Source organism: Musa acuminata, chromosome BXJ2-6 (genome assembly GCF_036884655.1).
Source record: "Musa acuminata AAA Group cultivar baxijiao chromosome BXJ2-6, Cavendish_Baxijiao_AAA, whole genome shotgun sequence".
NCBI classification, from domain to species: Eukaryota; Viridiplantae; Streptophyta; class Magnoliopsida; order Zingiberales; family Musaceae; genus Musa; species Musa acuminata.
Window position 1 is genome coordinate 34,602,100 of NC_088343.1, and position 144,179 is coordinate 34,746,278.

The 144,179-nt window shown below is 40.7% G+C and overlaps 8 protein-coding genes and 1 long non-coding RNA gene across 9 annotated transcripts; 4 read left to right on the forward strand and 5 right to left on the reverse strand.

Moving 5' to 3' along the window:
* The first annotated feature begins 13,485 nt into the window (after positions 1–13,485).
* On the forward strand, positions 13,486–15,143 carry LOC103988952 (cyclin-D6-1). The gene is made up of 6 exons (XM_009407647.3): positions 13,486–13,796; positions 13,889–13,975; positions 14,056–14,151; positions 14,265–14,466; positions 14,578–14,708; positions 14,832–15,143. The coding sequence occupies exons 1-6, from the start codon at positions 13,635–13,637 to the stop codon at positions 15,066–15,068; spliced, it is 915 nt and encodes a 304-aa protein (XP_009405922.2). The 5' UTR covers positions 13,486–13,634; the 3' UTR covers positions 15,069–15,143.
* Positions 15,144–20,468: 5,325 nt separating this feature from the next.
* Positions 20,469–25,386, forward strand: LOC135613942 (uncharacterized). The gene is made up of 4 exons (XM_065110941.1): positions 20,469–20,829; positions 24,497–24,723; positions 24,823–24,918; positions 25,013–25,386. The coding sequence occupies exons 1-4, from the start codon at positions 20,469–20,471 to the stop codon at positions 25,223–25,225; spliced, it is 897 nt and encodes a 298-aa protein (XP_064967013.1). The 3' UTR covers positions 25,226–25,386.
* Positions 25,387–26,762: 1,376 nt separating this feature from the next.
* On the reverse strand, positions 26,763–28,923 carry LOC103988953 (transcription factor bHLH112). The gene is made up of 6 exons (XM_009407649.3): positions 28,341–28,923; positions 27,731–28,250; positions 27,530–27,646; positions 27,359–27,424; positions 27,206–27,271; positions 26,763–27,114 (listed from the first exon to the last, which is right to left on the reverse strand). The coding sequence occupies exons 1-6, from the start codon at positions 28,649–28,651 to the stop codon at positions 26,941–26,943; spliced, it is 1,254 nt and encodes a 417-aa protein (XP_009405924.2). The 5' UTR covers positions 28,652–28,923; the 3' UTR covers positions 26,763–26,940.
* A 16,337-nt stretch (positions 28,924–45,260) lies between these two features.
* LOC135613598 (uncharacterized) lies at positions 45,261–46,691 on the forward strand. Its single transcript, XM_065110625.1, has 2 exons — positions 45,261–45,819; positions 46,349–46,691. The coding sequence occupies exons 1-2, from the start codon at positions 45,327–45,329 to the stop codon at positions 46,387–46,389; spliced, it is 534 nt and encodes a 177-aa protein (XP_064966697.1). The 5' UTR covers positions 45,261–45,326; the 3' UTR covers positions 46,390–46,691.
* A 1,338-nt stretch (positions 46,692–48,029) lies between these two features.
* LOC103988955 (scarecrow-like protein 32) lies at positions 48,030–49,922 on the reverse strand. Its single transcript, XM_009407651.3, has one exon. It carries the CDS (start codon positions 49,646–49,648, stop codon positions 48,317–48,319), a length of 1,332 nt encoding a protein of 443 aa, XP_009405926.2. The 5' UTR covers positions 49,649–49,922; the 3' UTR covers positions 48,030–48,316.
* A 3,167-nt stretch (positions 49,923–53,089) lies between these two features.
* LOC103988956 (uncharacterized) lies at positions 53,090–54,407 on the forward strand. Its single transcript, XM_009407653.3, has 2 exons — positions 53,090–53,543; positions 53,884–54,407. The coding sequence occupies exons 1-2, from the start codon at positions 53,230–53,232 to the stop codon at positions 53,930–53,932; spliced, it is 363 nt and encodes a 120-aa protein (XP_009405928.2). The 5' UTR covers positions 53,090–53,229; the 3' UTR covers positions 53,933–54,407.
* A 147-nt stretch (positions 54,408–54,554) lies between these two features.
* LOC103988957 (chitin-inducible gibberellin-responsive protein 1) lies at positions 54,555–59,641 on the reverse strand. The gene is made up of 2 exons (XM_065113676.1): positions 59,559–59,641; positions 54,555–56,602 (listed from the first exon to the last, which is right to left on the reverse strand). Exon 2 carries the CDS (start codon positions 56,565–56,567, stop codon positions 54,849–54,851), a length of 1,719 nt encoding a protein of 572 aa, XP_064969748.1. The 5' UTR covers positions 56,568–56,602; positions 59,559–59,641; the 3' UTR covers positions 54,555–54,848.
* A 5,905-nt stretch (positions 59,642–65,546) lies between these two features.
* LOC103988958 (uncharacterized) lies at positions 65,547–67,663 on the reverse strand. The gene is made up of 2 exons (XM_009407655.3): positions 66,663–67,663; positions 65,547–66,442 (listed from the first exon to the last, which is right to left on the reverse strand). Exons 1-2 carry the CDS (start codon positions 67,333–67,335, stop codon positions 65,805–65,807), a joined length of 1,311 nt encoding a protein of 436 aa, XP_009405930.2. The 5' UTR covers positions 67,336–67,663; the 3' UTR covers positions 65,547–65,804.
* Positions 67,664–129,724: 62,061 nt separating this feature from the next.
* LOC135613809 (uncharacterized) lies at positions 129,725–130,211 on the reverse strand. Its single transcript, XR_010487383.1, has 2 exons — positions 130,155–130,211; positions 129,725–129,819 (listed from the first exon to the last, which is right to left on the reverse strand). It is a non-coding gene; the product is annotated as an uncharacterized LOC135613809 (long non-coding RNA).
* Between the last annotated feature and the right edge of the window lie 13,968 nt (positions 130,212–144,179).

The window sequence follows — 144,179 nt, forward strand, 5'->3', positions numbered from 1 at the left end:
CCAGTTCTCTACACTGGTGAGACCAGAAAGAAAAGGAAAGCAGAAAGGTCCCTTAAGAAGGGAAAGGGCAAGGGCAAACAAGGTAAAGCAAAGGTTGCTAAGAAAGATCCAGCAAAGGACAAAGGCCAGTGCTTCCACTGTGGTAAAGATGGGCATTGGAAGAGAAACTGCAAAGAGTACCTTGCAGAAAGGGCGAAACAAAAGCTTGATGAAGCTTCAGGTACATTCATGATCAGTCTCCATTTGTCAGACTCTTATGATAACACATGGGTATTGGATACCGGTAGTGCTTATCATATATGCAATTCGTTGCAGGTTCTGGCAAGGCCTAGGAGACTAGAGAGAGACGAGATGGACCTCAAGATGGGTAATGGAGCAAAAGTTGCTGTATTAGCTGTTGGCGAGGTCGCCCTACATCTGCCTAGTGGAGCTTTTATTGCATTAGATGCATGTTATTTTGTTCCTTCTATTATCAAAAACATTATCTCCATTTCATGTTTAACAGTTAGTGGATATAAATTTGTTTTTGAGAACAATGGTTGTTCGATATTATTAGATGATAAGATCATCACGAAAGGAACATTGCATAATGGTTATTTATGTTAGACACCACTCCACATATCATGAATGTAAATGTGTCCAAAAGGAAACGAGATGAGTTGAACAATGCATACCTGTGGCATTGTAGGCTAGGTCACATCCATGAAAGAAGGATTCAAAAGTTGCTAAATGATGGATATCTAGATCTATTCGACTATGTGTCATATGCAACTTGTGAGCCTTGCATTCGTGGAAAACTAACCAAATCTCCATTTAGTAGAACTGGAGAGAGAGCCACTGAGTTGTTGGAACTCATACATAGTGATGTATGTGGACCCATGTCAACTCATGCCATTGGAGGTTACTCCTACTTCATTACATTTACTGATGATTTCTCAAGGTATGGATATGTGTACTTAATGAAGTACAAGTCCGAGGCCTTTGAGAAATTCAGAAAGTATAAGAATGAGGTGGAGAACCAGACTGGAAAGAGTATCAAAACTCTTCGATCAGATCGAGGATATGAGTACTTAAGTACAGAGTTTACTCAGTTCCTCAAGGACCATGGGATATTATCCCAATGGACACCTCCTTATACACCTCAGCTCAATGGTGTCTTTAGAAGGAGGAATCGTACGCTATTAGATATGGTACGGTCCATGATGAGTTTCGCTGACCTACCCATCTTATTCTAGGGATATGCCCTAGAAACCGCAATTTACCTTCTGAACAGAGTTCCAACTAAGTCGGTAGTGTCTACACCATATGAGATATGAAAAGGGAAGAAGCCTGATCTTAAGGTTGTTAAGATTTGGGGCTGCCCAGCCCACGTTAAAAGACACAACCCCGATAAGTTAGAATCAAGGACAGAGCGATGCATATTTGTGGGATACCCCAAGGAAACTTGTGGGTATTATTTCTATCATCTCGAGGACAAAAAGGTCTTTGTAGCTAAGAGAGCAGTGTTCCTTGAGAAGGAACACATTCTTGGCGGAGACAGTGGGAGAATGATAGAGTTGAGCGAAGTTAGAGAACCAAGCTCAAGCACCACTCTACAGCCCGAGTCTGTTCAGGTACTTAATACACAAGTTTCAACTTTACGCAGGTCTGATAGAGTATCTCATCCTCCTGAGAGATATGTGGGACATATTAGAGGAGAGGATGTAGAGGATATTGATCCTCAGACCTACGAGGAGGCTATTATGAGTATAGACTCCGGGAAGTGGCAAGAAGCCATGAATTCTGAGATGGATTCTATGTACTCCAATAAGGTTTGGAACCTAGTTGATGCCCCCGAAGGTATTGTACCCATCGGTTGCAAGTGGATCTTTAAGAAAAAGATCGGAGTAGATGGAAAGGTAGAGACCTATAAAGCAAGGCTAGTGGCTAAGGGGTATCGTCAAAGGCAAGGTGTTGACTACGACGAAACCTTCTCACCTGTAGCAATGCTAAAATCCATCAGAATTCTATTGGCTATTGCAGCACACTATGATTATGAGATCTGGCAGATGGATGTGAAAACCGCATTCCTCAATGGGAACCTCGAGGAGGAAGTGTATATGATGCAACCTGAGGGATTCGTGTCCAAGAACTGCCCAGATAAGGTGTGTAGGTTGCTTAGATCCATTTATGGACTAAAGCAAGCTTCCCGAAGTTGGAACATAAGATTTGATGAGTCAATCAGATCTTATGACTTCGTTAAGAATGAAGATGAGCCTTGTGTGTACAGGAAGGTAAGTGGGAGTGCTATCACCTTTTTGGTGTTATATGTGGATGACATCCTCATCATTAGGAATGATGTAGCAATGCAATCCACAGTAAAGACTTGGTTATCTAGACACTTCTCCATAAAGGACTTAGGGGAAGCATCCTATATCTTGGGGATTAGAATCTATAGAGATAGATCCAAGAGGATGCTTGGCTTGTCCCAGTCCAGGTACATAGAAACCATTGTCAAAATGTTTGGCATTGAAAATTCTAAGAAAGGGCGAACATGGATATGATACCTTATGCCTCAGCAATATGGTATATCATGTATGCCATGCTATGTACTAGGCTTGATATAGTGCATGCTCTGAGTGTTACGAGCAGGTATCAGGCGGATCCAGGCTTGGAGCACTGGAAAGCAGTAAAGTGTATCCTTAAGTACTTGAGAAGGACTAAGGATCTTTTACTAGTATATGGAGGTAATAGCCTTAAGGTTGAAGGCTTCACTGACTCAAGTTTTTAGTCTGATGTCGATGATAGCAAGTCGAATTCAGGGTATGTGTACACCTTGAATGGAGGAGCAGTGTGCTGGAAGAGTTCCAAGCAAGATACCACTGCTGACTCGACCACAGAGGCAGAGTACATTGTCGCATTTGATGCAGCAAAGGAGGGAGTCTGGGTGAAGAAGTTCATCACAGATTTGGGAGTCGATACAGATAGCGACAAGTCGACTTCCTTATATTGTGACAACTATGGGGTGATTACTCAAATAAGGGAACCCGGGTCTCATCAGAAGTGTTCTGAGGAGGTTCCAACTTATCAAAGAGATCGTAACCCGAGGAGATGTAGTAGTGGAAAGAGTTCCATCCGAAGATAACATTGCAGATCTACTGACAAAGCCGTTGTCTCAGATTGTCTTTGAGCGTCACAGGAGTCTGATGGGGATCAGACACATAGGTGATTGGCTTTAGGTCAAGTGGGAGATTGCTAGTCATAGGTGCCCAACAAGCCAATCACGTGAGTGATGACACGTGTGACTTGATACAGAATCTTTTTGCTTATTATATTTTGGCGTATATCACTTTATAACTATTGCATAAATGCATATATATTGTGATGTCCTTGGATTTGTGCAATGGGAATCGGATCGTGATGAGATCACGATAATGAGATCGATTCACCTTTAAACACATATCCTAAATAATCCCGGTCATAGGTTACTCGAGAGGGACATCGTGATAACCGGATAGACTGGTGTGCTGTATACCCGTCCATATGATGGATGCAGCTGGTTTCATAGCTGCTCGTGTAGGGACACTAGGGATACAGTACAAGTGCTCATTGGAGAATGAGTTTACTGATTGATCCGCTTACGGAATGCTGGATGGTTGATGATGCCTTATTGTTAGACAGCGATTCCGTAGTCCTAGTGGTGTATCTGGTCCTTAGACTTGAGACACCAAGGATGTCCTGTATGAGTGCTCCACTCTTTAATACCAGACTTATAGGTTTGGCTGTCCCCAGATCTAGTACAGCTGGTCATTGGGAGTGGTAGTCGACCTTACGAGGGCTATTGAGTGTCAATAGAGGATCATCCACTCTCGGCGTCATGAGAGGAATATCCTATGTGTTCTTACTCAGACAAATCCCTGGCCAGGGTCATTCGGGTTGAGAGAGAAAGAGTTCTCCGGGAGAATTCGATTAGAGCGAGACTCGAGTAGAAACCGTATGGGTCTGACAGCACCATGCTCGATATACGGTCTCTGGGATATTAGATGGATGAGGGACTATAGGTACATAGTAACTAAGGACAGACAGGTCCAATGGATTGGATTCCCCTGTATCGTCTGGGGACTACGGCGTAGTGGCCTAGTACGTCCGTAGTCGATGAGTCGAGTGAATTATTACAGAGATAATAATTCACTGAGTTAGAAGGAGTTCTGACAGGTATGACTCACGGCCAGCTCGATATTGGGCCTAGAGGGTCACACACATATGGTAGGCATTGCGATGAGTAGAGGTTCGGATATGAGATATCCGACGGAGCCCTTGTCTTATTGGATGCAGATCCAATACCCACTAGGGAAGGACCCATTAGGGTTTGACACGGGATCTCTATAAATAGGAGGGATTCACAGCCTCATAGGCTAGAGTCTTTGCTTGCCTTTCCTATTCTCCTCTCCCTCTCCACCTCAGAGTAGGCCTGGAGATTTGAGGAGCGTCGTCGCAACCCTGCTGTGTGGATCACCACTAGAGAGGAGGACGCTTGACCTCCTTCACCCTCTCCTAAGGATCTGCAAGGAAACAGGGATATACGATCTCCCTATGTAACACAATCTCTATACGCAGTTTTGTGTTTTGCGGATTTTTGCGCACCAATCTTCGCACGACGACGAACATCTTTTTGGGAATCGGGGATTTTGTTTTTCTTGTTCTTCCGCTGCGCATATGATGTCATCCCCCAATGATTTCCCAACAGGTTTAAGACTGGCAAGTCGCAAGTCGGGGGAATGATATGCGTGATTTGGGCAAAGATTGGACCTATTGGTCGAATGACTGATCTCGGGCTTAGGTTCAGGATTGGCAAGTCACAAGTCGAGGGTCAAACTACGCGACTTGGGCACTAACTGGACCTATTGGTCGAGCGACTGATCTCGGGCTCAGGTTGAGGACTGGCAAGTTGCAAGTCGAGGGTTGAACTACGCGACTTGGGCAAAGACTGGACCTATTAGCCGAGCGACTGATATCGAGTTCAGGTTTAATTGGCGCATCATTGGGCGATGCGCCGGGGCTCATGCGCCATGTGGCATGTCGAGCGAAGCTACGCAGGCTCTAGCAAGAAATTTCTTGTCACGAGCGGTTCTTGGTGAGAGATCTCTCGTCACGAGCGGCATCTAGTGAGAGGCCTCTGAGACTGGAGAATCTGGGGGAATCCAAGGAGTCATGATGGGTTTTACATGCTGCGATCATCTCTCCCCTTGGGAAGCCCAAACGTCACCTCGCGGTGGATGTTGAGGTGGTGTTGGGTCACTCCTAGGTTGATTCCGGGCATCTCCTTCAAGGACCATGCGAACATATCAGCATTTTCCCTCAAGAAGTCAATGAGCTAGAGCTGGTTTGCTTCAAGGAGTGTTATCCCGATTTTCACAATCAAATCGGGTTGGTCCTTCTTCAGGGTTACCTCAGTGAGTTGCTTAGAGGGCTCCAGGTGCACTAGTGTCACACCTTCACGGGGATCCGGGATTTTTCAGAGGCATGACTTTTCCGAAAGAGTGATCACTGTAAGGTAGCACCATCCCAATTCTCCGGGATTGCTTCGAGATTCCCCAACCCTCGTTGAGGTCGAAAACTTGATTGCTCGGTGGTAGGTAGAAACCATCGCTTTCAGTTTGTTGAGTGTCGGGCGATCGAGGATGACATTGTAGGCCGAGGGTAGGTTGACTACCATAAAGGTAGTCATCGTTGTCTTGGCTCTTGGTTCCTCCCTAATGGTAACGGGGAGGGTGGTGGTCCCGAGCGGGGAGATGGAATCTCCGGTGAATCCGATGAGCACTGAAGTCATGGGAGTGAGGTCCTCATTAGTGAGGCTAAGTTTCTTGAAGGCGTCGAGGTACAACACATCGGTAGAGCTCCCGGTGTCGACCATTACTCTTTTACCCCGAGTGTTGGTGATCCAGATGGAGATCACCAAGGCATCGTTGTGGTGGGAACGCTCGACCTCCTTGGTTCCGAAAGTGATTTCAGGCTCGAACTCGAGCCTAGGGCGTTTTTCCACCGTGCTGCGAGTGTAGGCCTTTCTTGCCATCGAGCTACTACTGTCGGCAGTTGATCCACTAGTAATGAGGTCAATTTACCTATCGATAGGTCCCTTGGGGCACGGAGTTGCTTCTCCTGGTTCCTTGAGGTAGCGCCCAAGGTGACCTCTTCGAATTAGTTCCTCGATTTGATTTTGGAGGTTGCGGTAGTCTTTCGTGTCATGGTCGTAGTCCCGATAGAACCTATAATATTTAGATTGGTCCTTGTGAGTGGCCTTCGGAGGATTGGGTTGCCGCAAGAGACCTTTCTCCTTTATCTAGAGAAAGATCTCAGTATGAGATGTGTTCAGAGGCAGAGGTGGGGGCCTCGGGAGTAGCAGCTCGGGTCGGTCAGGCCTCCTGCAGGGTTGCGTTGATGGCGCCGGAGCTGCTCCTCGGGCTTGTTCCATCCTCGGCCTCTTATTATCCTCGCACCTCCCCGCCATTAGAGCTTCGGTGGCGATATACTAATTGGCGTGCTGTAGCATCTCGGGGATGGTCGTGGGCGACTTCTTAATCAGTGACTAGAAGAACCTCGAGGGTCTCAAGCCCATCAGAAATGCTTGCATGATCAAAGAAGGGTGAGCGTCAGGTAACCCCCGGATCTCGACGGTGAAGCGTGCCATGAATTGGGAGAGCGATTCACCTTCGCGTTGGGATAATGCGAGCAGGGTGGCGATGGAATGCTTGGGTCGCACGCTGACCAAAATTTTTGCTCGAACTCCCTTGTGAGCTGATCAAAGGATGAGACTGAGAACGTGCGCAATTAGCTAAACCACGCTCCTGCCAGTCCTCTGAAGGTAGTCAGGAATGCCCGAAACATCAGGGCATCAGAGGTGTCGTAAAGGGCCATCTGAGCCTGGAACGCGGTGACATGTTTTGTAGGGTCGGAGTCACCGTCGTATGTTTCCAACGCCGGCAGCCTGAAGTTGAGCGGTACAGGCTTGTCTTGTATCTCCTGAGCAAAGGGGGATCCACCCGAGCTGCCATCGCTCGTCTCACCCACGACTTCTGGAACTCATCTAGGCGTCGTTTGACTATGGACAATTGGATTCTAAACAAGTCATCTGCCGAGTCTGATGATATGGTATCAGGTTCGGGGCAGGGCAGCGCGACCCGGCAAGGTGCGGGTATGCTTTGCTCGAGTAGGCCTCACGAATTTATCATATGTTCTTAGGCATCTCTCATCTCGAGTTGCTCCCTGCTCGACCCTTGCTGAGTCGGGTCGATCGGGGGAGCTACTAGCTGCACAATCTGTGGCATGAGCGAGACGATTGTCTGCATCATTCCCATTAGGGCTTATACTTGCTTGGCCAAGACGAGGAATGCCTCGGACGAAATGATCGAGGGTCCTATGGTATATCCAGGGGGAGAAAACCCTGAATCATTAAATAAGCGCAAGTAGTGATCTGGCATCGAGGCTAGGATCCCCCTATCCCTGAGGACGGGGAGGAGCTAGACCTCGAGTCCCAAAGGGGGGTGATCGGTCAATGGTTCTCCCTCAGGGGGAACTCCAGCGGGATGCTCCTGCGACATGGCTCTCCTTCTAGCACCAAAAATGTTGATGAACTGATGTGCTGTGGCTGATGAGTAAGCATGGCCTAGTCCACGAGTCGATGTCGGGAGTCCTCGGTTGATGAGCTGGTTGTCGAGGTTGGTCACATCCTCGGGACGATGCGTTGGCGTCGGAATGTTGATTGGCATCTCTCGGTCGGGATGCTAGTTGGCGGCACTCGATCAGGATGGTTGTGGCTCAGGGGGTGGCCGCTCTCCTGAACAGAAGGCCCTCATCGGGTGATTCCCGACTTTGGCCCCTCAACGAGTAAGTCAGTGCTTCGTTGGTTTTTTGTTTGTTTCTTTCCTCCCCCTTGGTTGGATGCCGGCCAGGAGTGTTTATACTACTGTACGAGGATCGATCATACGTAGGTTTGGCATGGCGACCGATCCTCGAGGGGCGAGATAGTACCTTTGTGCGGTCGCCATCCCGAGACACGTAGAATGGCGCCATACGAAGTCGTCCCGAGCTTTTCGGGATGGGACGTACCGAGGAACATCTTGGTATGGGTTTTGGCTCGACGCGTAGGAGTGCTCCTATTGCTGCTCTAACGGTGGCATAGCAAGAACTCAAAATATATCTTATCAGAATTCACTCGACATATTAGACCTCCGAATCATTTATCTCTCATGAGTATCTGGTCAACTCTCCATGTTTCAAATTCCTACTCACAAACTAAGCAACAAATTCCTACTCAAATAGATGTAAAAAATACTTTCTTACATGGTAATCTTCACAATATATATATATATATATAAGTTTTCCTCCAAGAGTATAATCAGATTCAAAAACTCACGTTTGTCATCTACAATGTTCTCTTTAAGGGTTGAAATATGTTCCCTGTTCATGGTCTAAAAATTTAGTCAAAAGCTTCCTGAGTTGAGTTTGAATGATCCTTTTATGTTTCTTTATTATTTAGTTACCGGCATCATTATTATTCTAGTTTATGAAAATGATATTATTATTAGTGGGTCCGGCTCATGTGGTATAAAGCCACTATAATATTCTTTGTATTTTTCTTTCTCTGTAAAGGATGTTGGAATTCTTATTGTTTAGGATTGGAAGTTCATCGTTCAGCTCAAGGTACATTCATTAATGAGCATAAATATATCAATGATTTGATTGCTTTGGTTGGAGAACTACTTTCTAAACCTATTATATATCAACAGCTTGTCGGAAGCCTGATTTATTTAATAATTACTTGATCGGATATTTCTTATACAGTGAACCTAATGAGTCAGTTCATGCATCAGCTTAGATATTTATATAAAGTAGCAGTGAAAAAGATAACTGGCTATTTACTTTAGACTTGTAATTGTGGATTATTTTACAAGGTTGGATCTTCACTGACCCTCCAAGCTTACAGCGATGTTGATTGGGCAAGGTGTCCAAATTTTGTGTCGGAGTTAGTGTATGTATCCTGGTGATGCTCTTATTTCAAGAAAATACAAAAAACATGAGAGGGAGTATCTAAATCTTCTACTTAAGTTGAATATAGAGCTATGTCCTCAGCTTATTCTGAAATTGTTTGGCTTCATTGAGTTTTCTTTGAGTTGGGTTTTTGCAGATAACATGAGTGCCATTCGAATTGCTGTTAATCCTATGTTCACGAAAGAACAACATAATTAGAGGTGGATTATCACTATATTCAAGATGCATAGTCTGATTATATCATCACATTACCTCATGTCTCAAGAAAATTTCAATCTATAGATATTTTTAGAGTCATTGACGAAGACACGGCATCAAATTCTTAGTTAACAAATTTATGCTTATTGATTTAGCACCAACATCAACTTGAGGGAGGATGTCAAATCTAACCAAATGGCGAGATTTCAACAATCAATTAGCAGATTCTCAGCGATTACAATACTAATAATAATAATAATAATTTGTGATTGACTGTAAATACTCGGTCATTGGGATTCTTTGTAACAGTTTGTTCGTAGGGAAACTTTGCAGATGATTACGTAGAGATCCATCTCTGATAGGAGGGACTAAGTTTTGTCAGAAAACCAAGTTGCGACTTTCTTTGACATCAATCACATTTCTAAGAAATTGTACATGATACCAAGGGCTTTGATCCAAGTGAAGTATCGGGTTCTTCCAGCAGGGTGGATGCCGATGAATTATCGGGTTTGTCAGGTTTCAGCACCGAGGCCAACAAGCTAGGAATTCACGTCAAGGTTGGGGTTGGGGTTGGGGTTGGCGTTACCTCCCTTGCAAGGCTTTCAGCAAGGACCTAATAGGTACTCCCTTGCAGTCAACCAACAAAAAGTGCAGGACTATGGTGTCATTGATACAGGATGTGCCAGCTCCCTTGAGTACAAATTCTTCTCGACATGAACTTGGGTGATTTAATTACATTAGTTCATGTTGCATATGTTGCTTTTAACGATGTGGAAATGAAGTTGGGATGAAGGAATGAACATGTTGAGAATATTATTCATGTGTGAGAGCTGAAAGGAGATGAATAAAATGATAGTTTCATGTTGTTAAGGATCAAAATAATCTAATTATATCTTAGATAATGGCTCATAACCTATAGGCTTAAACTTGTAAATTAAATTGGGAACAAACATAATCTTCTTGATATGTACTTGTATAATTTGATTTGTCGTTTCATGTTGAATATGTTGCTCTTAAGGATGAAATAAGAGGATAGTTTTGTATCATCGCTAAGGATTGAATTAATCTAATTACATCCCACGACCTATAATAATATAGGCTTGAACTTTTAAGTTGAATCGGTGTCCAATATAATTTATCCAGTTTAATTTGAACTTTTTATTAGTCAATTTTTGATATGATATCATAGTTGGTGAGCAAAAATTTGATATGTGTCAAAAACAAAATTTTAAAAGATCGAGTTAGATGAGCAAGTATGGTCTAGTTACGACTAAATGAAGATAAATCATACAACTTGGTAGTATAAAAAAATGAAATAAAATTATTTATGTGTGTGAGACAAAAGAAAATGAAATAAAAAAAGATAATCTCACGTAATTACCAATTTGGCTTAAAATTTATTATTATTATTATTATCATTATATGTATATACTTAATGCTTTTCACTTATCATTTGTTTCGACACATAGACAGACCATACACATCAAGCACCAATAGGTACAATTCTACGTACGTGCATTATGGTCCGTCCACAGGCGTACAAGGCTGAGATCAGTACGGTCCTATGACTAACGGTAGCATCTGTGTGTCCGTCCGGTGCGGGAAAGCCATAGGCATGGTGTAATAATTTTGCTGCCGGTCTGCGTGGGGCGAAGGCGTGAGGACATGCACTTACGACGGAAAATAATGGCTGCCCACCACCCCGTATCATTCCCGGCGTGCAAAGCCTGCCTCTTTTTGACTCCCAGAATTGGCCCTGGCAATGCCACTGCTAAAGAAAGACCCAACCTTCAGCTGGAATTTAATAAGCACGCAAACAAAGGAAGAAAGAAATGAACGAGATAAAGCAGCAAAATCAAAAAGCTTCTTCCCTCCCATTCAAACGCAGCGGTGATGGAGATTTCTCGCTTTGCCCTTTTCCTTCACGACACATCAGCTTTGCTCTTTCTCTTGCATCGATGCATGCAGCAGAGAACCCACAAAAGAGATGTTCGTAAGGAGATGAGCATCTATCTATCTATAACACGTAAAGAAATATTAAGCCTCTTTGCCACTTGGGATGCCTTGTCGAGGAGCAACCAGCAGTAAGCAGGATTTCCTCTCCTATATATATATATATCGTCGAGAGGACACATGAAACCCAAACATCATAATTAGCATGATATAACAACTGCAGTTCGTGAACGAGGAAGACAAAAACGATTGAATCGGGGTTTCGTGTACGTCGCTCATATATTTTGGGATTCGTTGGAGATCATGAAAACAACATAAAGAGGATTTGGGGACCCATATAAAGAGGAAAAGCTACGTGGAAGGTTCTCTGGGGCCGAGACGTTTGCTCTTGTTGAAACAGTAATCAGTGTGATTCCTCGATGGGATGGGACACCCGCGACAGTTTTCATTTGGCATCCTCCAAACTAAACATGTTGTTGGATCATATCAAAGGACGTGGGTTTTCCGAGAGGTATAATAGCATGCTTGAATAAGGAAAGATGGCATGGTCTCTGTCGACGGCGAAATGATCCTCCATCACGCGTGGTAAAACAGGAACACGCTATCCAGTGTGAGGACTAATGAGAACCAGAGGCTAATCATCTTCTATTTCTGACGAAAACCAAGTCTTGAAGATAATTACAGGTTCACGACGATGAGGACAAAAATTCACGGATGTGGATGACCAGACTCCTAATCTTTTTCTTCATCTACCTGGAAAATGAAATTACAAGTGGCTTCTCGACAAGTGCTTTCAGGAGGTACCATCCTAGTCAGCGCATAGGATAATAGAATAGGACCATTCTTGTTGTTAACCTTGAATAAAAATTAGGGAGGGGAAAAGATCAAGAGGTTCTCATCGATTCCTAAATGCTCTTTTTCCGATTTGCATACAGAAGAGAGGAGGACAGTTCTACAAGATGTGTTACTTGAGAAACATAAGAAAAGGATGTGTATATATAGCAATTCCAGTTCACTACACCTAACCTACGCGTGGGCAGACGAACTTAGGGTCGATAGCCACAGAGCAAGCAGAGGATTCGGCGCAGGCGACACGGCCCTGGAAACAGAGTACGTACCGCGGTGGTCGTCGTTAGCAAATATTAACAGGTGACGTAGGGTAAATGTGATGGAGACGGAGGCTTTAAAAGCATCGGGTCGGTAAATCTAATGGTGTAGGGCTTCGTGGGAGAGGGCGAAGATAGTTTATGCGGCCCAAAGATTCAGGCTGGAAATTTTCCGGAAATTAAGGGAAGAAAAAAAGGAGGTGAAAAATTAGGAGGTCAACCACGTGAGCGTGAGTGGACCTCTATGCCAGTTGTCTGTACTCCGTGGATTACCTCACCGCATTTATTGGTGCTTCTGATGTTGCCGGTTTTGGGTTTTTTCCTCTTCTTTTTCGCGAGGATGGAAAGAGGGATGTCAGCGGCGAGTAGAGAGGCGGAGAAGGGCTTAATTGCGAATTGGAGAAACAGGTGCCGAGTGTATCGGAACGGAACGGGGTTCACCAAACCATCATCCATCCAAGTCAAAACGGAGTCTGAAAGGAACAGTCCCCAATTTTCGGAGCCGTCCGATATCCTCATTTGTTAACGGCGATCGAGGTTTATCGCACCCTTAAAGATCCAAGTCACGCTCGGTGATCACAACGGCAGGACCACATTATTCATTCAACGTCGCTGTCGACGTTCCTGAGTCCAAAAGATTGAACTACTCCCAACAAATCACACCAACGAGGGCGATCATAGGTAACCAAACCATCCCAACCATCGGTGAAGTAGCAGATTTGGTGATAGAAGAGAAATCAGCATCCGCCAATGAAGAGTTCAACCACCGGAGCCCCGGTTGCTGTGGTTTCTGGCTGCACCTCTGCTGCTGCTACCGCGGCTTCCGCTGCCACTGCCGCTGCGCCTGCGGGCCCCACCATGCGACAGTGACATCTGGGCCCTTGTCCGACATCTCTCATTGTCCCCTCTTCCCTACGTGATGCCAACTCCCGCTGTTCTCTCCCCCCTCTCTCTCGTATCGCTTCGTTTCTGCTTCTCTCTTCCTTAACTCTTCTGGACCTTTTACGTGCCCTGACTCTCTTCCCCACGACACCAGACGAGTAAAACAACAACAGTAATAATAATAGTTCTGATAACAAAACTATAACAGAGGAACTTGGTATTTGAAGAAGAGTGAAGCGGAAGGCTCCCTCTCGCTTTCTCTTTCTCTTTCTCTTTCCCTCTTTACCGTCTTTTCACCTATAAAGCACACGCCACCGCCATCCCCCTCTGTCTCGTGAATCTCTTATATTTAAATCTCCAATGGCTTCTTCTCGCCTCTGCTCACGCTAAAAATTCCACCTTTAGCTTTCCTTTCTCCCCCTGCGACCGATAGGACACACGGCAGAAAATACTAGTCGAAGGGTAGGTATGGAGTTCGATCTCGAGAACCCGCTGACGAGCGGCGAAGACGAGCAGCAGCGCCGGGACTCCATCTCGGACCTCTTCGCCGCCGAGTCCGACCACATGATCTCCACCGTTGGAACCATCGATCTCCATGCCCGGCGAAACGCCGAGTCTCTCATCCTCCAGGTAAAGCTAGACGTCGAAGCGAAAAAAGCCATCTTTTTTTCTCATCCCTTTCCATCGCTCTGTTCCACTGTGGTGTTTATCTCCGTGGGCAGGCGCAGTTCGACTACGGTCTGGATCCCCTCGTCGCATACCTCGCAATAAACTACGTCGATCGATTCCTATCGAAACGCAAGATCCCGGTACGAATCTCAAGGATCGAATGAATAGTAGAAGACCAAGGAATACGTTTATCTGACAGCACTGATCTCTCTGGTTGCAGAGAGGGAAGTCGTGGATCGTTCGTCTGCTCTCCATCTCCTGCCTCTCCCTTGCCTCCAAGATGAGGAAGACCAGCTTCGCCCTCGCGGATATTCAGGTACCCCATAAAAACAAGCAAAGCAGGGAGAAAAAAAAAAAAAAAGATTTCTTTTTTAGCATGCATATTCAAGCTAAAATGATCAATTTCACTGTTTCATTTGGATTTCGCAGGGAGAGGAAGGATGCATATTCGACGCTCAAACGATTCGGAGGATGGAGCTTCTGGTGCTTGGAGCGTTGGATTGGCGGATGCGATCCGTCACCCCTTTTTCCTTTCTCCGATTCTTCATCTCCTTCTTCTCTCCCGCCCAACCCCCTCTGCTCCGAGCACTCAGAGCCCGTGCCACTCAGATCCTCCTCAAAGCCCAAAAAGGTAACTTCGATCATCCTTGCAATTGAAATAAACCGTAAAAATATTTTTTTTCGTGGATTTACCATTTTCAGGGAAATTTGATGATATATCGTGACTAATAAAATACTGCAGAGATAAAGATGATGGAGTTCCAACCTTCGGTGGTAGCCGCCTCCGCGCTGCTCTCTGCTGCCTACGAGCTCTTCCCAATTCAGTATCCGGCCTTCCGCGCCGCCGTCTCCTCCTGCGAGCTTGTAAATAATGTACTCTCTCCTCCCTCCAAAAAAAATCGACTTTTACCATTTCTGCTGTACCTTACAATAGTATAATTACATTATTAGAGGGCCTAAGAGGCAATTTGTTCCGTGGTTGTATTTTGTTTTTAGGACAAGTTGTTGGATTGCAGCAGCGCCATGGGAGATGCGGAAGCAGCGGCGACGGACGGTTGCGATGATTTGGCAACGATGGGGATGGCGTCGAGCTCCTTGACGCCGGTGACCGTCCTCGGCCACCACTGCTCGAGCTTCGAGAGCGAGCCTGCCGCTGGGTCCTCGTCGGACGTCCGCGAGCTCAAGAAGCGCCGGATCTCCGCCATCCACGCCTCCTGCGACCACAACGGATAAAAAAGCAAATAACGAGAGATTCGTTTAATATTTTAATGATGAGAAAGCAAAAAAGAAAAAAAAACTTTTTCTTTCCGGAGTTTGGATACTGACAGAAGGATAATTCTAATTAATATCTAATTTTAGAATAAATCCTATTTTTGCCCAAATTAAAAAAACGAAGAGGCAAATTTTATATTCGCCTCAAAGAAGGAACGGAACGTGATACGTGTCGGGCAGGAGGGAACCACAGTGGCGCAGACCGATGGTCCTTTGGTCCGGATTGTTGCAACGCACGACGGCCTACGCGCGTACATTGCATGCATGCATGGGATACTTGTATTAAAGTTCCCAATATATCCTTCGACGATGCTGGCGCTCAAAAGTGCGCATCATGCTCGACGACCATGTGACCAAAGAGACCCAAACAACACGGAACCACCAAAGTGGAAGCTTTGCTCTGTGATGAAGTCACGATCCAGGACGATGTAAGTTCAAAATAATTTCTTAGACCGAAAGGGGCTATTCGTACATCATCTAAACGATGTTTTAGAACATTGTTTATTAGAAAATTAAAAAAAAAAAAAAAAGAAAAGAAAAATCAAACAAGGTGGGCGATGGCAACATATTTGGCTCAGAAAGAAAGGAAAGGAAAGGAGGATAAGATCATAGTTGATGGTGAGCCTGGCGGGATAAAAGTGAGTTGAACGAGAGAGCCAACCTACTACAGATTATGACTTCCTGAACCAATGCGCCTAGGCAGGTAGCTCCATTAGCATGTTTCTAATCCTTAGGCCATGCAAGAGAGTTCGTATGTATGTCTGTATGTAAGGTATTCCACTGGAAAATGTTCTCTTAGTTGTCGACGTAGCTTCTTAATCCTTCGTTTCCACAACCAGTCAGTCATTTTGCAGCGATGGAGTCGATTCTTGAAGTGCTCATGGTTGTTTTGCTGCGGTTGTCATTCCCTCTTCAACCAATGGGGTGATCAAGAGCTGCACGAAACGAAAGGGAGGTGAGTTCACGTGGCCAACACGAGAAAGAAGAATCTAAACAGTGCTGCTACTGACACTGACATGTCCCGTCGGGGTAAGGACGTCCTGTGAGATAACAAAATTCCTCCTCGGTAACACATAATTTCACTGATTAAATGCCCCGCTGCACTACTCACAGCTTTTGTACTTACTGCAGCCCAAGCTCCGCTTTCCATCTGTTCCAGCCTTTTTGTAATGATGGTAAGGCATGCCTGTTGCTCTTCTCAATCATCCCGGCCCACTGACGTGAATTTTTCTTTCTTTTTTTACTGCCGAATGTACTACGCGTGTAATCATGCTCTGAGCAAGCACTCTCGGCGGATCACAAGTGAATTGACTTCGATTCCTGAGCAGGTTATAGGATGGTTGGGACATGGAATCTTTAGTACCGCTACTTCTCGGACCACCTTAACAGTAGACTCTAGGAGCAAATAGCGATCTTAATAAATGCTGCGACTCGTTTTCATTTGAACTCAGCAAGATATTTCCCAATCTAAAAACTCTTACCTTATGGCATTTGCATGATTAATGTGTACATCGGAACCGACCTCATCATCGTTTTTTTCTCGAAAAACTTTAATCAGATAATTGCTTTGTAAGCATCGCCATCATGAGGCAGCTGCTAAGGGAGACGCCTTATTAAAAAGAGAACCTTCGAAACTTGATGATGATGGGCAGTGAAGCTTAGGCAAGAGGGAAAAGCTGCACCTTCTAGTTGATGCTGTGTCCTGGATCTACCAGTCCATGTAGCCAAATAAACCACCATCTCCCTTGAAGCAGACAGTGCATTTATGTTACCATGCTCGACCAAACTCGACGTTACGTTACTTTTTAAAGTTGTGATGAACTTGTGATGATCTTCTGTATCTCATGAAACTCCAACTGTAGATCCTCATTAAGTTTCACATGGTTGTTCCACGATGTTCAGACAAGTGGCTTGAATGTCTTTGGTTCGTGGCTGAGGAGAGCCTTAACTTGGGCAACCTTTTTGGTTCACGGTCTTATGGCTCAAACAGCAAACCAGCACAGGACTAGTTTCAGAGGCGAGCAATCGATCTTGAGGGAGTGGGGACCGCAAGTTAAGACCGAAGAGAGTAATCAGGATGCTTGTGGCTTTGTCATTCTGCAGCACTATCACTCTATTCGACGCATGCCGCTAGGACTGTACGGATCTGGATCTTGTGCTTCGCAGGACAGCTAGTCTTAGGCAATGCCAGCATCAGACACTCCAGAGATCCAACGTGTGTGTGTGTGTGTGTGTATCTGGGCTCTGGCGGCGAGGCACTCGGAAGCTTGCATGGTTGTCTTAGTACCACTTGCTTATACCATACGTGTGCATACACTTGCATAGGAACATATAAGATGAAGTAAACACGGGAATTGCTCTTGCTCTCGTGTTAACTACTCTGTGTCACTCAGATGCATATCCTGTTTGTTGTTTCTTGGAGGGTTTGATTTCCCAGACAACATCTTTCTTCCTCTTCTTTCAACCCAATGAAACCCCTCAAATCTTTAGGTGTTGTTGCACCGGACATGCATGAAACAAAAGAAGAACCCCAGCTTGGCCTTCCTCCTGTCTGTCCCTTTGCACTTACGTACCTATCTTCTTGTGACTACTCAAAATTTCCTAACTAACCATGACCTTTCTATGTCTTAATTCCAATTGGACATTACCTGCCAACCGTAGCTACCAAATGCATCAGTCAATCCCTCAATCGGCAGAACAAATCGCAGAGGTTTGAAGTTACATAACCTCGAAACAAATGCAGCATCTTATCAATACCTGAAGCAGCTAACTAAGTAAGAAGCGTTGAAGTTATCCGACTCCAAAGCAAATGCAGCATCTCCGAGAGGTAAACGCACCGCTTGTGTTAGAGGAGGTCCAAGTTCTACCATTCAAGATGAGGTAATAGCCAGTCCTGATGATTCATTTGAATCCTGACGACTTCCTTCGACTGGAGGCTCCATAGAAGCTTGCGTCTAATGTTGGTAAGTGCAACATCCAGACTACAAAGTTGCAAGTGGATAAATTTCATCACACAGGTTCGTTCTTCTTCAAGTTAACCTTATGGGCCTACGGTGGCATCTTCGCAGGGGTTGCTTGTCATCGAAGGATCTCTCTCAAAAGGCTGTGGACCCTGAGCAGAGAAAGGCAGTCGGTACATGTGGAGACGAAAAGGAGAGCAGAACCGCATTGAACGACAAGGAAGTGGCTCGGTGGGCTACGAGGCATGTTGGCCAACCTCACACACCACAGGCTAGCTGTCTTCTCCGTTCCCAAACAAATAAAACAAAAAGACAATGTCAAAGTGGAGTAACACGTGAAGACAGCTTTCGCTTGGACAAACATATGCGTCTCGGAGATGATGCTACACACATCTCTTTCGTTGCAAGCAGCCATATGATGCAACTGTCAGTTCATTCTCGCTAAAACTATATTCCTCTTAGATATACAGTACGCTCATGTGACACACAAAGTTCCAAGCTGCTCGTTTCATCCATATGTCTTGCCAGTATGGATGAATGAGAAGGCTCAGGTAATTCACCTATTCAGTAGTGTTTCTCGGCTGCTTGTCCTTTAGGACCGATTAGTCCAATCGTGTATACAGCAACCTTCTAGCTCAGGTCGATGCTCGGAGATGTCACTCTGCTGTCATCTCGAGATCCTACCGTCCCGGTAATGATATTTGCAGCAACGCTGTATCGGGACAACGTGTTTTGTCCATATATGGACCTCCCCTTTTATCTCACCTACAACATAGCAGTTCAAGTGTGTGAAAACCCAACCTCGAGGACTCAAGCTGCACTTCCACCCAACACCTAGCCTGCATACAGTACAGGTGAGTGGGACATACACCTGAACTTGTCCTGCCTAAAACTACTACTTGGAAGGGCCTCCGGTGTAATCGATAGGATACAGAGGTCAATGCTGAAATGAGGTATTTAGGCCCAGGCCTAGTATCCAGAATGGGCCTGTATCTTCTTCAACTCCATGAAAAATGAGTTGCAAACATATAGAAACAGCATCACATACGATGACAAGAGCAGGATCATCGGTGCAGAACCCTACGCATTCTGGAACTCGATATCTTATATACTACACAAGATTTGTTGACCTTTCGATCCAAGAAACTTATCCGCAAGTGCAGAACTATCTTCAGAAACATTAACTCGGATGTGAGATAATTGGAGCATCACATTGACTCGGAATCCTCCTTGATTACCACTCTTAAATGACTCCAACTGCAATGATAACAAGAGCTTGGAGCACCCTTGTTGTGCGCGCGACATCCAATATTGTGGGAGTGGGTAACAGCAGTTAATTTTGTGTTGGTGGACATTGGATTTAATCCGTGGAAAACTCTTCCGTAGAGGTACATCGAAGAATTCATGACTCGTTGATCTAGATGGTTGTCAGATGCGGATGAATCTCGGCGCCATCACGGTCTAGGAAGCATGATTAGTGGTGGTGCGACCTGGCTTTGACGCAGTGATAATTATATAGCAACTTATGAGTTGAACCTCGAATTGCAGGGGAATGGATTTGGGGCATTGCAGCTCCGCCTTGTGGTAGACGGCGACTTTTCCGCACGAACCAAAGACTGCATGGCCGTGCAACTGGCGCTCGGTCTGTACTGGACGAGGCAGCTGCTGCCTCGCAGTACTGGTTCCGTGTGCCCGGCTCGCCATGTACATCTCTCTCTCTCTCTCTCTCTCTCTCTCTCTCTCTCTGTGGTGGTCCCGTTTGGTTGGGTTTTGGAATCCCTCTGATACTCCGTCAGTAATGTTACCAGGTTAAAGGAGTAACTCTCAATGACACGGTGCAAAGCCGGACCAGACCAATCGTCAACTTCTTTGGGACCAAACGAAAAGAATTCCACAAGAGAGAGCGGGAATACCCACTCGATCTTTCTCCTTATCGTAGTGTCATCACCATATCCACCGTAGACCGTCCCGTTCAGTCCAATCGCCTCTCGCAAACTCTTAGCCCCCGCCTTTCTTCCATGACCCCACAACCTCCTCACTGACTTGGTAAATGCCCGTTCCAGCACCGTGTACACACACATGGATGTATCTCTAACGTTCCTATCGGACGACTCTAACCATCCCCGGCACTGCCAGTCTACACCTCGTACATGAGACGGCTATGCGCCTTCCATATCATTTCGGATACTCCACCCCTGTGTCTGCCCTACTAGTGGGGACCACACTCAAGAATTCATTTATGAGACTGGCCGCTCCCTCGCGCATCCACCGTACTGTCGTTCCCGCGGTTGCCTCCCTTCCTCTTGTGGTTTTCTGGATCCGTCTCTTCTCGTCCTCCTATATATACCCACCTACTCCCCCGATCCTTGTTCCCTCTCGCCCTCTGTTTAGACCGTTGACGATGGCGACGTCCTTCTTCCTCTGGCCCTCCGACCAGCACAAAGCCGACGACGGAGGAGGAGGAACCACCGCAGAGGCAAAAGTGGAAGCCCCCACGGGCAACGTAAAGGGTCGCAAGGGTTGCGGAGCCAAGGCGGTCTTGCCAAAGCGCCCGCCGCAGAGGGGCCTCGGTGTTGCTCAGCTCGAGCGGCTCCGCCTCCAGGAGCGCTGGAACAAGTTGACCGCGCTCGACCGCGGTCCCTTCCGCGACGACGCCCATCTCCTCCTGCCCCACCCCCTCCCCGGGTCCAAAAGCTACGGCAATCTCGTTCACCATCAACTCACCCCTCTGCCCGCGGCTGCCGTATACGGCGCTGTTGATGGTGATAGGAAGAGGGGATAGAGATATCAAACAGAGGAAGAGTAGGACAAGCTTTCAATCTTCTATATTTCTTTCAAGAAAAACTCTTTTACAATTTCAGAAACTCTATTACACTAATGACCCAACATATAAGGTTTATATAGTCCCCAAAGATACATTATATTAATTGTATTCAAGATGAATCATTCTCTTTCAAGAAACCCTTTCAAGAACCAATAACCAATTTGACTTATCTTTCTATAGACTTCTAATCCATTTTTTCTTCTTGATGTAATGATTCTCCCACTTGATGCAATGAACCTTGTTATGATACTTGAACAAGTTTAATTCCAACATTCTCCCCTCTTAAACTTGTTCCATCTAGCATGCCAAGTTTTTCTTCGAAGTTGTTGAATATATACCTCTTCTTCAAGAACTCCATTAAGAAATACTGATTTGACATCCATTTGTAAAATCTTCCATTTCATTTGAGCTGCTAGAGAGATAAGTAATCTTACTATCTCCAATCGAGCAACTAGCGCAAATACTTCTTCATAATCAATTCCATATTGTTGTTTATATCTCTTTGCGACCAATCTGGCCTTGTATTTCTCCACCTCTCCTTTTGCATTTCTTTTTGTTTTGAAGATCCACTTAACACCGATAGCTTGGTGGTCTTCTGGAAGTGTAGTAAGCTCCCATGTATTATTTTTGTTAATTGCATGAATCTCTTCATTCATAGCTTGTCGCCATTTTTCATCTCTATAAGTTTCTTCGAAGGTTAATGGATCATATCCTGCAAAAAGACAAAATAAAGAAAGTTCATCATTGTTAGTATCAATCCTTCGAGTCACATCATATAGGTCCTGAATAGGTCTTGTCCTTCTTATAATTGGACTTCTTGAATCATGTAACCTAGCTGATCTAGGTGATGATTCCGGCATAGCAACTTCGGTGCTTGCTTGTATTATATCATCTTCTTCTGAAACTACAGCTTTCTTATGCTGCTCATCACTTTTCCAGTTCCAAATCTGTTGTTCATCAAACTCAACATCTCTTGACATCACAACTTTATTTGTGATAGGATTGTAGAGTTTGTAACCACTAGAATTCTCTGGATAACCTAACAAAATACATTTCTGGCTTTTATCCTCCAATTTCGTTCTCTTTTCTTCTGGTATCTTGGCAAATGCAACACTTCCAAAAATCCTTAAGTGATCAACTCTTGGTTTTTGTAAGCTCCATGCTTCTTCTGGTGTAACATTACCAATTCGCTTTGTTGGAAACCTGTTAAGCAAATAAACTGCACAAGCAACAGCATCACCCTAAAATTCTTTCGGAATTTTTCTTTCCTTTAACATGCATCGGACCATATTAAGGATAGTCCTATTTTTTCTTTCCGAGACGCCATTTTGTTGATGTGTGTATGGCATGGTGAATTGATGTAGAATTCCATTATTTCTACAAAAACTTTCAAATTCATTTGATATATATTCACCACCTCTATCTGTTCTTAAACATTTAATCTTACAACAACTTTGTCTTTCAACCAAATCCTTAAATTCTTTGAATTTGCTTAAAACTTCTTTCTTTTCTTTTAACATGTAAACCCAAGTTTTTCCACTATGATCATCAGTGAAGGTAAGAAAATACTTGCTTCCTCCAAGTGATACTGGATTGATAGGGCCACAAACATCTAAGTGTACCAGATCAAGTCGATTCCATGCTCTTTTTGTCCTTCTCACTTTGAAAGGCTTTCTTTCTTGCTTACCCATAACACATACTTCACACAATTTTGCCGGGCGATCAATTTTTGGCATTCCTGTCACCATATTATACTTTTCTAGAAGTTTCAAAGCCTCGAAATTTAAATGAGCATATCTAAGATGCCAAAGTGTAGAAATATCCTCAATATCAGCTTTAAAACAATTTGATTGATCAAAAATACTCAAATGTAGGGGAAACATTCTATTCCTTGCCATTTTCACATGTGATATCAGTGTTTTATTCTTGTCACGAATTGAGAGAGTCATATCTTTCATCTCAATTTCATAACCTTTTTCAAGTAATTGTCCCAAGCTTAAAATATTATTTTTCATATCAGGAACATAATAAACATCTGAAATGCATACTTCCTTGCCATTATTAAGTTCAAGGAGAATTTTACCTTTGCCTCTTACTGGTCTTTGAGACAAATCACCAAATGTAATGTTCCCGGAATAACTTGTATCTATTTCTGAAAATAGATCTTTGATACCACACATGTGATTTGAGGCTCCTGTATCTAGATACCATATCATAGACTGATCATTTTTCAAATTTTCATAACTCATTAGCAAAACTTGATTTTCCTTCTTTTCTTCCTCAACAAAATTTGCCTTATCACCTTGATTGTTAGGATTATAATAACATTCATAAGAGTAATGTCCATACCTTTTGCAAACATAGCATTGTATTTCAGACCTTTTAGAGTTTCTGCCACGTCCACGGCCTCGGTCACGTCCTCGACCATAACCTCGGCCTCTTTGGCTATAATTTTCTCCAACATCTTCACTGTTTAGAGATTCTTGATTGGTCTGATTTCTGTCTCCTCTTCCTCTTTGTCCTCGTCCTCTTCCTCTTTGAGAATTTGATTCTCTTTTATTTTCAAGAGCAAACTTAGCTTATAGTGCTTGCTCCATAGTTTTCTCTTCTCCTCTTTTTGTAATCCTTTGTTCATGAACTTGAAGGGAACCCATAAGTTCTTCTAAAGATATTTTTTCCAAATCTTTAGATTCTTCAATCGCAACAGCAATAAAATCAAATTTCGGATCTAGAGATCTCAATATTTTTTCTATTACTCTCTGATCATTTACTTGTTCACCATTTCGTCTCATTTGATGAACAATAGAAATGATTTTTGAGAAGTAATCAGAAATAGTTTCAGAAGTACCTTGTTGTAATTTCTCAAACTCGGCTCGTAAAACTTGTAGACGAAGTTTCTTTACCTTATCAACACCACCGAATGCTTTTTGAAGCATTTCCCAAGCCTCCTTTGAAGTATTTGCTGGAGCGATGATCTCGAACATTGTATCATCAAGGCCTTGGTAGATTGTGAATAAAGCCTTTTTCTCCTTCTTCCTTCTTTCTTTGAGTTGTTTTCTTCCTTCTGCATTCATTGCTCCTTCTTCTACTGGACTTGGTTCAGCAAATCCATCTTCTACAAACTCCCATACATCTTGGGAGCCTAGAAGAACCTTCATTTGGATGCACCATATGTCATAATTTTCTTTTGTCAATCTGGGGATCTGGAGTTGGATGGCACTTGAGGAAGAAGTCATAGTTTAACCTATGCTCTGATACCAAATGTTGATGGTGATAGGAAGAGGGGATAGAGATATCAAACAGAGGAAGAGTAGGACAAGCTTTCAATCTTCTATATTTCTTTCAAGAAAAACTCTTTTACAATTTCAGAAACTCTATTACACTAATGACCCAACATATAAGGTTTATATAGTCCCCAAAGATACATTATATTAATTGTATTCAAGATGAATCATTCTCTTTCAAGAAACCCTTTCAAGAACCAATAACCAATTTGACTTATCCTTCTATAGACTTCTAATCCATTTTTTCTTCTTGATGTAATGATTCTCCCACTTGATGCAATGAACCTTGTTATGATACTTGAACAAGTTTAATTCCAACAGGCGCTCCCATCGCCCTCTCCGGAAGCCACCCCACCGACGACTACCTTCCAAGTTACTGTTCGATCGTCCAGGCACCCTTGACGTTTGGCGGAACTGCTGCTGCTGCTGCTGCCTCCGCCATCCAAGCTGTGCACAGGGATCGATGTCTTCAAGCCAGATTCCGGGTCGGGAGTCCGTCTCTAGAGGTCCCTTCATGCCAAAATCCTCAGTGCGAGTTTTGCGCCCGAGTAAGCCCCTCATTCCGTCTTCCCAAACCCCACCACGTCCGGTTCCCATCTTTCTTTAGCTTCTCATCCACTTATCTTTGATGAAACTTGATCCATTAGAAGGAACGTCTTTTCGGCAACGATCTAGGGGACGATGTGGCCAATGGCGCGGATTACTTAGACATGGATCTCGCTGCTGTCATGGCCATCGATTTGGTGATTCCCACTCCCTTCGATTCCATCGCTCCGTCACGGTCGCACCCCACTCCTCTCCTTCCTGTTGATTCGGTGCTTTCTCTTTGGAATGCAGAACCGTGGCTGCACGCAGTGGAAGGCTGAATTGACCAACGACAGGGAGCTGACGATCAAGGAGTTCGACTTCTTTCCGCCGAACAGCCGCAGCGCATCCAACGACGGCAGTTCCTCCAAGCTTGTCGATAGGGAGGCTTGTGACGCCATCTCAACCTCCTCCGCTGCGGCCTCCTCGACTTGTCCCGATCTCTCGCTCAAGCTATCCCTCTGAGACGAGAGAAAACACAAGCGTCGACAAAGCGCCAAAGCCCTCTGAGTATGTCTCCAATTATTGATGTCTTTTTAAGTGTTTGGGGAACCTTTATATTAGTCACGTATGTGTAGATTTCAGCGTTCCTCGTCTTAATCCCGTATCATATGGAATTAAAAGCACATGTGGATATGGTAAAGTGACACGCTTAAGAGTTGACCACCTGGCAACGTTTATTACTCGGAACCTCAGGCATATACTGCACGTTTCCTGAATCGCTGATGTCTTTTTGCCTAAAGGGAGGCATTTTAGGGGTTGGAAGTACGTACGACAGAAGGAGCAGCAATTGGTTTACATATACCATAATGCAATGGGAGGGCCATTAAGAAAGCTCAGGACCACATACAGACATGCTGTCGTTCGAGAGAGCGAGCGAGAGTGGTGTTGCAACAGTGCAGCAGAATACGGAGGGCGCATGAGCAGCGACCTGGGAATAGTGGCTAATGCCGCTTCCCTTTGCTGGTGTGTTCCATTGGGATAGGCGAACTGAACTTTGATCTCTCTTCGGAACAGAAGAAAAGCTGTGAGACTTTGAATACGAAGGTTTAATCCTCTGATTGAAATGGAGGCGACAAATCCCTAAAACACCGCTTCTTCTGGTCTCGCTCTGTCGAGCTGGGCCACGCGGGGCACCGATGCGTTAAGAGCTGAACGCCTGGGCTGGGCTAGCCGACGAGACGCGGTTCGGCCGCGACACTGTCTCGCACACATTTAGCAGGCGTTTTATTCCACAGCCATTTGCAGGCTCACATTCTTTTGTGGCTGTGCCATTTATGAGCTTCGTCAGTAATCAGCAAAATCCAAGGGATTTGTATCTGACCACGGCTTTCGGTGATAAGCCCTGTGCTGCTGAGACTGCCTTTGCATACATAATATATACAGAAGAAGAAGGAAGGAAAAAAAACGGAGTTGTAAGGTTTTGCCGAGATGACTGACATCCAATAGTTGGAATGCTACGTTCTGCAAAAGCACTAGAGGAGTCGTCGTCGTCGTCGTCCATCTTCCAAGCAGGCCACGCTCTGAGTCCCACTAACATCATCACAGAATATAAATAGACCAAAAGTAAAGATCCCAAAACGAAATGGGGGCAGGCTGCTGCTGCATGTGTCCCCATCCCTGAAGGCGGCATTTGAACGGCATCCAGTGAGGTGGTCGGGCTTGGGGTCTGCACAAGTAATTTGTTTGAATCTCTTACCAAAATAAATATGATGACCATCGAAGAGCATAACAAAAGAAGGGAATAGAAAAAAAATACTCCAATTTTATATTAAATATAATAATTTATAATATTTCAAATCTCTCCACCTCTTTTCATTCTATAGCATCTCTTTTTATCAATCATATATATATATATAATATTACATGAGTCTAAATTAAACTTAAGATGATATCTCATCATCAAGTTTAATTTAATACTCGATTATTCTGTACCACTGTTAAATTTTATTTTTATTTTATTTTATTTTTTTAATGCAAAGAAGGCGTACAGTGGGGCTGATGGCAGTATATATGTATATTATTTTTATTATAATAAAAATTAATAAGAACATACGGTACATATTCCTTTGCTCCTAATCTAAAATATCATTTCTTCGGCTTACATTCTGCAACATCGTGGGGTTCAGACAAATGCTCCATCATCCCTATTCCCTCACTGGACGGTGTAATCATCATCTCTATCTGAAGATTCCTCCGAATGTGGGGTGCCAGAAGTCTGCTGTGGTCTCGCTTGCCACCGGGTGCGTGCTTGCGACGGGAACCAAACACAGTCCCCGGCTTCTTAGATCTTGATTCGGTTCACTGCAATCCTTCGACTTGTCGGACATCTTCAAGTATGGACTGCTTAGAACCTGCAGTTCAGACGGGGTTAGCGGTGCAAGAATTTTTCTGTGACGAGAAACATAACGATAACTGGACGAAAACATGGATGAAGAAGCTTACACCAACTTGATCCTGCAAGAACTTAATGTATTCGATGGCTTCTTGGAGAACCGATGCAGTGTCAGTCTGAAAATATAACAGCAAATAGTTCGTTTGCTAGCGTAGTTAACAATGCTCTTCGAGACAAAGACAAATAAAACAAACAGCACTGACCTTTCCAAAAGGCGAAACTATCTGCTGGAGAGCAGTGATTCTGTCCCCTAATTTTTCTTTCCTCACCTGCAAACATGTAATGCGAACTCTAACATAACATGAAAAGTGACGGGCAACAGAAGCAAAAGACCAAATATCATCGATCCAAAATCTCGACTGGTCTAACCGTACCTTAAAGGTTGGTAGTGGCGAAGGTGTCTCGGTCCGGAGCTTTTTAGTTGCCGCCGGCTCGCTTCCGGTTTTCATGGTCGAGGAAGAACACGAATCATGAATTCCTTCCGGATTCATCTGCACAGTCAAGCGTCCCAAAAGACACTCATGTTCCAAAACTTCAATGGTCAGAATGAAGATACACGAATCGATGATGGGTACCTTAGCTGTGAGATTACGGTAGATAGTTCTGGGCTGCAAGTCAAATTGCGAAGTCGCCGGAGAACACAAGGCCGACCTTATCTCACCAACTGAGGTAGCCGCAGATGCATTCCAAAAGGGAGTGTTGTTGGTGAACTGCAGCTGGTTATTCGACTGCTGCTTTGGATGAGAGGATTTAAGGAACTGATGAGAGAATTTAGCCCATGAAGGTTGCCACAGCTCGTTCGAGCTTCCCTGATAGGAGGTCGTCGGAGACTGGTAGCCATTCAATAGTCGATTGCCGTACATGAACTGATAGCTGCCAACACCAGCATCGCTGGACTCGTGTCCTGAGCTGAAATGGTGTTGTTCTACCAAGAGATTCTGGTTCATGTCGCTAGACGGATTCGCGGTCCAACTTTCAGCGCCGGTACGAGTTTGATTTGAAACAGCCGGCGTGTCCTGCCTGATATAAGGTCTTGAGCCGAGATCCTCTTGGAGCATAGCATGAAGGCTGCTGCTCTCAGGTCTTCCACCATACCTATTTCATTAAGTTTCGGATGGCTCAAACCTGTGATCTCTGACTGCACGAAAATTCTAAGATTTAAGCAAGCATGCACCAGAGACATACGATAACGCTCGAGTCCAGTTCATGGAGGAAGAGACGAGGCCGAAGCTTGGGATGGCCGAATCGATCAACAAAGGGCGAATATCCGAGTGTTGGAGCATATGATTACTTTCTCGAAAAGCGATGGAGCTACCGCCGGCCGATCCTGCGGTGTCATCGCCCGACGCAGCGCTCAAACAGAAGGCTCTTCCTCCGATCATATCAGCCATTGCAGTCGAGCATGACATGGAGGTTGGCGCATCAAAGCTGCCGCTTCCTTCAGGGTTCCACCAGCTCCCTCCACTGCATATCCCGGTCTCGAGATCTTCTGCCATCGCTCACGACCCCTCCCCCCCTCTCTCTCGTGTGCTCTTGTTCTTCTATTGACTTTGGTATGGCTTCTTAAGGTTTGGGTTGAATGGAAAGAACAAAAAAACAAGGACTCGAGGGTATCCTATATCTTACAAGCACTGTTGGGCTGTGGAATTCATCCACCTTTGACCTACAAGGGGAGGATGGAGAGCTGAGAGGAATTGGTAAGCTTCTCCGAGTTAAGATGTCTGTCGTTTTGGGACTTGGGACTACTATCTTACGAAAACACTTACCGGGGTAGCCAAAGGTCATTGTGTGAATAACGCTACTCCAGTTGTTCATCATCTACTGTGAAAAGGTTGACAATCTCGTGAAGATATGTAATCTAAATCCAAAATAAAAGCACCATTAGAGGAATTACTAAGATTAAATGCTAAGGAAGTGAGATATTGTAATTGAGGCAGAGGTAGCACAATGATAGGGGCAATGAGTTTTCTGTGCTGTAGAGTGGTGAATCAAGTTGACAATATTTTAATGGAAGTCCACGCTGCTTTCAAAGGTTTATAGAGACGTAGGGATGCCAACAACAGACTGCATACTCGAGTCTTTCGGTAGGATAGAACCAACACACTTGTTTAATGCTAGCATCGATCGTATAGAATTGAAAAGTTGGAGAGCCGATAAATTGCTTTCCAGATTCTTCAACCACTCGATTCTTCTTAGTGGCTCAATTTACTTTGTCCAAATTCTAAACTAATATTACCTATCGAAAAGGACACGACTTGAGAACATGTCATCTTCTGTTTTCACAACATGGTATAACTCGTGTTAAAACTGCATGGATCCTCCAAGGGAATGTAATCATGCACAATAATATCTCTCTCTCTCTCTCTCTCTCTCTCTCTCTCTCTCTCTCTCTCTCTCTCTTCAAGTGATACATTTTAGTGGTGGCAACCTTATGTTTGTGTGGGCTCAGCAATTACAGATTTATCTGTAAGAACTTTAACATTAAATTTGTTCAGTAACTCTGCTCCCATCTAAATTTTTTTGAGGTTACGATCTAAACTTCACTAAGATTCTCAAACTTCCAATCATACAATCCAATGAATGACCTATATTGGCCAAATCCGTCAATTCATTGGATACAAGATATTCCAAATTCCAAAGGTAATTGTCTGCTGAAAGAGACAGACATTGGAACGAGGAGGAGAGGAGAGGAGAGGAGAGAGGACACGAGGTGGCAAGGGTGATGGCATGCTCATGACCAGGCTGTTGTAGGTCAACGTGGGTCCCACTTGGCGTGCGGCTGGCACTAAGACCCGCGCGGGGCCCACCCCCTTCTTCCACTACCATCGAAAAAGCCTGAAAATTTTGCACTTACCTCCCTAATGGGTTGCTAATTCACATCGCCTGCTCGTCCTTCTCTCTCTCTCTCTCTCCGTCTCCTCTTTTCTTTTGCCAAGGTTTTCTCTTCTGTGTCTAAGCCTCTCCCTCAGTCAGTCACAGATCTCTAGTTCCCTTTTTCAACTTTTTAGTGTCGACGCCGGTCCTCTAAAACGATTCTTAGAGATCTACAGTTGGTCCAATGCGTTGCAATCAAAATTGCGTAGCTACATAATACCTGAATTTAATTAGTGCATATATAGGTCGATTTTTGCAGTTGTGTATATGGATGTATTGCCGTCTGTGCCTTTGTCGCTCCAGTTCCCGGTTTCGTCTATCAGCCATGGAAATTAGTTCTGTAAGATCAAGCGTAAAGCTACACAGAAAATGTAAACATATTCTTAGTCGACCAAAAGAAAAAGCCGGTGATACTACTAAAATTCTTAGTCGACGTTACTGTGACAAGCTTTCATTTAAAGACGAAAGAGAATTCTGTCTAAGCAAAAAATATTGATAGATTAGTGATATTGATGATGTCTGGGTCAATTAGACTTGATTCAAAGTAAGGTGTGTCACCAGAAGAGAGACTGAGTGCTCATTTGGAGGCAAAGGTAGATTTAGGTGTGTGCTCAAACGACTTGCATGAGGACTAAGGTTAGAATAGATTTTTAGATATGATTCCTTCAACGTTCAGTAGTCAATAAAGATAAAAGTTATTTTCATGAATAATCACCGGTCTCGATTACCATGTCTAAAAGTAACTTTTAATAGTGAGTTAATTGAGAAAAATATTTTAAGGTATGGATGGAATGTTTCTAGTCCCATATTTTGAATTGATATCCATGTGATCTGGATGTTGATTAAGTCCTTTGTCGAGTTGCTATTAGATATTTGTCTTATCAATTATGCAACAAATATACATATTATCAAAGTTAAGACACACTTGAACAGATTTTTCCTTCATAATACATGGTATGGTATGAATTATCAAAGATCATTTTGATTGTTTTCCGGATTCGGCATCGTGGAGAGTCTCATTTCATTTATATATGTGGAAAGGTTGTATAAAAAGTTAGTAAGCTTGAAAGATGAGGGGTTGAACGAGCAATGACTCACCATACATTCAACATTGACTTTTGTTGTGGTGTGCACTTGGTGACCAACAATGAGTAAAGGTTTGACTTGTACAACACCTTTGTCGACGTCGCTTCTGGTCTTCTCAATGGAAGTTAGGTCATAGCCATCCACCACTCAGGATATATATATATATATATATATACAACAAAACCTTTGACCAAAAAACTCGTATGCAAGAACAAGGGCTGGCCGTGCTGTGTCACCACCCACTCTTTTAATAATGCTCACAGAGATATCTTTGGAGCTCGAAATGGAATGCCACGTGTTCCATCCATTAGAATACAACTCTCCCCATTTGAATTTGAATTGCTTGGTCTTCACCTGTGAGGCTAAGACTTTTTTTTTTTCTTTTTTTTCCCCTCAAAACAAAGAGAGAAAATTATATTGGAGTAAAATAATTACAATTAGTATAATCCACAACTATAATTTATATTTATAAAGGCATTTACTCATTTGAGCATAGAGAATTAACTCATTTGATAATTTGATTCCCCTCCCTCACATGTGAAGAATTGTTGATAGTATTTGGAACGTTGCTCAAAGATAGATGAGGAAGTAGATTTGTCACTAATAAATATATTTGACTCCACATGCACCCGAGGCATCTTACGCTTGAAAAACGACATAAAAATCCTCTAAGATGATTAATGTTTCACATTTTATCTCTAAATATCCAATAAAAACCTACGTTCAATGAAAAAACAAGTAGCAATATTACTTCTTAGAATGAATTATCCTCGAGATCTTACTGTTTTGATGGCTTCGGATGGGTTACAATCATCGTTTTCTGAAATAATATGACTTTTTTTATCATAAAAAAAAATTAAAACTCAGTCCTCAATCCTCATCTTGGATTTCCATTATAGTTTAACTTAACCTACCCGAAAACAAGATCAATCCACCTAATAATGGATCGACATTTTTCAACAATTTTCACCTATACGAAGGAAGTCAAGGAAAAATGAATAGCAACTATTACTTTAATAAAAATAATGTGAGAGATAGAGGTCTAGATTTGTTAGACAAAAAATCATTTCTCATCTTCCAAATCAATCATAAAAATATTAACAATAAAAGTAGGACCAGTGGTGTTCATAAAACCGTTCTCATTGTGGTCCTTTAGGAGCCAATCCATCCCCACCCAAAAATGAACTCATTGGCAACCAAAAAAGTTGGCAAAGGGGCTAATTGAGGCTAAGGCTTCAAAAGAAAGTTTTTTTTTATATGTAGTCAGTCATCCACAGACATACTATAGCTTCTAACATGATAATTAATTATTATTATCATCCACATACATACCATGACTAGAGAAGAAATGTTTCACATGCTATAATCGTAGCTTTTTCTATTTCTCGTGTGGAATCGCATGTCATGTGGAGGCAATTAGAGATAAGCATGCAAGTTGACCTCCTTCGCTGCTTCCCTGTGAAAATAATGGTGGTTTTGACGAGGGAAGATGATTTTTTTCCTATGCTACCACTTTCGGCCATTGTGATTCGATTGTAGCAAGTCAAACATCATCATAATCGAGATGCTGAATCTTATACACTTAACTCAGTAAGAAGAACTCCAACCGGACTTTTCATGTCACTCTGGCAGATGAATCAAAGGATAAATATAATTTTTTTTTTTTTTTGTAATAAAAGTTTGGTAGTCTTAATAAAACTCTTCTGAGATCATAATCATCGATCTAAGATGCATTCATCAAGTTTTTATTAGAATATCTTTATCACTTCAACAGTAGAACTAGATTGACGTGTCCATTATGAAAGCATAAAATTGATTCATAAAAGTTGATCTTTTCATACAAGTATCTTATCTTTATCTTCATTTTTTCTAAGCGTATGTATCCTGACATTTTATCTCTATCTTCATTCAAGTAACTTTTTTTTTTTTCAAATGATAAATAGCGAAGGTGGTGGGATTTGAGTCCAAAACCTCACGATAAACTATCGAGACCAGCTAAACTAATTGGAGGACCTTTATAAGATATATATTAAGTTGTTGCTTGTTCATTGGTTGGAGCAGATTTATATATATGCCAAGACTACAACTTTGCTTGATCGAGACTTATTTCATGTTTGGTGCGACAGTGAAGTCACACGAAGACTTGGCCTTAGAGACGGGTCACCCTTTGGTGCAACAGTGAAGTCCGTCCCTCTCCTTTGTTATATATGCTGCAGCTAAAGGTTTATTGCATTCAGGAAACCGAATTACTCGACATAGGGATTTCTTGGACCGACGGGCATTGACATCCCCACTGCTCTTCCAACATGTTTGAGAATTGCCATGGTGAGACTCTTCCGATCGATTCCCCATAACACACAACGAATAATCATGCATTTCTTTGAAATGATGAATGGGACCCTGAGAATAATCAAATAGAAAATATTCTTGACAAAGGCAAAGGCACAATAATTATCACAGGGCAATCAACTTCTCTAGCGGAGTGAAGAAAACGCGGCATATAAACATTTTTCTCCTTTTGATAAACCTGAATAAGGGAGATCGGATATAAAAATATTTTTCTACATATTATTATGTACCTTTGCATAAGAAAAATATATATATAAAGGTGAACTTTATATATAAATATGTAACTTTGCCAGCAAATCATTATAGAACAAATAATGAAAGCAACTGTCACCAAACAAAACTGCATCTCGTTGATCCATGCAAGAGACGGTCTTAGTTGGATGATCAACATAACCTTAAGTTGGCAGTGATAAAAATAATAGAAGATAAAAACAATAATTGAAGAAGCTTTATTGTAGAAATGAAATAGTTTTAGCTTGAATATATTAACATGTTCCCTCTCCTATTTATACATATTAGGAGGAAGGATTAACAGAATAAACAGAATAAAGAGATTTTCTCGTTGGGGAAATCTTATCTTCTATCACACAGGACTTCAAGTACTTGAAGATCATCATCTTATTACGAAAGCCATCGGCATACAAGAGACAGAATTAGTTGAATTTAGAACATCAAAATTCCAAAAGCTTCGTAAGGAAGGAAGGTTTCGACTGCTCTGGTCGGCAAAGCAGAACCTTTTCCTCCATGGCTTGTGCAGCTAGCTAATCTTCCGGCCTAACATTCTCTCGACGAGATAAAGTCATCTATTTCTCGGAGCATGGTGTCCTGAGGGTCTTTAGGACGACAAATATCTCTGCATACTTGGAGCAGCCTTCCCCCAAATCTTTCACAAGTTTGTGGACGTCATAAATCATAGACAGCCGTTTCAGTTTAATGCCATATTAACGTCGGAATCTTGTTCTCTTTACAATTGCGATCCTCCTTGTGCAGTATAGGGTTTCGGAAACGGAAGATTATGTTCTTAGAGATATCACACTGATGGGGTGGATGTGGCCGGCTCTCCTACCAGTGATCTTCTTTCACGCGTGTCACCTCCGAGGGTTGACTTTTGGGACCTTAGCTTTTAAGAAGATTCGATCAGGACGAACATGTGCTTCATGCATGTTTCTTCTGATGTGCTTTTTGCCCAAACTGGTGCTTGAAAGCAAGTGACACGATAAAATGCCAAAATGAGAGGAGTGATGCACTGGATGGAGTTGGCAAGATCAAGAGCATCTTTAGGCGCATGTAGCGAACATAGAGTTCAGAGATGAGAAGATACAAATCTCAGCAGGACCACTGACAGTGTTATGATTCGGGTAGTCTGTCTGTGGGCTTGGAAAGAAGATGGATGTGCTAAAAAGAAGACAAACCTGTTCTAGTTTCCATTCTCAATCTTTTTCTTTTTGTTTTTTTTTCTGATTTAAGAGAAAAAAAAAATTATTGACGAAAATATACAATCATAAACAAACAAAAAAAAATCTAAGTATGGAAGAAATAAATTTCTCCAAAGACCAAAAAAGTTTGCTGACCCTATCATGGTTGGCCAGCCAGCTAGTAACATGATTTCTTTCACAAAATACATATGTTATTTTACAATCATTCATGACAGATCTAACTCTTTCTCCTGCTTTTTCTGTGAAAACAAATGAACTCGAAGGCTGAGGCATGAATTTGCTTCTTGACGGTGTTTAGCTTTTTAGGTTGTAAAGCAAAAAAAAAAAAAAAAAGAAGAACAGAACAGATACACAGTGTTGCTTTCTTCTCGTCTTCTTCTTCCCTGTTAACGAAGGATAGTAATTTGTATTTTCCGTTTCTCCAGCTTGGGTTCCACAGTGACCTGTGTCAAGGATCTGATTGCAACACAATAAACTACACAACGGACTCCGAAGCAAAGCTGACAGAGTGTGGTTAAGCAAGCAAATGTCCTTTTGCCCAACAGTGTGAAATCATAGACTTGGACTAATTTTTATAAGCCACAACAAATGTTTAGGTTAGCTTTGTGGTGCTTAATTTGGTTCTTTCAGAGTATCCACTCCACGTTCTTGAGGTATGTATCTGGTCACATTGCTTTTACTGAAAGAAGAAGCACATGTGAGGAAGAAAGTCCATTCCATGACAGCGTATGTTCGTTCTATGGCTTGGTTCTAGCAACTGCAGCTGTTACTCGTATTATGCGTCGCTCTTTAGCCCTGTAAGTGACTGTGAATTAAGTCTTATATCTAAATTCGAGCTGAATTTTCCCCTCTTTTTTCTGGAACTCATATAACATAGGTATACTCGCATCAATCAGCAAACAGCAGAATGAGTGTCCATGTATAATCATTTGTACTTATGTTAATTCGTACATCAGGGGTTCAAACTCAAGTTCCTCAGCCATTTGAAGAACGGTCTCATCATCATCATCACCATCATCATCGACATAAATGACACTAACTTAGCCAAATCTACCTTCCTGCTTTGTTACGTCTGAAGCGTAGAGGCCCCAATTCCAGCTGCACACCCAAGACCTGTGTCCTCCAACCCAAGCAATTGGCTAGCCTCGGTTGTGCCTTGTCCTGTCGTTTGTAGGGTTTGTCTGATAGATAATGTTTGGTGGTGGTGCACATCGCAGTCCAGCTACCTTCCTGTGTGTTCAGTAGGATCTGTCGGACCTGGTGCTCATTCATGGCCCCCGGAAACGCCCAAGGGTTTCACTCACCACGAAACAATGGACGCTGGTGTTTTGTATTGATGCGGGGTCGGCACGTAGACGGCCATCGACACGTCACACTTATCCAATTTCTGGACCCGTCAATTGAAACTTAATCGCATGAGATTGGCGATGTAATACCAATGAGAGTCAACCTCATCGACACGTCGCACTTATCCAGTTTCTGGACGCGTCAATTGAAACTTAATCCCATGAGATTGGCGAAGTAATACCAATGAGAGAGTCAACCTCGCGAGGTTGACAACTTAGTGCTGACGAAAAAGTTGGTTCAATAAAACTGTTACCTCAATAGCCGTCGACTCGAGGGTTTGACGAGAGAGCTTATGGCTCATTAATGGTTAAATGATTGACTAACTTTGACATTTGATCGGATCCTCAGAACCACTTTACTAATATAAGTATCATAGGATTCTTATCGGGTAATGCCCCCAAATCATTAGATTGAATCCCATCAACTAATACTCAAAGTTGATGATATTGTACCTCAATTGGGCAAGCCCTTTGGAAACGAGGGTTTGGGAATCCACAGAGCATTCTAAGCTCCAAGTTTTGAAAGGTCCAAGTGCAAAAATGCATATTTATAAGGGTCGAATGACCCTTGAGGACCACCATCAGACCCTTTGATTGTCCAATGGTCCATTTAGACAAATGACATGGTAGCCTGGTGTTGGTCAAGAGAGATTGATCACTAAGATTACAATCTCCTTTAATCCCAAACGATTTAGTTGGAGGCTGATGTGGAACTCTACTATTGGGCGACGTGGGATGTCAAGAATCAAATCAAGTCAGATAGGATGTCATAGCCTAAGCAGCATGCCTAAGGAAAACCGACGTAATGATGATGACGATTTGATCTGATCGATTGGAGAGTTTCCTAGCAAAGTTCTGTTAGAGCTAACCCCAGAAAATTTATCAAGGATAATTTTGACAACTTGACAAAGACAATAAAGCGAAAAAAATAAAAACGACAAGAACATCAGATTTACGTGGTTCGACCAATTGACCTATATCCACGGACGAAGGAGGAGCAAATCATTACTATAAATACATCCACGGACGAAGGAGGAGCAAATCATTACTATAAAAAGGAACTATTACAAATGTCTTACGAAAATATTCCTAGGCCATAAAACACCAGAATCCATTAAACAATAAAAACCCAAACTATAAGCCCAAACTATTTAACTGAATATAGACTTAAATCCAAAGCAAACACTTAGGTTTTTCTTGTGGTGCCACTTGTAGTGCATCTGACTTCAAAGCTCGGGCCCTTATTTATAGTTCCAATAGGAGATAACAAGCATGGTTTTCCCAATGTGGGACTATGGGACTTGATAAACTAACAAATCTCCACCTTGGCATGTCCCAACAAAACTTGCTCTACCTTCTTCATAAAAGCCCCAATGGGCAATCACCAACAATAAACACCAACTAAATCCAAGCACTTCTTGAACTTGTAAACCGGAACAAGCTTCGTAAGTATATCAGCTGGATTGTCCTTTGTATGAATTTTCTGAACAAGGACTTTTCCCTCAGCAATGGTATCCCATTTGCATCCAACAATTTTCTTATCAAAATGCGGCTTCACAAGATCCCAAGTTCTATTCCGATGGAGAGATTCAATTTCTTCATTCATCGCGATCAACCACTTAACGGAATTATCACAAGAAACTGCATCTGAGTAGGAAGTAGACTCACCAACTTCACTTGTTTCTTCTACAATAGACAAAGCATATGTAACCAAATTTGCATATCTTTATGGTGGTCGAATATCTCTTCGTGGTCTATCCTTGACTATGGAATATTGCTCTTCCTCTAGATCATCTGCATTAGTAGACTCGGGACCATCTACTGGCATTCTTTGAGTAGAAGAGTTCGACTGAAAAGAATCAGACCTACCAATCTCAAACTCCACCTGCTTCTGTGCACTATCATTTGTACAACTAGTAGATTCCTCTTTAGAAGATAACATAGATAATTCATCAAAAGTAACATCTTTATTGATTACAAATTTTGGGGATTTAGGATCAGAACACCATAATCTGTATCCTTTCACTCCAGAAGCATACCCAAGGAAAATACATTTTTTAGCTCGAGGCTCTAATTTTCCTTTATTTATATGCATATATGCCGGACACCCAAAAATTTTTAAATCAGAGTAATCAGCAGGAGTACCTTACCAAACTTCCTCCGGAGTTTTAAAGTTAAGTGCTGTAGAAGGAGCGCGATTGACAATGTAACAGGCCATATTAATCGCCTCTGCCCAAAAGTCTTTTGTCAACCCTGCATTTGAGATCATAAACCTTGCTCTCTCCAAAAGTGTTCTGTTCATACGTTCGACCACACTATTTTGTTGAGGCGTCATCTTAATAGTGTGATGTCGAATGATTCCTTCATTTTTGCAGAATTCATCAAATCACCTTCACAAAATTCCATGCCAATATCTGTTCGAAGCCGCTTAATCTGTTTACCTGTTTGCTTCTCAATCAAAGTCTTTCATTGTTTAAAGGTTAGAAAAATATCATTTTTATATTTTAGAAAATAAACCCAAACTTTTCTGAAATAATCGTCAATGAAAGTCAACATATACCTAGCACCACCCTTAGACTGAACATGAGCTGGACCCCAAAGGTCTGAATGAATATAGTCAAGAGTACCTTTTGTTCTGTGAACTACTGGAGAATTGAAGCTGACTCTTTTCTGATTTTCAAAAATGCAGTGTTCACAAAAATCTAGTGGCCCAGTACTCTGTTTGCAAAGTAGACCCATTTTGCTCAATATGCTCAAACCTTTTTCACTCATATGACCCAAACGCATATGTCATAATTTAGTGATGTCATAATCAGACAATGATGATGACGAGACTACAACCGAGCCTATGACTGTAGTTCCTTGCAAAATATATAAGCTATCAGACCTACAAGCTTTCATAACAACAAGAAAACTTCTAGAAACTTTCATAACTCCACCTTCAACTGTATATTTACACCAAAGGGCCTCTAGGGTGCCCAAAGAGATGAGATTCTTTTTTAAATCAGGAACATGTCTAACATTAATGAGCGTCCTCACAATACCATCATGTATTTTAATTCAGATTGTTCCTCTACCAACAACATCACTTGCTGCATTATTGTCTATCAAAACAATTCCACCATTACAAGATTCATACGTGGAAAACAAATCTCTATTAGGACACATGTGATAAGAATAACCCGAATCTAAAATCCATTCATTTTTAGATCTCGTCCTGTCATCAGTAGCAGAGAAAATATTTTCAACATTCTCATCAGTTGCTACACTAGCTTCAACGGATTTAGTAGTTTTCTCAATAATTTTTTCCTTTTGCTTTAATTTATTTTTCAATTTAAAGCAATCAGCCTTAATGTGCCCCATTTTATGACAATATTTGTATTCTAAATTTCTATGTCTGAATTTAGATCTAGATTTAGATCTACTATTGTCAAATTTTCTTTTATCTATTCTCCCCCTAACAACCAGACCTTCAGCCTGATTCTCTCTACTTTCCCAGTAATATCTTTGTCTATTTGCTCCTTAGATTTTAGTGCAGATTTAATTTCTTGATATGAAATTGTTTCTTTTCTATAAATCATAGTATCACGGAAATACTTAAAAGATTGGGGAAGAGAACACAAAAGTAACAAGGCCTTATCATCATCATCAATTTTTACATCTATATTCTCCAAATCCATAACCAAGGAATCAAACTTATCAAGATGTGAGAGTATAGATGTACCTTCAGTCATCCGAAGCATATATAAACTCTGCTTTAAGTAGAGATGATTCTCTACTGTCCTCTTCATATACAAGGCTTTAAGCTTGTCCCACATGCTCTTAGCCGTAGTCTCCGTAGCTACCTCCCGTAAAACCTCGTCAGAGAGATTTATAATAATGCTGGATCGGGCCTTCTTATCCATACCCACAAGATCTTCCTTTGACATACCATCTAGAATGTTCTCAGCTCCCTATAGTGCCAAATCAACTCTATCTTGAACCAGAATGACCTCCATCTTGAGTTGTCATATGCCGAAGTTGACATTTCTATCGAATTTCTCGACAACACTCTTTTTATTGTCATCGTTGTCAAAAGATCCCGAAACTAGGCTCTGATACCAGTTTGTTAGAGTTAGCCCCAGGAAATTTACCAAAGGATAATTTTGGCAACCCAACAAAGACAATAAAGCGGAAAAAATAAAAGCGACAAGAACACCAGATTTACGTGGTTCGATCAACTGACCTACATCCACGGACGAAAGAGCAGCAAATCACTATTATAAAAGGAGTATTACAATGTTCCTAAGCCATAAAACACCGGAATCCATTAAACAAGAAAAACCCAAACTATAAGCCCAAACTATTTAACTGAGTGTGGACTTAAATCCAAAGCAAACACTTAAGTTTTTCTTGTGATGCTACTTGTGGTGTATCTGACTTTAAAGTCCATGCCCTTATTTATAGTTCCAATAGGAGATAACAAGCCTGGTTTTCTCGATGTGGGATTATGAGACTTGCCAAACTAACAAGTTCAAATCTAAAGTAACAATTATATTTACCAACAAGTATGACGATACAATTAAATTAGCCAAGGAACATCTGATTACATATGATCGAATCAATCAAAAAATATCTCTTGATGTTGACATAACCAAATCGTGATGTGAGCAAATCAACCAAGCATCTCTCAATAATAATATAATTGAATTAGCTAGGAAGCACCTCCTGACGATAATAGGATTGTATTAAAAAATAAGATATTCTTTGATAATATAAACAACTTTGTCAAGAAATAACACTTAGCATACCATCAATATAGTTAGTAATCTACCAAGCAAAACATTCCGTCTCGACTCCTGTGCCAAGACATGATGAGGGTAGATAAAACGAGGGGATGACGTGTAAGTGATCGCAAACACATCACACTTATTCAATCGAGATGTTAGATGAAACTCGATCCTATGAGGTTGGTGACATAAATACGAATGAGAGTGTTGACTCGGGTCGACAAGATTAGTAATATAGCATTGATGAGGAAACTAGTTTTAAAAAGTCATTACCAACTGTATTATAAAAAAGCCTCGCATGTGCCTTTTGGCTCTTTTTTTCATTGGACACTTGTTAACTTAGACATTTGACCAAATCAAATCGTTTAATCTGATGTGAGCGTCAAAGAGATCTTATAGGTATAGTCTCATTAACTTTTTGATACCTTGGACTTATAAATGAACCCAACTAATGTGTTGAATAGTCATAATCTTAGTTAATAAACATAAATTAAGGATACTTGAAATTGACAAAAAAAAAATAGAGAGAGAGAGAGAGAGAGAGAGAGAGAGAGAGAGAGAGGAATGTTCTTAGAAACAATCAAAACAAACACACTCGATTTGGTTTGATGTAGATTAGCTGATTGATCAGGTGATCGGTGAACAGGGCGATGCCATTACTTTTTTAAGCCAATCCAGCATTGCAAAACATGCAAAGAGTCCTCATTTGCTGCCTCCCCGGAAGATAGATAGGTGCAGGATGGGTGTCTTATATGGAGCGTATAAAGCAAAGAATAGGTGCATGATGGCTTTCACACTCCAAGAACACATCGATCGAAGCTCACCCGCGAAGAGGATGAAAGAGCCCAGAATCCAGTCATCGATGCTAACGACAGTATCATGGAGGAATCATGATCCGAAGAGAGAAAGGTTTCTCCCTGTTTAAATGTGGAACCTGAAAGAATCTCCTCCACTGTTGCTCGGAGCTGCAAACCAAAGCTCAAAAAATTAATTGGTTTTGCAAGTGATGGTCATCTTCTAGAATCGTAATATTAGATAATTCTTTGGAGGATGTTCACATATATTAAGATCTCACAGCTCTAAAAGAAAGCCCATGCAAATCGTTTTGCAAAAAGGACGATCGCCTTCAAATCGCCAATTGCATATTTTCCTCGGGTAACTACTTCTAATGTCCATGGTATCATCATATATTTAATCTTCAAAATCATGAACAAGTAATATCATAAAATTAAAAAATTCTTATAATGATAAAATAAAAAAAATCTTACAAACAAAATAAATGACAAATGAGAATCGAAGAACATATATTTATAAGATAAAAAATATTTCTTTGGGAGATTTTTCTCAAAAAAAATTTCTCAAAAAGCGTCTTTCAGTTTTTTTTTCAAATGATGTCTCTTAATTTGAATAATACCAAAAATACTCCTTACCAACTCCAATGATACTTTTTTCGTCAAACTTTTCACTAGTTTTGAATCATTACAATTTTTTTATTTGATTCATTTATAGTATTTTTTAATAGTATTTATAGTATTTTTACTGAGGTGTTGCAAACACTGTATTATGCTTTTCTAATTGTTTGGGTCATTTATGACATTATCAAGTAGGTTTTATATGGTTTTTATTGCGATAACCAAAACACTATAATAAACCAATGTTTGATCCCTATTTGGGTGATGTTATTCATAAACTACTATAAATATCTATTTGAATCATATTATGATATATCAAATAGTTTGTAGTATGTTTTGATTTCATTTGTCTCGCTTATAGTGTTTTCTAATGGCTTTATAGTGTTTTTATTATGGGTGTTGAAAATACTATGAAAGCTACTGAAAAATACTATTGGTTGTTATTGCTCATACACCATTATGGTATCATATTTTAGGTTTCAAGTTTATTTGGTTGAGGTTACGTAACCATTTATATCATTATAGTATTTTAAAGTAGGTTTTATAGTGTTTTTGTTGTGATAACTTAAACACTGTAATGGACGAGAAAAATACTATTGAAATTGATGAGGGGTATTTTGAACATTATACAAAATGAGATCATCATTAAAAAATAAAAAAAATAAAAATAGGAGATATTTTTGGAAAAAGAATATTTTTTTCAAACAAATCATCCTCTTTCTTTCTCATTATCCTTCTTAGTGATAGATAATCCTACTATAGAGTACGAGTTTGGTCTTACAACGTTTCTATAAGAACGTCTACATCCTACTAATCACTTAATCATAAAAATGCATTAACTTCGCTTTGGAAATTTTAGTAGGAACAACCTCTCATTTCATTCCAAAACCTTTTTTTCCTTAATATAAAGACTTGGCGGTTCTCATTAGATTTTTTGGTTCGTTTGAATTCACGTTATTTTCAGTTAACATAAGTCCGTAAAATAATAATAATATGTTCTTTTATAATTCCAATGCTATCGATATCCCAAATCCAACCTAAACTTATCCTATAAAAAATAAATTTATTTTTGAAAACCTTATAACTATCCATCCATCTTCAAAAAACCCACCCAAAAGGGTGATTTTTCTATAGAAGATCCATGTATTTTCAAACAACATTCTCTTTTTTTATTTTTATTTTTTCCAAAATAATCCTAATCAACTCTTTCTGTCAGTTTTTTTCACACATTTTGAATTATTACAGTGTTTTCATTTAACATTTATAGTGTTTTTATTAAAATACTAAAATATTGTTAGTGACATTATATTATGTCCTTTTGATTGTTATTAATTGTAGACTCTTACAATTTCATACTATTTGGATGATGTTGTTCCTAAATTATTATAAATCCACATTTAAAAACTAATATGATATAATGATTTATAATGCATTTGTTTCCAACAAGGTTTTATAAATTCAATTTTGAAAACCTAGTAATCATCCATCTTCAAATAGCCTACCAAAATGGGTGATTTTTCTATAAAAGATCCTCTTATTTTCAAACAACATTCTCTTTTAGGATTTTTCCAAAATATCCCTAATCAACTCTTTCTGTCAGTTTCTTTTATACATTTTGAATTATTCCAGTGTTTTTATTTGACTCATTTATAGTATTTTTTAATAACATTTATAGTATTTTTTTATTAAAATTCTAAAAATATTATAAATTATTATTAATGACATTATATTATGTCTCTTTGATTGTTATTATTTGTAGACTCTTACAATATTTGGGTGATGCTATTCCTAAACTATTATATATATATATATATATATATATATAAACTAATATGATATAATGGTTTATAGTGTATTTTGATTCCATTTGGCTCATGTATAGTGTTTTCAAGTAGGTTTCGTAAATTCAGTTTTGGAAACCTAGTAATCATCCATCTTCATATAGCCCACCAAAAAGGGTGATTTTTCTATATAAAAGATCCTCAGTTAGGTTTTTTTTTTTTTCAAATAACATTCCCTTTTGGTTTTTTTGTAAAATACCCCTCACCAATTTAAATAATCCTCAGTTTTTTTTTCACCCATTTTGAATTATTACAATGTTTTCATTTGACTCATTTGCAGTATTTTTTTAATAATATTTATAATATTTTTTTATTAAAACATAAAACTATTTAAAAAATACTATAAGTAATATCATATTATGCCCCTTTGATTGTTATTATTCGTAAACTATTACAATATCATATTTTTAGACATATAGTTAGTTAGATTGATGTTAGGAGTCCATTTAGATTATTTAAATTGTCTCAAAATAGATTTTGTGATTTTTTATTATGGTGGTCAAAACACTATAGCAAGCTAATTTTTTATACCTATTTGGGTTATGTTGTTCTTATACTATTATAAATGCATATTTGAAAACTAATATAATATAAAAATGATTTTTAATGTGTTTTTTTATTTCATTTGGCTCATATATAATGTTTTCAAATAAGTCTTATAATGTTTTTATTATAGTAATCAAAATAATATAATAAATTTAAAAAAAAGTGTAATCGCCCAAAATATTATAACTGATAGAAAAAGTATAATTAATTTTTTAAAGAGATAATTTAAGTATTTTTTTGAATTATGGATACTGTTTGGAAAAAAAATTAAAAGGGGAGTTTGGAAAAAACAAAAAAATCTTTTGCAAGAAATCGCCCCACCCAAAATTCAAATATAATTTTCTTGAAATTTCCTTTTGTGGGCCCACTACAATCCGCGTATATAAGCAATGTCAATCTCTCCCTCTCTCTATCTTTCTCTCTCTCTCTCTCTCTCTCTCTCTCTCGCTCGCTCGCTCTCGTTAGAAACTAAACCCCTTGTAGAAACACTTTCTCCGTTTTCTCTCTCTTTAATGGCAAAGCTCTCACATTTCCCTGCCTTTATATCACGTAGAGAACTCTTTGTTGTTCTCCCATGCTTCTTTTTCTTTCTCTCCTCCTCGTTGGCAGCATCTGGTGGCGGCTCCATCCGGGACCTTCTTCGGAACTACGGCCTCCCGGGCGGGCTCCTTCCCAACTCTGTGGAGTCCTTCGCCCACGACCCTTCCTCCGGCCTCCTTGAGGTCCGCCTCGATTATCCCTGTTACGCCCGGTACGGCGATGGGCTCGCTTACTTCGAGAGCGAGGTGCGGGGCAACCTCAGCTACGGCGCTCTCTCCGGGGTGGTCGGATGGTCGGAGGAGGAGCTCTTCCTATGGCTGCCCGTCAAGGGGATCGTCGTCACCGACCCGACCTCGGGCGTCATCCTCGTCGACATCGGCGTCGCCCACAAGCGGCTCCCTGTCTCGGTCTTCGAGGAGCCGCCGGAGTGCCGGCCCCCAGGGGAAGAAGTGGCGGCCAGAATCGGTTAGTTATGTAACTTCAAAGAAAAGAACGATCTTTGGGGGCGTTTCACATCTTTATGGCGTTATATGGAAGCTTCAAATTCTGTTTCCGTTTCGAAAACGAATGATTGGTCATTTGCAGAGGCACATTTATTTTCGCAGGCTGAAAGTTGAGATTCTTGAGCTTCTTTAATTTTATCTCAATTCTTATTCTTTTTTCCTTCTGCAATTGTCCTTTTCTTATTCTATTTGCACGTTTTCTTTCCTTCAATTCTAAAATGACAATGATTTCTTTGTTGTTTTTTTTTTCTCTTTACTTTCTTCTGCGCACAATATCTGCTAATAATTTTGGTGCCGCCCGTCTCGCGTTTCACGTTGGTCCTGCTTTGCGTTTATTGCGCGCCAACATCCCCCCCCCCCCCCCCCCCGTGCTTGCGTTGGTTGTGCAGTCCTTTTCTGGAGTTTTGTTCCTTTCCTGCGCTTGTGGTTTCGGTGAATGATCTTTCGGCACTCGCTTAGCTAATGGAGTAAGTTTTCTGGTTTGGTTGCAGGGCTGTTTGGCAGAAGAAAATGGTTTCCGCAACCGAGATAATATTTACGACTGGACAAAAAGACACACTTCCCTGTATTCGATAGTCATCCCTCCCTCTCTCTCTTCTTAACCTCGATGAACCCTAAAATATTTGTGCTTGAAATGGAGTGTGGTCACTGTTCTCGAAACCACCACCTAATCGTCTCTTCATCTCTGTAACCCATCCATCGAAGGCTTGATAACAACGGTGAGCAGTGCCAGCTTGGCAACCTTGGTAGCTGATGACAACGTATCGGCTGTCATTCTTCTTTGTCAAGTTGCATGTTATCTGTGCTGCTTCGCTCCAACTCGTGTGATGTGACGTAAACATTGGATCTACGAAATACTAAACTTATAGCGACTTGTATTTTGCGGTCGTTGAACCAAAAATTTTGTACATCTCTGTGAAGAACCATATTTGGCGTCATAAAAGCCGTTTCAACATATCTAATCATATTCAAACTCAATTCAAACCAATAATTCTCGTCGCTATATCAGACCGTCAATTTTTGAGTCGAAATATGACATTTTCTTTTTTAACTGTGAAAATGATTTTTTACAGTTCATTTTCATTGTTTTGATATGTTAATAAAAAAGACGGTTTGAGTAATAATTACAAGCGTAGATTCTAAATCTGAGAAGAGTAGAGGTGGAGTAGCCAATTGGTGACTGGGTAGTGGGAAAGGAAGATGGGATGGGATGATCTCCCCCACGATGTACAGTACCGGTGCACATCGCGCAGGCAGACCTGCGTCGGCTGATATCAGACTTCTACATACGGACCCCCGCCGCCAGATGGTGGAGGCGCCTGGATTATTTCGGCGGTTACGTTCCAGAAGGGGACCGGGCCCCACCCGCCCACCATCGTGTGCTCGAGTTCGCCGTGCGGCGTCGCGCTAAGGAGCCGTGGCCGCCATCCGCTTCCCCTACTCCATGTACCGAATCGTGGAAGACCCGAGTGCACGTAGCATCCCGGTAAAAGTCGCAACAGCCAGCTGAAGGCTTTTCTAGCTTCCTCGACAGTGTTTACCACCATCTCTAGTTCTTAGATGTGTGTCGGTGCTCTTTGTCGAATGCCATCCCAACATGTTCAATTGATCATGATCAGTTTTCAACCACATCTTGAAAGAAGCGTCCTGATTGGAGGATTTCCAAATTACCAGTGGCGGCCACAATAACACGCGCTGGAACCATTATGCATGGATTCTCTTCCTGGAGATTATAATAGATGGGCTGAAGTCCTCTCGTAAGATTAGTCTTTGTTAATTATGGATTCTCTTTTTAATTAAAGGCTTTAAAAATATTCTTTGTTCTGTCTACCTTAAAACTTGTCTTTCCTAACCATTCGTGATTAGCTTGAAGATGTGCGCACTTGCATTTGTTTGCCTTTCTGTAGTCAATTTTGATGGAGTTTTTTTCCCGTAAAAGGAAAAACAAATTAATTGGCGTTCGCACCTATAAAAAATAGTTGATGTTCTTCGAGAGATGCGTCTTTGGAATTCAGATCAGTGGTATATCGTAGTTGTTTCGCATTGCCCTCAAGTAAATCACCGGAAGCACTCACCAGAGATTTTGGTGGACGAGTGCATTCTAAAAGATGTGTGAGACTCCATGTCACAAGAAGGGGATCCATTATGCTCCAGGCATGGAAAAATAAAATACCAAGAAATTTAATGGGGAAACCAGAATTCATCTGCGGCGGCTCGTAAGCAGAGGATGAATGGAACGCTCATACAAGTAAGGAAGATAAAACATTCTCCCTGCCATATGAAATGGTAGATAGACAGCATCATTGGCGGCCCTGCATGGCTTGCTCCCGGATGGACGCCAGTATGGAGTTGCGGAAGGCTCAGAAAAGCTGTGCATCTGTCGGCAACATGTTTTTGTCATCTTTCTTGCTCAGGACCACCGAGGAGCTGGTGCTACTCCCACCATAAGACGAGCGATTTCATCCATCATATCCGCTTGGGACCCAAGCTGTTGTGAAGACTGAATTGTGGCCCTTCCATGTGAGCACCAACGTGTCCTCCTCCCTCTTCAGCCCCCATGCACTCGCATGTTCATCGACAAGAAGCTTCACCTCGCTCACTGTCTCCTCGTCGAAGGGAAAGCTTTCGAACCCCGCCCTTGTCATCCGTTGACTAAACCTGGCACCCGATTCCAACCTCTCCATCCGTTCCTCCCCCTCGAACCCGATGATGTTCTCGATCTTCTGCCCGATGTCCGCCTCGTACGCCAACCTCTGAGGGCTGTCCTTGGGCAAGAAAGTCTCCAGCGCATCAAATGGTATCCATAGGTAGTTGAAGCATGACATGATCCTGGAGGTCAGCCTTGCGGAATCCAAGTCTGCGTCCTCGTCGGTCACAGTAACAAGGCAAGGGTTAAGCCTATGAATTAATTCCATGAATGCATCCCTCGAGGATAGGTCGTCAGTAGCTCTCCCTGACCCCTCCGGCAGATACCGTAACCAGCTCTGGCAGTTGACGACGAGGGCCTCTCCCTCCCTTAAGCCTAGCGAGGAAGGATCCAACAGACATGACGCGAACTCTTGGAGGAAGTTTGAGTGTCCGTTGAGAGCATCACTGGAGCAGCTCCAAGTGGCCTTGACGACATGGAACTCGAGTGGCACATCCCTAGACTTGGCGAAGTTTGCCAACTTCAGCCCGATCTCCTCCGTGGAAACATTCAGATGAGGTGGAACCGGCGGCCGAGCGGAGGGCATGGTGATTCGGAGCAATGGTGGCCCTTCGGGCCTTCCAGAAAGCGCGTCGATGAGGGTAGGCCATTGCATGCAGTAGTATATGCTGAAGTCGAGCACATGGACCTTCCGCCTCCCCTGCACCATCTTGAGGATGGCGCCATTAGCTGCCGTGAATCCGAAGCGGTGCCATGGAGTGAGGTCAACGTAGCCAACGAGCTCGGTTGCGGTCATCGGCCGGGCCCTGGTGAGCCCGGTCGTGGCGGAAGGGATGGCGGTTGGGCAGAATTGGGAGGCGCGGGTGACGAGCGCCCTAAGGAACCAGGAGGTGAGCCTCTGGTTGGGGTCGCCATGCGAGGAGGCGATGTTGTTCAGAACCCACATGACCTGCTGAACCAGGGTGGCGTCGTTGGCCTCGACAGCGGTGGCGCAGTGGAGGAGGAGCTTCTCGATGCCTGCACCATCCAGGCTTCCGAGGCACCCCTTGAGAGCGCCGGAGAGTGACCCATGGTGGGTGTCAAAGGGGTTAGGATCAGGCACGGAGACATGGCCCGGAGTGCTGCCCCTGAGCTCAGCCCTCATGTCTCTGTGGAGAAGGGCGAGAACATGGAAGCTGGGGTATGCTAGCTAGGGTTTCCCCATTTCACTCACGTGCATGGAAGTGGTTTCTGTGGTGATGAGCAGGCCACATGGCAGATGGTAATAGGGTGGGTGACGATTATAGAGGGTAGGGTTGGATCCTTGAGGGGCTTATGGGAGGGAGGTTCAGAGGGGATGATGATATGTGTTGCAATTCTCAAGGAGATATGGATTGTAATCGATTCCGGAAAGGTTGCTGAGAGTGAGATGAGGAGGGGTTGGGGATGGGTCGTGTTTGGTGTCTTCCATAGCTTTAGGACTATATATATATAAATATATAATAGAACGGATTGGAAGTGTTCGTGGACAGGACAATGGAATAAGATTTAATGAGATCGAGATGGGGATAAGGCCTATTATCAATTTTATATATCTATACGAATCCAATGGTTTGGCTGAACCGAGAAAGAATACCAATCGTCTTACTTATCGACAACTCAGACGTAGATACCTTCTAACATATAAACATATTTACCACAAAGAGTGCTTTCAAGAGAAGTAAAAATTGATATTGATCAATAAGGTAGAATTTTATTTATTTATTTTTATAAATTATTTTATATTTATTTATATAGTTATACTTTTTTTATATATTTAAATATTTTATAAAATTATATTTATTTATTTAAATAAAAAATATTTATTAAAAATGTAAAAATAATAATTTTATCAAATAATATTCAACAAATATTTAAAATATAATTTACCAAATAACACATGCTTCGATGCACATTCAAAATAGTTTATCAAATATTTACTCAAATTAAAGCATCCACAATTATATTCACTTAAATTTTTTCATCAATTATATATCAAAATATAAATATAGTTTTTATTCATTCAAACACAGTTTTAATCTTACACTCACACATCACTTGCACACAATGCAGTAATTCTGATACATTCCTGAAGCCTCCAAAGCACTACTGTTGCTGAGTAAAAAATTGCCACAGAAACAGCCTTATAGCCGGCCACAATTTTGTCCGGTGCTACATCAAGACAAAGACAGCATTTAGATTGATGATTTGTTACATCAGCTCCTTTGGGCATTCAAATTGAAATATCATATCCCCTTTCCCCTTCTAATAAACTTCATGACAACAACATAAAATAGATCTCTAGTCATGTTAGTCCACTGCAAAGGACAACTCAACTCCAAAGGACAAATCAGCTCCTTTGCGTTAAAGCTAAAATATATAGAGAGGACAAATATACTCCTTTGTTTTAAAGCTAAATTATATAGATGGTAAATAAATAAGTAATTTGATTTTCATTGGCGGGTTAGGAATATTTTTAGTTTTAACAATCCAGATACTTAAAAATTATTATTTTAAATACATCTCTTTAGTCTCATGTTCATGTTTGTTTGTTGAAAAATCATTCAATATATAATTCGTAAAAAAATTATATGATTCTATCTAATTAAGTAAAATATTATGAATATGATTAGATTTTGATTATGATTATCGGTAAATAAAAATAAAATCTAATTATGATAAGATTCCTTAGAAGATGATTTTGATACGAGAGACTCTTATAATTACTTCTCTTAAACCCTTTGCTCTCGTCTATAAATAGATATGATGTTCTAGATACTACAACATAATGTGCATATGAATATGTGAATATACAGATATCAGAGATTATAGATCTTCTTTTATTTTTCTTTAGTCACGTGAACTAATCAATGAAAGATTATATATCTTCTCTTATTTTTCTTTTCTTCCTAAATTCATCACTTATAATGATTCTACAAAAGATAAAAAAAGAGAAAAAATATGAGCCTAATTCTTTTTGTAGATCGACACCACTAAAACTTTCGGATCCGACAACAATATGTTTACATATCAATTAAAGGTTTTCTAAGCAGTATTTAAAATGTATGAATCATAATATTTAGGTCTATTATTATTTAGTTTTAGATTTTTGATAAAAAAAAGTCTTGTATAGCATGAAAATAATGATTTTTATACTCACATAAATATATGATGAACTAGTTAGAATGGAAGGTGAAGTTAGGTTTGGATGGAAAGAAAAGCGATGTCAACCATGAAAGATAATTGAGAAAAGGGAAGTTTAAATAGATTTTATAGACAAATCAGTAGCTATCCTTAATAAATATAAGCATGCCGTTTGCATGCTACCATCTGGCGATTTTAATGTATCGCGAGAAGCATATGTAAAAATACTCAATGGGCAATCAGGCCTTGTGCATATCAATACTCAACGTACTACCAAACATGAGCGAGTCATATACTTTGAATGCCTTAGTTAACTCTGTCGATAAATTTTTTTAACAATATATTTATAAATAATATAAAAAAAGCATGCTTATAAAGATTTTTAACAATATATTTATGTTTATAATAACAAGCATGCCATTTGCATGCTACCTTTTACATTAAAAGAGAGAGAGAGAGAGAGAGAGAGAGAGAGAGAGAGAGGGCCTTTGTGACCTTAACTCATCTTAATATCTCACTCCACCAAAAGTTTGGTGGAGCAGTGAGTCAGCAACTACTGTTTCCCATAAATGTGTTCCTTCGTGGACGGCCACTGAGTGTGTTTTTTTAAGGGGAAAACACCTGTGGGATTAGGATTAGATTAGCTGATGCTGATGATGATGGTGATGATGCGGTTTGACTTCGAGATCAAAGACTTGCAACACATTTATTGGAAGATACCAGCTGTGAGAGGACTTAAGAACAAATACTTCCTTTTACCGAAACACCAATGGACTTGAATCTTCTACTGGGAATATTAATTCTAGGTACTGCATCATGCAAGATATTTTTATCTTTTTGATTTTACTTCTTTAATAATATCATAATTAGTTTATTAATTAAGTGATTGTTAATGATGTACAGATAGAAAACCTACCAACGATTATATTAGCCTTAAAACAAGGAAAACGTAATAACAGATGATTTGGGGATTAGCTGGCGTGCTTGGAAAAGTCAAAAGGGTGTGACTATACGTTCCCCATTAAAATGATTTTATTTGCTGATTACCAAATAATTATTAGATTTAATATGTTGAGATAATTGATCTATTAATTTTAATTCTAACCCATTTTTTATATGTGGCTTATCAAAATATTACACCCTTCCTACCTACTAAATGGTTGCCAAAGAGTAATAACATATTTATTTAATTATCATACCAATAAAACTATATATATATATATAATAATATATATATATATATATATATATATATAATATTATTCCGCCAGCTAAACTGTATCCGATCCCAGCTGTCCTTTTTATTATTAGTATTATTATTATTATTTTTAATTGCGCAAAACGTCACTGAGGACCACTTCGTTATATCCATGGAGTAGTCAGTCAGAAGCAATGACTACTTTATCGAAGACTTTCAGGTCAACCGACGAGGAAATGGTTATATAGACAGACCAAATCGCCGGGAGTGGTGAGGTACCAAGTCGTCTTCTCACGACTGGCCGATGCCTGCGATGGCAGCCTTGTAATCCAAATTATTCTGCGTTGGGAGGGGCTGAGGGATCGATGAGGCTACTGGAATTCCCTTGCGGCCGTCGAGCCTCCCTGCCGGAGGAGACGGCGCCAACGCCGACGGCGGAAGCTGGGGACACGCAGCCAGCGGCGGAGACTGCGCCGCCGGAGAAGCTTCTTCGAAGGGCGACGCGCGGGTGGGTGCCGCCGTGGCGGCCGTCTCTGCTGTCGATCTCGGAGGACGGTGCCTCCGTGGGGACTCCGAGGCAGCCGGCGACGGTGGCGAAGAGCGGAGGATCGGTGAAGGCGAAGGCGAAGGCGAAACCGGCTGTTAGAGCAGTGCCTCGTGCTACCAAATACGACTACCAGTACGTAAATGTGTGTTTTATCTACTGCTGCTGTTTCCTTGTGCTACTTTTTCGCTCTAATATATATGAAGGTTTATGGAAGCAGTTGAGACTGTGTGTACGTGTGACAGTCAGGGAGATGCCAAGGAACATGAAATAAAAGCTTTTAGCTAACTTTTTTGGATGAAATAAAAGCAGAGGAGTTGAGAGTAGAAAGATGTAGGCATCATTGATACTTTATTGGAGCAAAGGTGGTCGATGAAGTGCTTGGCATGCTGCTTAGGAATAGTCTAATTAAGAAAAAAACTATATTTTCGAATAAGCAAGTTTAATAAGGTCTCTATTCATTTGCTTCTGTCAGGCACTACGCCGTCGTGCCCGCATTTGCTCCGATGGTCTTCCTATTCTAAGCATCATGGCAGTGAGTGAGTATGAAGAAATGTTTCGGAAGCAAAACCGAATGCATGCCTGTAATTTCATGTTGGTGCTGTTGATGATGATAGATGTTGGTGACTCTATATTTTTCTTGTCCTTTCTTTTGTCATTTTGATTAAGTTTGGAAAAATATGTACATACTTGATTGATTAAAATTGAAGGTGGTTCATTTCACCATGTGATTTGATGGATTACTCTTTATCTTGAGTATTCGTAAAGAGGAAGAAGGGAATTAAAAGCTTTCACACAAAATGATGGCATTACCACCATCGGTTGCGGTACGCTTCAACATCGATCCTATACTCGATGGTTGCACCCTCTTCGTGAAGACGACGTATATATGATCCCAACAGGGTCATTTGCATGCATGTGAACAGGAGCTGCATAGAGAGAGAGAGATCCGAGTAGCTTATTGTCTTCTAGCTTGGAAAGTGAACATGATGGACACGTCCTCTGCTCATCTCGCAAATCATAGGTTGACCCAGCAAGCAACGCAAAGATAGAAGTCAACTACTGCATACGAGAACTGACAAGACGTCAACGAGCCGTGGTACGTGTTATTGATCGCAATAAATTATCATTCCAATGAGTAGATGATACCGCAACGCTCCTTTCAAACAATATTCTCACATCGATAGCCCGATCAGACCCGACCCATTTGATTTCGGGCCCAAAAAATTGATTAGAAGAAAACAGAATCGAATACATACGATTCTCAAGCTCCCAAGTAGTTTGGTGTCACAGAAGACTCTGATTACAACAACAGACGCAGCACTCGGGCAGCGGGCAACAGAACAACGAGATACATCACGAGATTCGTACGTGGATGTTCTGCATTCAGCGATCTGACCTTTATTCCTTGGAGGCTTCTCTCTAATGGGCAATTACTGATCAGTGCCAAGCAGAAGCCGAGACGAGGTTCCTATTCTTCCAACCCAGCAGCAACGCACCATCTTTCTCCATCAACGTATATTTATCTGAGTAATAACCCAACAGAGTCTTTATCACTGAGTTCACATACGGGCTAAGCGGGTAAGGTCTAAAACCTACCATGCTGAGCCTGGATCTCCACTTGCTCAGCAGCTCGTGCCTCTCGATCCTATCCTTCCCTTCGCAGGCAATGATGTTAACTATGTCCTTTGCCAGACAATGCTGCTCGATGTTTGTCCTATCCTTGCTCTCCTTGGGCAGCATCACATCAACCGATTCAAACATGGCAGAGTAGTAATCTAGTGTCTCGACAAATCTCGACGAGAATGGTGTCGTGTTGGTGTTGGACTCCTGCTCCACCAAAGTCATCACTTTCGGGGACAAACTCTTCACCAACCTGAGCAATCCATCACCAGGGTTGTTTACCTCGACACTCTCATCGGGCGTGTGGTGGAGCTGGAGACTGAAGTTGACGGCAAGGGCTTCCCCAAGCCTAACATCCAACATTTCTTTTGTAACCTCAGGCTCACATGCAGGGAGGCCTTTAAACTCAAGCGGAATATTGAATTTCTTGGACATGTCCAGCAACATCTTCCCGACTACATGCAACCCATCTCCTCGAGTATACTCTGCCACTGGATCATCAATCCCTGTTATTCGCACATGTGGTGGACCCCCAGGTCTTGCAGCTAATGCTTGAATAAGAGTGACCCATCGGGTCCCTTGAGCAATCTGGAAGTCTATAATGTGGATCCTGTCCTCCTTCTTTAGCGCATCAGCTATTGCTCCATTCGCTGCCATATACCCAAACTTGAAGTAGGGGCATATGTCATACAAAATCCTCATGTAGGAAAGAAGCTCCTTACTTTCTGGCTCACGGCACCTCAAGGCACGATGGATGTTGGTGCCAGAAGACTTGTGCCTTGCCACCAGCCCTTCCAGCATATAAGCACCAAGTCGCTGGATAGGTACTCCAGTAATAGAAACAACACTTCGGGCTTTTTCAACTAATAATTCAAATTCCTTTATCTTGTTCTTGGATAGAGTTTCAGCACACTTGATTAGAAGCTGTTTCACATCATTACCTGATGGTTTCCTCATTTCTCTGAGACGTTTCTCCGGACGCACTTCATGACTTGGATTCAAATTTCTACCGGAGAGGTAACAAGGATGGACTAGAGAAGGAGATTCTAACTGGATTTCATGGGTCCATGTTCTTGACCGCTGCTTTGGCAGCTGAGTTTGCTTGTTCTCCTTCAACTCAGGATCAGTGCTGGTTGTTGGTTCATCTGTATCCGGTGCCATGAGAGCAGTTTCAATCTCCTGTAACGCGTGCTTCATGCTCTGACTGGAAGCTGCAGAAAGTGAATTGGATTGTATCTGGATACCCTCTGGAAGTTGAACTTGCGACGGTTTGAATCTGCTGTCGGTGTCCAATGGAGAGTACCCAGAGAGGCTAACCCCTGGGATGGTATCTGTGGAGCTGTGCTGATCCTGAATATTGCTTGGCACAGACAAATTGTCACACTCAAACTGGCTAGAAAGAGGGGAGCTGGGTGAGTTGCCAAGAGCTGATTTTGTGGAATCAAGTGTCCATTCAATAAGCACTAGATTTCTTGGAGAAGGGTGTTCACACGATAAATTTGCACCAGTCATTCCATATAACTGATGAGAGTCCATGCTAGAAGGATGAGCATCAACTATGCATGAGATATCTGTGCATGAAAGAGGAAAGGAACACAGCCTCAATCAAATATCACATAAAAGCATGCTTGTCAATGAAAACCAAATGAGGCTACAGCTGACTTAAAAGGAGATCATTACTGCAAGATGCATATAATTACTGGAAAAAGAAAGGAGGAAGAGAATGAAGGCAATAACATATCAGTCAATTTAAAACCAATGAATCACATAGCTACCCAAGTCTTGAAAGAGACTATTGTCTATGCAGTTTAGGGAGCCACATTATTTATATACTTATCTTTTAAGCTAGTGGCCAAAGGCACTGAGAAATTTTTAGGGTCTCAAAGGTGGATCAGGCAAAACTCCTGGTTCCTACAGTATCTCTCATTCATTCTTAAGCAGTTCTGCAATTGTAGAGGATAGCAGTATTGCATACAGCAACTTAATTTGAAATTGTTCTCACACATAGCATATGTACATACTCTATGTTCATAATTCTTACATAAAACATTAGTGCAGAAACTGAAGAGCTTGAGGCAAACATTACATTCTTCTAAATGGCACTTACCAAAGCCTAACAACCACATCGATGATACTTTAATGATCAAAAGAAGTAGAAAGAAAGATTCATTGGCACAATTGACCAGATTCTCTCGTAACATAACCGACAAGTTTACATATATATGGCAATATGTTGCCTAGTCACCTACTGGCATTGGGCTTTCACAATTCCTTAGTAATTTATGGATGGTAGTTCTAATCCAATATTCTAGGTTATACAGAATGAATTATGCTGAGGATTTCCTCTTTCATTGCACAGATGATGAGCCCTCGTACTAGCAAAACCTTCTTTGTTCATTGGATGTCTTAATGCAGAAATTAAGAGCTTCACATGTGGTAATGAAGAATTTTAACAGCTTCTGAGGTGACAAAAATAACATTGCCTAGGAGAGTACAAGCACATGGCTTTTTAATTTTTTATAACAGTGAAACCACAGTGATATGCCCATCAAGAATATACCAGTTCGGGGGCTAATTTAATTTTCACACTGGTTAAAATTATTGCATGAACATAAGAAAGACAGCATGAACTCTGGGAGGGAGGGAGATCAAAACAATCAAGCGTATCACGACAAGATCATACAACCACCAATAATGACCATGATTCATTGACAGAAATAATGGACATGATTTTTCAGAGTGTAACTATTCTTGCCATTTCTTCCTTTGAGATTCATTGAATAACTTATTTTTAATATGAGCTCAAGTAGACTGTAAGTAGTACGACATAATTCTAGGATAAAGCATCCCGCCTATACCCCTCTGAGAATTCTAATCAGTCTCCCATCCCAGCACTTCATGCATCCTGCCTCTTTCACCTTACCAAGTATCCATCCTAGAAGTACAAAAACAGATAACTATGATAGGTCTTATTGAAAAATAATCAACATTTATTGCCAGATTGTATCAAGTGCACCAACAATGATCCATCATCCAGAACAATTGATATCAAACTCCAACTCTAGCATTGTTAGGTGTAAGCCTTTTATATATAGCAAATTGAAGATTTCCTTCCTGGTGTTGTTTTCGAGCATCCCAGTATTATTAATTGTCTCTGTAATTAGAATATCTTCATGTCTAGACTAATCACTATAAAATTCTGTGTTACTTATTTTGTTTTGTTCCAAAATTGATTTATGCAAGACATGAACTAAAATACAATGTCTCATTTAAAAAAGCAAAACTTGATAAGGTCCTAATGTGGTAGGCTGCCGAGAAATATGGTAGAAAACTGTATGTTACTGGAAACTTGAGACCAATCGTAGCTAGTCAAGCCTCCATTTTTTTTAACCATATGAATAACTTTTTGACAAAATCCTTTTCTACACAATATTTTCCAGATCCTTGAAGTAGGCCAAAATCTTTGGATCATCCAAGAGTGGTTTTCCAAAGATTCCCGACTTATGAAATATTTTGTAGGTTAGTCCTCACTTGCAAATCCTGAAATTACTACGATGGATGTCATTTAACTTCACATTAGATAACTGTAATTACACTGATAAATAATATATATTGCTAAAATGACAAGATTATATCAAATAAGAAACCAATGTAGTTCCATACAGGAAGAATTAATCAGTGCACAAATGTAACATATGTGAAAAACCCATTTCATTTCCACTGATATTTCTTGGTTGTGCATTGAACATGTGGATTAGGCTATATGCATAGAAGATGGTGAAGAGCAGTGAAGGCTGATAAAGAGAATCATCCTAGTGACAAGTTTTTCTTTTCTTTTATATAGGGGTAAGCAATGCAGAATATTGATGATATTGGAAGAAAGCATCAGGGGAACACTGAGCACAAGTGATTTGCATCAAAGGTTTGCAAAAAACTTTATGCGTCACTGCAGAACTTAATGAGAGGGTAGTCATTTCCCTCTTCATCTTTTCATGTAAGATTGTTAATTTCTATTCACAAACAATGAACAGATAATCAATATCTCTCAGAAAGAACACGATTTAAGGAAACATCAAAAAAATCAAACGGAAAAAGGGAAAGAAGCAAGTGTCAGAATATAAGTCATACGATCCTATTTTTTACGTCATATTAACCTTAAACAGCAAACCCACTCAAGCCTAACAACGGATAACATACACCCATCCAACTCCAAAAGGTAAAAGCAAAGACAAAGCGAAGACTTTTTTGCTTTTTATCAACAATCAAAGTTTGCAACTTGTTTCCCTAACGAATCATAGCTTGTAAGAAGAAACGCCTGATCAACCTCGCATACGAGCCTCAATCACCAATCACCATAAAATACAGAAAGATTAATCAAAACCAGCAGAATTCAACAGATTTCGCGAAAATCTTTGGGAACCCCCGCACGAATCAACGGAACAAAAATTAGACCTCAAGTGTAAAAATTTGCCATGCAAACCAACTAGAGACACGTATAAAAATAAACCTTGAGGTCACCGATCCTACCTTCTTAAAGAATCTCTTCGCCTCGCTCGTCTTCCCCTCTCCTCTCTAGTGGAAAAAGTTGCTGCTCTGCTCACGGCGTCCCATTAGCTGCGCCTTTATAGGGGACACCGAGAAAGCGAGATTTAACCGTACCATTTGACAGCGTTTCCGACTGGGCGACCCTCAGATCAATCTGACCGCGAACTCGACGGACCTGACGGCGTTAACCCTGCCGACCTGAGATTCCAACCAGCACTAGCCGTTCGATTGAGATCTCGCGGTGCTCAGGCTCCTGACATCAACGTGCGCAGCCACTGTCGACAGTTCCGCCCCCGTGGCCCACCGCGCCTCGTCACGTGACCCTCGGGTTCCTACCGCGTGACACGCCTGCGGTGTGGATCCCATATGCCACTCGACACGCGGGAGCGTCAAGTTTGACCTCTCGGTGTCTCGTTGGCGCGAGATTTGCCCGTCCGATGTAGATCAGACGGATGGGATCTTCCCTCTGGCGTCGCATTTGACCGGTCAGACTTCGTCCGGGCCGTCAAAAGAGTCAGTTGCATGAAGAATATTAGTGGCAACAGGGGAACATCTCGATCGAGTACCAGTGAGACCCAATGTCGAAGGGTGTTGTGTAGGCTGGTTAGTGGTTCGAAGCAACAACTACACGGAGAAGACCATGTGATACATGGTTATCTTATGTGTGAATATAAATGGAGATGCCGAAAATGTTCGGCTTCATTAATGACATGATGTTGATCGGTGACCAAAGTGGGAATAGATAACAAGGTGACTCGGTGAGCAGCAGTGGGAGGAGGGTCCATGAACCAAAAAATTCAAGTGCATAGGTATGTGAATCTTGCCAAGGTCAAGTGCTACGATAAATATTGGTGTTTGTGTGATTTCCACCGTCAAATTAACAAGGGATAAGTAGTGTCTCAGCTGAGGGTCGAGAATCATTATAAGACGTGTGGAGAATTTAACCAAAGAAAACAAGAATTCGTGTCTACGTCTCCAGAGAGTCTTAATTTATTATTTGTAAGGCCTTGACCTAATTGGTGCATTAGGTCCAAAGGATAGGACAGATAGATACGTCCATTGGCCTAATTGTGGGGTCAGACCTTCAATTTATTGAGTCAAGACAAAGAGAACAAACAGAGAGATAGTCAATTCTTTGCGTTGACCTCCGATCATCATTTAGTAATATTGCTGTTCGGGTATTATTGGTGTCAGATGGTGCTTATGATGCATCTACGGATAAGAATAAAATTAGATTTTTAATCAAAGATAGTATTAAAAGTCGTATTTTTGCAGGCTGCAAGTCGATGACAATTTGGATGGCAAAGCTCAATGAAGCATTGGCAATCAAAGGAAGCTTAGTTTTAGCTATTAAGAAATAATAACTAATTTAAAAATTGAAAGTGATGATCTAAATCTCATAAACTGAAGAAAGAAGTTTCTTCACATTGGCTACTTAAAAATTGCGTTAACAATATTGAAAACCTCATATCTAAGTTTGAACGTACCAATTTACTATACATATAAAGAAATGTAAATAAGACGGTCCACTTGCTGCTTCTGCAAAAATTGAAGAATCAAATATATTTTTTTCTAAGATTGAACTGGCCTCAATTCTTATATATTATTTTAAGCTTTGGTGAGCAGAATTTTTGCAATCTTGTCTCAAGTTAATAATATTTTATTTTTTTAAATATGTTATCATTTAGTAATTACTTGTTAAAATAATTCATATAGCAATCATTTTCTAGGAATTCCATATTATATCCTTATGATTAGAGTAATAAAATGTATATCTTTTTTTTTTAATTGAATAAATAATAAAATACTCAAAAATAGTCATTGAATTCAATTTTTTTTATTTGAATTAAAGATTCTTATGCAAGACAATCCTAAATAGTAAATGTCTCCGGTTTCTTATTAATCAATAACTGAAAAAAGTTTATAAAATTGACTTTCTGGTAATCATATTCAAGTTATTTATAAAATTGATCCGGGTATAGAAGAATAATCTATCATACTCTTAATCATATTCATAAGATTATGATTTCACCTTTAAGTATTATTGTGGTACATCTAATAAAATATACTAAGTATAAATATCCTATTTTTTTTAAAATTTAATAAAAAAACTAAAATTATGACCAGACTCATCGTAAGTATCATAAAATTTATCACCTCATATTAGATCCGATAATTTTAACTTTTCTATTTAATTATCTTTCGACTTCATTTATATATACTTAAAGTTGTTAATAGATTGAGACCTTATATAGTTATATCTTAATATGTAATTTATAAAAGTGATAAAATATTTCTTTCCACTGAAATAAAGAATATGGAGTGACCTATAAATATATGCATATATAATATTAAGAAGTTTATGAAATTATATTTTATTCTAATATTTGATTATAGGATCATTGTAAATTTAAGATTCACATTAATTATGTATAGACCTCATATAGAATTTAAAAGTTAACTTTTGTTGAATCATAAATATCTTGAGCTTACAACCACTAAAGAAAAATAATATACTGACAATTTTAGATAGAAAAACTAAAATTCTAAAATTATGCATACATACTCAAAATCTATCAAATGAATTGTTACTATGTATAGGTAATAAGTCCCAACTAGTATCGTTTTTGCTAGAAGATAAATCCTACTAGGCGTAGGGGATAAATATTTCTTACGCTTTTGATTTTCATGTTAAAATGAATCCTTATTATTGGTAACATAAATTAAAGCTTCAGAATCAATCCATCAAGTATTAAAAAATAACTTTTATAACGTTTGATTCAAAACATATAAAAGTCAAACTAATACATTTTTCTTTTGAACCAAAACCTCATAATCCTTCTTCACCTAACCTTTTTTATCATAGAAGTAATACTTTACCTATGAAAATTTTTCTTTTATAAGTTTATATAGCATTTAAAAACATGAGTGATTTACATTTCAACTTTCTTTTATTATTACTCACTCTTTTAGTAGTACCTAAAATATTATAAGTCTTTTCTATTTGAATCTTAATTTTTTTTTCTCAATACACATACTAGTTAGCTTATTTAAATTTCATTTATCCTTAATTTTATTATAGTAAAATTTAAATAAGCCAAACTAAAAAAATAAAATAAAAAAATAATTATACAAGAAAAAACTCAATTACATTCATGCTTAATATTCTTGGACTTATAACTTTTTTCAGTCATATTGATGATATAATTTTAAAATTTTCAAATATCATTATATTCAATTTTAGTTAGTTCTTTCATTAATATGTCGATCAATGATCTTAATGACTTGACAATAAATTTAAATTGATCTTTAAAATATTCTAATGTATTAGTTGTAAACTATAATAAAGTTTAAATATTATTAATAATTATCATAAAATTAAATCTTTTAGACCATTCTTGATTATTTATCTTAATTATTTATTTTATAAAACTTTAAGTAGTTATGTTTGTGATTCTTTCAACTGGTCTGATCAAAGTCTAATATATCTAGTGTAAATTGTATATACTCAAATCAATTATAATAATTTAATATAAAAAATATAAGAATATTTACAAGAATATAATGATGAAAGTACCACTATAATAAAATAATATAATATTAAATACTTTGAATTTACCAATAAATGTTGAACTATTAATATCATCTATATTTCATAATGAAATATTGATATCTCTAGTATTTACTCAAAATTATTTATAGAGGACTGATATCATCTTTGTGGAATAGTGTTGCTATCTTTGGGTATACAACCCTAAACTATAAAGATATTTAAGATAATATCATTCTATCCCATCACATAATTATTCGAAGCAGATTCTCTTTTGGAATTATCTAAATCTCCTAATTATATGTGCTATTGTGAATATTATTTTTCTTAATATCATTTAGGACTAATTCTTTGATGTAATTTTATAAGTTTTTAGTTTAGATCACTTTAATGACTACAAGACCAATACAATAATATAAAATATAATTTAAAATATTCTATAAATAATAAAATATTTATTATAATTTATATCCCATAAGCTTATCATCCTAGGCTATTTTGATGTTTACTAGTCAAATAATACTTAGGGACATGAGTTACAAATAATATTTACCAAATTTTTTTCAATCTAATCTATGTCAAAATAATTCAATAATAATAAAAAAATAACCTTAATAATTATTGAATATTAATCAATATAAAAAAACTTATATAATAACTAATCATAAATCATAAATCATACCTTTTATATAAAAATAAATATTATTTTAAAATTTTAAATATATGTATCTAAATAACCAAATAAATTTATAAGAACAATAATTAATTTTTTTATTCATCATATACCAAATTTTATCAATATGTCATATGAAAAAACTATAAAAGAAAATCATAATTTATATTTTTTAAAATTCCACTTAGAAACCTAAATTAGACCTATCCATCTTTTTTTAATTGGGCAAGCCTAGAATTGGTCCATCCAAATTAGACTCATAGATTTTAGTGAACTATTTACTCAATTAAGCCCATCAACATTAAAGTTGAACAAAGTAAATAATTAATTAATATTTAATTTTTTTCAAATTTGATCAAAACTTAATTTATCGAATTTAAATCCAGTCAAGCAATCAAAATACAAACATAATTAAGTCCGATCAAAATAGTTGATTAAAATAAATCAAACTAATCAATTTTATAATTGAGGACATAAGTAAAAAATTTTAAATTTTAAAGGACAAAACTATAATTTTGCTTGGGATATATAATGAAATTATATATTTTTGAATGGTAGAACTATTAATAGGATATAAGTTAGAATTAAAAGATTTATAAGAGTAAAAATATAATTTTAATAAATGAAACCGTAACCCTCGTAGTCGCCCCTATGTTCCAACGTGTCCACACGCACAGGTCAGTGGTATAGTAGTCGTTTGTCACTTGTGCGCCACCTGGGGTGGTGCACGTCTTCTTACATGGTCGACTAGTGACCTCACTGATTGTTGTGCTATGCTATCATATTCCTCATCGGTAGAACATCTTCACAATGCATCGCTAACCTAGTGCTGCTGATGGATCGTCCCATCGTGCGACTATGCACATGCGTCGATCGACAACCACACTGTCATAGTGGTGCCTAATACTTACAAGTTCGCCATGCATTAATTGGATACGGTAGCCTTCAACATCCAATTGATGCCAATTATAACTAGCAAATACTACAGTACATTGTTGTAGTCACCACAAGCAGCAATGCTGTTGTTGTCACTACACGCAACAACACTACTACAGTCACCTATTTATATAATAACGAAGAAGAAAATTATACCAATAAAATATAGTATTGTTGTTGCAAAATGGTGTAGAAGAAAAGCTAAAGTGACATAAAAATCATAATTATGCCACTTTTAGATAGAAAACTTGAATATTAGAAACTAAAGTCAAATAATAATAGATTAAATATACGATACACATCTTATCTACGCACACCATTATTGGATTTAGAAGCAACAACGATACCGATCTATAAGATCTATAGAAGATCTATAAGAGTAAAGAATCTTGTCATCTCAATAAAATTATCTCCTAAGAAATATATTATTTATCTAAAGCCACTTTTCCACCTTCTTAGAGGTGCATATCTATCCCCACCTGTAGCGGGAACTGCAGACAGAGCTTTTATACAGGCTATGGGGGACCTCTTATCAGACCAACCATGATCCAACAGTCCCGGGAACACTACCCAGTGATTAGCCAGTCAGGATGAACGAATCCTACCCGTTGCAAAATGGTGAAGAAGAAAAGCTAAATTCACCAAACCGAATCATTCTGTAGTGTTTATCTTCACAAAAAGCAAGAACAAGAAAACATTTTTTTCATCAAATTCCAGTTGTAATGAATGCTAATAAAAAGAAATGGAAGCAGTGGCCAGCTGAAGGTTAAGTGCACAGAATGCTTTATAAATCAGAGCAACGACTACGAAGTAAAAGCAACGCATATCAATACGTATGATCTTTCTATGCTACAGTAAAAACGTCACGTGAGAGCATGCAACCCAAAATGCAGATGTGAAGCTATTCACGCCCGAGAGACAGACATCTCAGTATGATTTTGACATCTCTGACGCAGAGACAAGGCACTGAATGTGGAGGTGGGATTCATCGACCAAGACGACGACCCAATTACTGTTTGTCGAGGAAGGAAAGTTCAATATCAAAGTCTACTGAGAGGCGTAGTGGAAGTTACTTGAGGGTTTTACATATTACCACAAAGCATGGAAGTAGAGCTTTTGGGTTGAGCAAATAGAGCTCCTCAATATTTGCGTAAAGACCCACCTTCCCCGCCAACGAATCGAAGGCACACTGACCTACTAGCTCTTGGTAGTTGTCCAAAGGCTTATGAACCCTCCCAGCGATGACTCTGCACACCAACAGCGCTTTCTTCACGGAAGTATCATCTTCATCCGTCTCGATTGATTCCAGTGCTCTACCGCTAGTGGAAGTCGTAAAAACGCCGATCCCTCCCTTGGTTTCCTCGTTGCCGGAGAATCCGTGTCTGATGATCTGACAAACACTGCATTTCTCCAACGCGCAAAGCCCAGACGAGCCGTTCGTGCCGAGAGAACAGGCAATTGTGGTGCCATGGAACCTCAGAAGCTCATTGCCGTCGGCCAGGCATCTAGGGTGCTTCTTTGGCAGCTTGCTGGCTTTCATCTTAACCGTTTCCCTGTACTCCTCAAAGAGAGTAAGAGTTTTCTGCATGTTATGGACCTTGAGGACCCTCTCGATCCGTCCGCAGCTGCCGTCGGTCTTGGACCACCCTGTTCTGCATATCATTTCTACTATCTTCCTAGAGGAGTCACCTTCCACAAGTTCGCTAACTACATGCGTAAGAGAAGCACAAGTCAGTCCCTCACCTCCAACCGAAGAAGATTGTGATGTAGGAAAACAAGAAACAGCAATAGCGCTGCAAGACATTGGCGACCACTAATCCTCTGGTACGCATATGCTTCGTCGGATGGATGCGAAGGAAAGAAATAAACATGAGACACTAAACAATTCCAGGAAATCCACTAAAAGCAGCAAAGATCGACATGGTACCTGCATGCTTGGTTAGGTGGTGCGCCTCCAAGGTCTCCCACTTCACAAACTTCTCCCCACATTTGTGGCAGGTCACAGCCGCAGAGCACTTCTGCAAATGCATCTCATGAGAGAACCTTGGTGTTGAAGCGGCGTGATGGGGTCCGACAACACCATGGCCAAGCAAAACGGTAGCGAGAGATGAACCCCCGGGGCCATGGTCTTCTCCGTCACCGGAGACGCTAGGGCATTTTCTTGCTGGAGTGCTACTAGCTCCGCCACATGGAGGAGGGTTATATTGAAGTGGTGAGGGGTGGCCTCCTGGTCCAGGCGTCCCAGGCCTAAGGGTGCCAACGCAGGGAGAATCCAATCCTGCCTCGCCCTCTTGGCAGGCTCCCAATCCAGATATCCTCAGCTCGCACCTGGAATTGTTAAGAATAACATCATGGGTGATTGGGTTTATGAACTCACTACTCCCGATGGACCTCGGGCTGCAACTCGGTGGCTTCTCAATGTGCCTCTTGCTTCCATGGATGACATCTCTGAGATTGGCTATGGATCTAGAGCACCCAGACCTTCCCGCTTTCCTTGTCAAGATGGTTCCAAGATGCCCCCTGGCCTTTGGATCATGAACCTCCGACGGCTCAGACTTGCAGTGGAGAGATCTCTTCAAGGCAAACCAAACTGTTGGCATCTCTTCTTCTTCCTCCTCCTCCCCCCCGTTCTCCTTGATCTGTAAGCCACTCTCTCTGTCTCTCTTGCTTCACTTCTTCATGGGCTCTCTGCATATCACCCTAATTCTGGAGACAATAGATTCGACTACTTATGTCTTTGCCTGCGCTGAATTTGCACCACTAATGCCGTACTCCTGATTCCCTTCCTTATTCATCTCATCTATCAGCATGGAAAAAACAGGACTAAATTAAGCTCAACAGCCATTAAGAACATACTCAAAACCACTGCAAATTTAAGGGACACTTAGGAAGCCTCGTAGATTCAAGGCTTTGTGGTCAGGAAATCGATTCAAGATTAAAATATATCTCATCTTTTTTCTTGAATAGTTACCGGGAAGAGAAAAGATTGTGGATGTACCGCAGAAGGAAACATATGGGTTGGACCTTTTGGTTTGTCGTGGGACCAGTAAAGCTCAAGGCCACTCTGTAATGAATGTGATGTAGCCTTTAGTGTGGGAGGGGTACCCCAGAATGAATGTGGTGCAATGCTTAAAACAGCTGCCAATATGGGGTCATATTTATCCGAGTCGTCCGCGTGATTGCCTGCCTGCTTGCTTTGAGTGGCTTGACGCACACGAATCTCAGCAGGAGCTGACCTGAAAGAGATAGCACAGTCCCCATGTCTAACCCAATCCTGCTGATCCACCCCCAATCTTTCAGTCTCTTTACTAATTGTACTCTTCTCAATCGGAATGCTCATGCTTGTCCCCGCCTGGCAGAACACGAATCCAACTAGTCTGAAGCACTGGGAAACACATCATACAAGTAATTGATCAGATCTCTCTCTCTCTCTCTCTCTCTCTCTCTCTCTGCGGCAGAAGACATGTATTGTGTAATGTTTACTGGAGCAAACTCCTTGGCAACAGGACAGCTGCCTTTTTCATTGATGGAAGTCCCACTGTCTTAAGGTTTCCAGTGGGGACCGACCAAATGAATTCGAGTGATCCAGACTTCAGGGATGTTTGGCGAGTTTGCTTGCATTAATTAGTAATATACGGGCACTAATTCCCCTGAAACAAACATTTGGAACCATAAGCAAAGACACAAAAGTGGCGTGGTTAAGCATCTAATATATAATATATATGTTGATAATATGAGTACCAAATGATGTGTATCGATTTGGAATGCTAAATTTGATCATATAAATTTTATCAAGTTAAAGACCGCGAGAGAAGAGTTTTATTAATGGATTTCTCAAACTATGGATCATCACTCATCTTCTTCCTCGTTTGTCTCTATTACTATTTTTATTGTTACACGGATGATAGAGCAAAGTAATAGGGGTCATACAAAAAATAAATTATTCTAATATTAACAAGGTTAAAAAGAATAATTGTTAAACCATTTGATCAACAAGATGAAGATATTAAGCATACTTGTTTTGATCAAACAAATATTCCTCTCAAAAGAATAATTATTAAATTAATTAGTTATCGAGATGGAGATATTGAATACCCACCCAAATTCAAACCGTTGATTTATTCTGGTCATCAAAATAAAAAATCTAAAGTAATAACTTATCCACCATGAAGCACAATCACATCTTAACTTTTTTTTATTTTTAGAGTTGTTTGGAATCCAACCGTCCTATTCAATTTTAGTTCAATTTAAAATCATAAAACCATTGATTTATTCTGGTTTTGATAGGCTTAATCTAGTTGGAATCGGATGTATGTAGAGAAAAGAACTATCATATTGAAAAATACTATCTTAAATAGGAGCAACAACAACAAGGTACTACTAACTTAAAATCTAACAAAGTAGAAGATTAAAAAAAATTATAGAATTTAAAAAGAAAAAAAAAACTATATTAAACTTCTTAAGATAAAAAATACTTATAATAGGTTGATTTAACTACTTAATAGTTGGATATGTTGAATCTAGTATTTTGATGATAAAACTACTTGATATATGTTTATGATTTAATCTGCGTTTTGAGTGACGCAGGAAAATCATATTGTGCCGGAGGAACATGTCAGAAGATTGGACGTCGGGCCGGTGGATCGGTCGACGTATCGACAGAAGGCTTCAGGTCGTAGACTCGGGCATTGAGCCAAGAAGAGCGGGTATTGTGCCAAGGATATCGGAGTTGTGGAGCCAACTGGCCGATTGGGCAATAGGCCGCAGGAAAGGACGATGCGCCGAAGAATCGGACGAAGCGTCGAGGGACCAATGACATGCCGGACAACTTGGTTAATTGCTTAGGATTAATTGTCTCGATCGAAGTTTTGTTTTACATGTGCAGGATTAACTACGATGAAAGTAAGACATGCAGCAGGAGTTGCGCCGGAGTCATGACAATGATCACGTTGGGAGTTCGAGAGCTCGACGGAAGTTCGGATAGTCGTCAGAGGTTCTGCGGGAACAAATCCGAGAAGTCCAGAAGCTTGCCAAAGGAGCTTGTCGGAACTTGCCAAGTGGATCGTCGCAGTCCAGGAGTTTGCCGGAAGTCCGCAGGAGCATCACCGAGGGTTCATCGGATAATCGACGGAAGTTCGTCGGAAACTCGCCGGAAGAAGCGAGTGACGTACCGAAGCAAGCTGCAGAATATGTCTTAGGAAATAATCGTAGTTAGCACTTTGATTAAGTTAGAAATGGGAGGTGATCCCATTAGCTTAATCCTGGGGCAATTGGGCCCCTGAAGAACTCAAATTGGGTCAAATGGTTCAGCCCATTCGGACCCAGGTTGCTGTGGGAGGTGCAACTGCCCAGGTAGGGAGGTAGCACCGCCCAGGCTATGTCTCCCAGCGAGACTGGGCGGTGCAACCGCCCCAGCCAAGAGGTGCAACCGCCCAGGGCTTAGTCTCCGAGCGAGACTGGGCGGTGCAACCTCCTCTGTCAGGAGGTAGCACCGCTAGAGCTCAAGTTTCGAGCTCTGCCAGGCGGTGCAACCTCTCCAGTCAGGCGGTGCAACCGCCTGAGCTCGGTCTTCGAGCTCTGGCAGAGAGGTGCAACCGCCCCTGACAGAGGTAGCACCGCCCAGAGGCTCAGTCTTCGAGCTCTGCCAGGCGATGCAACCTCTCCAGTCAGGAGGTGCAACCGCCTGATCCCGGAATTCCGAGATTTGATCGTTTTGAGCTCCAAATTTGAACTGGGTTGGGGCCTATAAATACCCCACCCATTCAGCACTGAAAAGATACAGACCTATACCGAATTCTTGATCTTTTCTGTGATTCTAAGAGCTCAAATTTGTGTAAAGTCCAAAAGTTCTCCTCTTTCTGTTCTTCAAGTCTTGAGTTGTAAAGAGAGGAGAGAAAGGTTCTGTAAGGGTTGTCTCCTGAGCCCGTCAAAAGGAGTGAAACTGTAAATGGGCAGTTGGCCTTCGCCTATTGAAGGAAGGCCTCTAGTTGACGTCGGTGACCTCGTCGGTGGAGGAAGCCAAAAGTGGAGTAGGTCAAGACTGACCGAACCACTATAAATCTCTGGTTTGCTTTTATTTTGAGCACTTTATCATTACTGCAAACCTCCTACATAGCTACTGCTCTCTGCGCTTTTACGAACAAGTTTCTAAGTTCTGATCTTTCCGAATCTGCATTCAGACATAAATCGGTGTTTTCGTACGATCTTTACATTGCAGTTTACATTTACGTTTTGATTCTATTTATAATTGCAAACTATCTTCTGCGCTTTTACGAACGAGTTTCTTTGCAGTTTACGTTTACGTTTTGATTCCATTTATAACTGCAAACTGCCTTCTGCGCTTTTACGAATGAGTGTCTAAGTTCAGATCTTTCCGAATCTGAGCTGAGACGTAAACTGCGCTTAGACGCAAACTGTGTTTAGACGCAAACTGCGCTTAGACGCAAACTGCGCTTAGACGCAATCTGAGCTTAGACGCAAACTGCGCTTAGATGCAAACTGCGCTTAGACGCAATCTGCATTTAGACGCAAACTGCATTTAGACGCAAACTGCATTTAGACGCAAACTGCGCTTAGACGCAAACTGTGTTTAGACGTAAATTGCACTTAATCATAAGTAATCCTAGAATTGGCTTTTGCATCAAAATAGTTTTTAGCGAACGAACGCAGCTTTCGTTTTTAATCGCTGAAAGATTTCCGCTGCACTAATTCACCCCCCCCTCTTAGTGCTCTCGATCCTAACAATTGGTATCAGAGCGGGGTATTTCTCATTTCGAATTTACACTCGAGAGAAATGGCTCTTCAAGAGGGCTTTTCGGTCTTTCGTCCACCGTTCTTTAACGGATTGGACTACACTTATTGGAAAACTCGAATGAGAGTTTTCTTGATTTCTCTAAATCTGGATTTATGGAATATCGTTGAAAACGGTTCTCAACTTCCCTCTAAACCGATGAACGAATGGTCGGATTTAGAGAAGAAGTATTTTTCTTTAAACGCAAAGGCTATGAATGTCTTATTTTGTGCTTTGGACAAAAATGAGTTCAATCGGGTTTCTTTGTGCGAAACGGCTTTCGATATTTGGCGCACTCTTGAAATCACGCACGAGGGAACTAGTAGAGTCAAAGACTCGAAAGTTAATATTTTACTGCATGATTTCGAGCTTTTTCATATGAAACCAAGCGAAACCGTTGTTGACATGTACACCCGTTTTACGGATGTCGTCAATGGTTTAAATTCACTTGGTAAAAGCTTTTCGGATTTTGAACTCGTTAACAAAGTTTTGCGCTCACTTTCTAAAACTTGGGATTCAAAAGTAACTGCTATTCAAGAATCGAAAAACTTGAACCAATTTCCACTTGAAGAACTAATTGGTTCATTGATCACATATGAAATGACGTGCAATGCATGTGAAGAACTTGAGAACCACCTTCCAAAGAACAGGAAGGATTTGGGACATAGAACATTTGAAGACCACTCGAGCATAAGCTCAAGTGATGGTGAACTTAAACAACAAATGAAACAAAAATTAAAAAGTAAAAAGAACGGAACTACTTGCTTTGAACGCAAGAAGAAGAACAAAAATTGGGATGAATCGAGCTCCTCCGAAGACGAGGAGAAAATCAACAAAGGCGAGGTGGCAAACTACGCCTTTACGCCTTTGGACGCTGAGGTAATCAAAATGCCTTTAATTTACTTTGAAATTACATGATGCTTAAAGCATTTTTTTTATTTTCTTGAAAATTACATGTTTAATAATTTTATAATGAAAATACAAACAATTAGGAATCATGCTTATCATTCTAGTAATTTTAAAAATAATCATGAAAATTGCATGTTTATGATAAACAAAATGATTGTGATTAAAAATACCTTATGAAATCATGCTATATGTGGTTGAGAAGTAATAATGTGTATCATGTTGATTTCCATTGTTATTTCTCGATTTTGAGTATATGAAATCATGCTTAATTTGAAGTTATGATTAATGAGTATATATTTTTTATGTATGATGATTCTTGATTATCGATTTTCATGATAATAACAGTGGCTTTAAAAAATTGATGCATGTTTTCATAAATGAAAAGACATGCTAACATGAAATCGACCACTTAAAATGAAACACTTAAAAAGGGGAAAAATATATTACCAATGAAATCATGAATCTATTTATGTTATAAATTTTGTGAGCCATAAAAATGATTTTGATGATTTAAATTTGAAATGAGTTTTATCAAAATCATGATCTTGATTTATCAAATTGAATGAAATAATATGAATGATGATTTGGAATCATGCATATAATAATGAGTTTATATGTTTTGAAAATGTGCATGTTTTAATTTGAAAATATAATGATGCATAAATGAGATTGATACTAACCTTTGTCATGATTTAAAAATTGATGTAAAGGGTTTTTCCCTTCTTTTTGACAATGACAAAAGGGGAGATAGCTAGCTTGCACAATTCAAGAAGAAAGCAAAAATTGCACTTCTCAAAAGAGAAGAAATTGCTATCTTGAACATCACCAAGAAGTGCTATCTTGCAAATCTCAAGACACACAAATGCAATCATGCAAAATTTGTAATTTTGCACATCATTAAAATTTATGATGCTTTGGTGATTATGCATGTTCTAAAATGTTATAAAATTCACTAGCTTGCATGATGTAGAACTTAGCTATATTGAACATCACCACGGAATGCTATCTTGCCTATCTCAAGAAGCAAAAAGTTAACTTGCACATCTAGCAAAACTTATATTTCAAGAAGCAAGAGTTGCTTTCTTGAACATCTCAAAATTGCTAGCTTGCGGGCCTTAAAATGTAGAAATTTTTTGCTAGCTTGAATATGGTAAACTTGCTATTAGACTACCATGATGATGAGCATACCTTATCTTCATGATTATATTTGAAAAACTATGGCAAAAATATGTCCGAATGATTAAACCTGTTAAAATTATTTTTCGGACTTTTTTGATTGAATGATCAAATTACCTGATTGCCATAATGATTTTACACAATTACTTGCCATGATTATATGTTGGAAATTATGTGCTTAAATACAAAATTATTATGATAATAAGCATGTTTTACCTTCATGATTGTAATTGAATATCTCTAGTAAAACCCTATTCGAATGTATGAAAGTGTCAAATTTCATTTTCGAATTTTCTTGATCCTAACAATTGGATTTTCTTGATACATTATCCTCTTCCGAACTTAACAAGCATATGTCATATCTAGTTTAATTCACATCATTGATTTTTGACATATGGAATCATCTAGCAAATGCACTTATCAGTTTAGAGATGATTGCCTCTTATAAAAGGAAGATATTTTTACATACAAGGATTTAACTCACTTACATATCTTAATCCTTGCAAAAATGAAGTGTGCTTTAATATCTTATCGATTTGAACTTCACATATGGCTTTCCTCCTTCATGTAAAAAGATAACAAATAAAAAGGAAGAAGCAATAAAAGCTATCTCCATGTCATGTTTTCCTCGAGATGTTTGCATAATTGGTATCCTATCACTCACTGTTGGAAAATGACATGAACCAACTTATGGCATCGCACTTATATTTAAAATTTGCTTATATCGTTCTCCTTGTTGTTGATGACAAAGGGGGAGAAATATATGAATTGATATGTTTGCTATCACTAATGATGATATGGTTGCTATCACTGATGCTATGATTAGGCCATACTTGCATCACCAAGAAATATATGATTGCTATCACTGCTATATGCCCTGTAACAAGATATCAAACAAAAATCTGCATCATGTGTTAAGATGTCAAGAACTTGTATCGTAATTTTACGCTTTGATATCATGACATATGATGACATGCTACAATTGATAAACACTTGAAATAGTTGCGTTACGATATCAAAAGCTAGCACTGCAAAGGAAGCAAAAATTTGCTAGCTTGCAACTTGCATATTTCAAGAAGCAAGAGTTGCCTTCTTGAACATCTCTAAACTGCTAGCTTGCAAGTTCTAAAATGTTGTAACATTGCTAGCTTGCATGTGCTATCTTGTATGCCATAAAACTTGCATATCTAAAACTTGATAGCTTGAATGTTCTAAGCATGATGTAACATTTGCTAAATTTTCTGGCTTCAAAACTGCATGATGATAAAACTTGATATTATGTTTTCATGCAATAAGTTAAACTTACATCACAAACACTTGATTGCGGTACTTCTCCTTTTTGTTGATGACAAAGGGGGAGAAGTATTTGATGACATGACATGTTATGCATAAGTTTATGCATAAGTTCATGATGACGTGTTGCAAGTATTCATGATGAATATTGCAATGACTTGAATTCAGTTTGAATTCAAGATTCTATCAATATGACATATTGATAGGGGGAGTTTGTTTAAACTCTGGGAGTTAAGTTTAACTCCGTCATCAAGTGGTTGTCATCATCAAAAAGGGGGAGATTGTTGAATCTCGTATTTTGATGATGAAACTACTTGATATATGTTTATGATTTAATCTGCGTTTTGAGTGACGCAGGATGCTTCGATTTGGATAAGACAATTAAAGCAGGAAAATCATGTTATGCCGGAGGAACATGTCAGAAGATTGGACGTCGGGCCGATTGATCGGTCGATGTATCGACAGAAGGCTTCGGGTCGTGGACTCGGGCATCGGGCCAAGAAGAGCGGGTATTGTGCTAAGGATATCGGAGTTGCGGAGCCAACTGGCCGATTGGGCAATAGGCCGCAGGAAAGGACGATGCGCCGAAGAATCAGACGAAGCGTCGAGGGACCAATAACATGCCGGACAACTTGGTTAATTGCTTAGGATTAATTGTCTCGATCGAAGTTTTGTTTTACATGTGCAGGATTAACTACGATGAAAGTAAGACATGCAGCAGGAGTTGCGCCGGAGTCATGACAATGATCACGTTGGGAGTTCGAGAGCTCGACGGAAGTTCGGACAGTCGTCGGAGGTTCTACGGGAACAAATCCGAGAAGTCCAGAAGCTTGCCAAAGGAGCTCGTCGGAACTTGCCAAGTGGATCGTCGCAGTCCAGGAGTTTGCCGGAAGTCCGCAGGAGCATCACCGAGGGTTCATCGGATGATCGACGAAAGTTCGCCAGAAACTCGCCGGAAGAAGCGAGTGACGTACCGAAGCAAGCTGCAGAATATGTCTTAGGAAATAATCGTAGTTAGCACTTTGATTAAGTTAGAAATGGGAGGTGATCCCATTAGCTTAATCCTGGGGCAATTGGGCCCCTGAAGAACTCAAATTGGGTCGAATGGTTCAGCCCATTCGGACCCAGGTTGCTGTGGGAGGTGCAACCGCCCAGGCTATGTCTCCCAGCGAGATTGGGCGGTGCAACCGCCCCAGCCAAGAGGTGCAACCGCCCAGGGCTCAGTCTCCGAGCGAGACTGGGCGGTGCAACCTCCTCTGTCAGGAGGTAGCACCGCCAGAGCTCAAGTTTCGAGCTCTGCCAGGCGGTGCAACCTCTCCAGTCAGGCGATGCAACCGCCTGAGCTCGATCTTCGAGCTCTGGCAGAGAGGTGCAACCGCCCCTGACAGAGGTAGCACCGCCCAGAGGCTCAGTCTTTGAGCTCTGCCAGGCGGTGCAACCTCTCCAGTCAGGAGGTGCAACCACCTGATCCCGGAATTCCGGGATTTGATCGTTTTGAGCTCCAAATTTGAACTGGGTTGGGGCCTATAAATACCCCACCCATTCAGCACTGAAAAGATACAGACCTACACCGAATTCTTGATCTTTTCTGTGATTCTAAGAGCTCAAATTTGTGTAAAGTCCAAAAGTTCTCCTCTTTCTGTTCTTCAAGTCTTGAGTTGTAAAGAGAGGAGAGAAAGGTTTTGTAAGGGTTGTCTCCTGAGCCCGTCAAAAGGAGTGAAACTGTAAAAGGGCAGTTGGCCTTCGCCTATTGAAGGAAGGCCTCTAGTTGACGTCGGTGACCTCGTCGGTGGAGGAAGCCAAAAGTGGAGTAGGTCAAGACTGACCGAACCACTCTAAATCTCTGGTTTGCTTTTATTTTGAGCACTTTATCATTACTGCAAACCTCCTACATAGCTACTGCTCTCTGCGCTTTTACGAACAAGTTTCTAAGTTCTGATCTTTCCGAATCTGCATTCAGACGTAAATCGGTGTTTTCGTACGATCTTTACATTGCAGTTTACATTTACGTTTTGATTCTATTTATAATTGCAAACTGTCTTCTGCGCTTTTACGAACGAGTTTCTTTGTAGTTTACGTTTACGTTTTGATTCCATTTATAACTACAAACTGCCTTCTGCGCTTTTACTAACGAGTGTCTAAGTTCAGATCTTTCCGAATTTGAGCTTAGACGTAAACTGCGCTTAGACGCAAACTGTGTTTAGACGCAAACTGCGCTTAGACGCAATCTGCGCTTAGACGCAAACTGCGCTTAGACGCAATCTGAGCTTAGACACAAACTGCGCTTAGATGCAAACTGCGCTTAGACGCAATCTGCATTTAGACGCAAACTGCATTTAGACGCAAACTGCATTTAGACGCAAACTGCGCTTAGACGCAAACTGTGTTTAGACGTAAACTGCACTTAATCATAAGTAATCTTAGAATCGGCTTTTGCATCAAAATAGTTTTTATCGAACGAACGCAGCTTTCATTTTTAATCGCTGAAAGATTTCCGCTGCACTAATTCACCCCCCCTCTTAGTGCTCTCGATCCTAACAGGATAATCTATACATCTAGGTACCATGTCTATTTGCAGGTGTTGAATAGCAACTTAAACCAAGATAACTTTATCAGATCTTTTATTTTAATTAACTAAAACTCTAATTAGTCTATATATCTAAACAAACAAGACTCTTAAAATCCTTCAAATAATATAACTTTTAATTTTAACACTCCTTTTAAATTATATTTTGAAAAATAAGTCCCGGCTTACTTTAATAACTCCGTCAAGCTCATTTTACCAAATAAAATGATATTTAATTTTTAATATGTTTATTTTTCATAACAAATTAAATTTTTAGTCAATTTTTGGATATTTTAATTCATACTATAAAATAGTTAGTTTGTTAGTTTGACGGTAAACATCCTCGATCAAATACATTTAACCATATATACTCTTAAACAACAAGTGAGAAAGCATTGTATTTTGTTTTAGTTGTGGAAAGAGAGGTTTATTATTATTTTTTATTATACCATAAGGCTAATTATAGATTACCATATAATTAGCTACCTTTAGCATTTTGGTCTATATACTTTCAAAAATTATATTGAGATCCTTACACTTATGAAAGTAAAATCATTTGACCTCGTTGCTCCAACAAAACCTTTCTCTCTCTTGATTTTTAACCTAGTGAAATTATCTTTTAAAACCTGTATAGTGTTGAATCTCGGATTTTGATGATGAAGTCAATTGTCATTTGTTGTCTAACCTATATGTTGAGATAAGTGTGCAGGATTAATTACGATGAAAGTAAGACATGCAGCAGGAGTTACGCCGGAGTCATGACAATGATCACGTTGGGAGTTCGAGAGCTCGACGGAAGTTCGGACAGTCGTCGGAGGTTCTGCGGGAACAAATCCGAGAAGTCGATAAGCTTGCCAAAGAAGCTTGTCGGAACTCGCCAAGTGTATCGTCGCAAGTCCAGGAGTTTGCCGGAAGTCCGCAGGAGAATCACCGAGGGTTCATCGGATGATCAACGGAAGTTCACCGGAAACTCGCCGGAAGAAGCGATTGACGCACCGGAGCAAGCTGCAGAAATTGTCTTAGGATTTATCGTAGTTAACACAATGATTAAGTTGGAAATGGGAGGTGATCCCATTAGCTTAATCTTGGGGCAATTGGGCCCCTGAAAAACCCAAATTGGGCCGAATGGATCTATCCATTCGGACCTTTAGGTAGCACCGCCTGGGCTAAGTCTCCCGGGGAGACTGGGCGGTGCAACCGCCCCAGCCAGGAGGTGGCACCGCCTGGGCTCAGTCTCCAAGTGAGACTGGGCGGTGCAACCTCTCCTGACAGGAGGTAGCACCGCCTGAGCTCGGTCTTCGAGCTCTGGCAGGCGGTGCAACCGCCCCAGTCAGGAGGTGCAACCGCCTGAGCTCGGTCTTCGAGCTCTGGCAGAGAGGTGCAACCGCCCCTGATAGAGGTGGCACCACCCAGAGGCCCAATCTTTGAGCTCTGCCAGGCAATGCAATCGCCCCAATCAGGAGGTGCAACCGCCTGATCCCGGAATTCCGGGAATTGACAGCTTTGAGCTCCAAATTTGAACTGGGTTGGGGCCTATAAATACCCCACCCATTCAGCACTGAAAGGTAGAAAACTTACACTCGAAATCTTGATATCTTTCTGTGATTCTTAGAGCTCAAAATTATTGTAAAGGCCAAAAGTTCTCCTCCCTCTGTTCTTCAAAGTTTTGAGTTGTAAAGAGAGGAGAGAAAATTTCTGTAAGGGTTGTCTCCTAAGCTCATCAAAAGGAGTGAAACTATAAAAGGGCAGTTGGCCTTCGCCTATTGAAGGAAGGCCTCTAGTTGACGTCGGTGACCTCGTCGGTGGAGGAAGCCAAAAGTGGAGTAGGTCAAGATTGACCGAACCACTCTAAATCTCGGTTTGCATTTACTTTGAGCATTTTATCTTTACTGCAAACCTCCTAAATAGCTATTGCCTTCTGCGCTTTTATGAACGAGTCTCTAAGTTCAGAGCTTTCCGAATCTGTGTTTAGACGTAAATCGACTTTTTCGTACGATCATTACATTTCAGTTTACGTTTACATTTTGATTTCAATCATAACTGCAAACTACCTTCTGCGCATTTATAAAACATATCTCAAAGTTCAGTATCTTCAAAATTGACATTTAGACGTAAACCAGTTTTATCGTACGAACGTCGCATTTCAGTTTGCGCTTGCATTCTGATTTTCATCATAAACTGCAAACCGCCTTTGTAGATTTACTTTAACGTCATCTCGCTTAATTTTAAGTTAAAGTAATCTTAGAATCGGCTTTTACATCGAAATCATTTTTATCAAACGAACGCAGCTTTCGGTTTTAATCGCTGAAATATTTCTGCTGCACTAATTCACCCCCCCCCCCCTCTTAGTGCTCTTGATCCTAACAATTGGTATCAGAGCGGGGTTAACTCTTAAACGGATTAAAACCCAAGAGAGATGGCTTACGCCGGAAACCAAGAGGGCCATTCTATTACACGTCCACCCATGTTCAATGGGACGGACTACACCTATTGGAAGACCCGAATGAGGATCTTTCTTATTTCCATGGATTTTGAACTTTGGAATCTTGTCGAAAATGATTTTTCGAAGTCTTCTCTTCCAATGATCGATTGGAATGATTTGGAGAAGAAGGCTTTCGCTCTTAATGCAAAGGCTATGAATGCCTTATTTTGTGCACTTGATAAAAACGAGTTTAATCGTGTTTCGATTTGTGAAACCGCATTTAATATTTGGCACACACTCGAAGTGACTCATGAAGGCACAAGTAGAGTGAAAGAGTCAAAAATCAATCTTTTGTTACACTCTTTTGAACTTTTCCGGATGAAACCGAGTGAGACTATTGGCGACATGTTTACCTGTTTCACGGATGTCGTCAATGGTCTAAAAGGACTCGGAAAAAGTTTTTCGGATTTTGAGCTCGTAAATAAGATTCTAAGATCCCTTCCTAAAAGTTGGGATCCTAAAGTCACTGCTATTCAAGAGGCAAAAGATCTAAACAACTTCCCTCTTGAAGAACTAATTGGGTCATTAATGACCTACGAGATGACTTGCAAAGCTCATGAAGAGCAAAAAGACATCCTTCCAAAGAACAGGAAGGATATGACACTTAAAACTTCAGAAGACCACTTGAGAGAAAACTCAAGTGATGAGGACTGTGACGATGACTTGGCACTTCTAACAAGAAAATTTAAAAAGTTCATTAAAAGAAACAAGTTTAAGAATGACACAAAAAACAAACTTGAACCCAAGAAGGACCAAGTTATTTGCTATGAGTGCAAAAAGCCGGGACACTACAAGAGTGATTGTCCCCAAGTCAAAAAGAGAACATCAAAGAAGAAGGCGCTCAAAGCAACATGGGATGATTCGAGCGCGTCCGAAGAAGAGGAGTCCAACACCGAGCAAGTTGCTCATTACGCCTTAATGGCCATCGGAGAGGAGGTAACAAATTTAATAGATGCAGATTTATCTTTCAATGAATTATTAAATGCCTTCCATGACTTATTTGATGAATGCAAGATTATCAATAGAAAATACAAATTGCTAAAAAAGGAGCATGATAGTCTTACTTGTGATTTTGATAAGTTAAAAACTGAATATCATGATAGTTTAAATTCATGCATCAAATGCCATGATCTAGAAACTCTCCAAAAAGAAAACTTGCTACTTAAGGACACCTTGAAGCAATTCGAGGTTGGTAGCAAGTCATTGAACATGATCCATGCAAACAAGGGTCACGTTCCCAAAAGAAGTGAAATTCGATTTGTGAGAAGTTCTCACCAAAATCCAACCACCTTCATAAAAGGCACCATCTTACATGTTCGACACCAAAACAAATGTAACTTTTGTTGCAAACTTGGACACAAAACGCATTATTGTCCATTCAAGAAGATGAGTCCGAATAAATTAATTTGGGTCCCTAAAGGAACCATGATAAATTCTATGCAACATGATAGATAATGTAGATCTATTTGTGAGGCACCCAAAAGCAAATGAGTACCTAAAAATCATCCTGTCTTGTAGAAACCCATACCATCGCAAGCTAGGAGCAAGAAATGGTACCTTGATAGTGGATGCTTAAGGCATATGACCGGAGATCCATCTCAATTCTCTAAGCTCACTAGCATAGACGAAGGCTATGTCACCTTCGAAGACAACAACAAGGGTAAAATCATTGGCAAAGGAACCATAGGGTAACAAATCCAACTTCTTTATTGAAGATGTTTTGTTAGTTGATGGTTTAAAACATAACCTCTTGAGCATTAGTCAATTATGTGATAAAGGATACATTGTTAGATTCGAATCTAATGCTTGCATCATTGAAAAACCACACAAAAACATGTCTATGATTGCATTAAAACAAAATAACGTATACACTATTGACATCAATGATTTGTGTAATGAAATGTGTTTTTCGGTTTTGAATGAGGATGCTTGGCTATGACATAGAAGATTAGGTCATGCTAGCATAAAACTAATCACTCAAATATCATCTAAAGATCTTGTAAGAGGAATTCCTCATATCAAGTTCATCAAAGATAATGTATGTGATGCTTGCCAATTAGGTAAACAAATTAAGGGTAGTTTCAAATCTAAGAATCAAATAAGCACCTCTAGGCCCTTACAATTGATCCATATGGACTTGTTCGGACCAATCTCTACATCAAGCCTAGGAGGTAGCAAATACGCCTTCGTCATTGTTGATGACTATAGTAGATACATATGGACTTACTTTTTGAAACAGAAAAATGAATGCTTTAGATCTTTTACCAAGTTTTGTAAACTTGTTCAAAACAAGAAGGGTTCTATGATTTCGTCAATTAGAAGTGATCATGGTGGAGAATTTCAAAACCATGATTTTCAAGAATTCTGTGAACTCAATGGATACAACCATAATTTCTCTACTCCAAGAAATCCTTAACAAAATGGAGTAGTAGAAAGAAAAAATCAAAATTTACAAGAAATGGCAAGAACCATGTTGAATGAACATAGCCTACCCAAATATTTTTGGGTCGAAGCCGTAAACACTGCATGCTATATTTTGAATAGAGTTCTAGTTAGACCCTTACTCACCAAAACTCCTTATGAGTTATGGAACAACAAAAAACCTAATGTTTCATATTTTAAAGTCTTTGGGTGTAAGTGCTTTATCTTGAATGAAAAAGATAACTTAGGAAAATTTGATGCTAAATCCGATGAAGGAATCTTTCTTGGTTATTCTTCGATTTCTAAAGTTTTTCGTATCTTCAATAAAAGAACATTAATTATTGAAGAATCCATTCATGTCGTTTTCAATGAGATTTCTGAAATCAGGAAAAACGATTTTGATGATGATGTTAATTTTGATTTCTTGAATTTAAATGAAACCCCGTCTCCAACTAGCAACTTGAATGCATCCACTTCCGAAACATCCTTACCCAAGGATTGGAAGTATGTAGATGCTCATCCTAAGGAGCTAATCTTAGGAGACACATCAAAGGGGGTTCAAATACGATCCTCTCTTAAAATTTTTTGTGCCAATACCGCTTTTCTCTCCCAAATTGAACCCAAATGCATTGACGAAGCCATGAAAGATGATTCATGGATTATCGCAATGCAAGATGAATTAAATCAATTTGAGAGAAATGAGGTGTGGAAGCTTGTTCCTAGGCCAAATGACCATTTAGTTATTGGTACTAAATGGGTCTTCAGAAACAAGCAAGACGAAAATGGTATCGTGGTTAGAAACAAGGCTAGATTAGTGGCCAAAGGTTTCAACCAAGAAGAAGGTATCGATTACGAAGAAACCTTCGCTCCTGTGGCTCGATTGGAAGCCATAAGGATTGGAAGCCATAAGGATGCTCCTTGCCTACGCTAGTAGTAATAATTTTAAGCTGTTTCAAATGGATGTTAAAAGCGCTTTTCTAAATGGCTTTATCTTCGAAGAAGTTTATGTTGAACAACCTTCTGGATTTGAAAATAATAGCCTCCCTAATCATGTGTTTAGATTAACTAAAGCTCTCTATGGTTTAAAACAAGCCCCAAGGGCTTGGTATGAGAGAATTAGTTCTTTTCTTATCGAAAATAATTTCACAAAAGGCAAGGTTGATACTACATTGTTCATCAAGAATTTTGAAAATAATTTTCTCATTGTTCAGATTTATGTTGATGATATTATCTTTGGCTCTACGAATGAATCTCTTTGTGAATCTTTTGCTAAAACTATGAGTCTTGAATTCGAAATGAGCTTAATGGGAGAATTAACATTCTTCTTAGGCTTGCAAATCAAACAACTAAGCAATGACATCTTTATTAGTCAAACTAAATATGCTATGAATTTATTAAAAAAGTTTAATATGAACAACTCAAAGGCTATTAACACTCCTATAAGCACCTCCACTAAGTTAGAAATTGATGAAAGTGGAGAAAGCTTCGATCAAAAAACTTATAGGGGTATGATAGGAAGTTTACTTTACCTCACTGCAACCAGACCAGACATCATGTTCAGTGTAGGACTTTGTGCTAGATTTCAATCAAACCCTAAGATATCTCATCTCAAAGCAGTTAAAAGAATACTTAGATATCTTAATGGTACCACAAATCTAGGATTATGGTACCCAAAATCAAAGAATTTTGAGTTAATTGCTTATGTTGATGCGGACTTTGCTGGCTGTAAACTAGATAGAAAAAACACATCAGGATCATGTCAATTTTTAGGACATGCCTTTGTTTCCTAGTCATCTAAGAAACAAAACTTGGTTGCACTATCAACAACTGAAGCTGAATATATTGCAGCAAGTGCATGCTGTGCACAAGTTGTATGGATGAAAAACACCTTAGAAGATTACAAAGTTAATCTTAAAAATATTCCCATTAAATGTGATAACACAAGTGCAATATGCTTGACTAAAAATCCTATACAACACTCAAGAACAAAACACATTGATATTAGATATCACTTTATACGAGATCATGTTACTAATCATGACGTAACCATAGAGTTCATTGATACTAAACATCAATTAGCTGACATTTTTACAAAACCTCTAAGTGAAGAACAATTTGATTTCATAAGAAGAGAATTAGGAATGTTGATGTGTCCGAATAGATAAACTAGTCAAAATTATTTTTCGGACTTTATTGAATGATCAAATCACTTGATTGCCATGTGTTGAAATGTTTCGATTTTTGAAAAACTATAGTATAATCTTGCCCGAATGCATGAAAGAATTCATCTCATTTTCGGATTCGCTTAACAGTTGGAATGACAAAAATCAAATACACTCTTATGAAAAATATTTTGAAATGGATTTGATAAAATGACTTTCCTCCATCATGCACAAAGGATTATACCAAAAAAGAAGAAGAAGTATTCAAATCATTATACGTATCATGCCTTCCTTTATATGCTTGATAACTTGCTTATATTGTTCTCCTAGTATCACATCCACCATGCTTTTTGTTGATGACAAAGGGGGAGAAATATATGAATTGATGCTATAAACACTGATGCTATGATTATGCCATGCCTACATCATCAAGAGATATATGAACATATGCCATATATAGAAATGCAACACTTGCTAAAATATTTGAAATGTGTACATCATGTAATGATATTAAAATCTTACTTCACATCTTTACATGTTGATATCTTACAATATGATGAATTGCTTTAATTACCATCATTCAAAATTGTTATGTAAGAATGAATGTCAAGCCTTGACATCATCTTCAGGGATGTCACTTGAATTCTTAGGTCTTGAATTCAAGAATGACTTATCTCAAGTATGGCATGTAGACAGGGGGAGTTAAGGTTAACTCCATTATCATTTGATTGTCATCATAAAAAAGGGGGAGATTGTTGAATCTCGGATTTTGATGATGAAGTCAATTGTCATTTGTTGTCTAACCTATATGTTGAGATAAGTGTGCAGGATTAACTATGATGAAAATTAAGACATGCCGCAGGAGTTGCGCCGGAGTCATGACAATGATCACGTTGGGAGTTCGAGAGCTCGACGGAAGTTCGGACAGTCGTCGGAGGTTCTGCGGGAACAAATCCGAGAAGTCCATAAGCTTGCCAAAGAAGCTCGTCGGAACTCACCAAGTGTATCGTCGCAAGTCCAGGAGTTTGCCAGAAGTCCGCAGGAGAATCACCGAGGGTTCATCGGATGATCGACGGAAGTTCGCCGGAAACTCGCCGGAAGAAGCGATTGACGCACCGGAGCAAGCTACAGAAATTGTCTTAGGATTTATCGTAGTTAGCACAATGATTAAGTTGGAAATGGGAGGTGATCCCATTAGCTTAATCTTGGGGCAATTGGGCCCCTGAAAAACCCAAATTGGGCCGAATGGATCTACCCATTCGGATCCTGATTGCTGTGGGAGGTGCAACCGCCCAAGCCAGGAGGTAGCACCGCCTGGGCTAAGTCTCCCAGGGAGACTGGGCGGTGCAACCACCCCAGCCAGGAGGTGGCACCGCTTGGGCTCAGTCTCCAAGCGAGACTGGGCGGTGCAACCTCTCCTGACAGGAGGTAGCACCGCCTGAGCTCGGTCTTCGAGCTCTGGTAGGCGGTGCAACCGCCCTAGTCAGGAGGTGCAACCGCCTGAGCTCAGTCTTCGAGCTCTGGCAGAGAGGTGCAACCGCCCCTGATAGAAGTGGCACCGCCCAGAGGCTCAGTCTTCGAGCTCTGCCAGGCGGTGCAACCGCCCCAGTCAGGAGGTGCAACCGCCTGATCCCGAAATTTCGAGAATTGACAGTTTTGAGCTCCAAATTTGAACTGGGTTGGGGCCTATAAATACCCCACCCATTCAGCACTGAAAGGTAGAAAACTTACACTCGAAATCTTGATATCTTTCTGTGATTCTTAGAGCTCAAAATTATTGTAAAGGCCAAAAGTTCTCCTCCCTCTGTTCTTCAAAGTTTTGAGTTGTAAAGAGAGGAGAGAAAATTTCTGTAAGGGTTGTCTCCTAAGCCCGTCAAAAGGAGTGAAACTGTAAAAGGGTGGTTGGCCTTCGCCTATTGAAGGATGGCCTCTAGTTGACGTCGGTGACCTCGTCGGTGGAGGAAGCCAAAAGTGGAGTAGGTCAAGATTGACCGAACCACTCTAAATCTCAGTTTGCATTTACTTTGAGCATTTTATCTTTACTACAAACCTCCTAAATAGCTATTGCCTTCTGCGCTTTTACGAACGAGTTTCTAAGTTCAAAGCTTTCCGAATCTGTGTTTAGACGTAAATCGACTTTTTCGTACGATCATTACATTTCAGTTTACGTTTACATTTTGATTTCAATCATAACTGCAAACTGCCTTCTGCGTATTTATAAAACATATCTCAAAGTTCAGTATCTTCAAAATTGACATTTAGACGTAAACCAGTTTTATCGTACGAACGTCGCATTTCAGTTTGCGCTTGCATTATGATTTTCATCATAAACTGCAAACTGCCTTTGTAGATTTACTTTAACGTCATCTCGCTTAATCTTAAGTTAAAGTAATCTTAGAATCGACTTTTACATCGAAATCGTTTTTATCAAACGAACGCAGCTTTCGGTTTTAATCGCTGAAATATTTCCACTGCACTAATTCACCCCCCTCCCCCTCTTAGTGCTCTTGATCCTAACATATAGGAATCTCAATATTTCACTTTCGTAAGTATAGCGATCTCAATGTAACTTTTGAAAGTGTAGGGACCGAGAGGCTAAATATAATTAATTACAAGGGGTAATTTATAATTAATCCTATACCAAAGCAAAACTATATAAAGAGACATAACCAAATGTGGATATATGATTATCTAAATCACTACCCAGATTAGAATCATGCAATTTAGAAATAATATTCTTTTTATATAATAATCTCAAATCAAGTATAAAATTCACATAAGATTTTCTTTGTTGCATCAAAATGTGGCTTCCTCAAAGATTGTAAAAAACGACATATATAACCAACCGACAATATAATATCTGATCTTATAATTGTTAAGTAGATGAGACTACCAATAAGTGCACAAAAGGATCCATGATAAGAAAAAATCTTATTATTGTTACAACTCAGTTTTGTATTTGTGGAGTATAAACATTCTTACTTTTGTTAATTCTAAACTTTTTAATATTTCTTTTACATATATTGTTTTAGAGATAAATATACCTTCATTTGTATTCATCACCAGGAGACCAAGAAAAATATTATGCTCTTCTAAAACTTTGGTTTCAAACCGAAGAGAAAGGTTGAAGCCTTGAAATCTCTGCTTCATTATTACCAGTAATTATCATATTATCCACATACAGATGACTAATAACATATAGGTTTTCTTGCCTTTTGAAAAATAAATTAGGATATGAATGAAAAGAAAAATGGCCACACAAATATAAGTATTAAATAATTTTTACTAGGAGCTTATTTTAACTCATAAAAATCTTCTAGAGCTTGCAAACATAACTTGATTTAAAAATAGAAATATACTTTTGTGGTTGCTTCATATAAATATCATTATCAATTTCACCATATAGAAGACATTTTTCATATTAAGTTTTCAAAGCTTCTAACCAAGATTAACTGCTAGAGCAATCACCACTCGAACAAATTTTATCTTGACTATAGGACTAAAGGTTTCCTTATAATCTTCTTCATATTTTTGAAAAAACTCTATTGCAATAATGTCTTTACTTATATCGATCTATACATTATCTGATTTATGTTTCACCTTGTAAACCCATTTGCAATTAATTATATCGACATTTGTAAGCTTTGGCAATACAAATATTCTTATTGTTCATTCTAAACTTTTCAATATTTTTTTACATATCTTGTTTCAAAGATAAATATAGCTTCATTAGTATTCATCACCTCCAAACAAAAAAAATATATTAAGTTCTTTTAAAACTTTTATTTCAAACTGAAGAGAAAGATTAAAGCCTTGAAATCTCCACTTCATTATTACTAGCAATTATCATATATCCACATATAAATGAATAATAATATAGGCTTATTTGCTTTTTGACAAATAAATTAGGATTTGAATGAAAAGAAAAATGACCACACAAATATAAGTTTTAAATAATTTTTTCATACTAAGCTATGGGAGCTTATTTTAATTCATAAAAGATCTTTTAGAGCTTACAAATATAACTTGGTTTAGAAATAGAAATATACCATGGTGATTGCTCCATATAAATATCCAACCTACGGTGCAACTCCGAAGGAGAACTGATCGCCCCGAGATGCCACTCTCGAGGCCCCCTCTTCCACCCTTAAATGCTTCTCGCACTGAAATCTTTCTCCAGATATGAGAGAAGAGACTCATGTGAGAACCCAACCCAGTAAAAACTGCTCACAAGGATCAGTCTAAATATTGTAGATTTCACGGAGACTACGGTTATGACACGGAAGAGTGTCGCGACCTCCGGAACCAGATTGAAGAGCTAATCCAGAGAGGACACCTCGGGCGCTACCTTAGAAAATCGAGAGAGGCATCTTCGTGACCTTCCTGATCGAGAAGTAGATCGATGTCATTATCAGTAGGCCGGCCTCCGAAGGCAGCAGTGCCACAGCACGAAAGGCCTATGCACGTAGCACGGTGGAAAAATGACCAAGATCGGAGCCCGGGCCCCATATCACCTTCGGAGCAAAAGAGGCTGAGTTCTCGAACCACAATGACGCCCTAGTGGTCTTGGTCCGTATCGCCAACGCACGGGTAAAGAGAGTAATGGTCGACACTACAAGCTTCGCCGATGTGCTATACTTCAAAGCTTTCAAAAGGCTCAATCTCGCGGAAGGAGATCTCTCTCCACTAGCATCATTGCTCATGGGATTTACGGAGGATTCCATCTCCCCACTCGGGACTACCTTGCTTCGTGTTACCATCAAGGAGGAACCGAGGACCAAGACAATAATGACCATCTTCGTAATGGTTGATTTGCCTTCTGCCTACAACGTTATCCTCGGCCGACCAACTCTTAATAGGCTGAAGGCGGTCATCTCCACCTACCATTGTGCCCTAAAGTTTCCAACCTCCTCGGGGGTCGAGGTTGTCCGAAGTGACCTGAAAGAATCCCGACAATGTTATTTGACAGCGATTATTATGCCGAAAAGGCTAGGACCTACCTAGTCTCCCTCGAACCCCCACATTGACTTCAAAGCACCAACACATCCAGAGCCAATGGAGCAACTTATCGAGGTACCCCTAAGAGAAGACCAACCTGACAAGGTCGTTTAAGTCGGGACAACATTGCCAGAAGCAGACCAGATACAACTTGTCAATTTCTTGAAGGAAAATGTCGACGTATTCGCGTGGTGCTTGGAAGATATGCCCAGAGTCGACTCGACAATCATGCAGCACCACCTTAATATCCACCCCAAGGCCCATCCTATGAAGCAAAGGCCCAGAAAATTCACTTCGGACCTGCGAAAGGTGATCGACGACGAAGTGGACCGCCTCTTAAGTGCAGGGTTCATATCCGAGGTGAGGTATCCTTGGTGGTTGTCAAATGTAGTTCTCGTTTAGAAACCAAATGGAAGCTGGAGGATGTGTGTCGACTATACCGATCTCAGCCGAGTATGCCCCAAGGATAGCTACCCACTCCCAAGGATAGACCAACTAGTCGATGCCACCACGAGACACGAACTCCTCATGTTCATGGATGCATTCTCTGGCTACAATCAAATTCAAATGACACCACAAGACCAAGAGCACACTACCTTCATTACTGATAGAGGGGTATATTGTTACAAAGTAATGCCCTTCAGCCCGAAGAACGTTGGAGCGAAATACCAGAGAATGGTCAACAAGATATTCAAGTAGCAACTCGGGAGAAATATGGAGGTCTATGTCGATGACATGATTGTCAAATGTAGATCGGCGAGCACACATCTAACCGACCTGGCCAAAACCTTCCAAACCCTCAAGGAATTCAACATGCGCCTTAACCCTTCAAAGTGCACCTTCGAGATTAGGTCTGGCAAGTTCCTCGGATTCATCATTCACCAAAGGGGAATATACGCCAACCCAGAAAAAATCCAGGCCATAATGGAGATGTAGCCCTCGCGATTGGCCAAGGAAGTACAATAGCTCACCGGAAGGCTAGCAGCACTCAACCGATTCATGTCACGCTCGGGAGACAAATGCCTCCCCTTCTTCTAAGCCCTACGCCATGCGAACGGGTTTTCATGGACCCCTAAGTGCGTGCTGGCCCTTGAGAAGCACCTCAGACGATTATCGCACCTTGCCTCGCCCACACCGGGCGAGACCCTTGGCCTATACTTGGCAGCCTCAGAGCAAGCCATTAGCTCGGTGCTAGTAGGGGAAGGCCCGGAGGCACAGCAAGCCATCTACTATGTCAGTCACGTCCTTGGCGAGCTCGAGGAGCAATATTCTCCGATCGAGAAGTTGGCATTGGCGTTGATAAAAACAGCCCGGAAGCTATGACCATACTTCTAAGCTCATACAATAAAGGTGATATCCGACTAGTCGCTCTGGCAAATCCTCTCCAAATTTAACGCATCGGGTCGAATGCTCAGGTAGTCAGTTGAGCTTGGAGAATTCGACATCCCATACGTACCTAGAGCTGCCATAAAAGCACAGGTATTGGCCAAATTCATTTTCGAGCTAACCCTCGATGAGCACCTTGTTCGATAGGAACTCGTCGAGCGCACTTGGTCCCTATACATAGACGGGTTTGATGGGGATATAAAGAGGAATAACCTTTGTATATGAACAAATACTAGAAGACCATAATACGCAGCGGAATTAAATAGAAACACAATCAAACAGAACACCAAGATATACGTGAAAAACCCCTTCAATGTGAAGGGTAAAAACCATGGGGCAAACTAGAGATAATCCACTATGAGAATAATGAATATACAAATCTCAATCTCTTGCCCTAAACCCTAGCAACAACCACAAGAGAATAACTGGGATACAAGGATCACGTCACTGCCCACAATATCTAAAACCTCCCCAAGTAATCACAGCAAGAGTCTACTGTAGATTTGATCTAACCTGAGATGAGAACACTACTAGATGATTGAGAATAGTCTCTCTGCGTTGTCCTTGTCTTCTTCCCTTTCTTTCTCTTCCTTTTCCACCTTGTTCTCCTCCTTCTCTTTGAAATCCCGTGGCCTTAAAGATCTGCCTTGTTGCTACCTTTTTATAGCCTTTTTCTACTTCTAAAACGTAGCCACCACACCCGCTTAATCTTAATTAGGGTTAGGTTAAGAGGGGGTGTGGGCTGTGGGCTGCCCTAGCCCACATGGGCTGAATATGAGCTATCAGCCCAACAACCTCCCCCTTCAGCCCATAAGGGAGGCTGTTCCATGACTCCTCAATGTGAAGCCATGTCGACCAGTTGTCGGCATATCTCCTGTCTTTCTTTTGGTAAGGTCTTCGTCAACATGTCTGCTCCGTTGTCATCTGTATGAATTTTCTGAAGTTGCAACTGCTTCTCTTCAAATACATTTCGAATCCAGTAATATCTGACATCTATATGCTTTGATTTGGAATGAAACATTGGGTTCTTACACAAATGGATGGCAATTTGGCTGTCACAATGCACCACATAATTTTCTTGTTTCAACCCCAATTCTTGTAAGAATTCTTTCATCCATAACATTTCTTTGCATACCTCTGTAGCAGCAATATATTCTGCTTCTGTGGTAGAGAGAGCAATACACCTTTGCAACTTGGATTGTCATGACACAACTCCCCCTGCAAAAGTAAGTACATAACCTGAAGTAGACTTTCTCATATCTATATCTCTTGTCATATCTGCATCTGTGTAACCTGTCAACACATGTGGTCCACCTCCAAAGCTTAAACAAACCTTAGAGCTCCCTCTGAGATATCTAAAAATCCACTTCACTGCTGCCCAGTGCTCTTTGCCTAGATTTGTAAGAAATCTGCCAGTAACACTCACTGCATATGCGATGTCCGGCCTCGTACATACCATTGCATACATTAAACTTCCAACTACTGAAGCATAAGGAACCTTTTGCATTTTCTCCTTCTCCTCATCACTTGACGGACTCTGTTCTGAGCACAACTTGAAGTGACCTGCAAGAGGAGAACCAACTAGTTTTGCATTGCTCATACTAAATCTTTCCAATACCTTCTCGATGTATTTCTCCTGTGACAACCAAATCTTCTTGTTTTTCCTATCACGGGAAATCTGCATGCCTAGTATTTGCTTTGCTGGCCCCATGTCCTTCATTGCAAAAGACTCACTCAGTTCCTTCTTCAACCTGTCAATTTTAGACATATCTTTCCCAAGAATAAGCATGTCATCAACATAAAGTAAGAGAATAATAAAATCCTCACCAAACCATTTGATGTACACACAATGATCTGAAGCCGTTCTTTTGTATCCATTTTCTATCATAAATGAATCAAACTTTCTATACCACTGTCTTGGAGTTTGCTTTAGCCCATACAAGCTCTTCTTCAACTTGCAGACAAAATTATCTTTACCTTTGACTTTGAAGCCTTCTGGTTGCTCCATATAAATTTCCTCCTCCAAATCACCATGAAGGAAAGCTGTCTTCATATCTAACTGCTCAACCTCCAAGTCCTGGCTAGCAGCAATACCAAGAGCAACACGAATAGAAGACATTTTAACAACAGGAGAGAAAATCTCTTCAAAGTCAATACCTTTCTTTTGACCAAAGCCTTTCATAACCAATCTAGCTTTGTACTTTGGTTGAGAACAATATTCTTGAGTCTTCAACCTAAAAACCCACTTGTTCTTCAAGGCCTTTATTCCATTTGGTAGCAGCACCAAATTATAAGTGTGGTTCTTCTGAAGAGCATCCATCTCTACCTGCATAGCAACTAACCACTTCTCTTTCTGCTCACTTTCAACTGCTTCCTGATAACTCTCTGGTTCACCTGCATTAGTAAGCATCACATACTCATCTGTAGAGTATCTTCTGGAAGGTTGATGTTGTCTAGAAGATCTTCTCAACTGAGGTTCTGTTGGAACTTGCTCTCCTACTTCTTCTTGCTCAACATGTCCTGCAGGTAGATCAACATCAGGCTCTACACTATCTTCCTGCACATCTCCCCCATCACCATGATATACTGGATGAATAACTAGGTCACAATCTACTAATCCTTCTGCAGAAGTCTTGGCCCGTGTCTTCTTCTTCAAATCTTCAAAGGTTTGATCCTCAAAGAAGACTACATCTCTGCTTCTGAATACCTTCTGCTTTTCTGGATCCCAAAGCCTGTAACCAAAATGATCATGTGAGTAACTAAGAAAAATACATTCTTTAGACTTACCATCCAGCTTGGACCTCTCATTATTTGGATTATGTGCAAATGTGCGACAACCAAATACTCTCAAATGCTTGTAGGAAACATCTTTCTCTGACCATACATGCTCTGCAACATCACCATCTAGGGCTGTACATGGTGATAAGTTGATCACATCAACTGCAGTCCTCAAAGCCTCATCCCAAAACCTTTTGGGCAGCTTGGCCTGTGAAAGCATATATCTAATTTTTTCCATGATGGTGCGGTTCATCCTCTCTGTAATTGCGTTATGCTGAGGTGTACCATGAACTGTCATCTCATGTTGGATCTCATGTGACCTGCAATAGTCATTAAACAATCCTGTATACTCACCACCATTATCTGATCTATGCATTTCAATTTTCTTTCTGTCTCCCTTTCAACCCTAGTATGAAACTCTTTGAAGACATTAATAACTTGATCTTTGGTCTTCAAAGCATAAGCCCAAACTTTCCTGAAAAAATCATCTATAAAAGTGACAAAATAAAGTGCACCACTTATACCAAGAACATCAACAAATCCATCAAGAGTTTTTGTCCTCAAAGGACCACATACATCTGTATAAACACAGTCTAAGACATGCATTTTTCTAGACAAAACAGCACTAGCAAATGAAACTCTATGTTGTTTACCAGCCAAACAATCAATACAAGGGTTCAGATGTATACCTCTGAGATCTGGCAATACCTCTCTCTTGGAAAGAGCTTGCAGCCCCTTCTTGCTCATGTGTCCCAATCGCCTATGCCACAACTCCATACTGAAGTCTTTCTCTGTAGCATTTAACTGCTCACCATAAGCTTTAGCCTGCAACCTGTACAAAGTATGACATTTCTTTCCACTAGCTATAACAAGAGAACCTTTACTGAGCTTCCATTGCCCTCTATCAAATCTGCTTTCATAGTCTTCATCATCTAGTCTTCCAACTGAAATTAAATTCAGCCTCAAGTCAATCACATGCCTCACATCTTTAAACACCAACTTGCAGCCAAGGTTGGTCTTTAAATGGATATCACCCATGCCAATGATGTCTGCTATGCCATAGTTGCCCATCTTGACAACACCAAAGTTTTCAGACCTGTATGTAGCAAAAAACTCCCTCCGTGGTGTAGCATGATAAGAAGCACCTGTGTCAATCACCTACTCAAGATCCTGACACATATAAGAAAAAATATCATCAGAAGGAGACAAAATCAAATAATCACCACCCTGCACTGTAGTTGTAGTATTATCCTTTGACTCTGTAGACTCCACTTCTTTTCCCTTTTTCTTGTTCTTCTTAGGTTACTTACATTGGTTCTTGTAATGTCCTTTCTCACCACAGTTATAGCAAACAATATATTTTCTTGATCTTGACTTGCTCTTACCCATATGTGAACTGCTTATAGACTTTGACCTTCCTCTGTTTTTTGAGATAAGTGCCTGTGAATCATTCTGAGATGTTGCTGAACTCTTTCTTCTCAACTCCTCATTCAACAAACTGCTTGTTACTTGACTCATAATGATAATACCATCTGGCACAGAATTACTAAGGGAAACCACTAGTGTCTCCCAACTTTCTGGTAATGAACTGAGAAGTAACAATGCCTGCAACTCATTATCAAGAGACATTTTCATAGAGGATAACTGGTTAGTAATACTCTGTATTTCATTCAAATGCTCAGCAATAGAAGCGCCCTCTCTATATTTTAGGTTCACAAGTTTTCTGATAAAAAAAGCTTTGTTGCTAGTTGTTTTTCTTTCACAGAGACTTTCCAATTTTTTCCAAAGAGAATATGCAGAAATTTCAGTAGAAACATGGTGAAAGACACTATCATCAAGCCACTGTCTAATAAACCCAATTGTTTTTCGATCTAACCTCTTCCACTCATCATCTGTCATAGTTGTAGGTTTTGCACTATCCCCCTGCAAAGGTCCATACAAATCTTTGCAATACAAGAGATCTTCCATTCTTGGTTTCCATATTATCCAATTATTTCCATTCAAACTAATCATGCGAGAAATATTACTGGCCTCCATGTTCAAATACAAAAATTAAATCACCATAACCCCGCTCTGATACCAGTTGATGGGGATATAAAGAGGAATAATCTTTATATATAAACAAATACTAGAAGACCATAATACGCAGCAGAATTAAATAGAAACACAATCAAACAGAACACCAAGATATACGTGGAAAACCCCTTCAATGTGAAGGGTAAAAACCACGGGGCAAACTAGAGATAATCCACTATGAGAATAATGAATATACAAATCTCAATCTCTTGTCCTAAACCCTAGCAACAACCACAAGAGAATAACTGGGATACAAGGATCATGTCACTGCCCACAATATCTAAAACCTCCCCAAGTAATCATAGCAAGAGTCTACTGTAGATTTGATCTAACCTGAGATGAGAACACTGCTAGATGATTAAGAACAGTCTCTCTGCGTTGTCTTTGTCTTCTTCCCTTTCTTTCTCTTCCTTTTCTGCCTTGTTCTCCTCATTCTCTTTGGAATCCCGTGGCCTTAAAGATCTGCCTCATTGTTGCCTTTTTATAGCCTTTTTCTGCTTCTAAAACGCAGCCACCACACCCCCTTAATCTTAATTAGGGTTAGGTTAAGAGGGGGTGTGGGCTGTGGGCTGCCCTAGCCCACATGGGCTGAATATGGGCTATCAGCCCAATAGGGTCCACAGCCTTAGGAGGAGCAGGGGCGGGGCTCATTCTAAAAAGCCCGTAGGACAAAACATACAAACAACTAGAGTTTAAGGCCACCAACAATGAAGCCGAATACGAGGCACTACTCTCGGGACTATGACTCGACCTGAAAATGCACATCCAAAACCTGAAGGCCTTCAGCAATTCACAACTGGTAGTAGGCCACATTAATGGCAACTACGAAGCCTGAGACCTGACCATGGCATTATACTTGGCCGAAGCAAAATGACTTGAGGGTCGTTTCGATCGCCTCTCAGTTGAAAAAATACCACGTGCCTAGAATATACAGGCCAACGCCCTAGCCCGACTAGCCTCCTCCCATAGCTCGAGGGAACTCCTACCAAGAACTGAAGTCCTCTCGGCCCCGACGATCTCGACCGAGACTGTCACTATAATTGAAGTCGCCCCAAACTAGATGGACAAGATCCTCCGTTATAAAAGGGAAGGAGCGCAACTTGATGATCGAGCCACCGCTTGTCGACTCCAATGCACCCAGGCATGGTACTATGAAGTCAATGGAAAGCTATACCGAAGAGCCTTCTCTCAACGCCTCTTACACTGCTTGGTGTCGCCCAAGACTGAAATGGCCCTCGCTCAGGTCCATGAAGGCATCTACGGGGAACATGTCGGCGGCAAAGCCTTAGCCTTCAAAGTCCTCAAGTAGGGGTATTACTGGCCGACCCTATGTCGAGACACACAGTCATATGTGCAACGATGCCAGCAATGCAAGAAGCATGCCCGAATACAACACTATCCCACAGTTCCTCTCACCCCGATGGACGTTGCCTGGCCTCTTACCTAATGGGGCTCAACCTCCTCGGGCCCTTTCCCCCCACATCTGGACAAAGGAGATTCCTCATAGTTGGGGTAGATTACTTCACAAAGTTGATCGAAGCTAAGCCACTAACATCCATCACTGAAAAGTAGGTGGAGGGATTTATTTGAAGGAACATCATTACCCAGTTTGGGATCCCAAGAGCCATCGTGATCGACAATGGAGCCTAGTTCAGCAATGCCAAATTCAAAGCTTACTGCCAGTCCTACGGGATATAGTTGAAGTTCAGCTCGGTTGCATACCCCCAAACTAACGGCCAGGCCAAAGCCACAAATCATGCTATCCTGGAGGGCTTGAAAAAAAGGATAACTAGGGCTTATGGGGCATGGGTCGATGAGCTCCTGAGCATTCTATGGGCATCCCAGACCACACCCAAAATAGCCACGAGAGAATTCCCATTCAGCTTAGCACACGGAACTGAGGCAGTCCTGCCCTGCCGCTCGAAATGGTGTTCCCCTCCCTACTCATCGAGAACTTCGAAGAAAACACCTCGAAGGAAGGCCTCCAGGAAAATCTCAACCTACTCGAAGAAAGAAGGGCTGAGGCACACCTCCGCAACTTGGCATACAAAAAGGTCATGGCCCGACTCTACAACCGCAAAGTCTGACCCCGATAAATAAAAGCCATAGATCTCGTTTTACGGAAGGCTGAAGTGAGTGACCTGACCCAAGCTAGAGGGAAATTGGCCCCAAACGAGGAAGGACCCTAGGGACTTCTTGTATTCAGAGATAGCCTCTTTCACCCTTTTAGGCACCAACCGGTGCTCCTCAGCCAAAGCCTCTTCCGCCACCCGAGACGCAGACCGCGTAGCTTTAGTGTTCTGTGAAAGGGTCAATAGCTCATCATCCAAAGCCCGAACCTGCCCCCAAATTTCCTTCAATTGACGTTGGGAGTCGGCCAGCTCGGCCTTCAATCGTTTGACCTCGACTTCCAAGTCCGTGGCACACTGCTCGACCACCGCCATGGTCGCTAGACTAGGCCCACCTTTTAGGTCCTTGTTCTCTTGGCAAAGGCCCGAGTTCATCTCGCCCATGCGTTCGATCACCCTACCGGCATTATAAACGCGGTCGATCAAGGCCATGGTGTAATGTTGACCCTGCGTAGGATTGACATCAACACTAGCTTCCAAATAGTAAAAAAAAAAAAACAACACCAAACTCACCCAAACGAGGGACTTGGTCGCCCAATCCATCAGCACCATAGAGGGTGAATAGTATCACTACTTCACCAACGTCGGATGCAGCACCCCCCGCGAGAACTCTTGGGTCGCTGACCCATCAGACCAGATCCTACTCTCAGCTTTGAGAGTTGGCCATCTAGTGTTGTAGGGAGACCCTGGCTCCTCCTCCACAAGGTCGGCCATACTAAGGGCTTGAAAAGGTTCCCCTTCAGAGCAAGCCCTGATGTGACACAATTCCCGCATCAACTTCGGGCAAGCTATATATCTCTTAGAAGGGCCTTCACCAGGAGAGTCGGCACACCCCCTCTCCCGCACACACGTCGAACCCTCGCCTTGGAGGCCACCACCCAACTCACCCAACCCCAGGGTCGCCACTTCGTGGTTCGCCATGCCTTCCGACACCTTCCGGGTGCCGACCTTGGCCTTCTCTTTGGTCGACCCGCCTCCGACTCCCTAGGCGACTTCGACCCATGCGCCGGTGTGCCCTTTCTCGAAGGATCCCCGGGGCCAGATCCTTCGTGCTCCTAGGTCGGTTGCACCACATCTAAAGGGCGAGGCATCCCCTTCAGAATTTGGAGGTTCACCATTTTTGTGAAACAAAGGTTCGATTAGTAAGGCATAAAAAAAGGGGGGGGGGGGGGGGGGGGGGGGGAGGGAGGAAGAGCACTCCGAGCACAAATCTGATCGTACCCTTAGTGGTTGGGCTTAGCCCCGCTTCAACCAGCCACTCCTCGATCATTCCCCTAATGGCCCGAGAAGAGGATAGGATCTCTCTCAATCGCTCCACGTGCTCAGTCTCTTCATCTGAAAGAAATGGGGGAATGTTGTTAATAGCTCGAGAGGTCCACCCAACGCAAAACCCCCATCCTCGATTACAACTCATGAAGAGATGACGGGTCTTCCACCCCTTGTTGTTGGAGGGTGCCCCGCTAATCTTAAATCCACTTCAGGTGGTCAAGTAATACCTGCCTTGCCCCTTGCACAAGCGAAAGCAAACTAAGAAAAGGGTTTGGGTCGGTTCGATCCCTGCCCCCTGACACTCCTTGAGGAAAACCACTAGATAACGCTAGGAGTTCGGTGCCATATAAGATGGTGAGATCCCACACCAATGGAGGCATTCTTCGATAATAGGGTGCAGCAGGAAGCATAGCCTTGCCTCCAGAGCATCCGTGGTCAGCCCAAACCTGTTGGGAAATGGATCATAAGGACACTGAGCAGGACGCAGAGCATGAAGTCTGTAATTCTTTAGGATACTATAACAAGCCCGAATCGGACCTAAAAGGTTCTCGGTCACCACTGAGTCGACATCATGCCACGACCTCATCACTTGAAGGGCTGCAAAGGCCTTTAAATCCCCTAGGGGCGAGTCACCCGACGAAGAACTGATAACCTCTACCCTAGAACTACCGGAACCCGAGTTGTTGATCTCAGAAACTGATTGACCCGAAGAGGGGGAAGATGAGGAAGACGAAGACATCCCGACCTCAAAATAACGAGAAGCTATCCGAGGCGTGAGCAGAGAAAATGATGACTAAACAATGCCACTGCATTCCATAATCAAGGGCTTATAAAGAAGAAACACGTTTCCCCAAGCTGACGTTTAGACTCCCCAAGGCAAGAAGTAATGTCAGCGTCTAATCTGGCATAACTTCCTAGATCCCCCAAATTCATCGAATTCTCACCAAAAATCCATAAACCACCAAAAATTCTTGCCATAAATTTCCACCAAAAACATGTAATGAAGTGTGAATGAGTCACACAACTCGGCCAATAGTCGTATGAGCAGCGTCTCGTCCAATCAGTCCATCCAGTGCTCGAGTCGAGTAGCTCGGCCAGCAGAATTAGTCTTTGCCCAAGTCACGCAACTCGACCAACAATCGTATGAGTAGCATCTCATCCAATCAGTCCATCCAGTGCCCGAGTCAAGTAGCTCGACTAGAAGAATCAGTCTTTGCCCAAGTCATGCAACTCGGCCAACAGTCGTATGAGCAGCGTGTCGTCCAATAAGTCCATCCAGTGCCCAAGTCGAGTAGCTTGGCTAGAAGGATCAGTCTTTGCCCGAGTCACGCAACTCGGCTAACAGTCGTATGAGCAGCGTCTCGTCCAATCAATCCATCCAGTGCCCAAGTCGAGTAGCTCAGCCAGTAGGGTCAGTCTTTGCTCGAGTCACACAACTCGGCTAATAGTCATAAGAGTAGCATCTCATCCAATCAGTCCATCCAATGCCCAAGTCGAGTAGCTCAACCAGTAGGATCAGTCTTTGCCCGAGTCATGCAACTCGGCCAATAGTCGTACAAGCAGCATCTTGTCCAATCAGTCCATCCAGTGCCCGAGTCAAGTACCTCGGCCAGTAGGGTCAGTCTTTACCCGAGTCACGCAACTCGGCCAATAATAGTAAGAGCAACGTCTCATCCAATCAATCCATCCAGTGCCTGAATCAAGTAGCTCGGCCAGCAGGATCAATCTTTGCTCGAGTCATGCAACTCGGCCAACAGTTGTACGAGCAGCGTCTCGTCCAATTAGTCCATCCAGCGCCCGAGTCGAGTATCTCGGCCAAAAGGATCAGTCTTTGCCCGAGTCATGCAACTTGGCCAATAGTCATACAAGCAATGTCTCATCCAATCAGTCTTTGGCCGAGTCGCCTAACTCGACCGGTAGCCGCACGAGTAGCATCTCATCAAATCAACTCTTCTAACGCTCGGGTTAGATAGCTCGGCCAACAGAATCAACCTTTACCCAAGTCATGCAATTGGGCCAAAGGACTCACAAGCAACGCCTTGTCAAGTTGCCACTTGACTACCATTTTACCAACCTAGTCGTGCCCTTAGCTCCTCACAAGGACCCAGAGACACGACCTGATGGGGGGGGAGAAGTGATAGGGCACATTATGGATCATCCTACGGGGAACTGACCCCCACCACATTAGCCCGAGCACAAGACCTCGGGAGGGAGATATAACTACGATAGATGTGCCGTCGATAATCCGGGATGCAGCGGTCATCTCCCCGCACCGCTCACCGGAGTCGGCCGTATGACCGACCGTGGGGAGTCACAATAAAAACCCCTCGCTAGCATCTAACGAGGGGCATAAGAACATTAGCAGACCACTGACTCAGGCTTCAGAGGGCCTCAAGTTGGGATAATCCCCATCCCGACCTAGGCCTATGTGTAGGAATCCAAGTGCAGTGACGGCGAACGAGTTCGGGGGAGAAGCGCATCACCACCAAGTCCAATATCGACCCAACCGATCAAGATCTTCACCCTCAGGATGATCCTGGACGTTGTCAGTCGGACCAAGCTGTGTCAGCCACACAGTCACAACTCGAGGTTCGTGAAACAATAGGATTCCTTTCCCTTTGAGATATTATCAAAACTATCAATTTTGATTGTTCTACAAGATCATTAGTAGTGATATCAATATTACGTGGGAGTTCATTAATATTATTTTATTATTCAACTTTATCAAATCATTTAATGATTTGAGTAACAATAATCATTTGAATAATAAAGGAGGATCAACCTATATCTCCTCACTAAATTTTGACACTTTCACTTCTACTGATTCGCTATTTTTTAGAAATAATATATTATTAAATTCAACTATCATCATACTATAATTAGGATAATAAAATATGTACCACTTTGAATTTTTCTAGATAAATAATAAAATATTTAAAAATAGTTATTGAATCTAATTTCTTTTTATGTAAATTGAAGACTCTAGAGGACAATTCTAAATATGTAAATATCTTAAGTTATGTTTCCTATCAGTTTATAACTAAAAAATGGTTGTTGAAATTAACTTACTCAAAATATACCTAATTATCCTTAAAGCTTCTCATTATATTAATTCAGGTATAGAATAATAATCCATCGTACTCTTAACCATATCCATAAGAGTATGATTTTACCTTTCAATAATCCTATTATGTTGTGGCATATCTAGTAAATCATATTGAACATAAATATTATATTTTTTTAAGGAATCTAGCAAAAGAACTAGAATTATGATTGGGTTCATCATAACTATTACAAAATTTATCACCCTTGTTAGATATTATAATTTTGACTTTTCTATTTAATTATCTCTCAACTTCATTTATGTACACTTAGAGGTGTCAACAACTTGAGACCTTACATAAATTAGATATATATAGTCATATCTCAATAGGTTATCTATAAAAGTGATAAAATATCACTCTTTATGAAAATAGAAATATGGAGTAACCCACAAATGTAAGCATATTAATCTTAAGAAGTTTATGAAACTATATTTTATCTCAATATTTGATTACAATATTATTGTAAATTCAAGATTTACATTAATTCTATATAGACTATTATACATAATTCAATGATTATTTTTTATTGAATTATATTAAGTTTACGACTATCAAGAGAGAAATAATATCCTAACAATTCTAGATAAAAAAATCTAAATTTTTAGAATTATAAGAATATAATATGTATTCTCAAGATCTATCAATTGAATCATCTCTAAGCATAAGCGATAAGTACTAACTAGTATTACTTTGCTTTAAGATAATTCCTTATAATGATAAATATTTCATTCTTTTTTAGTTTTCATATTAAAATGAATCTTTATTATTGATAATATATATTGAAGCATCAGAATTAATCCATCAAGTATTAGAAAAAGATTTCTATAATATTTGATTTGAAACATATAAAGTTAGACTTATAATTTTCCTTTTAAACTAAACCTTACAATTCTTCTTCACATGATCTTCCTTACTACAAAAGTAGCATTTCACTGTGAGGACTTATAAACTCAAATGATTTACACTTAAACTTTCTTTTATTGTTACCCACTCTTTAAGCAATATCCCAAATATTATGAATCTATCGTATTTTAATCTTAATTCTTTCTAAATAAATATATTAGTAGATTTATTTAAGTTTCACTTATCTTTAATTTTATTATAGTAAATTTTAAATGAGCAAAAATAGAAAGAAATGAAATTAAGAATAAATTATATGAGGAAGGACTCAACTATATTTATGCTTAATGTTCTTGAACTTACAGCTTTAATATTGAATATATAATCTTGAATTCTTCAAATACTATTATACTAAATTTTAGTCAATTCTTTTATTAATATGCCAACCAATGACTTATCATTAAATTTAAATTAATTTTTAAGATATTTTTATATGCTAATTATATAATATAATAAAATATAAATATTATTAGTAAATATTATAAAACCAAGTCTTTTAGGCTTTTCCTAATTAGTTATCTCAATTATTTGTTTCATAGAATTTTTAGTAATTAAGTATGTGATCCTTTCAACTAGCTTGATCAAGGTCTAATATGCCCAATGTAAATTGTATATGCTTGAATCATTTAATCCAAAAAATATAAAGATATTTATAAGAATATAATAAAGGAAGTACCATTATGATAATATAATATTAATATTTTAAGTTTTTCAATAAATATTGAACTATTGATATCATCTCTATTCCACCTTTAGGTGAAATATTAACATATCTAATATTCGTCCAAAATTATATATGGAGGACTAATACCATCCTCGTGGAATAGTGTTGTTACCTTTGGGTATAGAGTCATAAACTACAATGATATTCAAACATATCATTCTACCCCATCACATAATTATTTGAAATAATTTCTCGATTTATCTAAATCTTTTATTCATATATGTCATTTTAAATAATATTTTTCTCAATATCATTTAAGATTAATTTTTTGATATAATTTTATAAGTTATTAATCAAAGCTACTTTAATTACTACAAAACTAATACAATAATATAAAATATAATTTAAAATATCTTATAAATGATAAAAATTATATTGTAATTCATATCCTATAAGCCTATTATCCCAAGCTAATTTAGTAGCTACCAATCATATAAAAATTAGAGATGTAAGTTACAAATAGTATTCATCAACTTTCTTTAATCTAATTTATGTCGAAATAGTTCATTAATAAAATAATAATCATAATAATTATTGAATATTAATCAACATAAAAAAACTCATACGATAATTGTAACATGACATAAATCATGTCTTCATGTGAAAAATAAATATTATTTCAAAATTTTAAATATATACATATTAATAATCAAATAAATATCCAAGTACAATAGGATTCTATTTGTCAAATGCAAAATTTTAATCAATAATTCATATGAGAAAATTATAAAAGAAAATCATAATTTATTTTTTAATTTCATATATAACCCTTATACTGATCAATCTTATTTAATTGGACAAGCCTCGAATTAAGCTAAATATTAACCCAATTAAATCAGTCAAAAAATAAAATTGATCAGAATAAAAATTAATCAAAAATTATTTTTTCTTGAATTCGATCAAGACTTGATTTTTGAATCAAAATCCAGTAAGTAGTCAAAATATTGACATAATCAAATCCAATCAAACATTTGACTATACTAAATTAAATTTATTAATTTTATGCTTGAGGACATAAATCTAAAATTTTAAATTTGAGAAGGGTAAAACTATAATTTTGACTTAGGATATATATAAAAAAATTTCAATATATGAGGGGTAGAATTGGAAAGTAAATAAAGGGACGTATTTTGAAATTCTTTTATTTGTGAAGGGTACAAATGTCTTTCAAAAGAAAATCCTAATTCTCCTCTCTATGCGTGACGTCACCATGCATGGTCGTCGCCTATGCAAGGCATAACCATCACGCCATGGTTCGCGACCGTCACTTGCGCAGGGCATGTTAATTGCGGTATGCATTCATCGCCTATGAGAGGTGTCACTTGGGTGTGGCCTCTAGTGTCCTGTTAATGCCAACTATTAACAGCAATGCTGTCACAGTTGTTGCCCATGATTAGACAAGTGACCAGTGGAGGTCGTCGTCCTCAACAATATTGTTGCCGATAATAAGTTGTCGACAGTGGTCCATCAATTAGACATGAGAAACCTTACATCGCCCGCAAGTATGCGATAAGATGGACGAGATAGAAAAATATATCAACAATACCAATGACTCGTTCATGCATCGTAAATAAAAACTGATTAATACTATTTTACAAGAGAAAGATACTAATAAATAGATCTAAAGTATTTGATTTCAAAACTATAGCTCTGATATCAATTGTAAACATAAAAACCATAATATACTATTATAAGGAGGAACTTTAATACTAAAATTTGAAATCAAATAATAATAGATCTAAATATTATAATGCATACCTTTGGATGCTATTTAGAAAATATTTCCTCTGATTTGCAATCGTACTATCGTTAGATTTGAGATATGTAGTGTAGTGATGTAGATCTGTAAAGAGAATTAGACTTGTTTTCTCCTTTTTTTTTTTTAATCCTTTATAGGATATATTTAGAAAAAGGAATATGAGAGAAGATCTATAATCTCTTATTGATTGATTCACGTGACTAAAAAAGATAAGAGAAGATATGTAATCTTTCAATTATATCATGTATGAGTCCCTAGAAAGTGAGAGCAGAAAATCTAAGATAAGTAACTAGGAGAGTCCCTCTTATTAAAATTATCTTCTAAGAAATTCTATCATAATTAAACTTTTTTTTATTGATCGATGACTATTATTAAAATCTAATCATATTCATAATATATTTTATCTACCTAATAGTCACATTCTATTACTGTATATGATATATTTGCCGTCCATATTGGTGGCATTAAAACAACAGTGGGCATCTCACCTGCAGCACAGATGCAGAAGAACCAGCGCTTGAAACCCGTCGTTTGAGTTGATCGACGCACATGAATAACATGATAACAAAAGTTATCAATTATAGCCAATTGGTTGATCTTCACTAATGTTCTTTCTTTTATAGTTTCCCTAACATGATAAGCTCAATAATATAAACTAAATGATAACCTCAACAACAATTTGATTTGATCATCGCACATGAAGACGATGATCATAAAAACCATCATTCATGACCATTTGGTTGACCTTCACTGGTGTTCTTTCTTTCATGATAGCTTCTCGTACATGGTAACATATTTACAATTTTACACCGACATGATAGCCTCAGCAACTTGACTTGATCATCACACATGAAGACGATGATAATAAAAGCTATCATTCATGCCCATTTGATCGACCTTCGCTCGTTCTTTCTTTCATGACAGCTTCTCGTAGATGGTAACATATTTATAATTTCACACCCAGAAAGACCGAGGCTGTGGAAAACCATAAGAACCCTAACACTTGGCAACAAGCTGATGGAAATGAATAGAATTAGGGAAACTTAAACTAAGGACGGTTTCTTGCTCTTTTATGCCCCAGCTATTGCGTACTGGCATCATCTCATTACCTTTCTCCCTTTTAGCTAGGCAACGTGTCACGAAAGTTCATCAGCATTCCTTCGAGTAATAATTGAGGAGCATCCATCTCTTAACCTTGTGCTTCATCTTGGTGCTGCTGAGGGCGAAAGCCATCGTCGAGATCCAATCTACATTAGGGTAGCCCAACCCATTTAAGTAGGGAATCGGAATCCCTCTGTCCGCATGATTGGAATCCGGGTGTGGGGTCGGCGATACGTGTGCACTGCCGCTTCATTGGCAGCCTCCATCCGTCTCCCCGTGGTGCAGAAAGCTTACTCCACAACTACTTTATTAGGTGTCACAGAAGCCAAGTACCAAATAGTTCTCGAGAAGCAATTCTTCTGTTATCGAACAGTATCTCCGTATTTAGTTCTTCTGTTAGTGAACAGTATCTCCGTATGCTAATTAATTAGATAGGGGGATGTCTATTCACATTCTTATTATAATCTAATCCAGCTTATTAGATTGAGATCTTGCATCAACGTGAGGGAAACGACAACACTTTCTTTGCTTTTGTCCCTCAGCATGAACTGTTTTTCGAAGCTCCAATTGTTAGAAATTTTCTTTGTAACAGCTGGAGTTTTTCTTTTTCAGAAGTTGCACTTATGAACATCTCTTTGTTCATTAAGATTAGCACACTATGTTTAATTCTACAGATAAAATCGTTGTGTGATCATTAAAATTAATTTAGAAAAACTTTAGAAAAAGTTTTCTTCATAATTTATTCAATAAATATTTACTTGTATATTCATGTCTTACTATGCTTGTTTTATTAATGGGCCCCTTCCTCATAATTCAAGGACTCTAGGAGTATATGTTAAAGAGATCTCTTCTCCTCTTATTTATTATATTTTAGTGGCTTAATTATTTATCTATCTGTTGACTAATGCATGTGAAAAATAAAAGCTATCACCATTTCATTTCAAGAGCAAATATAAAATTTCTCACTTTATGTTTATCAATGATATTTTTCTTTGTCTTAGTGCAAATCGTAATTGTGCAATGTAATTTTGGAGATCTTTAAGAGATGAGCTTTTGACCTTCCAAAAGATTAATACCAATAAAACTAAAAATGTTTTCCCTTGCTATACTGACAGAAACACTAGGAGTAGAATCTACATTTAATATCAAAGAGGAAAAATTTTCTTTTAATTACTTGGGCACTTATATTGCTCCTAGGAGAATTCGTAAGGAGATTAGTGAAAGTATTCATAATCAAATGCTAAAGAAACTTAGTGGCTGACAAACTACTTACCTCTCTCAAGCAGGTAGGGTTACCCTTATGAATAATGATTTGGGTGCTACTCCTATTCATATTCTATCTGTCACATGGATGTGTCAATCTGCTCTTGATAATATTGCAAAGTTACAAAAGATATATTTTTTTTCTTGGTACAAAGGGTATAATCAAAGTTACAAAGATTTATGATTTGTATTCACTTAAATCTATTTTACTTATAAAAAGAATTATATCCTATTTTAATAATGATGTAAATATTTGGGCTAAAGTGGTAAATGCTAAATATGATAGAGTCAAATCTATAGAGTATTCAAAGTCAATCTAACAGTAGTTTGTCTTAGAGGCTTTTTCTAAAAAGCCATGGACCGGCTTAAAGAAGACTTTCATCAACTCATTAGTAATAATAGTATTTGCAAATGGGTCTACGTAAATCAGATAATGTATAGATCACTGTAAGGAAAGACTTATTGCAATAGAGTTTTCATCATATAATGGGCCCGAGATCGTTCCTTGGGCTTGCTCCATTTGCGGCCTTTTATTGTCTTCTCACTTTTCGACCAACAAAGTTACGGTCGCAATATACTGATTGGCGCGTTGGAGTATCTCGGGGACTGCCGTGGGGGACCTCTCGATTAGAAACCAGAAGAATTTTGAGGGCCATAGGCCCATTAGAAATGCCTGTATGACCAAGACGGGGTGCGCGTTAGGGACTCATCGGATATCGTTGGTGAAGCGGGCGACGAACTGAGAGAGTGATTCGCCATTGCCCTGGGACAATGCGAGGAGCGTGGTTATGGAGGATTTGGGTCGGATGATGGCCAAGAAATTTTGTTCGAATTCTCTTGTGAGTTGGTCGAAGATTGAGACTAAGGATGGCTGTAGTCGGTTGAACCATGTCTGCGTTGGCCCCCTTAAGGTAGTGGGGAATGCCGGCACATCGGGGCATCGGATGTGCCATAGAGAGCCATCTGCGCTCAGAACGTGGTGACGTGTTCCGTTGGGTTAGAGCCACCATCGTAGGTCTCCAATGTTGGGAGTCAGAAGTTAAGCGACATGGGTTTATCCTGGATCTCTTGAGCGAAAGGGGATCTTCCCATGCTGCTTTCTCCGATTTCGCCTCGAGATTTGAGGAATTCTCGCTAGACTCTAAACGAGTCATCCGCCGAGTCCGATGATAGGGTATCAAGCTCGGGATACGACGGGGGTGCCTGGCGGGATGCAGGCGCGCTCTGGTCGGGCGGCACTCTTGGAGCTCTCGCCTCGACCTGCTCCCCAATTTCATTGTGGGTTGGGATCTGTGCCACTGGGTTGGTTGGAGGGATGTAGGGTGGCTATGAGGTGAAAGCAAGTAGGGACAGGGGAGGAGCCACTAGCTGCAGGAGCTGCGGGATAAGTGGGGCAATTGTTTGCATCATTCCGGCCATAGTATGCACTTGCTTTGTAAGACCGAGGAACACCTCGGGCGAGACAATCAAGGGTCCCGTAGTATCTCCCGGGGGGGGGGAGAGCTTGGGATCATTGAAAAGATACCAATAGCCATCCGACGTCTGGGTTACAATGCCCGCATCCCTTTGAGTGGCCGGTGACAACCCTTCGGGCCCGTGGGTGTTGTATATTGCTGGTGGCTCTTCGGCGAGGTGAGCTTTTTCGTCGGCTGCAAAATGTTCCTGCAACATCGGCCCTCCTAGTACCAAAATGTTCCACAAACCTCGAGCCATGATTGTGTGGCTGACACAGCTTGGTCTGACTAGCGACGTCTAGGATCATCCTAAGGGCGAAGATCTCGGTCGATCGGGTCAAGATTGGACTTGGTGGCGACGCGCTTCTCCCTATAACTTGTTCGCCATCATGGCACTTGGATTCCTGAACACAGGCCTAGGTCGAGATGGGGATGATCCCGACTTGAGCCCCTCTGAAGCCTAGGTCAGTGGTCTGCTAATGTTCTCATACCTCCCGTCAGATGCTGGCGAGGGGTTTTTACTATGACTCCCGGGGGTCGGTCATATGACTGACCTCGATGAGCGATGAATGTACCTTCGGGTGTTTGTTGTTTGGGATATGTGGGATGGTGCCATGCAGCGCCATCTTGGGTTTCCCAGAACGGTCCTTGTTGCGATTGGACTAGTTGGCGCGGCACCAAATGGCGCAAGGAGATTGTTGAATCTTAGATTTTGATGATGAAACTAATTGATAAGTGTTTATGATTTGATATATGTTTTGAAGTGACACAGGATGCTTCGATCAGGGAGAGACAATTAAAGCAGGAAGAATCATGTTAGGCCAGAGAAAAATATTAGAAGATTGGACGTCAAGCCGGAGTATCAATCGACGTATCGGCAGAAGGCTTCGGGCCATGAGTTCGGGCATCAAGCCAAGAAGAGCTGATATTGCACCAAGGATATCAGAATTGCGGAAGTCAACTGACCGATTGGGCAATAGGCCACAAGAGAGGACGATGTGCCGAAGAATCGGACGAAGCGTCGATGGACCAATGATATGCCGGACAACATGATTCATGCTTGAACCAATTGACTAGATTGAAGTATATTTTATGTCTGCAGGATTAACTATAATAGCAAGGCATAAAGCAAATTGAAGTCCAAGAGTCAAGAATGCGATTTCATTGGGAGTTCGAGAGTTCATCGGAAGTCCAAACGTTCATCGGAAGTTTTGCTAGAACCAACCGAGAAGTCCAGGAGCTTGCCAAAGAAGCTCATCAGAACTCGCAAAGAAGATCATCGCAAAGTTCGGGTGCTTGCCGGATGTCCATTGGAACATTGCCGAGAGATCGTCGGAAGTTCACTGGAAGCTCACCGGAAGAAACCAGACTTACAGACTTGTTTTGCTTAGTGTATGCCTTAGATTTCGTAGTTAGCACATAATTGAGATTGGAATTGAGCCAACACAATTAGGGGCTAGTTGGGCCTATGTAAGGACTGTGTTGGGCCTAATGAAAGGCCCAAATAGTGACCCAAAAGGTGGCACCGTCGTGGCATAGTCTCCGAGATTATGTTAGGCGGTGGTACCGCCCAGCACAAGCGGTGGTACCGCCTGTACCCAGGAAACCTGGAATGAGATCTTTTGGGGCTTCAAGTTTGAATCAACTTGAGGCCTATAAAAACCTCTCTCATCCTTGGTTAATACACAAGCACAGAGAGCTTAAAAGTGAAAAAATGCTATTGCAATCACTTGAGAGATCCCCTCCTCCAATCTAAGTTTAGAATTCTGTTTAAGAGGAGTGAGTGCTTATAAAGGTTGTCTCCTAAACCTGTAAAAAGGAGAAGAGGGGTGTAAGAAAGAGGTTGATCTTCACCTATTAAAGGAAGATCGATAGTGGATGCTGGTGGCCTCGACGGAAGAGGAATCGGTGGAGTGGATGTAGGTCACAATGACCAAACCACTATAAAATCTGGTTTGTATTTTTTGTTTTGCTATTTACCTTAACTGCAAATTATCTTACTTGCTTACTGCTTTCACTTCATATACGAATGAGATTTCAAGTTAATCTAAGCATCTTTCCAAGATCAATTTTTAACGTACGAAGATTTTATGAAACCGATGTAATTTACCGCTGCACTGATTCACCCCACCTCTTAGTGCTGACTCTTTCCTAACAATTGGTATAAGAGCATCGTAATTTCTCATTTGGTTTAACACCTAAGAGAAATGGCTCTTTTCAGCTTTTAAGAGGGACTTTCTCTCATTCGTCCTCCCTTGTTCAATGGGACGGACTACACATATTGAAAAACTCAAATGAGAGTTTTCTTACTTTCGTTGGATTTGAATTTATGGAATATTATCGAAAGTGGTTTTCAAAGATCTTCTCTTCCAATGAACCATTGGAATGATTTGGAGAAGAAGACTTTTTCTTTAAATGCTAGAGCTTTGAACACTCTATTTTGCGCTTTGGATAAAATTGAGTTTAATCGGGTTTCGACTTGTGAAATGGCTTTTAGCATACACTTGAAATCACACACGAAGGCATAAGTAAAATTAAGGATTCAAAAATAAACTTTTTGATGTATAATTTTGAATTGTTTCATATGAAACCAAGCGAAATCATTAGAGATATGTACACCTGTTTTACGGATGTCATCAATGGTTTAAAAGCACTTGGTAAATGTTTTTCAGACTTTGAACTTATAAACAAAATTTTATGTTCTCTTAATAAGAGTTGGGATCTGAAAGTAACCGCAATACAAGAGGCAAAAGATCTTAATAATTTTTCACTTGAAGAACTTTTTAGTTCATTAATGACAGGAAGGATTTCAAACTTAGAACAATTGAAGACCACTCGAGCATACGCTTAAGTGATGGTGAACTTGAACTCCTCACTATGAAATTTAAAAAGTTCATGAAATAAAAATTAAAGAATAAAAAGAACGCAACTACTTCCTATGAACGCAAGAAGAGGGAACCATTTTGGGATGAATCGAGCTCCTCCGAAGACGAGGAGAAAATCAACAAAGGAGAGGTGACAAACTACACCTTAACAGCTTTCGATGATGAGGTAATCAAAATGCCCTTAATTTATTTCGAAATTATATGATACTTTTTCATGAGTTATTTTTAATTTATTTTAATTATTTTTCTTGAAAATTACATGTTTAATAATGTAATGAAAATGCAAAAAATTAGGAATCATGCTTATCATGCTAGTAATTTTGAAAATGATAATTATAATTGCATGTTTCATGATAAACAAACAAAATGATTTTGAATGCCTTATGAAATCATGCTTGATGTTTTAATGATGAAAATACAACTAAATGTTAGATTTAAATCTAATGATTAATCCTATATTTAATGTGTTATTTCTTTTTTTGTCATGATGATTTTGATTGAAGATGATTTGAAATCATGCTTAATGAATTTATCTTTCTAAATTATGCATGATGATTCTTGCGATTTATGGATTATCGATTTTTACCATAATGAAAGTGATTTTTTCGGTTTTAAAAATGATGCATGTTTTTGATTTGGCATAAAAAAGAACAAAGGCATGCTTGTATGAAACAAACAACTTAAAATGAAACATCTCTATCTAATTGATTTTTTAATAAAAGATTAATGAATACATGTATATTATGCTTTTGTGAATCTCTTGGATTATGAAAATAAATTTGAATGAGTTTTATCAGAATCATAATTTCTCAAGATTTATAACATAAAATTTTTTATGAATCAAGATTTCTTACTCTTTATTTTCTTGCATTTTGAGAAAATTTTCAATATGAATCGTAAGAGTTCTTATGCATGAATTAAAATTTTTTTCTCCTACGTTTCCTTTTACGATTTACTAAAGAGAATATCTGTTTCAAAATTCATAACTTAAAATTTTATTTGAATATCTTTTATTATTTGATCTCCTAAGAATTCTTTTCGTTATTTATTTAAGAGAAGATTTGTTAAAATGAATCATGGTTTCTCTTGATTTCTCGGAATTATAACTTGAGAATTTTTTTTATAAATCAAGATTGTTTACTATGATTCTTTCTTTTTGCTATTTGAGTTATCAAAAAAGAATCATAATATGTCTCTTGATATTCACAATTTATATTCATGAATTGTATATCTCATCACCCAATTAATTCTTCTTGATATTCTTCATGTGATGATATGAATGCATGAAATACTCATAATGAAATTTTGATGAGAAGTTATGATCATGCATGGTATGATGTAATTTAACGTTTCGATACCATCATGATTTGAAATTTTTATGATTTGGAATGATGCATGAAATATTATGATTTTGTTTTTATGAAATAACATGAAAGTCAACAATTATCATTTTCTGAAATGATACTCTAGAATGATCATATATCTTTGTCATGCTTTCAAAACTGTTGTAAAGGGAAAAAGAGATACAAAATTATATTCTTCCCTTCTTTTTAATAATGATATAGGGGGAGCAAATTTTGCTAGCTTGCTAGCTAGCTTGCATACTTCAAGAAGAAGTAAAAGGCTTGCTCATCTCAAAAGATACAAAATTTTTGCCAATTTTCATATGTATAAAATTTGCTAGCTTGCATGTTCCAAAATTATGTAAAACTTACTAAGTTTACTAGCTTGCAAATTGCATGGAGAAAGAATTGCTAGTATGCATATCTCTAAAGAGAAAAGTTGCTAGCTTATACTTCTCAAAAGAGAAGAAAGAATGATGCTATCTTGTGAATTTTGCTAAGTTACACATTTCAAGAAAATGCAAAAATGATGCTATCTTATAGAACTTGCTAGTTTAAACATCGTAAAGAAAAGCAAATATGCCAACTTGTACATCTTTAAATTTACTAACTTGTATGTTGTAAAACTTGCATATCGAAAACTTGATAGCTTGCATGTTCTAATATGATATAGCACTTACTAAACTTTTGCTAGCTTGCATGATGATAAAAAATGGAGATTATGTTTATTATGCAATGATTTAAACTTGTATTTCCGAACACTTGAAAGTTACACTTCTCCTTTTTGTTGATGATAAAGGGGGAAAAGTATGATCATGTTATGTATGATGATGTGTTGCAAATATTCATGATGAAATTTTTAATGACTTGAATTCAGCTTGAATTCAAGGTTCTATCAATATGGCATATTGATAGGGGAAGTTTGTTTAAACTCCGTCATCAATTGGTTATCATCATAAAAAAGGAGAAAATTGTTGAATCTCGGATTTTGATGATAAAACCAATTGATAAGTGTTGGAGAACAAATATGCCGTGGCTGATGAGTCAACACGGCCTGGTCTACAGGTCGATGTCGGGAGTCTTCTATCGGCTGAGCTAGGTGCCGAGGTCAATCAGGCCCTCGCGATGGGGTTTTGATCTGCATTCCTTGGTGTGCCGATCCGGGCGTCGTGTATTCCGAGCTGTGTCTCTCCTTCTCCGGGATGGTTTGCAGCTCATCTTCGTGAGGTGGCCGCACCCTCGAGAAGGAGTGTTGGTTGGCGTTGGTTGGGATCCGGACCGATTGGCTGCTCTCCTTAGTGCACTGGGTGACGATTCTCAGGTGGTTGACAGCTCGTCTTCGTGAGGTGGCCGCGTTTTCCTGCAAAAATGGCCCCCGTCGGGATCACCCAATGGGGCCCCTCCGACGAGCAAGTTAGTGGAGTGATCAATTGATTTTTCTCCCCCCGTTTTCCTGGATCAGGTCGGGGGTATTTATACCTACGTACGAGAATTGGTCGGGCCCTGGTCTGGCATGGCCGCTGACTTTGGGGGCAAAACAACCTCTCTGACGAGATGGCATCTTTAGGGGTGCTTGAGCGGCATCAAACGACAATGCCCTAATAGCATACAACACCACCCCCAGCTCTTGGGGTGGTCAGGCCACACAGTCGCACTATTGGAGCTTGACGTGGCATGCACCCCGCGGTTTTGGAGACGTACGGTGTCGCGTCGGTTTGCAGCATCTGTCGGTGGTTCACATAGGGCCAAAATATGCCCTATCAATAAGTGTTTATGATTTGATATGCATTTTGAAGTGATGCAGGATGCTTCGATCAGGGAGAGACAATTAAAGCAGGAAGAATCATGTTGGGCCGGAGAAATATGCCAGAAGATTGGACGTCGGGCCGAAGGATCAATCGACATATCGGTAAAAGGCTTCGGGCCATGAGTTTGGGCATCAGGCTAAGAAAAGCGGATATTGTGGCAAGGATATCGAAGTTACGAAAGTCAACTGGCCGATTGGGTAATAGGCCGTGATACGACATATTTTGGCCCCCAAGACACGTCAGGTCAGAATCCGTACTAAGGCATTGCTCGACCTCGGGAACCCCGAGACGATGCTGCCCCCAAGAGACGCCAAGTCAGAATCCGTACTAAGGCATTGCTTGGCATGTCTACCACACCAACCTGTGTATGACTGACCCACGTACAGTAATATAAAGACCTCTAGCCAACATCTAGTCGGAGGGAGGAAAAAATCAATTGATCACTCCATTGACTTGCTCGTCGGGGGGGCCTCATCGGGTGATCCCGACGAGGGCCATTTTTCCAGGAAAATGAGGCCACCTCATGAAGACAAGCTGCCAACCACCCGGGAATCACCATTCAGTGCACGAAGGAGAGCAACCAATCGGTTCGGATCCCGACCAACGCCAACCAGCATTCCTTCCTGAGGGCGCAGCCACCTCACGAAGATGAGCTGCCAACCACCCTGGAGAAGGAGAGACGTAGCTCGACATACACGGCGCTCGGATCGATGCACCAAGGAACGCTGATCAACACCCCGTCGTGAGGGCCCGGTCCACCTCAACATCCAACTCAGCTGACAGAAGACTCCCGACATCGACCCGCGGACCAGGTCATGCTGACTCACTAGCCACGACACATTTGTTCACTAACATTTTGGTGCTAGAAGGAGGGCCATGTCGCAGGAGCATCCCGCAGGAGCTCTCCCCGAGGGAGAACCACTAGCAAGTCACCCTTTTGTCGGGCCCGGAGATCAGCCCCTCCCCGTCCTTCGAGATGGGGGGATCCTGGCCTCAACGTCAGATAGCTGTTGGCACCCGTTCGATGACCCGGGGTTACCACCTCCCAGACTTGCCGCGGGATCCTCGGTCGTGTCGCCCAAGGCATTCCTCAGCCTGACCAAGCAAGTACAAGAGATGGCAGGGATGATGTAGGTGCTCGTCCCGCTCATTCCCCAGATCGTGCAGCTAGCAGCTCCCTCGATTAACCCAACCCGGCAAAGGTCGAGCAGGGAGCAGGTCGGACCAGGAGAAGCCCGAGACAAAACGACGAACCCGAGAAGTCCGCTCGAGTAGAGCATACCCGCACTCTACTGAGTCACACTACCCCACTTCGAGCCTGACACTATATCATCCGACTTAGAAGACGACTCGCTTAGGGCCCAAGTGTCTTGGGTCAACCAACGTCTAGACGCGTTCCAGTGTGAGTTTCAAAAATCACAGGGTGAGTCCAACGAAGGCGGCTCGGGCGGGTCCCCTTTCACTCAGGAAGTATAGGACAAGCCGGTACCTCTCAACTTCAGGCTGCTGACATTGGAGACATATGACAACAGCTCCGATCCCACGGAGCACGTCTCAACATTCGGGGCTTAGATGTGCTGGGCATTTCCGACCACTCTAAGGGGACCGGCACGAGCATGGTTCAGCCTGGTACACCAATCCTCGGTCTCATCCTTCGACCAACTCGTTGGGGAGTTTGAGCAGAACTTCCTCGCCAGCGTGTGACCTAGGCATTCCATGGCCACCCTACTCGTGCTATCCCAGCACGAAGATGAGTCGCTCTCTCAGTTCGTGGCACACTTTGCCACTGATATCCGGGGATTCCCGGACGCTCCCCCTCTCCTATCATGCAGGTATTTCTGATGGGCTTGAAGCCTTCAAGGTTCTTCTGGTCGATCGAGAAGTCGCCAGTAACCATCCCCGAGATACTCCAACGTGTCAACCAGTACATCATCGCTGAAGCTCTGGTGGCGGAAAAGCGTATGAACAGCAAGAGGCCAAGGGCGGAACAATCCCGAGGAACGACTTCAGCAGCCCTGGTGCAACCCCGCCAGAGGCCCGATTGACAAGAGCTACTGCTCCCGAGGCCTCCGCCTCTCCCTTTGAGCATGTTCCACCGGGACTACGACCATGGCACGGAAGATTGTCGTGACCTCTAGAATCAGAGCGAGGACTTCATCCGAAAAGGTCACCTCGGGCACTATCTCGAGGAACCTTGAGAAGCAACTCCATACCCCAGGGGACCCATCAAAAGATGCCTCGTCATCCAAAATCTCCCGTCGAAAAGCCACTCGTGACAAGAGGTCCACAGGCTCTCCAGATCGGTTCCCGACCTGTGACCCGCTGGCCGAGCTCTTGCACGAGCCTCTCCATATCGGTTCCCGACCTGCGGCCCGCTAACCCAGCTCTTGCACAAGCATCTCCAGATCGGTTCTCGACCTATGGCCTGCCGGCCCAACTCTTGCACGAGCCTCTCCAGATCGGTTCTCGACCTGAGGCCCGCCAGCCCAGCTCTTGCCCGAGCCTCGCCAGATCATTTACCGACCTACGGCTCGCCGACCCAGCTCTTGCATGAGTCGCTCCAGATCGGTTCCCGACCTGTGGCCCGTTGGCCCAGCTCATACACGAGCCTCTCCAGATCGGTTCTCGACCTGCGGCCTGCCGGCCCAACTATTGCCCGACCCTCTACAGATCGGTTCCTGATCTGCGACTCGTTGGCCTTTCTCTTACACGAGCCTCTCTAGATCGGTTCCCGACCTGCGTCCCGCCTGCCCAGCTCTTGCCCAAGCCTCTCCAGACCAGTTCTCGACCTGTGGCCCATCGGCCCAGCTCTTGCCCGAGCCTTGCCAGATCGTTTCCTGACCTACACCTCGCCGGCCCAAGTTCGATTCTTGCCCGGGTCACTCCAAATCGCTCCTGACTTGTGACCCACCAGCATCAAAATCAGAACCGAGCTCACAAACTCGGCCCCCAGACCCAATTTCGAGCCAAGCTCACAAACTCGGTCCCCATATTCAATTCAGAGTTGAGCTCACAAACTTGGTCCCCAGATTCAATTCGGAGCCGAGCTCACAAACTCAGTCCCCAGACCTAATTCGGAGCTGAGCTCACAATTCGATCCCCAAATTCAATTCGGAGCCGAGCTCATAAACTCGATCCCCAGACCTAATTCGGAGCCGAGCTCACAAACTCGGTCCCCAGATTCAATTTGAAGCCGAGCTCACAAACTCAGTCCCCAGACCCAATTCGGAGCCGAGCTCACATCTTGGTCCCCAGATTCAATTCGGAGCTGGGCTCACAAACTCAGTCCCCAAACCCAATTCAGAGCCAAGCTCACAAACTCGGTCCCCAGATTCAATTCAGAGCCGAGCTCACAACTCGGTCCCTAGATTCAATTCGGAGCCGAATTCACAACTCGGTCCCCAGACTCAATTCGGAGCCGAGCTCACAAACACGGTCCCCAGACCCAATTCGAAGCCGAGCTCACAAACTTGGTCCCCAAATTCAATTCGGAGTCAAGCTCACAAACTCGGACCCCAGACCCAATTCGGAGCCGAGCTCACAAACTCGGTCCCTAGACCCAATTCGGAGCTGAGCTCACAACTCGGTCCCTAGACTCAATTCGGAGCCGAGCTCACAAACTCAATCTCTAGATCCAATTCAGAGCCGAGCTCACAAACTCAGTCCCCAGATTCAATTCGGAGCTGAGCTCACAAACTTGGACCCTAGACCCAATTCGGAGCCGAGCTCACAAACTCAGTTCACAGATTCAATTTGGAGCCGAGTTCACAAACTCGGTCCCTAGATTCAATTTAGAGCCGAGCTCACAAACTCGGTCCCCATACCCAATTCGGGGCCGAGCTCACAACTCGGTCCCCAGATTCAATTCGGAGCCGAGCTCACAAACTCGGTCCCCAGACTCGATACAGAGCCGAGTCGCATCTTGGCCAAATTTGACGCCCAAGACGCATCTCGGCCAAATCCAACGCCTGAGTCGCATCTCGGCCAAATCCTACGCCCGAGTCACATCTCGGCCAAGTCCGACGCCCGAGTCGCATCTCGGCCAAATCCAACGCCCGAGTTGCATCTCAGCCAAGTCTAATGCCCGAGTCGCATCTCGGCCATGTCCAATGCCCGAGTCACATCTCAGCCAAGTCCAACACCCAAGTCACATCTCGGCCAAATCCAACGCCCGAGTCGTATCTTAGCCATATCCAACGCCCGAGTCGCATCTCAGCCAAGTCCAACGTTTGAGCCACGCATCTCGACTGGATGCATCTCGGCCAAATCCAATGCCCGGGTCGCATCTCGGCCAAATCCAACGTCCGAGCCATGCATCTCGACTGATCCAATGCCCGAAACGCATCTCGACTAGTCGAAACGCCTGAACCACACATCTCGACCGATCCAACGCCCGCGGCACACCTCGCAACTAATCTTATGCTCAAGTCACATCTCAGTCGATCCAACGCGTGAATCACCGCCATAGTACGTTAAACCCAAGTCGCTCCACATCGACCCCCGACTCGTATCCCGTCAAGTCTCTAACCGAGCCGCCCCGGCTCACTCACTTGCAAACTTGGCAGCCGTAACTCCAAGTTGTGCCAAACCCATTATTCGACCTACGACACGTCGGTTTCGCCTCGTCGATTTCGCCACGTCAGTTTTGACACATCGTTTTCACCTCATCGGTTTCGCCATGTTAGTTTTGACACATAATTTTCGCCTTATCGGTTTCTCTACGTCAGTTTCGACACATCGTTTTCACCTCATCGGTTTCACCACGTCAGTTTCAGCACATCGGTTTTACCTCAACAGGCTGCTAGTCATAGGTGCCTAGCAAGCTAATCACGTGAGTGATGGCACGTGTGACTTGATACAGAATCTTTTTGCTTATTATATTTTGACATATATCACTTTATAACTATTGCATATATGCATATATATAAATTGTTATGTCCTTGGATTTGTGCAATGGGAATCGAATCGTGATGAGATCACGAAAATGAGATCGATTCACCTCTAAACACATATCCTAAATAATCCTGGTCATAGGTTACTCGAGAGGGACATCGTGATAACCGAACAGACTAGTGTACTGTATACTCATCCATATGATGGATGTAGCGGGTCTTATAGCTGCTCATGTAGGGACACTAGGGATACAGTACAGGTGCTCATTGGAGAATGAGTTCACAAATTGATCTGCTTACGGAATGTTGGATGGTTGATGATGCCTTATTGTTAGATAGAGATTCCATAGTCCTAGTGGTATATCTGGTCCTTAGACTTAAGACACCAAGGATGTCCTGTATGAGTTCTCCACTCTTTGATACCAGACTTATAGGTTTGGCTGTCCCAGATCTAGTACAGCTGGTCATTGGGAGTGGTAGTCGACCTTACAAGGGCTATTGAGTGTCGATAGAGGATCATCCACTCTCGGCGTCATGAGAGGAATATTCCATGTGTTCTTGCTCAGACAAATCCCTAGCCAAGGTCATTCGGGTTGAGAGAGAAAGAGTTCTCCGGGAGAATCTGATTAGAGCGAGACTCGAGTAGAAACTGTATGGGTCTGACAGCACTATCCTCGATATACGGTCTCTGTGATATTAGATGGATGAGGGGCTATAGGTACACGGTAACTAAGGACAGACAGGTCCAATGGATTGGATTCCCCTGTATTGTCTGGGGACTACTGCTAGTCATAGGTGCCCAGCAAGCCAATCACGTGAGTGATGGCACGTGTGACTTGATACAGAATCTTTTTGCTTATTATATTTTGACGCATATCACTTTATAACTATTGCATAAATGCATACATATATTGTGATGTCCTTGTATTTATGCAATAGGAATCGAATCGTGATGAGATCACGATAATGAGATCAATTCACCTTTAAAACATATATCCTAAATAATCCTGGTCATAGGTTACTCGAGAGGGACATCGTGATAACCGGACAGACTGGTGTGCTATATACCCGTCCATATATTGGATGCAGCTGGTCTCATAGCTGCTCGTGTAGGGACACTAGGGATACAGTACAAGTGCTCATTGGAGAATGAGTTTACTGATTGATCCGCTTACAGAATGCTGGATGGTTGATGATGCCTTATTGTCAAACAGCGATTCCGTAGTCCTAGTGGTATATCTGGTCCTTAGACTTGAGACACCAAGGATGTCCTATATGAGTGCTCAACTTTTTGATACCGGACTTATAGGTTTGACTGTCCCAGAACTAGTACAGTTGGTCATTGGGAGTGGTAGTCAATCTTACAAGGGCTATTGAGTGTCGATAGAGGATCATCCACTCTCGGCGTCATGAGAGGAATATCCCATGTGTTCTTGCTCAGACAAATCCCTGGCCAGGGTCATTCGGGTTGAGAGAGAAAGAGTTCTCTGGGAGAATCCGATTAGAGCGAGACTCGAGTAGAAACCGTATGGGTCTGACAACACTATGCTCGATATACGGTCTCTGGGATATTAGATGGATGAGGGACTATAGGTACACGGTAACTGAGGACAGACAGGTCCAATGGATTGGATTCCCCTGTATCATCTGGGGACTACGGCGTAGTGGCCTAGTACGTCCGTAGTCGATGAGTCGAGTGAATTATTACAGAGATAATAATTCACTGAGTTAGAAGGAGTTCTGACAGGTATGACTCATGGCCAACTCGATATTGGGCCTAGAGGGTCACACACATATGGTAGGCATTGTGATGAGTAGAGGTTCGGATATGAGATATCAGACGGATCCCTTGTCTTATTGGATGCAGATCCAATACCCACTAGGGGAGGACCCATTAGGGTTTGACAGGGGACCTCTATAAATAGGAGGGATTCAGAGCCTCATGGGCTAGAGCCTTTACTTGCATTTCCTATTCTCCTCTCCCTCTCCACCACAGAGTAGGCCTGGAGTTTTGAGGAGCGTCGTCGCAACCCTGCTGTGTGGATCACCGCTAGAGAGGAGGATGCTTGACCTCCTTCACCCTTTCCTAAGGATCTGCAAGGAAACAGGGATATACGATCTCCCTAGGTAACACAATCTACTCTATACGCAGTTTTAAGTTTCGTGGATTTTGCGTACCAATCTTCGCACGATGACGAACATCTCTTTGGGAATCGGGGATTTTGATTTTCTTGTTCTTCCGTTGCGCATATGATGTCGCCCCCAAGATTTCCCAATAGTGGTATCAAAGCCAGGTTGTTCGTGCGAATGATTGGTTTTGAACTGTATGTGTTGTGTTTAGGAAGAATTTTGATGTCACAATCGTTGACGCAAAAACAAGGAAGGGCAACAATAGTTGCTGCCCTCGATCTACGTGCGTGCAACGCAGCCGAAGGCGGGCAGCATAGGGGCTGCGTCTGCAGCAGCCGGCCGGCAGCCTGCTTGCAGCAGGCTTGCGTCCGGCGGGGCTGGCAGCTCGTGGGCAGAGGCGCCTGCGACCGCTTCTCTTGCCGCCGCTGGGCAGCGGCGCCTGCCGCCGTTGGGCAGCAGCGCCTGCCGCCGCTACTCTTGCGGGCGAAACCCCCCCACAGGGGCGGCCGCTCGGTGGGACAGCACCGCCTGCGGGCGTTGCCCCACCGGCAGAACCGCCCGCGAGGGGCGCCCACCTGCAGCGGCAGCGCCGCCAGCGGGCGTGCCACCTACAGGCGAGGGCAGCGCCCTCGCCCCGCCGTACAGGCCGCCGCCAGTAGGGTGGCAGCGGCAGCAGTAGTAAGAGGGAATTAGGGTTTTGGAAAAAAGGACAGTTTTGCCCCTATGAATTTGAGAAATTCCAATTTCTGCCTTTTATCCAAATTACGAAAATACTCTTAGGAATTGAGAAATTCTCTACATGTCCCTGATTTCAGAAAATATTAATTAATTAAAAGGTTTAGTTGATTATTATTTTTATTATTATCTAGTAGTCCTACATGATGATGATTATTTATACATGTGATGTATGATATGTGGACGGATGATCATGGACCGTGTGATGTGTGTACTTGTGATTATTATTATTGAGGTCTGCGAGCCTCCATTATATTTATCGTTTATTGTCGGGCCTGTGTGCCTATGATTAAGTTGTAATCACATGAGGAGGCGCAGCGGGAGCGTGGATGCGATAGCGGGACCCACGAGACGGATGATCGCGATGTATCAAAATGTCGACGGAACCGACGAGGACGAGATGGACGATCACAGGGCATGGAGATGCACCGTTGCACACATAGATCTTGATGTGAGTGATTAGGCCTACTGGCTCGAGCCTAACAATATTAGGTTGTGGTCCATGATCATCTGGTGTGATTGCTTATACACATACTAGATATGTATATATATTTGCATGCGATGTAGATATATATTAAATATGTATATGTGTGACATGTCATATTAGGAGACCAAATCATAGAAACATCTCTCGATAATATTAAGTCAGTAAACGTGTGGCAATTAGATTGACCCACGTGGCCTTCCATCGTTATAAGTAGGAACCGATTCCCAGTGTAGGTTGAGTTGGTCGAGTCCCTCGAGACTCACCTATATCGCGATTCGCTATCTTGCTTACGACATAGAGATGTCACCAGTGACCTGAGGGCATAGTATGCTTGGTCGAGTCCCTCGAGGGTATATCATCAAATCAGACTCATCTTGTAACGAAAGTGTTGACTTAACCGAGCATCATGGTTGGTCGAGTCCCTCGAGGCCATGGTGATTCAGAGGCTAAACAGGACGGGAATCACAAGGAGTTGTGATCGGCAAGAGTTGCCTACCTTTTAGGCTTAGTGTGATTGGTCGAGTCCCTCGAGGTTACACTAAGACGCTGATTGGATCCTGATCCCCACTAGAAGTCTGCTGGAGACTTTCGTTTCACGTGCTGAGGGTGTCACATGACTCGTTAGTAAAATAGTGGGAGCATATTAAGATAGAAGTCTATATCTTGATAGTTTATTTCTTGCAAAATCTGCATGTTATTCATTTATGCTGCATCTTTATTTTCAGAAAATGTCGCTTTCAAATCCGTTACGTGGCATACTTGATGTCAATCACCTCACTGGTCCAAATTATACGGATTGGCTCCGTAACTTGAGAATTATTCTCACAGCGGAGAAAATCGTGTACGTCCTTGATACAGTGATGCCTACGCCCGAAGAAGGGGCAAATGAGGATGAGATCGCTCGCTACATGAAGTACATTGATGATTCCACTCATGCTCAGTGCTATATGTTGGGCTCTATGACTCCTGAGTTACAGAGACAACATGAAAAGATGGATGCCAGATCCATTCTCCTACATGTTCACAAATTATTTGAGGAACAGGGAAGGACTCAGCGATATGAGATATCCAAGAGCCTCTACCGCGCTAGGATGACTGAGGGGACACCGGTTCAGAACCATGTCCTAAAGATGATTGAGTGGATAGAGAAACTCACAGGTCTAGGAATGGTCCTAGAGGATAACTTGTGTGTGGACATTGTGCTTCAGTCCCTACCAGATTCCTTTTCACAGTTCGTAATGAATTTTAATATGAACAAGCTTGAGGTGACTCTCCCAGAGCTCCTCAATATGTTGAGGGAGGCAAAGAGTACAATTAAGAAAGAGAAGCCAGTTCTCTACACTAGTGAGACCAAAAAGAAAAGGAAAGCAGAAAGGTCCCTTAAGAAGGGAAAGGGCAAGGGCAAACCAGGTAAAGCAAAGGTTGCTAAGAAAGACCCAGCAAAGGACAAAGACCAGTGCTTCCACTATGGTAAAGATGGGCACTGGAAGAGAAACTGCAAAGAGTACCTTGTAGAAAGGGTGAAACAAAAGCTTGATGAAGCTTCAGGTACATTCATAATCAGTCTCCATTTGTCAGACTCTTATGATAACACATGGGTATTGGATACCAGTAGTGCTTATCATATATGCAATTCGTTGCAGGTTCTGGCAAGGCCTAGGAGACTAGAGAGAGCAAGATGGACCTCAAGATGGGTAATGGAGCAAAAGTTGCTGTAGTAGCTGTTGGCGAGGTCGCCCTACATCTGCCTAGTGGAGCTTTTATTGCATTAGATGCATGTTATTTTGTTCCTTCTATTATCAAAAACATTATCTCCATTTGTTTTTGAGAACAATGGTTGTTCGAAATTATTAGATGATAAGATCATCACGAAAGGAATATTGCATAATGGTTTATTTATGTTAGACACTACTCCACATATCATGAATGTAAATGTGTCCAAAAGGAAACAAGATGAGTTGAACAGTGCATACCTGTGGCATTGTAGGTTAGGTCACATCCATGAAAGAATGATTCAAAAGTTACTAAATGATGGATATCTAGATCCATTCGACTATGTGTCATATGCAACTTGTGAGCCTTGCATTCGTGGAAAACTGACCAACTCTCCATTTAGTGGAACTGGAGAGAGAGCCACTGAGTTGTTGGAACTCATACATAGTGATGTATGTTGACCCATGTCAACTCATGCCATTGGAGGTTACTCCTACTTCATTACATTTACTGATGATTTCTTAAGGTATGGATATTTGTACTTAATGAAGTACAAGTCCGAGGCCTTTGAGAAATTTAGAGAGTATAAGAATGAGGTAGAGAACTAGACTGGAAAGAGTATCAAAACTCTTCGATCAGATCGAGGAGGTGAGTACTTAAGTACAGAGTTTACTCAGTTCCTCAAGGACCATGGGATATTATCCCAATGGACACCTCCTTATACACCTCAGTTCAATGGTGTCTCTGAAAGGAGAAATCATACGTTATTAGATATGGTACGGTCCATGATGAGTTTCGCTGACCTACCCATCTCATTTTGGGGATATGCCCTAGAAACCACAGCTTACCTTCTAAACAGAGTAAAGGCTATCCATAGTAAAGGCTTGGTTATCTAGACACTTCTCCATGAAGGACTTAGGGGAAGCATCCTATATCTTGGGGATTAGAATCTATAGAGATAGATCCAAGAGGATGCTTGGCTTATCCCAGTCCAGGTACATAGAAACCATTGTCAAAAGGCTTGGCATGAAAAATTCCAAGAGAGGTCTCATACCGATGAGACATGGGATATCACTTTCTACGAGTATGTCCCCAAAGACTCCAAAAGAAAGGGCGAACATGGATATGATACCTTATGCATCAGCAATAGAGTCTATCATGTATGTCATGCTATGTACTATGCCTGATATAACGCATACTCTGAGTGTCATGAGCAAGTATCAGGCGGATCCAGGCTTGGAGCACTAGAAAGCAGTAAAGTATATCCTTAAGTACTTGAGAAGGACTAAGGATCTTTTACTAGTATATGAAGGTAGTAGCCTTAAGGTTAAAGGCTACACAGACTCAAGTTTTCAGTTTTATGTTGATGATAGCAAGTCGAATTCAGGGTATGTGTATACCTTTAATGAAGGAGCAATGTGCTGGAAGAGTTCCAAGCAAGATACTACTATTGACTCGACCACAGAGGCGGAGTACATTTGCTGCATCAGATGCAGCAAAGGAGGGAGTTTGGTTGAAGAAGTTCATTACAAATTTGGGAGTCGTGCCGGGTAGCGAGGAGTCGATCTCCTTATATTGCAACAACAATGGGGCGATTGCTCAAGCGAAGGAACCTAAGTCTCATCAGAAATCTAAGCATGTTTTGAGGAGGTTCCACCTTATCAGAGAGATCATAACCCGAGGAGATATAGTAGTGGAAAGAGTTCCATCCGAAGATAACATTGCAGATCCACTGACAAAGCCGTTGTCTCATATTGTCTTTGAGCATCATAGGGGTCTGATGGGGATCAGACACATAGGTGATTGGCTTTAGGTCAAGTGGGAGATTGCTAGTCATAGGTGCCCAACAAGCCAATCACATGAGTGATGGCACGCGTGACTTGATATAGAATCTTTTTGCTTATTATATTTTTGCATATACCACTTTATAACTATTGCATATATGCATATATATATTGTGATGTCCTTGGATTTGTGCAATGGGAATCGGATCGTGATGAGATCACGAAAATGAGATCGATTCACCTTTAAACACATATCCTAAATAATCCCAGTCATAGGTTACTTGAGAGGGACATCGTGATAACCGGACAGACTGGTGTACTGTATACCCGTCCATATGATGGATGCAACGGGTCTCATAGCTACTCGTGTAGGGACACTGGGGATACAGTACAGGTGCTCATTGGAGAATGAGTTCACTGATTGATCCGCTTATGGAATGCTGGATGGTTGATGATGCCTTATTGTCAGACAACGATTCCGTAGTCCTAGTGGTATATCTGGTCCTTAGACTTAAGACACAAAAGATATCCTGTATGAGTGCTCCACTCTTTGATACCAGACTTATAGGTTTGGCTGTCCCAGATCTAGTACAACTGGTCATTGGGAGTGTGATAAGACACTAAAGTCTTATCGTTAAAAAAGAAGAAGAGAAAGGGATGATCACTTCGAAGGGATCGACCTCCTAGGGTTTGTCAAAAGATAGAATAGTGTTTTTCATAGATAATTGAAAAGAATTAGTTACATCCCTATTTATAGAGTTCCACCCAGAGTCCATCAGGACTTGAACTCTAATAATAAATAAATATTAAGTAAACCTCTATTTGACTCTAACTAAACCAAATAGACTCAATAAACATTATTCAAAAGCTTAGAAAAAGGGTCCTAATAAAGTGGTAGTCGACCTTACGAGGGCTATTGAGTGTCGATAGAGGATCATCCACTCTCAACGTCATGAGAGGAATATCTCATGTGTTCTTGCTCAGACAAATCCCTGGCCAGGGTCATTCGGGTTGAGAGAGAAAGAGTTCTCCGGGAGAATCCGATTAGAGCGAGACTCGAGTAGAAACCATATGGGTCTGACAGCACCATGCTCGATATACGGTCTCTGGGATATTAGATGGATGAGGGACTATAGGTACACGGTAACTGAGGACAGACAGATCCAATGGATTGGATTCCCCTGTATCATTTAGGGACTACGGTGAAGTTACCTAGTACGTCCATAGTCGATGAGTCGAGTGAATTATTACAGAGATAATAATTTACTGAGTCAGAAGGAGTTCTGACAGGTATGACTCACAGCCAGCTCGATATTGGGCCTAGAGGATCACACACATATGGTAGGCATTGCGATGAGTAGAGGTTCAGATATGAGATATCCGACGGAGCCCTTGTCTTATTGGATATCCAATAAGCCCCTGAATTATTGGATCCCATGGATGAGATCCAATAAGAGCCCATGAGAGATTATTGGATAAAGATTCACTAATCTAAAAGGCTTGGGTTATTGGATGCAGATCCTATTAAGATCGAGAGCACTAAGAGGGGGGGGGGTGAATTAGTGCAGCGGAAATCTTTCAGCGATTAAAAACGAAAGCTGCGTTTGTTCGATAAGAACTGTTTCGATGCAAAAGCCGATTCTAAGATTACTTATGATTAAGTGCAGTTTACGTCTAAACACAGTTTGCGTCTAAATGCAGTTTGCGTCTAAGCGCAGTTTGCATCTAAATGCAGTTTGCGTCTAAATGCAGTTTGCGTCTAAATGCAGATTGCGTCTAAGCGCAGTTTGCATCTAAGCGCAGTTTGCGTCTAAGCTTAGATTGCGTCTAAGCGCAGTTTGCGTCTAAGCTTAGATTGCGTCTAAGCGCAGTTTGCGTCTGAGCGCAGTTTGCGTCTAAGCGCAGATTGCGTCTAAGCGTGGTTATAAATGGAGTCAAAACGTAAACGTAAACTGTAAAGAAACTCGTTCGTAAAAGCGCAGAAGACAGTTTGCAGTTATAAATAGAATCAAAACGTAAATGTAAACTGCAAAGTAAAGATCGTACGAAAACACCGATTTACGTCTGAATGCAGATTCAGAAAGATCAGAACTTAGAAACTTGTTCGTAAGAGCGCAGAGAGTAGTAGCTATATAGGAGGTTTGCAGTAACGATAAAGTGCTCAAAATAAACGCAAACCGGAGATTTAGAGTGGTTCGGTCAGTCTTGATCTACTCCACTTTTGGCTTCCTCCACCGACGAGGTTACCGACTTCAACTAGAGGCCTTCCTTCAATAGGCGAAGGCCAACTGCTCTTTTACAGTTTCACTCCTTTTGACGGGCTCAGGAGACAACCCTTACAGAACCTTTCTCTCTTCTCTTTACAACTCAAGACTTGAAGAACAGAAAGAGAACTTTTGGACTTTATACAAATTTGAGCTCTTAGAATCACATAAAAGATCAAGAATTCGGTGTAGGTCTGTATCTTTTCAGTGCTGAATGGGTGGGGTATTTATAGGCCCCAACCCAGTTCAAATTTGGAGCTCAAAACGATCAAATCCCGGAATTCCGGGATCAGGCGGTTGCACCTCCTGACTGGAGAGGTTGCACCGCCTGGCAGAGCTCGAAGACTGAGCCTCTGGGCGGTGCTACCTCTGTTAGGGGCGGTTGCACCTCTCTGCCAGAGCTCGAAGACCGAGCTCAGGCGGTTGCACCACCTGACTGGAGAGGTTGCACCGCCTGGCAGAGCTCGAAACTTGAGCTCTGGCGGTGCTACCTCCTGACAGAGGAGGTTGCACCGCCCAGTCTCGCTCGGAGACTAAGCCCTGGGCGGTTGCACCTCTTGGCTGGGGCGGTTGCACCGCCCAGTCTCGCTGGGAGACATAGCCTGGGCGGTGCTACCTCCCTGCCTAGGCGGTTGCACCTCCCACAGCAACCTGGGTCCGAATGGGCTGAACCATTCGACCCAATTTGAGTTCTTTAGGGGCTCAATTGCCCCAGGATTAAGCTAATGGGATCACCTCCCATTTCTAACTTAATCAAAGTGCTAACTACGATTATTTCCTAAGACATATTCTGCAGCTTGCTTCGGTGCATCACTCGCTTCTTCCGGCGAGTTTCCGGCGAACTTCCGTCGATCATCCGATGAACCCTCGGTGATGCTCATGCGGACTTTCGGCAAACTCCTGGACTGCGACGATCCACTTGGCAAGTTCCGACGAGCTCCTTTGGCAAGCTTCTGGACTTCTCGGATTTGTTCCCGTAGAACTTCCGACGACTGTCCGAACTTCAGTCGAGCTCTCGAACTCCCAACGTGATCATTGTCATGACTCCGGCGTAACTCCTGCTGCATGTCTTACTTTCATCGTAGTTAATCCTGCACACTCAAAACAAAAACTTCGATCGAGACAATTAATCCTAAGAAATTAACCAAGTTGTCCGGCATGTCATTGGTCCCTCGACGCTTCGTCCGATTCTTCGGCGCATCGTCCTTTCCTGTAGCCTATTGCCCAATCGGCCTGTTGACTCCGCAACTCCGATATCCTTGGCACAATACCCGCTCTTCTTGGCCCGATGCCGGAGTCCACAACCCGAAGCCTTCTGTCGATACGTCGACCGATCCACCGGCCTGACGTCCAATCTTCTGACATGTTCCTCCGGCACAATATGATTTTCCTGCTTTAATTGTCTCATCCAGATCGAAGCATCCTGCGTCACTCAAAACGCAGATTAAATCATAAACATATATCAAATAGTTTCTGTTAGGATCGAGAGCACTAAGAGGGGGGGGGGTGAATTAGTGCAGCGGAAACCTTTCTGCGATTTAAAAATGAAAGCTGCGTTCGTTCGATAAAAACGATTTCGATGTAAAAGCCGATCTTAAGATTACTTAAGATTAAGCACAGTTTTACTTCTAAACGCAATTTACGTCTAAACCCAGTTTGCGTCTAAGTGCAGTTTACGTCTAAACGCAATTTGCGTCTAAACACAATTTACGTCTAAATGTAGTTTGCGTCTAAACGCAGTTTTACGTCTAAACGCAGATTTACGTCTAAACGCAGATTTATATCTAAACGCAGATTTACGTCTGAACTCAGTTTACGTCTAAATCGTAGTTTTACGTTTAAACGTAGTTTGCGTCTAAACGTAGTTTTACGTCTAAACGTAGATTTTGGTCTAAACGCAGATTTACGTCTAAACGTAGTTTACGTCTAAAACGTCTAAACACAGTTTGGACAGTTTTACGTCTAAACGCAATTTTACGTCTAGACGCAGTTTCAAAGGGATCTGAACTTAGAAACTCGTTCGTAAAAGCGCAGAAGACAGTTTTGCAGAATCAAGGCGTAAACGTAAACTACAATGTAAATATCGTACGAAAACACTGGTTTACGTCTGAAAACAGATTCGGAAAGATCAGCACTTAGAAACTTGTTCGTGAAGACGCAGAAGACAGTTTTGCAGAATCAAAACGTAAACGTAAACTGTAATGTACGAAAACACCGATTTACGTCTGAATGCAGATTTGGAAGGAACAGCACTTAGAAACTTGTTCGTAAAAGCGCAGAGAGTAGTAGTTATGGAGGAGGTTTGCAGTAATGATAAAGTGCTCAAAATAAACGCAAACCAGAGATTTAGAGTGGTTCGGTCAGTCTTGACCTACTCCACTTTTGGCTTCCTCCACCGACGAGGTCACCGACGTCAACTAGAGGCCTTCCTTCAATAGGCGAAGGCCAACTGCCCTTTTACAGTTTCTCTCCTTTTGACAGGCTCAGGAGACAACCTTTACAGACCTTTCTCTCCTTACTTTACAACTGGAAACTTGAAGAACAGAAGGAGGAGACTTAAAGGCTTTACAACACTTTTGAGCTCTTAGAATCACAGAAAAGATCAAGATTTCGATGTAGGTCTGTATCTTTTCAGTGCTGAATGGGTGGGGTATTTATAGGCCCCAACCCAATTCAAATTTGGAGCTCAAAACGATCAAATCCCGGAATTCCGGGATCAGGCGGTTGCACCTCCTGACTGGAGAGGTTGCACCGCCTGGCAGAGCTCGAAGACTGAGCCCAGGCGGTGCCACCTCTTGATTGAGGCGGTTGCACCTCTCTGCCAGAGCTCGAAGACCGAGCTCAGGCGGTGCCACCTCTCTGTCAGGGAGGTTGCATCGCCTAGTCTAGCTCGAAGACTGAGCTCAGGCGGTGCCACCTCCTGGCTGGGGAGGTTGCACCGCCCAGTCTCGCTGGGAGGCTTAGCCTAGGCGGTGCCACCTCTTGGCCTGGGCGGTTGCACCTCCTGGTGCAATCAGGGTCCGAATGGTTAGTTCCATTCGGCCCAATTTCAGTCTTTCAGGGGCCCAATTGCCCCAAGATTAAGCCAATGGGATCACCTCCCATTTTCCAACTAATCAACGTGCTAACTATGATTAAATCTAAGACAATTTCTGCAGCTTTGCTTCGGTGCGTCAATCGCTTCTTCCGGCGAGTTTTCGGCAAACTTCCGTCGATCATCCGATGAACCCTCGGTGATGCTCCTGCGGACTTCCGGCAAACTCCTGGACTTTGCAATTTGTTCTTAGCGAGTTCCAACGAGCTTCTTCGGCAAGCTCCGATCTTTCTCGGCGAGCTCCGCGAACTCCCAACGAACCTTCCAGCGAGCTTCCGAAAAACTCTTCGGCAAGCTCCCAACTCATTCTCGGCTAGATCCGGTAGCATTCCCGACGAACCTTCGGACTTCCGTCGAACTCTCGAACTTGCAACAAATCCTTCGCGCTTAACTCCGACACTTTGTTTCGCTTTATGTCTTCATCGTTATCATAGCTAATCCTGCACAATTAAAGCAAAACTTTGATCAAGACAATTAATCCTAAGCAATTAACCAAGTTGTCCGGCATGTCATTGGTCCCTCGACGCTTCGTCCGATTCTTCGGCGCATCGTCCTTTCCTGCAGCCTATTGCCTAATCGGCCAGTTGACTCCGCAACTCTGATATCCTTGGCACAATACCCGCTCTTCTTGGCCCGATGCCCGAGTCCACGGCCCGAAGCCTTCTGTCGATACGTCGACCGATCCACCGGCCCGACGTCCAATCTTCTGACATGTTCCTCCGGCACAACATGATGTTCCTGCTTTAATTGTCTCATCCTGATCGAAGCACCCTGCGTCACTCAAAACGCAGATTAAATCATAAACATATATCAAGTAGTTTCATCATCAAAATACGAGATTCAATAATCTCCCCCTTTTTGATGATGACAACCACTTGATGACGGAGTTAAACTTAACTCCCAGAGTTTAAACAAACTCCCCCTATCAATATGCCATCTCGATAGAACCTTGAATTCAAACTGAATTCAAGTCATTGCAATATCCATCATGAATACTTGCAACACGTCAACATGAACATATGCATAAACTTATGCATCACATGTCATGTCATCAACATACTTTCATCAACATACTTCTCCCCCTTTGTCATCAACAAAAAGGAGAAGTATCACAATCAAGTGTTTGTGATATTGGTTCAACTCATTGCATGAAAAACATAATATCAAGTTTTATCATCATGCAATTTTGCTAGAAAATATAGCAAGTGTTGAATCATGCTTAGAATATTCAAGCTATCAAGTTTTAGATATGCAAGTTTTATAGCATACAAGATAGCACTTGGTATGAAAATTAGAGATGTTCAAGATAGCAAGTTCTACATTATGCAAGCTAGCAAATTAGATATGTTCAAGAAGGCAACTCTTGCTTCTTGAAATATGAAAATTTTGTCCACTTTGCTTGATGCGCAAGTTAGCATGTTTTGCTTCTTGAGATAGGCAAGATAGCACCTTTGTTCTTTTTGTTTCTTAAGATGTTCAAGATAGCAATTTCTTTTCTTTTGAGAAGTGAAAATTTGCTTTCTTCTTGAATTGTGCATGCATGTTATCTCCTCCTTAGTTATTGTCAAAAAGAAGGGAAAACCCTTTTTGTCAATTTCTAAATCATGACAAAGGTGAGTAATCATTTTTATTTCAAAATTCCATAATTGAGATAAACCTTGAATTCAAATCAAGACAATTTTAATCAAGGTTCATATCATATGCAATACATTACGTAGAAAGCATAAGTATTGCATGCATCATTTTAGCAACAAATCGTAGCATTTCATCACATGGCAAGATATCATCAAGTAGAATTACGATGCAAGTTCTTGATATCTTAACATGATGAAAATTCAAATATGGCATTTATAGTATCAATTCATATATTTCTCCCCCTTTATCATCAACAAAAGGAGAAGTAGCTCTAGCTATTTTAAAAGATATGCAAGTTTTTATAACATGAAGCTATATTTTCATCACAACATATAAGCACAAAAGCATAGCAAGATTCTTAGGTTCAATCATGGCAATTCAACACTTGCTTCATGTGCAAGATTGCAATTGCTTTTCTTTGCATGTTATAACTAGCAAAAGCTTTCTCCCCTTTGTTTTTGTCGAAAGGAAGGGAGAAATCAATGGCCAAAAATTTTTAATTATTATACAGGCCATATTACAAAATCTTGTCATGATATCAAGAAAGTTCAAGAAGGACATGATCCATTCAACAAATCCTTTTAATAGGGCAAAGGAATTATATAACCAAGAATCATGATTAAAATATTTCAATATCATAGATCAAGTTATGATTTGTGATTCATCATAAAGCAAATTAATTTTCAGTCATCACATAAGGCATTTAAAGAATTTTTGAAACATAGAAGAATGATTAATTTAAGCATGTAATGTTTCAATCAAAATCAAGTCATGAATACCAATACTTTCATATTGTGAGTATCAATTCATGAATACCAAAAGATATTATTTGTGATTTTAATTTTGCAAGATCATGATTATGATTTAGACATAACTTATTCAAATCAAATCGTCAACTTGAAACTCATAATCAAGTCATTAAAATTAATTTCGAGATTCACAAAATATCATGAAATCAAAAGACAAGTTGCATTTCATTTGAAGAACTCCTTTTTGATAAATGTAGGGAGCATAATGAACGATCTTGATTTATAAAGAGCTTCATGTTATAATTATCAAGATCATGATTTTAATAATTATTCTCTTTAGCAAAGAATCACAAAAGCACATTTTTTTTGCATAAGAAATCTCATTGTATTATGATTTATAAATTCTTTTTCTGCACATGAATCATAGGAGATATGTATGTGAAACAAATCTTTGCAAGCAAAGACACTATCATTCATATTTCAAGATGGAATTTATAAGCAGGAATCATTTCATCAAATCCATTTTAGAAAAATATTTTTCATAAGTGTATGAGAAAATCCGATTGTTAGGATACCAATTGTTAAGTGAATCCGAAAATGAAATTAGTACTTTCATGCATTTGGATAAGATTTTGCTATAGATTTTCAAGTTCAATTATGAAGATAAAACATGCTCATGATCATAAAAATTTATGTATCCAAAACATATAATTTCCAACATGTTATAGTGTAAACTCATCATGGCAATTAAGTGTTTTGAACATTGAATCAAGAATGTCCGAAAAATAATCTTAACACGTTCATGCATTCGAGCACATTTTTGCCATAGTTTTTCAAATATACTCATGAGAATAACACATGCTTATCATCGGCTTAAAATCTCATGCATAAAATTGTTAATCAAAATATTTAATTTCATCATTATGCATTTCTTCAAATCAAACATGATCTTTAATCAAAATCGAGAAATAACAATGGAAATCAACGTAATACACATTATTACTTCTTAACCATGATTTCATATTTTCAATCAAGATCATTTTATTTGTTTATCATAAAATATGCAATATTATTATTTTTGAAATTACTTAATATGATCATAATAAATTTTTTTTTTTAACATGTAATTTTTAAGAAAATTAATTCTAAATTAAAAGAGAAAAATACATCATGAAAGCATCAAGTAATTTCAAAATAAATTAGGGGGATTTCGATTACCTCATCATTGTAGGCTGTTAAGGCGTAGTTTGCCGCCTTGCTTTTGTTGACTTTCTCTTCTTCGGAGGAGCTCGATTCATCCCAATTTTTGTTCTTCTTCTTGCGTTTAAAGCAAGTAGTTCGATTCTTTTTGCTTTTTAATTTTCGTTTCATTTGTAGTTTAAGTTCACCATCACTTGAGCTTATGCTCGAGTGGTCTTCAAATGTTCTATGTCCCAAATCCTTCCTGTTCTTTGGAAGGTTGTTTTGTTCATCATTGTCCTCATCACTTGAGTCATCGCTCAAGTGGCATTCATTTGTCCAGAGTTCCAAATCCTTCCTGTTCTTTGGAAGGTGATTGTGTTCAATATGTTCATCATGTGCATTGTGCACCATTTCATATGTCATCAATGAACCAATTAGTTCTTCAAGTGGTAAGTTGTTTAGGTTTTTAGCTTCTTGTATTGCAGTTACTTTTGAATCCCACTTCTTAGAAAGAGAACGCAAAATCTTGTTTACGAGTTCAAAGTCTGAAAAACATTTTCCAAGAGCTCTTAAACTATTGACGACATCCGTGAAACGGGTGTACATGTCGCCTATAGTCTCGCTTGGTTGCATTCGAAAAAGCTCGAAATCATGCAATAAAAAGTTAACTTTCGAGTCTTTGACACTACTAGTTCCCTCGTGCGTGATTTCAAGTGTTCGCCAAATGTCAAAAGCTGTTTCGCACGTAGAAATCCGATTGAACTCATTTTTGTCCAAAGCGCAAAATAAGGCATTCATAGCCTTTGCGTTTAAAGAGAAATACTTCTTCTCCAAATCCGACCATTCGTTCGTCGGTTTAGAGGGAAGTTGAAAACTGTTTTCAACGATATTCCATAAATCCAGATTTAGAGAAATCAAGAAAACTCTCATTCGAGTTTTCCAATAAGTGTAGTCCAATCCGTTAAAGAACGGTGGACGAAAGACCGAAAAGCCCTCTTGAAGAGCCATTTCTCTCGGGTGTAAATCCGAAATGAGAAATACCCCGCTCTGATACCAATTGTTAGGATCGAGAGCACTAAGAGGGGGGGGTGAATTAGTGCAGTGGAAATCTTTCTGCGATTTAAAAATGAAAGCTGCGTTCGTTCGATAAAAACGATTTCGATGTAAAAGCCGATCTTAAGATTACTTAAGATTAAGCGCAGTTTTACTTCTAAACGCAATTTACATCTAAACCCAGTTTGCGTCTAAGCGCAGTTTACGTCTAAACGTAGTTTGCGTCTAAACACAATTTATGTCTAAATGCAGTTTGTGTCTAAACGCAGTTTTACGTCTAAACGCAGATTTACGTCTAAACGCAGATTTACGTCTAAACGCAGATTTACGTCTGAACTCAGTTTACGTCTAAATCGTAGTTTTAGTTTAAACGTAGTTTGCGTCTAAACGTAGTTTTACGTCTAAACGCAGATTTTGGTCTAAACGCAGATTTACGTCTAAACGTAGTTTACGTCTAAAACGTCTAAACACAGTTTGGACAGTTTTACGTCTAAACGCAATTTTACGTCTAGATGCAGTTTCAAAGGGATCTGAACTTAGAAACTCGTTCGTAAAAGCGCAGAAGACAGTTTTGCAGAATCAAGGCATAAACGTAAACTGCAATGTAAATATCGTACGAAAACACTGGTTTACGTCTGAAAACAGATTCGGAAAGATCAGCACTTAGAAACTTGTTCGTGAAGACGCAGAAGACAGTTTTGCAGAATCAAAACGTAAACGTAAACTGTAATGTACGAAAACACTGATTTACGTCTGAATGCAGATTCGGAAGGAACAGCACTTAGAAACTTGTTCGTAAAAGCGCAGAGAGCAATAGTTATGGAGGAGGTTTGCAGTAATGATAAAGTGCTCAAAATAAACGCAAACCAGAGATTTAGAGTGGTTCGGTCAGTCTTGACCTACTCCACTTTTGGCTTCCTCCACCGACGAGGTCACCGACGTCAACTAGAGGCCTTCCTTCAATAGGCGAAGGCCAACTGCCCTTTTATAGTTTCTCTCCTTTTGACAAGCTCAGGAGACAACCTTTACAGACCTTTCTCTCCTTACTTTACAACTGGAAACTTGAAGAACAGAAGGAGGAGACTTAAAGGCTTTACAACACTTTTGAGCTCTTAGAATCACAGAAAAGATCAAGATTTCGGTGTAGGTCTGTATCTTTTCAGTGCTGAATGGGTGGGGTATTTATAGGCCCCAACCCAATTCAAATTTGGAGCTCAAAACGATCAAATCCCGGAATTCCGGGATCAGGCGGTTGCACCTCCTGACTAGAGAGGTTGCACCGCCTGGCAGAGCTCGAAGACTGAGCCCAGGCGGTGCCACCTCTTGATTGAGGCGGTTGCACCTCTCTGCCAGAGCTCGAAGACCGAGCTCAGGCGGTGCCACCTCTCTGTCAGGGAGGTTGCACCGCCCAGTCTAGCTCGAAGACTGAGCTCAGGCGGTGCCACCTCCTGGCTGGGGAGGTTGCACCGCCCAGTCTCGCTGGGAGGCTTAGCCCAGGCGGTGCCACCTCCTGGCCTGGGCGGTTGCACCTCCTGGTGCAATCAGGGTCCGAATGGTTAGTTCCATTCGGCCCAATTTCAGTTTTTCAGGGGCCCAATTGCCCCAAGATTAAGCCAATGGGATCACCTCCCATTTTTCAACTTAATCAACGTGCTAACTACGATTAAATCTAAGACAATTTCTGCAGCTTTGCTTCGGTGCGTCAATCGCTTCTTCCGGCGAGTTTCCGGCAAACTTCCGTCGATCATCCGATGAACCCTCGGTGATGCTCCTGCGGACTTCCAGCAAACTCCTGGACTTTGCGATTTGTTCTTAGCGAGTTCCAACGAGCTTCTTTGGCAAGCTCCGATCTTTCTCGGCGAGCTCCGCGAACTCCCAACGAACCTTCCAGCGAGCTTCCGAAAAACCCTTCGGCAAACTCCCAACTCATTCTCGGCTAGTTCCGGTAGCATTCCCGACGAACCTTCGGACTTCCGTCGAACTCTCGAACTTGCAACAAATCCTTCGCGCTTGACTCCGACACTTTGTTTCGCTTTATGTCTTCATCGTTATCATAGCTAATCCTGCACAATTAAAGCAAAACTTCAATCGAGACAATTAATCCTAAGCAATTAACCAAGTTGTCCGGCATGTCATTGGTCCCTCGATGCTTCGTCCGATTCTTCGGCGCATCGTCCTTTCCTGCAGCCTATTGCCCAATCGGCCAGTTGACTCCGCAACTCCGATATTCTCGGCACAATACCCGCTCTTCTTGGCCCGATGCCCGAGTCCACGGCCCGAAGCCTTCTATCGATACGTCGACCGATCCACCTGCCCGACGTCCAATCTTCTGACATGTTCCTCCGGCACAACATGATGTTCCTGCTTTAATTGTCTCATCCTGATCGAAGCACCCTGCGTCACTCAAAACGTAGATTAAATCATAAACATATATCAAGTAGTTTCATCATCAAAATACGAGATTCAACAGTTTCATCATCAAAATACGAGATTCAACAATCTCCCCCTTTTTTATGATGACAACTACTTGATGACGGAGTTAACCTTAACTCCCGGAGTTTAAACAAACTCCCCCTATCAATATGCCATATTGATAGAAACTCTTAGATTCAAAAATCTAAGCAACATGTCATCATAAACGGAGTTAACCTTAACTCCGAGAGTTTAAACAAACTCCCCCTATCAATATGCCATATTGATAGAAACTCTTGGATTCAAAAATCCAAGCAACATGTCATCATAAACTTATGCATAACATGTCATGTCATCAACATACTTCTCCCCCTTTGTCATCAACAAAAAGGAGAAGTACCACAATCAAGTGTTTGTGATATAAGTTTAACTCATTGCATGAAAAACATAATATCTATTGTTATCATCATGCAAGTTTGCTATCATCAAATGGTAAGATATCAACATGTAAAATTACGATTCAAGTTCTTGATATCTTTTAACATGATATGACATTCATAGCACCTATTCATATGAATGCTGCCTTTGATATCTCATCATAATATGGCATTCATAACATCTATTCATATTCTTCAAATATGGCACTCATCGTATCAATTTATATATTTCTCCCCTTTTGTCATCAACAACAAGGAGAACGATATAAGCAAATTTTAAATATAAGTGCGATGCCATAAGTTGGTTCATGTCATTTTCTGACAATGAGTGATAGGATACCAATTATGCAAACATCTCGAGGTAAACATGACATGGAGATAGCTTTTAATGCTTCTTCCTTTTTATTTGTTATCTTTTTACATGAAGGAGGAAAGCCATATGTGAAGTTCAAATCGATAAGATATTAAAGCACACTTCATTTTTGCAAGGATTAAGATATGTAAGTGAGTCAAATCCTTGTATGTAAAAATATCTTCCTTTTATAAGAGGGAATCATCAAATATGTTTCTCGAAAAATATTTTTCACATGATAAGTGCATTTGCTAGATGATTCCATATGTCAAAAATCAATGATGTGAATTAAACTTGATATGACATATGCTTGTTAAGTTCGGAAGAGGATAATGTATCAAGAAAATCCAATTGTTAGGATCAAGAAAATCCGAAAATAAAATTTGACACTTTCATATATTCGGACAGGGTTTTACTAGAGATATTCAATTACAATCATGAAGGTAAAACATGCTTATTATCATGGAAATTTTTGTATTCAAGCACATAATTTCCAACATGTAATCATGGCAAGTAATTGTGTAAAATCATTATGGCAATCAAGTGATTTGATCATTCAATCAAAAAAGTCCGAAAAATAATTTTAACTCGTTTAATCATTCGGACATATTTTTGCCATAGTTTTTCAAATATAATCATGAAGATAAGGCATGCTCATCATCATGGTAGTATAATAGCAAGTTTACCATATATAAGGTAGCAAAAATTTTCAACATTTTAAGGCCTGCAAGCTAGCAATTTTGAGATGTTTAAGAAAGCAACTCTTGCTTCTTGAAATATAAGTTTTGCTAGATGTGCAAGTTGACTTTTTGCTTCTTGAGATAGGCAAGATAGCATTCCTTGGTGATGTTCAATATAGCTAAGTTCTACATCATGCAAACTAGTGAATCTTATAACATTTTAGAACATGCATAATCACCAAAGCATCATAAATTTTAATAATGTGCAAAATTACAAATTTTGCATGATTGCATTTGTGTGTCTTGAGATTTGCAAGATAGCACTTCTTGGTGATGTTCAAGATAGCAATTTCTTCTCTTTTGAGAAGTGTAATTTTTGCTTTCTTCTTGAATTGTGCAAGCTAGCTATCTCCCCTTTTGTCATTGTCAAAAAGAAGGGAAAAACCCTTTACATCAATTTTTAAATCATGACAAAGGTTAGTATCAATCTCATTTGTGCATCATTATATTTTCAAATTAAAACATGCACATTTTCAAAACATATAAACTCATTATTATATGCATGATTCCAAATCATCATTCATATTATTTCATTCAATTTGATAAATCAAGATCATGATTTTGATAAAACTCATTTCAAATTTAAATCATCAAAATCATTTTTATGGCTCACAAAATTTATAACATAAATAGATTCATGATTTCATTGATAATATATTTTCCCCCTTTTTAAGTGTTTCATTTTAAGTGGTCGATTTCATGTTAGCATGCCTTTTCATTTATGAAAACATGCATCAATTTTTTAAAGCCACTGTTATTATCATGAAAATCGATAATCAAGAATCATCATACATAAAAAATATATACTCATTAATCATAACTTCAAATTAAGCATGATTTCATATACTTAAAATCGAGAAATAACAATGGAAATCAACATGATACACATTATTACTTCTCAACCACATATAGCATGATTTCATAAGGTATTTTTAATGAAAATCATTTTGTTTATCATAAACATGCAATTTTCATGATTATTTTCAAAATTACTAGAATGATAACCATGATTCCTAATTTTTTGTATTTTCATTATAAAATTATTAAACATGCAATTTTCAAGAAAATTAAATAAAAAAGAAAAATGCATTATGAAAAGCATTACGTAATTTCAAAGTAAATTAAAGGCATTTTGATTACCTCAGCGTCGAAAGGCGTAAAGGCGTAGTTTGCCACCTCGTCTTTATTGATTTTCTCTTCGTCTTCGGAGGAGCTCGATTCATCCCAATTTTTGTTCTTCTTCTTGCGTTCAAAGCAAGTAGTTCCGTTCTTTTTACTTTTTAATTTTTGTTTCATTTGTAGTTTAAGTTCACCATCACTTGAGCTTATGCTCGAGTGGTCTTCAAATGTTCTATGTCCCAAATCCCTACTGTTCTTTGGAATGTGGTTCTCAAGTTCTTCACATGCATTGCATGTCATTTCATATGTGATCAATGAACCAATTAGTTCTTCAAGTGGAAATTGGTTCAAGTTTTTCGATTCTTGAATAGCAGTTACTTTTGAATCCCAAGTTTTAGAAAGTGAGCGCAAAACTTTGTTAACGAGTTCAAAATCCGAAAAGCTTTTACCAAGTGAATTTAAACCATTGACGACATCCGTAAAACGGGTGTACATGTCAACAACGGTTTCGCTTGGTTTCATATGAAAAAGCTCGAAATCATGCAGTAAAATATTAACTTTCGAGTCTTTGACTCTACTAGTTCCCTCGTGCGTGATTTCAAGAGTGCGCCAAATATCGAAAGCCGTTTCGCACAAAGAAACCCGATTGAACTCATTTTTGTCCAAAGCGCAAAATAAGGCATTCATAGCCTTTGCGTTTAAAGAAAAATACTTCTTCTCTAAATCCAACCATTCGTTCATTGGTTTAGAGAGAAGTTGAAAACCGTTTTCAACGATATTCCATAAATCCATATTTAGAGAAATCAAGAAAACTCTCATTCGAGTTTTCCAATAAGTGTAGTCCAATCCGTTAAAGAACGGTGGACGAAAGACCAAAAAGCCCTCTTGAAGAGCCATTTCTCTCGGGTGTAAATCCGAAACGAGAAATACCCCGCTCTGATACCAATTGTTAAGATCGAGAGCACTAAGAGGGGGGGGGGGGGGGGTGAATTAGTGCAGCAAAAATCTTTCAGCGATTAAAAACGAAAGCTGTGTTTGTTCGATAAGAACTGTTTCGATGCAAAAGCCGATTATAAGATTACTTATGATTAAGTGCAGTTTATGTCTAAACACAATTTGTGTCTAAGCGTAGTTTATGCAGTTTGCGTCTAAATGCAGTTTGCGTCTAAGCGCAGTTTGCGTCTAAATGCAGTTTGCGTCTAAATGCAGTTTGCGTCTAAATGCAGATTGCGTCTAAATGCAGATTGCGTCTAAGCGCAGTTTGCGTCTAAGCTCAGATTGCGTCTAAGCGCAGTTTGCGTCTGAGCGCAGTTTGCGTCTAAGCGCAGATTGCGTCTAAGCGTGGTTATAAATGGAGTCAAAACGTAAACGTAAACTGCAAAGAAACTCGTTCGTAAAAGCGCAGAAGACAGTTTGCAGTTATAAATAGAATCAAAACGTAAATGTAAACTGCAAAGTAAAGATCATATGAAAACACCGATTTACGTCTGAATGCAGATTCGGAAAGATTAGAACTTAGAAACTTGTTCGTAAGAGCGCAGAGAGCAATAGCTATGTAGGAGGTTTGCAGTAATGATAAAGTGCTCAAAATAAATGCAAACCAGAGATTTAGAGTGGTTCGGTCAATCTTGACCTACTCCACTTTTGGCTTCCTCCACCGACGAGGTTACCGAATTCAACTAGAGGCCTTCCTTCAATAGGTGAAGGCCAACTACCCTTTTACAGTTTCACTCCTTTTGACGGGCTCAGGAGACAACCCTTACAGAACCTCTCTCCTCTCTTTACAACTCAAGACTTGAAGAACAGAAAGAGGAGAACTTTTGGACTTTACACAAATTTGAGCTCTTAGAATCACAGAAAAGATCAAGAATTTGGTGTAGGTCTGTATCT

Bases quoted from the DNA above. Each gene is read 5' to 3' on its own strand.
- LOC103988952 (XM_009407647.3), top strand. From the start codon at position 13,635: ATGGAGTTCGATCTCGAGAACCCGCTGACGAGCGGCGAAGACGAGCAG. The intron at 13,797-13,888 runs GTAAAGCTAGAC...CTCCGTGGGCAG, and splicing joins CCGAGTCTCTCATCCTCCAG to GCGCAGTTCGACTACGGTCT. The intron at 14,467-14,577 runs GTAACTTCGATC...AAAATACTGCAG, and splicing joins CCTCCTCAAAGCCCAAAAAG to AGATAAAGATGATGGAGTTC.
- LOC135613942 (XM_065110941.1), top strand. From the start codon at position 20,469: ATGGCGACGTCCTTCTTCCTCTGGCCCTCCGACCAGCACAAAGCCGAC. The intron at 20,830-24,496 runs GTGATAGGAAGA...TAATTCCAACAG, and splicing joins CGTATACGGCGCTGTTGATG to GCGCTCCCATCGCCCTCTCC. The intron at 24,724-24,822 runs GTAAGCCCCTCA...TTGATCCATTAG, and splicing joins AGTGCGAGTTTTGCGCCCGA to AAGGAACGTCTTTTCGGCAA.
- LOC103988953 (XM_009407649.3), bottom strand. From the start codon at position 28,651: ATGGCAGAAGATCTCGAGACCGGGATATGCAGTGGAGGGAGCTGGTGG. The intron at 27,425-27,529 runs GTACGGTTAGAC...ACATGTTTGCAG, and splicing joins CGCCACTACCAACCTTTAAG to GTGAGGAAAGAAAAATTAGG. The intron at 27,272-27,358 runs GTCAGTGCTGTT...TTATATTTTCAG, and splicing joins TAGTTTCGCCTTTTGGAAAG to ACTGACACTGCATCGGTTCT.
- LOC135613598 (XM_065110625.1), top strand. From the start codon at position 45,327: ATGGCAAAGCTCTCACATTTCCCTGCCTTTATATCACGTAGAGAACTC. The intron at 45,820-46,348 runs GTTAGTTATGTA...GTTTGGTTGCAG, and splicing joins AGAAGTGGCGGCCAGAATCG to GGCTGTTTGGCAGAAGAAAA.
- LOC103988955 (XM_009407651.3), bottom strand. From the start codon at position 49,648: ATGAGGGCTGAGCTCAGGGGCAGCACTCCGGGCCATGTCTCCGTGCCT.
- LOC103988956 (XM_009407653.3), top strand. From the start codon at position 53,230: ATGAGGCTACTGGAATTCCCTTGCGGCCGTCGAGCCTCCCTGCCGGAG. The intron at 53,544-53,883 runs GTACGTAAATGT...TGCTTCTGTCAG, and splicing joins GCTACCAAATACGACTACCA to GCACTACGCCGTCGTGCCCG.
- LOC103988957 (XM_065113676.1), bottom strand. From the start codon at position 56,567: ATGGACTCTCATCAGTTATATGGAATGACTGGTGCAAATTTATCGTGT.
- LOC103988958 (XM_009407655.3), bottom strand. From the start codon at position 67,335: ATGCCAACAGTTTGGTTTGCCTTGAAGAGATCTCTCCACTGCAAGTCT. The intron at 66,443-66,662 runs GTACCATGTCGA...TTACGCATGTAG, and splicing joins CCACCTAACCAAGCATGCAG to TTAGCGAACTTGTGGAAGGT.